The 126055-nt window shown below is 41.8% G+C and overlaps 1 protein-coding gene across 8 annotated transcripts; it reads left to right on the top strand.

The window, feature by feature from the left end:
• Window positions 1-76454: 76454 nt before the first annotated feature.
• On the top strand, window positions 76455-123407 carry INPP4A (inositol polyphosphate-4-phosphatase type I A; the record flags this gene model as incomplete). Of its 8 annotated transcripts, none has more annotated exons than XM_084276631.1 (24): window positions 76455-76560; window positions 77371-77415; window positions 78853-78971; window positions 79087-79203; window positions 80565-80644; window positions 83560-83671; window positions 84644-84734; window positions 85428-85575; window positions 87781-87911; window positions 88252-88356; window positions 89162-89270; window positions 90904-90918; window positions 93418-93601; window positions 95363-95581; window positions 96547-96685; window positions 100290-100322; window positions 104565-104737; window positions 106182-106305; window positions 106993-107119; window positions 109348-109488; window positions 111331-111428; window positions 113498-113610; window positions 113967-114121; window positions 123032-123407. In XM_084276631.1, the coding sequence occupies 24 exons, from the start codon at window positions 76455-76457 to the stop codon at window positions 123162-123164; spliced, it is 2817 nt and encodes a 938-aa protein (XP_084132757.1). In that variant the 3' UTR covers window positions 123165-123407. The 8 variants fall into 8 exon arrangements, with proteins under 8 accessions (XP_084132757.1, XP_084132752.1, XP_084132756.1 ...); XM_084276626.1 differs by having other exon boundaries at window positions 96547-96820; XM_084276630.1 differs by having other exon boundaries at window positions 90901-90918.
• Between the last annotated feature and the right edge of the window lie 2648 nt (window positions 123408-126055).

Raw genomic sequence — 126055 nt, 5'->3', positions numbered from 1 at the left:
TGTTTTGATTTACCGAAGCTAATTGAACAGCGGTAGTAAACACAATTCTTCCTGGATCCTTGGTGGGGAGTTGCCCAAGCCTGTTGTTCTTAAAAGGGTGTATGATGAATAAAATTGTCATCAGCTACAAATAGACTCCAATGCTTTGTGCATCTTAACACTGTCAAGCTGTACTAAAATTGAAGGGTGACAGTGTCTACTTGCTTTCTAGCCTGTTCTGGCCAAGTATATTTAATATTTTTATGGGAGGATGGCTTTAAGCTTGCACGATATGCAGAAGAACTCTAATTTTTTGTCTTCATGTTTAAAAGTATGGCATGGCTCATTAGCTTGGTGCTAAACTGTGACCAAAGATAAATTTTTAAAATTTCATGTTTGACTAAGCATTGAAAATAAGCCCTCCGTTAAGTTCTGTCTGATTATTATTACTTTTTTCTTTTTTTTTGAAACAGAAGTGCTTGGATCAATCCTGTCTCGCAATTAAAAATGGACTCTCACAACTGACAGGTGGAAAGAGAAGTGAAAAATTCAAGCTGCGTCTCCTGGCTTCTCCATCCAAATTCAGATCATAATGAGGGCCCGAGCTGGCAGCTTCCAGCACCCGGGAACTGCAACAGGCAAATTAAAATTCTTACACTAAAGCGGTGTTGGGACTGACTCAACTGGTACTTGGCAGCCGTCCTCTGCAGATCACACAGTTGGCTGGAGACATCCAGACAAGTGTGTCTCTGTGTGTCCAATTCCCCGCTGCAGCGTGTTCCCTGCGTGCGGGAGCCCCCCGTGTGCCGCCTGGGACTGCCTGCCGGGCAGCTTGTGCCCTGTGTGGTCTCGGTGTTTGTGTGCCACGTTAAAAAGAAGAAAGAGTGGGCCAGAGATGGACTGTGACCTGGGTTTTTTTTTCTCACATCAGCCTTAACGCTGCTTGAGCAGGTGAAACCCCTCGCTGATCGCAGCGTGGCATAGGAATTGATGAAGAAAGGGAGCCCAGGCTCCGGCTGCACAGCTGTTTCAGCAAGCCTGGCTGTCTGAGCCGCCTGTCAAGGAGCTCTCAGGGCGGCCAGTGAGCGAGGCTGGATGGAGGGGGTGCACTGGTGGCTTCGCTAAAAAAGAAGGGAGCCCGGGTTATCTCGGGTTGTGTGCCCCAAGCTTCATGGCTGCGATACGGGTGCTTCTCAGACCCGTGAGGCTTCCTCTCTCGGAATCACCAGGCCCTGGCTGCGGACGGTGATACAAGAGAGAATCCTGGGGTTTATCCTTTGGGATCCCCTGGGGCCGGAGGTGACAACGCACGAGAAAGCCGGCGGCTCGCTCGGAGGCCGGAAAGCGAGTGTCGGGTAACCGGAGGCCTGTCGAAACGGGCTTCTCTCAGCCGCGGCTGGAGGGAGGGCGACAGCGGCGGCCTTGTCGTGGCCGCTCCTCCCGCCCCCCATTACGTGCCACCCTCGCCCTCCCCACCTGCCGCTCTCCCGCGGCGCGGAGCGGCGGGGCCGGGCCCGCTGACGGGCGGCCGCAGGGGGCCGGGCCCAGCGGCGGGGCGGGGCCAGCGCTACCGGTGCCGTCACGAGCGGGCGGGCGCCGGCGCGCGTCGGGCCGCCGGAGCCGCTGAGGGTGCGGGGCCGGCGGCTGCCGCGGGGCGGTGCCCGGCGAGCCGGGGCTGCGGAGGTAAGCGAGGGGCGCTCGGCGGGCTCCGAGGGCAGCTGCGGAGCCGCACCGCCGCGCTGCGAGAAGGGGCCCGAGGACGGGAGGTGCGCCACCGGGGCGGGAGCCGGGGCCGGCGGGTCTCGTACGGCTGAGGCGGGAGGCGAGGCTGACAGCTCCGTAGGGGGTGGCGGGGCGCTCCGCCGCAGGAGCGATGGCAGCCGTGGGGGTGCGGCCATAGGATCGGCCCTGGGGCGGGGGGCAGCGCCGCCGCGCCTCGTCGCCAGCCGCCTCCGAGAGCGCCCCGTCCGCCCGCCCTCCCTTGGTCCCTGGCGCGCAGCGCCGAGCCCCCATCTTGGTGACGCCCCGGTCCCCGGGGTTTGCTTCGTGCCGCGTCGCGGTTTCGGTCATCGTTGTTGTCATTCGCGGCGCGCGGATGTGTTTGGCGGCGTTACCGGGTTTGTTGTCGGGCGTTTATCCTTCATGGGGGCTTGTCCGAAGCGTCTGCCCGCGGCTGCGTGAGCCGTGCCAGGCTGCCGTGTGCCTAAGGGCGGGCGGGCAGCTGGCTCAGGGGGCGATGCAAGGGGGGGGGGGGGGGGGGGGCATCAAAAATAAACAATATCTCGCTTTTAATGCTCTGTCGAAGGGGGTGCTTGCAAGCTCCCCGAGCATTCCTGTTTCCAGTTCTTTTCAGGAGATCAGTGCTTTTCGGTATTAGCCCTGGCACTTCTTGTATGGCTTTGTGCTGCGGCGTGGGCTTGTGGAGCAGCGGGCTGGCGGGCCCCGTGTCCCTGAGGAGTGTCCGCTCTGCCAGGCTTGTTGCTGCGGCGCTCAGGCAGCCCGAAGATGGAGTGGCGTGGCTGGGACCGAAAGTTGCCACACCGGCACGCTTTTCACACAGGAGCCCTTGTGCGTGCGGGAGGCCCAGGCCTGAGGTGGTGGGATTGTCCCTTCGGCTTGGCTGGTGGGAGTTTGGAGGAGTGAGGGTCAGAGGGTCCATTGGGGATCGCTGTCTGGTGACGCAGGGTGCACCCGTGCTCCTCGGTGAGCGCCGCGCTTTCGTCAGCGATGCCGTCGTTCAGGGGACAGGAATTGAAGAGCAGAGCTTCGCGAGCGGAGCGCGCCCTGGGAAGTGATAGGGTGTTTCAAAACGCTTGACTTCCCTTAATTTATCCCAGACCAGCTCTTATGGTTCCTTTCCCATGTAGTGAAGCCTTAAAAGGAAACAGATTTTATGTTTAGTTTGGTGCATATCTCAGATTTTTGTCCAAAGCTGAGATATGGTTGTGCAGTACAGGAGAAATGCCTTTGCAGGACTGATGCACCATCGCGCGTTTGGCGTGGCTTTGACGGAGCAGCATAAGAATGAAGTTGTAGCTCTGCCCCAGTGGCATACGTTTTCCTCTATACGATGAGCAAACCCGATAAATTCTGGTCAAAGCTCACCGTGGATTGTATGTGCCTCATGCTCGGCAGAGGAGCTCTTGCCTGGGCAGTCGGGCTACATATTGACAGTAGCTCTCCGACTCCAGGGTAGTACCATTCTCTGTGCAGAAGTCTGTACTATTGACCATGTCTGTGTTGGCAGTAGGGAGCTGGGAAGGTCTTGCTGGGTTACTCCCTAAGCAGCAGCAGCAGCAGAGGTTCTTGGGTGTTTGCATGCCCTCAAACTCTAAAGCAAGGGAGATAGGCTAGCAGAACTCTGTTGTCCTGGAAACAAGATTATTTATTTTCCCTTTAGGAACCACTGTTTGCTAGTGCCTTCTCCCCCCCACCTCCCCCAAGATCTTAATTAAAAACTTATTAAGGTTTTTCCTGCTTCTGAAGATTTGAATTCAGTGGGCTACCTTGATCTAGGGACTTGAGAGAGCCTTCACAGGGAATGCAAGATCTTGCCATTTTTTTCACAAGTCTCTCTGACTCTCAGTGCAAATGTTAGGCAAGAGCAAATGGGAAGAAACATGTATTTTTGGCAAGGATTTGAAATTCAGTATCCTTAAATCTGGGAGATGTGGCCTTCTCCAAACTTTAAGGTGGTGGGTGTGACCTCTTTTATTCACTGTTCCAGGCTGGCAGTACTGGGTTGTTAGCAAATTGTGATTTCAGCCCTGCTTTCAGGGAGCCTTATCTAGGCCATATGCGTTTTTCTTGATATGTGACAACTTTGCCTGCAATTTAATTTATTTTTAATGAGCTAATTTTAACTTAATCTATAGTGGGTGGTAACTTGTAGGTACCCAGGGAGAAGCAAAGAACCCTGCCAAAGTGTGGCAAAGGAGGCACGTGATCTTCAAGGGGGTGTTTGGCTCCGTTACTGAAGGCAGTGATCACACTTCTGCAGGAGCTTGTCTTGCTTGCTATCAGCTAAGACAGAAGGCTGTACCCCTAATAGGGCAGGAGAATTTTTGATCTTGAGATCTCATGTATTGAAGGTTGGATGTCCTCAGCTATCTCTTAGTTGTGTTTGAGTCCAGTCTGGTTACACAGGTGCTGTGTTAAATGGAAGCAGTTCTCCCCGTGGAGTGAAATGACTGCTGGGACAAATGGCTGCTGTTTCCTATACATTCCGGGCTCCTTGATCTCCGTATTATTGTACTGGACCTAGTAAGAAAAATAAGGAAGCCAAGGATCCCCCTTTAGTTCTTGTTTCCTTGTTAAGATTTAATTCAGACTTCTGGCATGTGCTTTGTTACAGCAAATTTTAATTACCTAGTTGCTAGTACCTAAGACACACCTTTAGAATATAAGAATACCTCTTGGATTACTTTTGCAGATTACTTTCTTGGAAAAAATGTCCTCATTTCTAGCCTGGATGTGGAGAGCAATTGCCTTGCTTGGAGATGAAGTTTGAAACATCTACCTGTTGTCCTTGAGAGGTAGATCAAATGACGCAGGCAGTGCAGCTCAGAGCTCTATCTTCTGTGCTGTTTGCTTCTGCTTGTCACTTCCCTTCCTGTTTCTTTTCTGACAAACTGAATTTCCTCTCTATTGTTGGATTATCTACCTAAATCTCAAACAGACATCCTTTGTAGAAACATGGTACGAAAACGTTGACCTTGGATAAAGAAAACTTTGGGGTGTATCTGCCTCACCCGTATCTGTCGGACAGCTAGTTATAGCCTCAGATGTGTTTAAATCACACCTATTGCTGCTTAACCTAACATAATAAGCTGTTTACTGTAGATGAAGTTGATTCTCCTGGCTTTCAGCTGGAAGAAGGAGGATTTTCCCTTTCCCGCTTCACAGCCACTTCCTGCCGCCATTGCTCTCCTTCCTGTGCTTCCCATGGGAAGTGTCGCCACAGGTGGGCAGCGCGTGAGGCAAAACCAAAAAGCGACCAGGGCAGAGCAGGTGGGGAATGAACTGTGGACTAAGTGAAGTAAGAAAAATAGCAGAGGCGTTTGTAAATTAAGGGTGTAACTGAGAGGTGGGCGTGTGACTTGGCCTCGCAAGGGAATGGTAGGGTCATAGCAGGATTTTGTGGTTTGTGTGGCACACAGTAAGGGAGGTGTTCACGAATTAATGGAAGGCAAATTCCAGTATTTTCTCGCTTTCAGAAACTGGGGTTTATGCTGTTGCATCAGCCAGCACAGGGTGGACATTGTGCTACTGTTGTTGCTGTCAGCCTGTTGAGCCAGCCACTTTTCTGTCTCTCGCAAAGGAAAGAGAGGTGCCAGTGCTGCAGAAATATGTTAGTGCTTCTTGAAAACAACATTTGAAAGCTGCAGTAAAGTGTATTCACTTAGCAGGAAGGCTGTTCCTAGCCACGTGTACTCCTACAGAACATGAATTTATTGAATTTGTGATATACTTACCAAATGGTTAATAAATTGGAAATTGGAAAGTTGAAGTACCAAGGTATGTCCTAATTTAGCTAAAGTCATCTTGATGAAATACGAGAGATTAATGTAGTTTCCCCTGTAATCTCCAGGCAAGTTGAGATCTTGGTCTTAGTTGAAGGAGGCTTTATGTGCATGACCAGGGATATCTCTGCAACTGAGGTTTGAGAGCCTGTGTCTGTATTGACTAGAAGAACTTGTTGCATACAGCAACGAGGTATCGCTAGGACCTTGCATGAAATCAGCAGGCTATATTGAGGAAGATATGGACATTTTTGAGCTGTTGGGCATAGACCTGGTTCGCTCATAAGAGTATAACCCCTCTCTTGATGTTCTTGTATTTCTGACTAAGGCCTGTATCTTGTTTGTGGCCTACTGCTCTGCCGTGCTACAGAGAAGCCTGTCATGTGAGGGATGATGATCTCTAAATACAGCTCCGTGCTTCCAGTTTGTTGCAGGCAGAACAGATTTTGTGGAGGAGATAACTGAGCGAGGTGAAAGGGAGTAGCATGGGAGAAAAGGAGTGGGGATATGGAGGGGGAGAAAGTAGAGGGAAAAGAGCAGGGAAGATGGGAGAGTAGATGGTGCATACTGGAAAGCGGAGAGCATCCGGTGCGCTTCTCATCTGTGTTTCACAGCGTTTGCCAGTGGAGCACTTTAAAGTCGCAGTTAAATAGTATGTTTTACCACCCATTAAGCTTTCCTATAATTAGTCATATGGTGCAAGTGTGTATGTACAGATCTTGCAGGTCTTTGGAAGCAGCACACCTCGGCTCTTTGAGGCAGTTTGTAGCTGGATTACATTTACTGTTGGGTAGCAAGCTATGAAATGTGCCAATGCCTCTGCACATGCTCAGTTCCTTCCTTCTTTACAAGGCCAAACAGTCCAGGCTGAGTCCGTGCTTGAATAACTTTACCTGGTGGTAGCCTGCCGTATCCCTGACTTTTCTGTAACTTCCTTCCGGCTGCAGAGGCACGTACAGGCAAAACCAACGGCGCTTAGAAAGGATTTGATGTCTGGAATTTCGCCTTGCGATGAGCCTCTAAGGTAAAAAATTACTGCTAATGGTGGAGGCATGGAGGGTACTAGATTTGCTGAGAATTTGTTCTTGCACTCATTCTGTTGTTAAATCTGTTACAATGAGGAAAGTGCAGTGCTGGGTTTACTGCCAGGGTTAGGCCTTGGATCTTTCTATAATTCCAGTTTGTGTTTGTTTCAAGCCTTAACCCTCGTCAGTCTGAAGTTTAGATTCAGGCTTTAGAAGAATTTTTCAAGAAATGTCCAGTCTTCGAGAGCCACAATAAGATTTCAGAATTAAATTGCTTTGTATATGATGTCTTAAAAATACTTTCCTGCTTGGAGTCTCCTCTGTTCTTTTTCCAGCTCTTTTTCTATATTTTCTCAGTGCTGATCAGTGTTAAGGGAATAGCTTTTCATAGTTTGCTAAGCCTCTAATTTTCATAGTGCTCTTCTGAAAAACACCTTCTGGTTGGCTCAAAATAAAGTCGTCCTTGATAGACTCTCTAGAGATTCTTTTAATCTTATTTTTTCCCCCTTACCCACCTGGATTCCTCTGTACGTCTTGCTGAATTTTGCCTTGCCACTAACAGTTCTTTTGATCCTGTAGCAACCTTTCACATTCACTAGGCTGGAAATTACTGTCTCCCACAGCTGGGCAGGTGGAACGAAGCGTGTGCCTGCGCTTCAGCAGCTTCGTCACAAAGTTCAGTGTCTTAATTTAAACTGTTGGTTTGGTGTTTCTGAAGAGTGTTCGCTCGATCTGCTCCGGTGACTTTGCTTGGGAGGCAGTAAACTTGAACAGCAGCGTGGCAGTATCTTCAGTCACCAAAGTTACTTGCTGGACTCTGTGTGATGTTCTTCTGTTAAACTTTTTCCATCAAGCAGTAAATTGTTAATTCTGACATCAGTTCTGGGAATATGATAATTTATTGAACGTTACAGTGTGTACTTAAAAGAAGGTGATTATTGTGTCTTGTCTTGTAGAAGATGCTACATATAAAATGTGAAATCTGGGATAAGCCTGTCCAGGTCCAGAATTCTGCAGAGCACCTCTTGGGTGCTTTGTGAATATGGGCATTATCTACCCAAAAGAATTATATCATGGGTATCTTATCCCTTCCAGCTTTTATGGATCATTTTTTGAAGTTCAGAATTGTGCAGTATAGCATGGGCAGATATAGCAACAATTGCTATGAAACCAGTCAGTTGATAATAGCATGAGTAGAAAAGTGACGTATGTCTAGCCATGTTTAAAAGCCACTGTCAGAGCTGGAAACTAGGCGGTGGTATCATATGATCCCTGTGGACTCCTGAACTTGCTTTGCTGTCTAGTCATATACTTCTAGGAACGTGGACAAACGTGGTCCTTAAGGTTTCCTAGTGATCATAACTTTTCTCTCAAAGTGTGGGTGGATTGTCTGTCACCATTTCTGGGATTGGGGAAGTGTGTGGCACTGTTGGCTCCATGCTGAATAGAAGGCAAAGCTGTCCCATGCAAACAAGAGAGAAGACAACATTTTAAACCACAAATGACCTACACTGCTTACAAAACAGCTGTTTTAAAAGAGCAATCCATGTAACCACCGTTTGGCCTCATGGATTCCAATTATGCTAAATCTTTAGTTAGATGATCTACTTTTCTGTGATGTATTTAATGCACAGGAGGGGCCTAATCTGGGGATGAGCTGTGAGGACGTCAGCGAGTGCAATAGCTTTATTTGTTGCAGAAATTGGAAGTTGCACAGCAGTCAAAGCAGAGTATTTCAGGAAGAGCAGGACAAGGTTGTTTTCATCGCTGACACAGGCTGTTTGGAACTAGATCTTTGAGGTCCCTTCCAACCCAAAGCGTTACGTGATTCTGATTGAGACTTGCACCCTTCCAGAGGCCTGGGATGCAACCCTATCACTCCTCACAGTTCCTGTGTATGCAAGGCAAGGCTTGAAAAATTGTCCAATATGCCATCGGTTGATACAATGTTTCTCAGGTTTTGGGTGCCTGTTTTAAGGTCTAGATTCAGTTTTACAGACCTGCTGAGCTCTCCCAGCTATTTCTGTGTATATTAGGTAAAAGACTGGCTGCTTCTAAAGCTGAACCATGAGCATCTCGAGTTGCACAGCCCAAGCTAGTTGATACTTTATTCTTTCTGCTGAAGGAGGCTGGTTCTCCCTTGAAGTTTATAGCTCTCTTGTTCCCAAAGCTGATTTCCAGTCTCCTTGCACCAGCTTAAGCTGCCCCTCTTATGCTCCTTGTCCAGTCTTTCTGGTCTGCCCATACCTGTCTGCTCCCCAGCTCTTTATTGCAGTGATTCCTCCGAGCCAAGTAATTTCTGACCTTATTTCTAACCCCAGACCTCAGGCCTGATCTTCTGACACCTTCATTCTTTAAACCAACTTTGCCAGTATTGCTTTTCAGCTCAATTGCTGCTTCTCCTACTTGTTCAGTTTGGCCATTTTTCCCCCATGCTTTTGAAGTTGGTATTTCTGTCTTGTTCCTGTAGGCTTGTTTTAGAGATACAGGTTCTGTTGGCCCAGATCAATGTTCAGCCAAATCATAGAATCATAGGGGTTGGAAGGGACCTCGAGAGCTCATCAGGTCCAACCCCCCTGCCAAAGCAGGTTCCCCAGCTCATATTGCACAGATAAGTGTCCAGACGGGTCTTGGATATCTTCAGAGATGGAGACTCCACCACCTCCCTGGGCAGCCTGTTAAATCCATGTTAAATGATTAAAAGGAACTGTTTCCCAAACCCGTTCAGCTGGAGCCGTGAGTCTGGCTGTAGGGCAGTGCATGTGCAGTTAGATCACCCGCAGACATCAAGAGTACTCAGTTTTTTGGCACCTCTGGAGATCCTGGTTGTGAGTGAGTCTCCTCTGGATCTGTGTTTACTGTGACTTTTTAAAGGATTAGGACAGCAAGACTGCAAATTTTTGTTGTTTACATTTTGCAATGTATTTTTCCTTTAGCCCTTACTCTTGGCAGTAGATGAACTATTTTAGCTGAAGCTAATGATTATTCTTTAAAAATCAGTCTGAGGCAAACACACAGCATGAAAAATTTCTGGGTACGTGCTTTGGGAAAGTGTAAGCAACTGAAATCTGCAGTCTTTGAAGAAGTGGTGTTGAGCAGCTGGAGTTATGGATGGTGATGCTACTGGCTGCACCTTCTGCTTGCTCCTGTCTTGCTGAAGGATTAGAAAGTGTTTTTTTTATAAACAGTTTGTTTCATCTGAACTTATATATCAGCTGTTGTATGGTGATGACGGCATAATGTTTGGCATGCACCAGCATGCAGGGACTAGTGGTGGCACGTAAACTACTCACCCTTTAGAAAATGGGGGAAATCTTATGGAGCAAGGAACTGATTTCAGTGTAAAAAAGAGACTTACCTCCTCTTCCCCTATTGGTAAGAATGATGGAAATGTTGAAGTTCATCTGTGCTTTGATGGATACCAAAACTCTTTCTCTCCCTGGGCAATGTACCCTTCTCCAACAACTGCAAGGAAGCGGTTAGGAGCACTAACTCAGAATGCATGGGTGGTGCCATCTAAGTCGTCTGGGTTATTTAGGGTTGGGTTTTGTTGTGGGTTTTTTCTCCATCAAGTAATAGACTTCATCCTGTAAAGTTTATAAGACTTGAGAAAACTATGTATGCTCTGGTTGAATGTTTTCTGCAGTATGGTTTTTTGGGGGCTTTTTTGGCAAGAACCTATTACTGAGGAGAAGTTATTTTTTCCTGTTAGTTTGACCCAGTCTATATTTTAGCAAAATACCTGTTCTAAGGAATACCAGTAAGAACTATACTTCTGCTAGAAGTACTAATGGCTGTGGCAGCAGTGCCATAGACTCAGGCTTCCAACATGAGCTGTAGGTTTACTGCTTCGCTTGAGCTAGAGATGGATGTGGAACCAAGCCTTGTGAATTCTACATCAGGTTCTCCTATAGCTTTCTATCTTTGCCTATGATTTCTGCTGTCTGAAATGTTCTGTACTTAATATATTAATGGTAGGTTACAGTTCTGTGTTCCCAAGAGGCTTTCCAGCTGGGAGCAAGCAATCTGTTATGACCAGAAGGTTATATACTCTATAAAAAGAGAGAAGAGCGAAATATAGCCAGTCGAGAAATGTATGCGAAAGTTCCTGCAGTGAGCAGATCTGCAGTGACAGTTCTGCATGTGTGTGCTTTGTTCCATTTTGAGAACATTTTAGATTAAATATCTAATGAATATATTAAATGAACATGCCTACATAAAATATTTAGAAGTTCTGTTGTATGGCATAAATAGCCCACTTACGACAGAGCAATAAATGTCCAAGTGCCATCAGAAGCTGGGAATTTCATCACCCCGCGGGCCTGGATGTGAACTGAGCAACTGTATTAAAATCTCATAGGTAAAACAAGCATGCTGCTAAAAATGGACTGGTGGGATGTAGAAGTGATTAGAAGTGATCACAGGGTCACTGGTGGTTTTTCATGCATGTATTGCGCTGCTTTTCAGTGGGCGCGTGATGCCTGTGACTTCCCAGCAGGATAATATTGCTCTGGGAGGAGAGATGTTGATGGAGTGAAGGCTTCTGCTCGCTGTGTTGAAGCAGCTCGGCAACAGACTAGCTGCTAAGGCACAGGGAGACTTGGAGAGCTGCTCTGAAAACACTGCTCTCCGGTCCAAGCAGAAAGGAGGTACGTGGGGAGACAATTTGTGGGGAATGAATGGTGAGAATCAGTGTTTTTTCTAGTGGGACTTTGCTTCTGAGGAAGAGGGGTGAAAACTTCTAGTGTTTTGTTATGTAAACGTCATGTCTCAGGTAGTAGTTTCAAGGGCTAAATCCCTGGCATAGGATTAGCAATTCTTTATTTCTGTACTTCTCTTCTGTTGCCTCCTTGCTCTGCTTCCCTCCCATCCTTCTGTAGGGACAACAGGACTTTTTCCTCCTCTTGATTTCCCTCACCTCAGAGATAGCTAACAAAGTAGCAGGTTATGGTTCTTACTCTGGGAGCAGCAGTATGCTACTGTATTGCTATCTTGGTGTAGCAGGCCAGGGTTGCTTTGAATGTCTCCTGGCTAGCTTTGCCCTTTGAGATTGGTTGTGAGAATTCAGTTAGAGTTTCTTTCAGGAGAAGCCAAGTTAGTCATGTCTCAAGTAAAATAATGTCTTGAGTAATTCTCTCTTGAACCAGAGGAGGTTGAGAGGCCTAACTTTGACATGTGACAATTGAAAAAGGATGTCAAAGAATGTATCTATCAACCTTGGGCACCTGGGTGGAATGAAGGACCCTCTAGAATTACTATTGAAGAACATGGGAGCATAATTTAGGCAACTGCAAGAGATAAAACATGAGAAAAACAAGGAAACAGAAAAAAAGGAAGAGGAACTATGAACTCTGAGGGAACTTTGGTTCTACTGAATTAACAGAATTAGCAATGAGAAAGTGAAAGCACCCGAAAGTCTAAAAATTGGGAGATTTGCGTTTCTCAGAAAGAAAATGAAAGAAGCAGCAGCCTTCTACATAACGAAATCTCAAAATAGTGAAGTAATGCTTGAAAGGTAGTACCTTCAAGGCACTGCCTGAGTTTTAAGAGCCAGTACAGAGGCTGTGTAGAATTTTTAACTACAAGAATTTGCTGTACTTCTAAAATCAGCCTTCTAAAGTCTAAGCCAAAAGCAAACTATGAGGTTCTGATGTTGACTACTACAGGTACCTAAATCAAGGAACGCTGTGAATTGCAGCGGATGCGTATAGAAATATTTCTCTTTGCGTGGTTATCCTAAAATACTCTGTCTCAGATGCTTTAATTTCACTGATGGTGATTACTAATACAAAAACTTCTTTAATGGCCACCCTGTGGGTAGAAAGAAATATGCAAATGTAGTTAATTTCCAGAGAGGAAGAAAGATGACTTAAAATAAAACCAGTTACTCAATTGACTATATCTTCAACAAGCCATTCTCACCAAGGAAATGGCTTGTTGTCCTGTCATTTGGTAATCTGCTGGCATGATCTCATCTCTCCCTTCATCTCATCAGCTCTAAGATACATATAGTTTCTTCTCTCTCTGCACAAATGAACAGCTTTTTACTTCTCACGGGACACTTGGTTAGGATATTTTTTAAGGTGAGTCTCTTGTGGCTGTTGTGTGTTGAGTCTGGAACTTTGATGCTTTACTAAAATGTTGGTTTGTAGTCCTTTCTGTCAGGTAGCTCTGAGTACCACAGTGTATTGGATGTGAGGGTTTTGGGTTTTTTTCCCCTATGGAACCAAAGTAAGAGGGTAAGAAACAACTCTACCTTCCTCCAGACTAGGCAGCATGAGAGTTGGCTCTGGTCAGAGGAAACAGCCTCTGTCTCTGAAGAGCTGTTTCCCATTCTTCCTTCCCTGGTAAGCCAGACAGTCAAACGGAAGTCAGCCCCCTTCCCCATCCTCTTACTGCCTCCTGGTTGACTTGTTGATAGGTGCAGCAGCTGTTCAGAAGGTGTGTTAAGGAAGGGTTTGGTTAACAGTTTTTAAATGCATTGTGCAGGGGAGTAACTGTAGTGAAAAGAATTTTTTTGTTTGCTTTCTTCAGCGGAGATACTTTGTAATGGAGCCCTGCATTTGGCAGAGGTTATTGTTTGCAGACAGGAATGAGGTGATACAAGGATGCAGGCTGTGTTTGTGCTTTCCTGTTGCGGTACCTGTGGTTGGAAGCAATCTGGGTGTAGACCTGGTTTTCTCTTAAATGACGTGTCGCACAGGTCTGAGAGTAGGCGCTGTGAGTAAGGTAATGGGGAGGGCTGAAGGTTGGAAAGGAGGCTAGAGGTACATGTTTCCTTTTTGTGGCTGGGGGGTTTTGGTTTGCTGTTTTTTGCATGGTTTGGGGTATCCATGTGAATATCCTTAAATAACAAGTGGTGAAGATTTGTGTGATAGAAAGAGACTGCGCCTGTATGTGTGTATAGCACGTGCCCTTATTTACCAAAAGACCAGAATGGTACATAACCCTTCTGTTCTTATGGCAGCCCAGCTAAAGCCATTTTCCATGCTTCCTTTCAAACATGTGTCCTGCTCTTGTCACTCTGATTTTACACTGAGAAAATTTGCCATATGCTGCTCAGACCTGATATTCTGGCTCAGCGTGCTTCAGATGCTCAAAAAAAAAAGCCCTTTCCCAGAGACCTTATCTTCTGCCACACTCAGGTTTGGCAGGGGTGTTTTGGGACCGAGGCGTGGGTCTGACATTGCATTTATTGGATAGTTAATTCCTTGGCAGTGTTCCATAGTTGGTGCTAGCAGGGTTGGAAGTGAGGGCAGAGTTTAGACCAAGGAGAGAAGCCATGGCCAGCGTGGAAATCCTTGAAATGACACCCGTGACAAGCAGAGTCTGCAAGCAGTCTGTAGCAAAGCAGCGGTCAGTTCTGGGGAACAGGAGGGATGTGAAGCTGAAGGGGGAGGTACGTGATGTCCCTGTGAAGATGATTTTTTTTTTCTGGAAAGTGTGTGTGTGATGATCAGAGGGACATGCAACACATGGAGGGCTTTGGAAACGCGATACTTTCCTTCTCTTGCGCTGTCAGGATGTCTGGCCTACTTTTCCTCTGGAAAGGGTCTGCTAACAACTGCGTGAAGGCCCTCCAATCCGAGGCGTAGCCCCAAGTAGCAGCAGCAGCAGCAGCAGTCCCTACCTGTCAAAGCTGGAGTTTCTCTCATCCTTCTGCTGGAATCTGAAATCAGTTGCTGGCAGCAGCTCCACTTCCAGGCTTTAACTGAGTTTCCATATTCAGAGCGCTAGATGTTGGCTTTCAGATGGAGGTGGAGACAAGTTCTCTTGTAAAGAGTCACAGAGAATCTGCTGCTGTCCGCACCTTCGCTTTGCTGATGCCACAGCTTTTAAAACTGCACTCTTAATTAACTTTCATACCCTGCTTCCATTTCTTGGTGCCGGAAGAATGCTTGAAGCAGTGTGGATTTGCTCCTGCCGTTGGAGTGTGATGTATCAAAATCAGTTGTCTGCATTTTTTAATGGAAGTCTTGGTTTTAATTTGTTGTTAACATAAAAATATGTTGGTGTTATAAAATGCGTATGCAACACGTGAGACAGCATTGCACCAAGTGTCTATTTTTAATGCTGGAGCTTCAGCCTCTCTAGAACAGGGTATTTGCTTAATCATGCTGTGTTGGATCCTACCATCTTCTTTTTCCACCCAGCTTTTTCACCCACAGTTCAAACTGCTGGCTGAATACACGTTCTTTGGATGCATCAGCATGAAATTTTGCAGATGGCCACCGGTCTTAATACATGTGAAGCTGTGATCACAGTTTTCTAAACAGTGCCAGAGATGCTGAATTATGTTTGCAGCGTTGCCAAATCTCTTTAATCAGTCTTGACTGAAAAATGGTGGTGTAAATCCCAGATTAGTAATGGTGCTTCAGTGAGTCATTAGCAGTGGTTGTCAAGATCTGATTGTAAAAGATACTTTTTACAGACACAAGTGGTCCCATGCAGGGCAAAAGGGGAACTGTAATGGTGTGACTTTGGTAGAGCGTTTTTTAGGTTCTTGTGCAGGTATGAGAAGAAACTTCTCACTTAATTTGCCCAAGGTCATAATTTGTATCTGGGATCCAGAATGCTGTGCTGCCGACAATTATAACTCGGTACAAGTGCTGGTTTCTGTTGTTCATAGAATCACTGAGTCTCCTGAGTGGGAAGGGACCCATAAGGATCATTGAGTCCAACTCCTGGTTCCATACAGGGCCCAGTCAGAGCATGTGACTGAGCCCATCATCCGTGCACCTCCTGAACTCAGCCAAGCTCAGTGCTGTGACACGTTCCCTGAGGAGCCTGGGCCAGTGCCTGACCACCCTCCCAGTAAAGAATGTGTTGCATCAGACATCTGAGTTGTAGGACTAGAGCTGAGTGGAGAATTGTGACTTAGCCCAACCACGCTGGTGAGGGTGAGGTGGTAATTGCACAACTGTAGGCTGAGTAAGGGAACTGGTGAGGCAGGGAGAGAGCGCGTGGGCCTGGGTTGTGTGTGCACATATGTCTTAGTTGTGGAGGTTTGGTACTGGGGACTGGCATCTTCCCTGCCCCTCCCTTGCTGGGAATAGGAGGGGAAGGGCTGTTTGCAGATTGAGGCACGAACAGGTACCAGGGTGGTGTTGGGCCATAGCCAAAGTGCACAGTATGAGTGTTTAATACTAAACCAGAGTAAAAATCCTTATATGCAAGGGCTTTCAAACTTGTGGTGTTACCTCCATAATGAGCATCTTCAGGGACGTTGGTTTTTAGGCTGGCTGTCAGCTGTGGAAGAGAATTGTCCATTGCAGAAAGCTTTTGTGCCAGCTCTGTTGCAAAACACTTCTCTCCTTCTGAGCATGAAGGTGAATGTCATTGTGGGATGGTTTTGTTTGGTTTTGGGTTTTTTGGGGGGCAGCTTGGTTGGGGTGGTTTGTTGTTGTAGTTTGTTTTTGTTTTGTTGAAGAATTGAGCTGCTGACAGGTTGTGTTTTGATAGCTTTTTTTTTTTGGTGTGTTTTGATAGTTAAGTGTTGCTCAGGCATTTACACCACTCAATTAACAGCAGCATGTTTTCCTTCACACTACAGACCTTGATCTGGAAGGCCTGCTTTTAATGAAAATTTTTGTGTAGATCACCTTGGTTTCATACAGGCATTAAAAGATCATTTTCAAAGCTCCTGTCCAGTAATATTTCTTTAAATGTACAAGCTTAACTGTACAAAGTGATTAAACATTTTCCTTTATCCAGGCTAAAAGCTTTGCTTGAAGAACATGAAGCGCTTGTCTGCTACTTAGTTTGAATGCTTCTAATTTTAAAGCAGTCTGTATCTGCTCACTAATCAAGAAACAGGAAAATGAAATGTTGTGCAGTGTTTAATCCTACTTGAAAACATCTAGGCAAAAAAAGCCTGCATATTTTTTTTCTGGACATACGCTCAAGTTGTAAGAGAAAGGGTATAATAGGCTCTACTTTTAGCAGCAGCAATTTGTTACTTATTTTTCACCTTGCCTTTTGAAACTGAATAGTGAGCGCTTTTATATGTGCAGGCATACATTATCTGGGGTTTTTGGTTAGTGTTTTCACTCTTCTGGTAGCTAACAGTCTTGTTCTCAGAAACAATTTTGTATTTCTCTGCCAAAGTTTTAACACCAGTATCAAAGTTTTGATGATACCCTTGATACACAATTTTCAGTTCTTCAGCAATTCTGTGCTCCAGCTTTTGGAGAAAAATGTTTTCTCAACTAAAATTATAGCAAGCCTTAAAATCTAACTGGTGACATGGGTGTTATCAATCAATGTTTTCTCACAGACCTCTGATGAACAGAACAACAGAAATAGTTCAAGATCTCAAGATGGAAAACATCTTGCTTTCTCTCTAGGGTTCTCTTCACAAGGATGTAGGAAACTTTGTATTCTTTTATTTTTACTGCTCAAATTTATAGCTATTAAACAAACCACAGAGAATATGGTAGGATGCTTATTTTTATTTTGTGAAGAAAAATATCTGTCTGGAGAGATTTCTTTTCATGGTTTAAGCCACCATTTTCACAGATGTTTTTAGAAATTTCCTGGGTCTTTGTTTTTTTGGATTGCTGTTTCAGATTTCCTTTGACTTCATAGTTAGTGATAACAAAATATTCAAGAGGAACAGTATGTTTCTGGACTTCATATAAAAATACATTTTAGTGAGATATGTTTGGGATGTTTTCTTGATGAAGAAAGAGCAAAGCAAAACAAGTGTGGGGCAACAGCATCTGTAAGCCAGTCAAGTTTCTTGTGGTTTTCTTCCAAGTGACCGTAGATCACGTGGAAGGGAAAACCTGTATTCTCACGTCTAATTAATAAGTATTGTTGTCTGTTGTGGGCAGTCATGGTGTCTGCAGGTAAAGTAAACACACATCCTGTGCTCTGGCTTGGGGACAGTTCTGTATTTCTATGTGGTTGTTATTTTGGTGTGCTGCAAAACTCTGGGCTTTATTGCAGATGCTAAATGTGCTCAGGTCATTCCTTTTTTTGCTGGGTTTTTTTTTGGGTTTGTTTTGTTTTTCCCCAGACAATTCTAAATGTAATTAAATGTATTGCACTGTATGATCTCTTGTTTTTTTTTCTTTCGTCCTTCCTTCCTTTTTAAGTAAGGAAAACAAATCCCACAAAACTCACTTAACGTTTTTGAATTCCCGCAGCTATTTCTGGCTGCTGGCATCATGGGGGAAAACATGCGACGCGGCTCCTAGGAGGGTGACATAAAAGGCTGTGTGTGGCTGTTGACTGATGAGAGTTCCACTCCTTTTAGAATAACCCAAGGAAGAGTATAAGCACAAGCATCATAGGGTTTTTTTTAGGTTTTGGGGTGGTTTTGTTGATTTTTCAGCGCAAGTCACACCCTGTATTAGAACCTGCAGACTTTTCTCGCCTTTACTACTTCTGGTCTCATCCAGAAGTGATCGCTGACAGCAGGAGCGAGCGGCTGCATGTGGATGGGACCCAGCCTGGGACCTCCTGCAGTGCAAGAGGAGACTTGCTAGCCTCATCAAGAAAGCACTGTGGTACTGGGCTGAGTGTTCAGCATGTGGCATTGGTTCTCGCTCTCCTGTGCCCTTTTCAGGCTCCACCTGGAGTACTGTGTCCAGTTCTGGGCTCCCTGATGTAAAAAAGACAGGGATGTCCTGAAGAGAGTCCAGAGAAGGGCTACAAAGATGATTAAGGGCCTGGAGCATCTACCTGATGAGGACAGGCTGAAAGAACTGGGGCTGTTCAGCCTTGAGAAAAGAAGACTGAGAGGTATCTCATTAATGTTTACAAATATCTTAAGTGTGGGACACAGAGGGAAATGGGCAGCCCCTTTTCAGTGGTCTGTGGGGACAGGACAAGGGGCAATGGCCTCAAGTTGGAGCACAGGAAGTTCCGCACCAACATGTGGAAGAACTTTTTCACAGTGAGGGTGACAGAGCCCTGGGACAGGCTGCCCAGGGGGGTGTGGAGTCTCCATCTCTGGAAATATTCAAGACCCATCTGGCCTTCTACCTGTGTGACCTGTCCTAGGGAACCTGCTTTGGCAGGGGGGTTGGACTCGGTGATCTCTGGAGCTCCCTTCTAACCCCTACGGTTCTGTGACTCTGTGATTCTTAACCACGAACTTGTGCTGCGTATGGACTGTGGTCCATGTGTGGACCTAATATGCTGCCTGTTTTCATAGTCAGCTCTGTCTCTTTGAACAGTTGAATGAGGCTGGGGTCCTGAATTTGATGGGTATATTTTGAACATAAATTTGATTTTACAGAGGTATATGGAGTGTATGGCGGTTGCTGATTGTTACGGTGTGATCAATAATGATATTGCTTTGGGAGAAAGTATGTGTTCTGTCCCATGCAATGTGAATGTAGGCTTTTAGGCAACTTTATAAATGCATGAGAAATTAAAATGAGTGCTTTCTTGTTGCTCAAGTACACAAAAGGAGACAGCTGGAGACAGTAAATTATTGTGATAATTTATTTGCTGGACAGTTGCTACCCTTGAAATTGACTTTTAATTTCAGTGGAACAGTAAACAATTGGTAGCTGTCTCTTGTACAGTGTGTTATTCAGGAGCTCTCCAAAAACAATGAAAAGGCCAATCAAAATATTATGGTGGGTTTTTTCTTTTGACCTGTTGGCTGCTTTCCTCTTTTGAACTTGACCTAATAATGATGGATTCACTTAAGATAAAGTTCTGGCAACCTATATTTATTAGCTTTTGGCAAATAAATGAGACATCTGTAGATGGCTTTCTGCTCAGAAATAGGTGTTTGTATAAACATCTGCTGATGAGAAACACAGATATGCAAACTTACATACCCATATAAATTACATTTAGAGGAAGACTCCTAAATTTGGCTTTCTGGCTGTCCAGGGCACGTATTCAGGTAGGCAGGGAGAACAAACTAAAAGCTTCTCTAGGTTAGAGAAGATAGAATGATGTAACATTTTCTGATGTCTTGTTTTCTTGTACTTTTTAAAAAAAAGATTTTTCAAGTTATGTTTTGTTGCAGGAGAATTAAATAGGTCTTAGTGTGTGAATGGAGTCCATGATGATAAGTACGCAGAGAAGGAAGACTACACAAACCCCATCCTCCGCTTATGATACCTGCCAAGTCTCCAGCTTAAGGGGGGGTCTTTGTTCTTGGCTCTTGTTGATCTCACTAAATGCTGCCTAAGCCAGAAACTAAATTGGTCAGAACAGACCTTTTACAACTTGGATATTTTCCTCTCTTTAGAGGAAAAGAGGGTCTGATGTGTCTCTTCCTCTGACATCAGTGGGTGTTGGATCAAACCTGTACTGTGAAAATCTTAGGGACTGAAGAGGAAAATGTTTGTAGCAGGAGAAAATGTAGGTAATGCAGGAAGGCAAAATACAGTGCTGCTGTTTAATCCAGCCTCATAATTTTGTCTTGGTAGCAATAATTACCTTTGTTGCAAGTTCATTAACTGACTTCCTACTGTGGTTTGTACTGCTTGTGGTTGTTACAGGCAATTAAACCTGAAAGTCTCGTGATCAACACTGGCTGTAGTTCTAGGTGGAGGCAGATGTCAGCTGTTGCGCAGGAAAAGGTCGCCTTCTTGTGTTAAGCCAGTCCTGCAGCCTGGTGTTTCTGCCTTTAAAACCATCCAGTCTAATGAAAATACAGGCTGAACATCTCACCCTCGGAGTGTGTGTTTAATCTACAGCTATTAACGATGGAAAGCTGTAGTACTTGTTTTTGCTGTTTAAGTGCAGTGCTTTGTTACAGGATTTACATTTTACCTGAATTTCTTTGGGTAATAACTTCCAAGTTGGACAGACTTTGGAAGGAGGGGGGAAATAATTTGTGATTGATCATGTGAACAAAGGACATGTCATTGTCTGTTATAAAAATATATATGCTTCTCTCTTACAGTGTGCAAGATCTTCTAGTGGTCCTCTAAAAGTAATTTTTAACTGAGCTGTTTTTCCATCCTGGAATGTAAATTCCAAGAAGTTTGCACTAGGGCAAGGAAATGCGAGGAAAGATAAACAGAAAAGAAATAGAGCTACAGAAATAGTAGCTCTTTGGTTTTAGATGAAAAACAAGTAATTTCTAAAGTAAATGGCATCATGTTCTGGTTCTGGTTCAACAAAGTCTGAAGAGTTTAGCTCTGGCAGGTGAGAGTTAGGGTGGCTACATGTTGTTGTGGTGGGGAATAGAAGAGGCCTGCTTTAGCTTCATCATCTTCTTTATGCTTGCAGACCTTTGGAACTGAGAAATAATTAATTGGAAGAAAAAATACAAGGCTGGTAGTTAAGGTAGTTTAAGCAAAGTTAAGAGGTTTTAAAGGTAACTATTGGAAACAGCTGAAACAAGATGTGCTTGTTTGCATCAGTGTTACTGTTTTTGAAGTGCTGTAAGTGCACTTGTAATTGGGCTTCAACCCAGTTGTCTGGGCTCTGAGGGATGTGAGCCTGCTGTTGGAAGGAAGGTGGGAGTGAAGAACGGACTCAGATTGGTGCTGGTTTCAGCAGCAAAACAACAGTGAACAACAGTCTGGCTCGAACCAACTTGTTTGAGCCCCAGCGGGGTGGGCATGTTAGACAGTCTTGCAGCAAAGGGGTGAAAAATTACATGACACATTAGCAGTGTAAGTTCTTTCTGCTGAAGGCTTATGGTGCAAGCATAACAGATGCAAACCAGAGGCAAGTTGAGGTCCAAAGCACCAACAGATTGCGCACAGGACTTGAGGATTGCTAACCTGAAGGCAACAGATGTAGTCAGAGGAACCTGAAGTCTCTGCAAAGTGAAGTACTTTTTGTTTTCTTGATGCTTTTAATTTGTGTCATTAGAATATTTATAGTGGATTTGCAGTAATAAGCATTAAACAAGGAAATAGTTGCTAAGAAGCATTTCTTAAGTGGTCTACATTTTACAGTAGAGGTTCTCCAGTTTTGCCATCACTTTTGCTTATACCTGTCAAAAAAATCCAGAAATGTGGATCACAGATGTGTTAGGCTTTGCTGATCTCGCTTTTTGATGTGCCTTTGGTCCCTTTGGATTGATTCTCTGGCCTTTTTTACAATTTTTTAATTTCTAAATGGAGTATATCAGCCATACACAAAATGAAGCAATTCAGAGTAATGCACAGTTATTGATAAGTGCTTCCTAGCCATTTCCTAAAGGAGACAAATTTGCATAAGACATTCTCTCATGATTGATAATGTGTATTGGATTCCTCCTGTTCATTTGGCAGCTGTGCCCTGAGGCACGAAACTCCCACCTTGGGAAACTGAATTGTTCCCGTGTGTCCCCCCAGTCCTGCATTTTGTAAACAGTTTAAAGTCGAGCATTGTTGCTTTGCTTGTGCTGAATAAGTTTTACAGGCATTGGTTAAGTTGCTTGCAGAATAAGCAGTTATCTGTCTGGAGTCAGTGTTTGAAATAACTTCTGTTAAGGAAACTGCCTGTAACAATAGGGAAACCCAATTTTTCTTTGAGCATTCTTCACAAAAAAATTGAAAGGCATTACTAAAGGGAGGAAGGGGAGGTGACTTTGCTTGTGGATGGATGGCTATAGAGTCAGAGGGCAGGAGTAACTGAGGAGAGAGTGCCCTGCAATGTAGCAATGCACAGGGGATGTCCTTGTCTTTTCAGGGTGAAGTCTCATGTCGGTGCTGGCCTGAGAGAAAAGCACTGTCCCAATGGAGGCAACCAGCTCACTTTTTCCATGGTTTTGGAAAAGAAAAAGTTCATTCCCAAGAGACAAAAATCATTATTAGAACTTATGACGTACAGAAAATGTAGGGTGGTGCCCAGTACAGGCTACCCAAAATAATGTTAGAAGTTAGCACAGTACTTGTTCTGATTTTTATAACAGTATCTACTAACTTTTGCATAGGAAAATTACTTAATGCAACCACTTGAGAAGCTGAAAGACTCACGGCTGTGGCTGCAGAACTATTAATTGGGAAAATTTCTGGTTTATTTATGTAGCGGTCATCTTGGTAACTCTCTGATCTTAGTGTTAGTAGTGGATTAGTGAAAGGAAGAGAACAACAGTCATAACATTCTACATACAAATAACATTAAGTTCCTCAAATATAGTGAATAATCCAAGTTGCTTGGTGCATACAGTTTTAAAATTGTCCTTATTGATCTTGAATATTGAAAAGTCGAATGATCTTTTCCAAAGCAATTCATTGCAGAAGCGACTTGCTGTTTCTGCCCCTTAATTGAACGGCAATTTAGTCATTCCTTCAAGTGCAAATTCAGAATTAGCATTTGTGAAATACTGCGTATTTACATGATTAAAATTAACTTTTTGTGAGCGTGCAAACAAAACTTTTTATGGCTCAAATGTCACCCAAGAATGAATGTAAGATCAGCAAGATCATACATAATTGACATGAACACTACTGCCTTTGTTAGCAGTTGCACCCACTCCCCCAAGGGAGTTCCCTACTTCCCCCATGCTCCATGCACAGCATGGCTGTGATGTTACTTTTTGCTGAAAGAACGGGGAATTCAGCCCTTTATATCCCTGGATTCCCCCAGGTTCCTCCTGGACAAACTGGCAAGATGCAGCTTGGATGGGTGGTCTGCAAGATGGGTAGGAAATCAGCTCACAGGCTACACTCGCAGGGTGGTGGTCAGTGGTCTTTACTGAGACTGGGCGCCCACCACAAGTGGGATCCCCCAGTCGTCTACCCGGGGCCACACACTGTTCAGCATCTTATTAAATGGTCTGGGTGATGGGATTGAAAGCATGCTCACCAAGTTTGCTGATGATGTGTAGCTGTTTGGTGGGATGGACATGTCGGCCAGGCAAGCCATCCTACAGACAGACCTGGTCAGGCTGGGAGAGTTTAACATAGTGGAAGCAAAGGGGCAAGCACTGATCTCCTCTCTGTGGTGACCAGTGATAGAACCTGAGGGAACGGCATGAAGCTGCAAGAGCTAAAATAAAACATATCAGTTTAACTACTTACCTGGAAAATATTTTTGTCCTTTTTATTTTAATGTTTATTTTTTTATTAGGGTTGTGTTGCAGTTTACTCTGTCTGGCAGCTGAAACAACCACATAGCTGTTCACTCACTCCTCCTGCCTGCAGTGCGATGGGAGAGAGAAAAAAAAATAAAAAAAAAAATGAGAGGGGAAGAAAAAGTAAAAGTTGAGGGTTGAGGTAAGGACAGTTTGATAGGACAGAAAAAGAAGATGATAATAGTGCTGATGATAAAAGAATATACAAAACAAGTGATGCATGGCACAGTTTCTTATCACCTGAAGCCATTGCTCAGCTTGTTCCTGAGCCACAATCCTACCTCCTGGTTAGCTTCCCCAGAGGAATATCCCTGTGGCCACTCTGGGTCAGCTGTCCCCACTGTGTCCCCTCCCAACTCCTTGTGCACCCTCAGCCTACTTGCTAGTGGGGTGAGGTGAGAAGCAGAGAAGACCTTGGCTCTGTGTAAGCGCTGCTCAGCAGGAACAAAACCATTCCCGTGCTATCAACACAAATGGCTTTGCAGCCCAAATCCGAAACACAGCCCTATAATAGCTACTGTGAAGAAAATTATCCCAGCTAAAACCAGCACAGTTGTTAGCTCTCAGGCTTGAGAGATTGAGGGGAGAGAAAAAGGAGTAACAGTAATTTCCCGAATTCTTTTTTTCTTGGTGCTTGCAGATGACAGTAGGAGCACTCTGGGACTTGATAGCAGTTTAGAGATTAGCTTAGAGACATCCTGCTCTGAACCAGCTGCTCTCAATGCTCTCCCAAATTGAATATTAAGGATGCTATCCAGTGGCTTGTGTCTTGCTGGGATTAATTTTAGGCTATTTTGAAAAGCTAGGGCTGGTCTGCGTTAGTACACAAATTGGGGTATGTTGAGTGTTGTGTGAGCTCAAGGTGGTTTCTCGTTCTGCCTGGTGCTTTATTCTCCACAGTCCTGCATCTAAACCGATTTGTCTTGTACTTCAACTCTTACTGCCTTTAGTTTTTAGAAATACCCTAATACTGTTCTTTGTCTATCTACCTTTTCCCCACTTTCCTCCACTGCTCTTTGTACTGTGACAAAACTGATGAGTTAGAGATTTCTGAGGAAAAAGTAGGGTGAGCAGCCCCGGAAACTTCTAAGACGTAAAGAAGCAATCCTTTTAGCTATCCCTTCCTCCTGTATTTGTCATCTCTTTCCTCAAGAAGACCCTGAACTTGGCAGCTCTTTCTCACAGTACAAAAAAAGCAGTGTGTGGACTTAAAGAGGACAGTAAAAGACAACTGCTTCAAGCAGCTATGTTAAAAGTTTCAGGGTGTTGATGCCAGAGTATCATAGGAGGCTTAAACTTGGCAGTGCTGGTTTTCTGTGAATGTGTGGCTTCTGCAGCGTTAGAGGCTGTAGTGGTACCTTTCCAGGCCCACAGCCTGGGGAATATCCTGGGGAGGCTCTGCACAGCAGTTCTGCTGGAGGTGCTGGTATTTCTTTCTTCTTGTAGGCTTTTCTGTCAGTGCCACACGCTCCTGACAAATGGTGCTCCAGCCAGCCGGCCCTGCGACACTTGGAGAAAGCTGTGGGGACTCTAAAGGAGTATTTCTGTCGTGAGCCACAAGCCCGTGAGCTTCAGGGACGGGTGGCCCAAAACAGGGGCCGGGCTTACCTTGTCATGTGCTTTGTGTGGCTGGGCTACAGCAGGCGCAGGCATCCCGGAGGATCTGGAGGATCTGCATAGCTCCGTATTGCAGCTCCAGTAGCCAAACCTTTGATCGCTGCTGAATGGCAGGCCAGGAATTTCTGATCTGTGGTCCATAAAATGGTGGAAGCCCGCATGGTGTTGTTTTCCCATGATTGACTGTCTTTGTTGTATTAAAGAGGCTAAACAGACATCAAATGCTTCATGTTTAGTATCACTTTCTCTGATGGAGTGATTTTTTGCATGGTGGTAAGTGGTTAGTCCACTGAACAAGGAATGCTTGATTCAGGGAGTGACTTTCGAAGCCTCTGGTAATAGAGTTGTATGGTTTAGTGTCTTATTCGGGTTCCTGCCAGTCAGACTTGAACTTTTAAGAAGTGATGGGTTCACAATGGAAAATGCCATCGGCCAAGATGTGATTAGGACCTCTGTTCAGACTGAAACCCTCAAAGGCCCACGCGGCCTCTGTGTCAGTGGCAGAGGCCTAACCGCAGTGAAGTACAGCAAAGTCTTACCAGCATTAAAATTCTTCTGCCTAAATTAAAAGCTGGGGAAACAGAGCTGACAAAAGTTTCAGGATTTGGGTTTTTTTTTTTCCCCAGAGGTATGCTGAACATTGTTTTTTCTTGCCAAATAATACTTTTATAAAGCTTTCCTGACCATCTCTTCCCAGTCTTTTTGTTCTTCTCTCTCCTTTTACTGTCACAGCTTCTCCAGGCATCTTGTTTTCTTGGGCAGCCTGTCAGTCAGACAGCTTGCTGTTGCAGCTTACAAACACATGCCTGTGTCTGCCTGAATTGCTCCTCTCCTGACACCACATCTTTGGATCTTTCTCCATCATCCAGTTAATTGTGCTGTTTGACTCTCCCTGCCACGCTTCCCCCTAAGTTGAGCTGCTTTGCCTTCTCTTCTCCATTTCCTGTTCTGTAAACCAGCTTGCCCCATTAGCAAACCACCACAGTGCCATTAACTTCTCTCCTTTCAAGCCCATTCGCTAGGAACTGCTCTCAAGTTAGAATATTAACTGGAACTTGTATCCTCTTGATGGTAACATTGATCTTTGCCTTGCTGAGAGTCTTGATTCCCCAGCTCTGACATTTCCTCTGTTTCTGTCTGTCATCTAAAAGCATCTCATACCTCACAGCCAAATGCTACCCATCTATGTTCTATTTTGAGCTCCGCTTTTACTGGATAGTGTCTCTATTTAACTTTAGCACTCAACTTAAGCCACTTCAGCATTTCTGTGTATCTTCTGCAGATTTACTGTATTTGTTGGTGGTTTGACTCAGGCATATTAGCACCAGTAGACTTCATCCCCTCGGCCGTTTGAGAGACGTGTGTGCCTTCAGAAACATGATTCCTGACACCTAAGTTAGCAGTTTAGCTCCTGCTCAGCTTAGGAGCTTGAATCGCACCCTGCCTGCCTTGTTTATGAGAAAGTAGAGAGTTCAGTGCATTTTCTGACTCTCCTGGATGTTCTTGTTAATGTAGGCTTGTCAGCCTCCACATTACAATCCATGCATACCCTTTACAAGCAGTCATTTTTGACCTATTAAAAAGTTCAGAGGCATAGAATTTTAAACCACAACTTTTTCATTCATCTTCTTAAAGATTCCTTTATTCCTAGTTAGCATCTGTAGGAGGAATCAATAGATTTGTTTCTTTAATGCAATCTTTGTAGTTCCCACTTTGCTTTTTTTTTCTTTTCTTTTTTTTTCTTTTCCTTAATGAGAGATTTTTCAATGAAAAACTTAATTCTACAGCCTATGTATTTCCTCTTTTTAGTACCTAATTTACAGGGTTTTAGCCCACAGTGATATGGAACATTGGAGTAATATACCTGAAAAGGCTTCTCATACATGCAAACAAACCGAAAGATCACCAGTAAGATACCAAAAATATGTTGCTTTCCTGTGTGAAAAGCTTTTTATGCAGCTTGAAAAAGTATTTCCTTCTCACTCTCTTATGTAAGCTGTAATTGCTACCAATTTCATGCAAAGTTTGTTACTATTTGTAAAAAGGCTCAGGCAGGTCTCTGTGATATCTTTTGAACCTGCAATCAGTTATTTTTTGGGAGAAAGAACTGGGGGGGAAGAGTGGGTAGAAGAAATGTGCACCTTTTTGTACAAAAAAAAACCCCTTGTGATTAGCTGCTACCTAAATTATAGTCACATTTATATGAAGCTGACAAAGCATCAGGTACTTCTGAAGTAATGTTTGGCCGGTATTGGTGTGGTTTCAGCCTTATGTATGAATTCCCAAAAAAGGCAGGCTATTTAGAAACACTGCCTAGCAGGTGCTGCTGGCCTCTTACCCTGTTTTAGACCCGCTGTAAAAAGAAAGACACCCATACTTTTGAAACTGGCTTAGCTTGAGGATAGCTTTTACTTGTCTTCCTTTAACGTATCCGTTTCCTTTTCTGTCTTCACAGCTGTTGCACTGAACTGCAGCCTGGGTGTTTTAAGAGTCCTTCCACGGTTACGGGGGTAGATCATGTAGTTCCCATACTCTGCCTTGCCTGGCTCAAGGCAGCTGCAGCTCCGTGCTGGTACTTGCCCTTAGTCGTGACTTCCTCTCTGAACCTGTACTGTGCAGTAGTTAACTGAGCTGGAGATGGTTCAGTGGTTCTCAAGGGAAATGGATGGTTCTGAAGCTCTAAATGACTACTCCTTGTATTAGAGAGAGGATTTCTTACTCGGGTTGTATTGAAGAACTGACACAGATAAAGGCTCAGTCTTTTTTCTCTTTGCTCGGATTGGTCTCCCTGTTCAATCTGGATATAATTAGTAAAGATGAATGTACTGTATTCTATTTCAGAAGCCCTCTCATGGAGGATTATTAGAATTGGTTTTCCCAAGAGAAATGAACAGAGTGTTAATGCTATTTCAGACTTCAGCAATCAATAGAGTATTTTTACACTACCTATCGGTATGGCTCTTGCTGACTTAGGCTTGTATTGGTCATCTTGATTTGTAGCCAGCTCTTTTCAGTATGTGGCCTTCATCTCGGAAATGATTTCACGAGTGCTTGCAATCCTCAGCTTGGAGAAGTGAATGTATTTTGCAACAAACCTTTCTAGGAACGTGACTCTCATTTACGAAATAATTCTTGAGACATTCCCACATGGATTAGAATCCACCTCGCCCATTTATCCCGCACCCAAATCCTGTATCTTCCTTCCAAAGCTAATCATTATCCCAAAGTTACTTAATAACACATTGAAAGAAAGCCTGTCCAGTATTTAGTGCACTAATCGGAGCCTAAGATTCAGTTCCCAAGACTCTTTGGGTAAAGTCAGGCTGCTAGTGAATGGAATCTGGCAGGCTAAGTGAAATGGGCTCTAGAAACATGCACCTCCAAGCCTCAGGTTCTATTTGCGTCATTCTTCCAATTGGAAAAAAAAAACAACAAAACACAACCAACCAGTCCCACGTTCCCAAAAGCCGAAACCTGATCTGCTGAGGGAAGGGAAACTTTGCCTTCCCCTTTTTGGTGTTAAAAGCTGTGAGAGACGAGACGATGAGGATAACATGACCTGTTTCTCAGATCTCTGGATGCATGCTGCGTCTCTACCCTGGCTCTGGCTCGGGTGCAAAACGCATGCCAGCAGACCCGTGCTTTTCACCAGACTAAGCTCTGTGTCAAGAAACCCTTGGGTCTGTGGCCCAGGCTGGCTCGGAAGGGCAGCTGCACCTCCCAATGGTGCAGGGCATCAGGACCCGTGGTCTGTGACTGCTGTGAGCCTCGATGGGTGAGTGCCTGAGTAGCCATCAATTCCAGACTGCTGGAGAACATCAGAGACAGCATTACTGGATGGTGGAAGTAGGGGAGGGCAGGGTAATAGAAAAATATATGGTTTACTGCCTTTATCGTGTAGAAGGATGATGCCAGTAATCTTCACCAGTTTAGGCTGGTGGAACTGAGCTCTAAACAAGAGGTTGTGTGTGGAGCTATGCACATTACTCTTCCACAAAGCTGGAATTGTTTGGTGACTTAGGTGGATCTGTTCAACAACTGAATGAATGTATGCCATGTATTTGATGGGAAAGTGAATGGATGAATGCTTTGTAGAATCATCAGATATAAAAAAAAAACCCTTTAAGTAGCACAGTTGCCAATGTTTTCCATTTAATCATAATTTCTTAACACTAATCGTACTTCCTTAATACAGTCACACAAACATAGTTAGAGAAGGTTGATGAAACTCTAATAATGCATTAAACCTGGTAATCAAATGATGCAATGTTTTCAATTGTTATCTGCCTAGTCTGATTCCTTATAAATTCAAGGACTCACAGGCTTTTCTGAAAATACCGTGTGATGCAATCATCTGTAATCTCCAGTCTCCCTTTAGTCCCCCAGACATCCCATGCAATGAGACCTTTCACTGTACTAGGAAGTGAAAATAATCTAGAAATATATATAGAATACATCAATACATACTTCTGTGTTATACGTAAACGTATGAAACTGATTAAAAAAAAAACCCAACCCAAAGGCTCACAGCTCTGATATAGGCCACCTGGCCTTCCAATAGATATATGGAAAAAGACGTCATAACTGGTGAGATTGCCAACACATGCTGCACAGGGGTCTCTTTCGGGCAGTCTGTGTTTTCACATACCCAAAGGAAAAAAAAAAGGTTTATTTAATAGGGAGACGCTGAACCTATTCTGTTTTTACTTGTTTGCTTTCTTTTACTATCTGTGTAGGTTTGCTGACTTGTTAATAGCATAAGACATGTAGCCTTTGACATTCAGATTTTTTTGAAACCACATTAAAGCACTGAAGTGCTACTTCCTGTGAGCTTTTTTCCCATGGCCTAATTTTAGGAAAGATCCCAAATGATCTGAATTCAATTACGTTCTGGATGTCAAAATTTATATTAATTGTGAAAGAAGCGCTGCCATTATCAACACACTTAATAAGCTTTTCCACCGCAGGCTCCCACTGGTCCGCATTCTCACAGACAATCCGATGTGTACAGTACCTTAGTCTTCAAAAGGGCCCATTTGATATTTGATGGCATCAACCAAGGGAGTAATTTACAGAGCACTACAAATAAAGGTTGGATTCACATGGAGCGACTTCAAACTTGTGAGCTTGCAGATAACTGTTTCTGATTGGGTTGTTACCTAATCTATTTTGAAAGTGGAAATAAGTAATTTTGAGAGAGAAAGAGTAAACATTGTTTAACCATGACTTTTTTTTATTAGCTCTGTTACTTGTCAGCAAACATTTGGGGACCCTCTTAGCTTTTTGTGAGATGCTATATTATGCTGTACTGACAACAGGACTTTTTTTTTTGCATGGCAGAGGCAAAAAATTACGAAGAATAAGAGTAAGATAATGAGGCCCTTAAGCATCTAGGTAGGCAGTTCCTTTTCATGACCTTATTAGTAAGGAACGTATCAGAAGATGATTTCCCTGCTAAAAATAGGGGCTGGTTAACTTGCAGAGTTAACAGATGAGTTGAGAAGACAAGACAAAGCATTAGAAATCTGTTGTGCGAGCACAGAAATCGTGCATTACAGCTGCTCTTCATGCAGATGAGGAGGAGTAAGTTTTATAAGAAATATTGCAGAATAGTCATCAAAATTGTCCAGCTTTACATTCAGTTTTACTTTATTTAGTTTACCCAGTGCACCAGATGGTACTGAGACAACAATAAGTCTTTGCTTCGACTTTCTCCAGCATTAACAATTGCTCTTTCTGAGGCATTTGAGGAACCTACCCATCATCGGTCACGAAGGCCAGCATGAGATCTGCAAGTCCTGCATTGTGAAGGCATCAGGAAAAACTACACTCAGAGAATTTATAGAGTGTATTGAATGAACAAAACGTGTGGATGTGGACAGTTCCCACCAGAGTATAGCATTTTGATAGACAATGCAAGGAGCCGTGATGTGTAAGTTATACAGTAACATACACTTGCCTCAAAACGAGTTGACGCCTGGTTTGGGTGTCTCTTTTGTTTAGGACTTGTGGATCAATATTCAATTGAAATTATTGTATGAGTACAGAAGGTGGGGGACGCTGGTTTGAAACACAGGGGCAGTTGTGCACTGTAGAAAGGTTGTTTGGAATTAGAAATTTGTGTCTGTGTTGATAAAACAAATTTCAGTATTCTTGAAAGCCTGGAGAGACCAGGTGCTTCTGACATGCGTTTGCTGTTATCCAAAGTGATCTCTATGGCATGCATGTGAGATCTGAGATTATAGGTGCTTCTGCACTTGCACTCTAGAAGTTTTTCTTAGGAAAAAGCAGAGCTCTGAATATAAGGGGAATGAGATTGGGCACAGGGTAATTGCAAATGGTGCGTCACTTGATTATCGGGTTTAATGTATCATTAGGGTCTTGCTGACCTTTTCTGTCTATGCAAAACATGGACAGATGCTGGCATTACAGAGAAAAAAGAGAACAGAAGTGGTTGGGTATGAGCAGGCCAGCTGCCACCAGATCAGCTGACACTGCCTGACATCAAGTGCAATCTGGGGATCCGTCCTCATCCAAGCAAGCCTTGGCATCTACCAAATGTATCCAGGTCTGTGTAAGCAGGAGCCACAGCACTGTCTGTAAACTCCTCTCTCATCTGGCCCGTGCATCTTTGTTGCTATGAGATTGTTTTGTTTTGTTTTTTTAATCTTGTTTTGGCTGATTTCTCTGATCTTAGTCTCTCAGAGTGTAGTTTCACCTGCGGAAAACAGATCATAAAGAGGAAAAGGGCATCTAGGTCATCTTGTGTGTTTTCAGTAGATGTGCTGAAGTACTTCCTCCCAGATCTGCGGTGCATTATGTTACAGGCAGCTTGTAACTTTTTAGTCTCTTTCCAATGCAGGATATGTAGCTTTGGATTGTTACAAGAGAAATACAAAATATATTTTATTTGAGTCATAGCTATAGCAGTAACTTGAGGGGATGATCTCAGGGAAGAGGTGTACTTGTGTGATGTGATGGAAATGTTTCCCACAGCCTCTTGTGGGTTGCTTTGCTCTTGTAGAGAGGAGTTTAAGATCCTACTGAGGCATTAGTGGATGATGCCTCATGTGGATAATGGTAAAAAGTTCAACTGCTATAGAGCATCCTGGTATATAAATAGAGATGCTAAATATGGATGAGTAAGTGCATCCTCTTCCCTCCTGCCATACTCAGTCGCTAAAGCTCTGGCTTTCATGTGTGGCTTCCTCTGTTCATTGTCTGCACAGGGTAAAGATTCTGGTGCTGATGCTTTTCACAGCAGGAGTTTTTATTTTCCTGAGAAGCAAACAGTGCTGTTGACGTAGCATATAAAAATGCCCACAAAAGGTAATTAGCTGGAAGAAATGAATGTATGGCTGAGATGCACCAAAAAGGAAGTCTTAATGGTCTAGTGAGCAAGACACTGAAATCTAATTTCTGCATTTGGCTTTGCTGTGGACTTGTGGAGCAGCCTTGGTCAAGTTGGTTAGTTGTGCTTCGTGAGATGATGCAAAAGTATTTCCTTTCTCGATTTTTTGCCTAGATGTCTCTTCAAAATACATTCTCCATCTGCTGTGTGCATGGATACTGCTTACCTCCCTGTGGGACTGCTTACTGGTGAGGACCTTTGGAAAGTTCTGTAATGCCCAGAGCAGTGGTAAAGGGAGTGTGACCCTGTGCAGAAAATGTGCTCTGCTTTTCATCTTGAAAACATGTGACAGTGCTATTAGTATCTCTGAACGCCTGCCTTGCCACAGGGCACAGAAAAACACGGCTGTGCAACACTAGGATGCAACAGAGTATGTGGCTGATGGAAAGATGACTGGAAGGCTACGAGGGGGAGGAGGGAAGGAGGAAGAAGAGCATCACTGTGGGTACTGGCAGTGGTCCTCAATCTGCTTCTGTTACTTTACTATATTGGGAGCTAGCTCTGCTCTTGAGGAAAAGGAATGTGCTTTTTTTTGGTTCTTTCTTCCCCTGGGATACTACAGCTTAAAAAAAGGAAAAAAAAATCCCCAAACCTCAAAATCAGTAGAGGTTGGTGTTAGGACAGTCTGTAGGACTGTAGGCTGAGATTTTGTGCACAAGCAGGTCAATGTGGAATCTGACAACATGGAAGAGGCTGTGGGAAACCATTTCTACTATTGTTGGCGTAATGATGACTTTAAAAATAACATCCCAAACAAACAAATTCCCAGAGTTAGGGAGATGATGGGGAGTGACAGGACTTTTTAGTCTAGCATATTCTGGGGTACTGTGTTGAATGGTTACTGTAGGAAAGACTTTGCTTGTTTCCTAAAAGAGAAATGGAAAAACTTAAAGACCTTAAAGAGCATGTCATAGGCTACTTTGCCTTTTAATGCAAAATCTCTTGTAGTGGTGTTTAGTTTAGCAGGCTGTACTAAATGCCTTTTCAAGATGTCATTCATATCAGTCCAAGCTTTTTGGGTTTTACCTCTGATTGGGTAAGAAGCGTCAAGTTTTCCCACTTTTAGAGCCAGGATCCAAACCATTTGTACTGCAGAAGGTCCAGCTAAGGAAACTGATAATTTAGGCAATATGGAACCGCTGGATACAGCAGCTGGGTCACTTCTGATTTTTAGATGAGTTCACTTGCAGTTGAGGGAAGTAGGAACATTTTACATGTAGCATGCTCGTTTTTGGTGTGTTTGATCTCTTTCAGGCCTTTAACAGCTCTTTTACTGAGTCATCTTGGATCCAAATCTATGTTTTTAGGTGGACAGCAGCACAAAACTACAGTGGCATGCCATACATTTAAAAGCAGACAAACAAAACCCGCTACCACCATCACTCTCCCTAGAAACTCCCAAAACCCTCAGATGTTTGAAGCACCTTTCAGCTATTTTTTTTGTTCTCTACCTGTGTCAGAGCTGTCATTTGGATTGGGACTGTGGCCTTGCTGCTAGTTTTTGTGTTTCAAGTCTCAGGGGTCTTGGTTTGGATTTTTTGTTGCTGCTGTTCTTTTTTCTTTCTTCCTTTCTTTCTCTCTTTCTTTTTTTTTTTTCTTTTCTTCCCAGGCTTGCTATGGATTTTAGCATTGTTTTGACCTATTCAACAACTTAAGACACAAAAATAAAGCCTGAAAAGCTTGACAGGAGCAAAGATTTGTTGTCATTAGTAAATTGGGGGAAAGGATAACAGATTTGCCAAGTGATAGAATACTAGTGATTTAGTTCAGTGTATCTTCAGAGACAGCAGCTATTCTTTATCCCACTTGTTTGTTACCTCCATGACCATGCTTCAAGGATTGTTTTGCTCAGCTTGATTCCTTCTCATCTCTTGATCCCTGCCAAGCTAGTGTTCTTCGCTGCAAGCTAGTGTTCTTCTCTGCTTTGAGGTACATGGAGAGAGAAAACATTCACCACCAATAGTATGAAGTTCGTTCAGCAGCTTTAATAACAATCAGGTACAATACCGACCAGTGCCGTGCACATACTTGGTTTGGATGGGTGGGTGTTCCTTTTGTTTAGTCGGGCATTGCAAAAGAAGAAATGAGTTAAAAAGAGAAAAACAATCCACAGAACCCTGAAAGTCATGCTTTGATGTTAGCTTTTCTGTGAGAAGTCTCAACACAAATCTGTTTATCTGGGTGATAGCCAGCTGGACATTTGCTAAATGTGAAGAAAGATGTTCTGCTGTAAATGCTTTGACATAAACCAAGTGCCTTTTTCCCAAACTCTCTGGGATGTTTACATGAATGGCTGTTAAGCAGGTCTACTCATTTTAATGACATTGTTCCTTGGCCAGCAGTTTCTTTTGATGATACCCTCTTGGTGCAGCTCACCGTTTGTTTCCATGTGACTGACCTGCTGGCTCAGTTGTAGACAGCTTCATCTGTCTCTTTTGAAGGCTGGATTTGCTCAACGCTGCAACCTCTCAGTATCAGGTGCCTTTCAGGAGTAAAGTGCAACCAGTACGGCTCTGCACTGTCTGGCCTGACTTTGGCTTCATGATCCCCACTCTCACTTGTATGCAGGGGGGAGTCTGGAAGGACTGGGAAATAAACTGGTGATCAAATTGCTTCTTTGACTGTGACGATCGATGCTGAGGGAGATGGATATCCCTGGGGGGTGCTACCAGAATTCAACCCTAAAATTAAATGTGCTGCCCCCGTCTTTTATCAGCTGTGCACTTTTCCTATAGGCACTTCTCCCTGATAAGCTGGTGTCGGGCATGTGGGATTTCTTCTCACAGGCATCCCATAGTCCTTCCTACACCTGTTTTATCTCACTGCATTCGAGAACAGATTTGCCCTCCCTAAATCAGAAACACTTTGCTATAACCTTGTGATGAATAAATGGATATTGCCCTAATCCAGTACTTTTGGTTTAGAATCCTTCTGGGGGTATTTGAGCTGTTTCCCTAGTCTCAATGAGTGGCCTGAGCCCCCATCTAAGTGGCAGTAGCACACACCACCTGGCACCCCACTGTACCGACCTGGCTGGTAGAGCAAGCTTTTGCATTCAAGATAAATATATTTGCGGTGAAGAAAGAACCAGAATTGCCACCCTGAAAAAAAAAAAACAAAAACAAAAACCAAACCAAAAAACCCAATACCCAAACAAACAGGACTCTGTAGAGGATGAAATCAAACTTGCTGCTGAAGGAAAAACCTGGGACACTCTGCAGGCTACAGACAGACACACGGACAGAAAGTGCGTGCGTGCCTGTGCGACACAGAGCAGGGAGCGGGCGAGAGGAAGCCCTGAAACTGAAACTCCTCCTGCAGCTCTGCATCTGCTCTGAGTCACTGGTATGACTCACACTGACAGTGTTCACGTTAGCCAGCCTTCAGATGGAGTGGCTCTGGCAACAGAAGAAGCAGGTTATATTATTGATTACCTGCTGCAGCAGGCACTTGCGCCGAGGTTTTGTTTTACGAGCACAGATGAAACAGAGGAGGCTCTTCTGAGCAGCAGCGTTATTGTTATTGTTGTTTTCTTAAGGTAAGAATGTCTGTTGTTTACTAGAGCAAGAGACTAAAGGGAATTAAAAGCTCGTGAAGGCTGAGTTTCCGCTGCTGCTTAGTCTCAGAGGATGCTGATCTTTGGAGCTGCGTTACTGCAAAGCTTTGTCTCGGCTGTTCGCAGTGCCATCTGGAGAATCGTATGGCTGATGGGCAGCGTACATACATCCTAGGAAACAAAATAACTGTCCTCTCATTCATTGATGTTATGTAAGGCATGGCAGCCATGTTAAGGACAGAAGACCTCTTTCGAAGAAACGGTGGTGCTAGACGGTAGGGCAAGGGAAACAACTCGGTTTTGAGCAGCCCTCTGTTCTTCGGGGGGGCACTGCAGTTCTGTCGTTCTTGCTTAAAACTGAATTTACTGACCTCTGAATTTCTGTGTGAACGGGATAAAGGAACAGAGGCATTAGAAACAGCAAAATGATGGCTTACCTTTAGAATCTCAGTGTTGTTCTGCCTTTGGCATTCAGGCTGGGAGTGTGCACACGTTGCGATCCGTGCAGCGTCTGGATGTAAACAGTTTCTTCAGATACTTTAAATGATACTTCCAGATGGAGACGGTTCTAATTTTGTGCCACTAAAAGCCCATCTGTATATCCTGATCTGAAAATTGATTATATGCAAAATGTGGGGCATGCTCTAATTAGTGTTGACAAGTGCGGAGCGGGTACAACAGTTGTTTGTAGTGACTTTGCTGCTCTTTTATTTACTCTAGTGCTAGCATTTTAACTTAGTCTAGACTGGCATCGCTATTTCATCTTACAGTGCGATTGACAGCTGCTCTTAATAACAGGGGAGCCTGGTCACTTGTTTTTATTATTTTCAGAGTGAGAGAATGAAGATATTTTCACAGACGGATCATTTACTAGTTTACTCTCAGCTTCTTGAAACAGCCACTCATTTGCTTGTAGAATTTGCCCACTGTCTCCTCTAAAAGATATGTGGTGCTGCAGTAAAGTTGTTTAAATATAACAGCATGCTTTAGGTTCTTCTGTTTATTTAGGACATTCGCCGGTGCACAGTGTTTTCATTGCTGTGAATTAATGGTGTTATTTCCTCTTTTAAAAACAGTAGGTTTCTTAATAAAATAGAGGGTAAGGTTGTTTACATTTCTTGCGGGGTTCAACTTGGAAAACGATAGCGTGAGAGAAACTTTTACAGCAGTGTCACTCATGGGCGCCCATCTCCCAGGGCAAAACTCTGGTCACTGGTTTAAATGATTTAAGTTTCTGATGATAGAAAACGTTTCTGGGTTTACAGCACTATAAATGCAAGCTAGTTTATACAATATTAGCATTGGGCTTAGCACTGCTCTCTGAGCTCTCTCGCACATGGCAGGTTTCCCTTGCCCCCCAATGCAAAACAAGTTTAAATAAACCAATTTACACTCTTAATTTTTCCACTGATTTGTATCTGAATTACTGTTTCCTGAGACTGTATGTCAGAATTGTGTTTGCCTTCATGTTTGCCTTTAAGTATGTACGCATTTAGAGAGAGTTCTGTATTGTGTCAAACCGGAACAAATAATTTATGACAATAAAACTCAATTATCTTCAATTGAGTTTACATAATTTCTTTATTAATGCATTGTGGGCGCAGTTGAACATTTTACAGCTAACGTTTAGAAAAGAAATTGCAGGAACATGCTTAACATCTAAAAACCAGGATAACAGCTCCTGAGACAGCACAACCCTGAAGACAGCTTCTCCATCCTGATTGCCCATAAACTCTTTGTGCAAGCATCAGAGAGCTCCCTCTGATTCATCTGGTGCGGTGCCCTTCCTGCCTGCCCTGTCCCCTTGCCTGTCCCTGCAGTGCCGCTGAGTGAAAAAGTGTTAGCTGAAAGAGGAGTAAAAAGGCCAGCCCTGCAGCATTGCAAGGCAGTTTGCTTTAGGCAAGCCAGAAAGCTTCTGGGAAGAACCATGGCAGTTTTGGGGGGTCATTTGTTTTGATACTGTCACGATAATTACATGCCTTCTTTTGGTTATATTAACAAGTCACGACTAAAATGTAAATATCCAAGGTAGAAGAGGTCTGTGCAGGGAAGCAATCTTAACTGTGCATGAAGTGCAAAGGCAGCAGCTGCGGTTCATCCTTCTCTGCAGAGCTTTCCAATAGGTGCCGCAGGGCTGGTCAAAGCTTGCCCTCTACACACCCCGAAAGTTTGCCTTTGGTGCTTTAAGTTGGCTTTGCATCAAGCTATAAATGCAACAAATGGCAGAAGCTGTTGGAACTGTTTCACCTGTACTTTTGGAAGGACTTGAAGTGTGAGAGTTTATGATCTCCCTGGCCTCTCTGTGAAGGTTTGTTATCTTCAGTGGACCCAAGTAGAAGATCCCAGCTCACTGTTTTCCCCTCCTGTTCCTGACCTACAGGATATCACTGGTCCTTGCATAGTTGGTTTCTCACCTCTGCATTACTCCAGGGCCCTGTTTTGTTACCTCTGCCCTTGCTGAAGCTTTTCCAGGCTTCCTGATGAAATTTAAGCCCCCTTTTTCCATTCTCACTTCAGTTGCTCTACGCTAACCTATTTAATTAGATTCTCTCCCCTTGGTAAATTTTCCACCGAGGCAAGCCTTAAATGGTGTGCGAAGTTCACGCAATTCAGCTCTTCCCTTTTGCTCCTGTGCTGCTTGTGTTGCGACTGACAGGTGGGGTGTTCAGCTGTCCTTTTATTTGTCCCTTCCTTCTTAAAACCTCATGCTTTTTCCTGTGGTTTCCTTTGTGGCTGTGCCCTAACTGTGTTATTCTGAGCTCTTCCTGGCACGTGGGAAGCAATGCTGCTGGATTAGCTGTGAGCTCTTACACACTCTGCTTCCTCAGTCCTTGAGTCGGAGTTTTGAAACAGCAGTGGCATCATCCTTGTGCACAATGTTCTACCTCTCCTTGTCGTGGCAGGGGGAAGTGAAGGAAGCACAGTGGCTGCTCTGGGTAGTCAGTGGAGAAATGAGGGGCATGGGGAGGATAAATTATTTTCTCTTAAAGTTCTTGAAGAGTTGAGGCCTTCAGTGGGGGAAGCACCTACTCTCTTATTTTACACAAAAGCTTCGCCAGCAATGATTTATAACCAGCCTTGCAAAATGGCTGGTGAAGAACTTAGGGGAAATCCAGTTGTATTATTGAATTGAATTTTTGTGAATAATCTTTAATATGGGTGATTTGTTGATTGTATTACAATTTTACTTAATGATCAAACCAAACTGGAGCACTGCTGTACCAGCTGCTGAGTTTTACACAGAGCAGAAGATGGTCCATGCACTGAATATTTTTTTTCTCAAAAAATGGTTGCTATATTTTCTATGGTGATTTGCTACTTGACATTAGACACGAGGACTCTGCAGTATATGAAAAAGCAGCAGCATATTGATGTCTGCTTGGTACATCCTCATGTCTCTCTTTTCAACTCCAGCTTTGAAAGGGAGAGGGGGAAAAGTTTGAGGGGTTTTTTATTTACAAGTTTTTACATGTTTCTTTAGAGTTTTTTATATGTTAGAAATGAGCTCCTGGAAACTGGAATTATATTGGATTGTATCTGAGCAGTATGAATAGTGCTGTGTGAGTACTGAACCATCTTGTTTGTTGAAGACCATACCTTTTTATTAGCATAATTTTTAGAAATTAAAATTTTACCATCAGTTGTTTTTTGTGTGCGTATAGACCTAGTAGGCATCTGCTCTGTCCCTTTTCCTGTTTTCTGAATAAGTCTTCTTGTTTGGATTAAATTTGTTGCCTGGTTTCAAAGAGGAGGGAGAAAGAAATGTTCAATCTTTGTTTATACTGTGTCCTGCAAAGCTCTTCATTTAATCCTGGAGCAGTTCAAGCAGGGGGACACAGAGGGAGGCCATGAAGACGGCCTGTTTTCCCTGGAAGGCCCGAACTGTTAGAGGGACTCCCACCTCGTTGCACTGCACGAGGTTTTGGATCACATAAAAGAAGTCACAGGCTCCGTTTTCATCTGTTGAAAGCTTAGTGTGTTCCTGGGCATGTGCTGGATTAAATGGAGTGAAGGGTGCTGCCCATACTGTGAATACAGCAACCGTGCTCCTGGCAGTTGCCTTCAGGGCCTGAGTTTCCCACTGCGTACTCCTTCATGACTGGTTCCTGGGCCCTGCTCTGGAGTCCAAGCCAGCATAAGGATGAGTGTGGTTCATTGTGCTCCGGTTAAATGAGATTGTGGCCTGTATTACGGTGATGTGTTATTTCTGTGCTGAATTCTCCTTGTATTTTATAGGCCTGCAGAAATAGGGGATGAGCTCAGCTTTCACTTCAGCTCACTGCTTCGTCTTTTAAAGCAGAAGCGTACCTCTGAGTCTGGGCCGCGGGCTTAAACACGGCAGCAAATTAATAGATCCAGTGTCTCTGACATGACTCTGAATTGACTTTGTATGTTCAGGTGAAACACAGTTGAAAAGGAATGGTTCACGATCCTTAATTCAGACTTACTTTTTAGATGGATAGGTGCTAGTGCCAGATGGCAGAGCTGCTACAGGCAGAGGTGAATAACAGAGTGTGTCCATTTCTACAGGTTATTTGGGCAGCAAATCGGATTAAAGTAAAAAAAAAAAAAAAAAAAAAAGAAAAAGATGGCACTGCAATATGCCAGATTGCACTAAAAAGCCAGTAACTTCATCAGGTTTCCTGAGTGTTAGGTAAGCGTGTTTTAAGCCCCAGCTTCTTGAAATGCAAGCTGCTGTAAAAGATTCCTTCTGTCTCAGAAACAGACACCCATGGTCTGACTTTAAAGCAAAAGAATTATTTTTTTCCCTGGTCTTGAAGTTCTCTCTGTTAGGCAACTGAGAGGGCTTCTCTTGAGGACGTATGGACCCACGCTGTAAAATGTTGATTCTTTTCATTACATAGAAGGACATGAAAGAAGCATATTGTGCTGTCAATGTCTGCTGCTTCAGAAAAACTTGCAAGAAGAGCTTTTCTGAGCTGTGGAGGCTTGGTATGAAAAGGATTGCATCCTGAGTAGTGCTATCGTTAAATATTAGTACTGTGGCTGTGAATACATGACATTAAAGTGCATGCGGCTGAGCTGACCAGAATGAGGTCTTCCTGTTATAAACTCGCTCTCCAATGTGGGTGCCTTGGAAATGTTCATTAAATTACTCTGTGTTCCTGAGATAAGTGGATGACTTTCAATTGTATTTTGGTAAACAGGAGGTGGTGAGTAATAGGGAGAATGTTGCCTTTGTGGCTTGCCTACATAAGAAAGATTTCTAACTATTAACCCATAGCTTTGTAAGCTCATTGGTGAGAACACGACGTTAAAACCCCTGATAGTTCCACAGGACAGTGATTTTACACATAAAAGTTTTGTGGAAAAGTGACTGCCCTGTACATATGCAGTGAGACACTCTAGGCCAAAGCAGACCAGGAATGGACTTCAGAAAGAAAGACTAATGGGGAATTAGAGGGGATTCTTCTTCTTCTTCTTGGGTGCCCTCCTATGAATTCTGCAGTTCAGCTGGGGAATAGAAGGGAACCAGGACAAGTTTGGTCTCAAAATTATGAATTTCAGAGAAATTGCTTGTGGTCTTAATCTCAGAAAGTGAGTTGAGAGTGCTTATGTCTGCAGATTGGCCATTTTTGAGAATTAGCATAGCGTGAGTAAGCATTCGTACTGCCCTGTAATTTGCTTTTTCATAACAGCAGGTATTGATTGTTACTGGGCAGAAGCAAATTCAATAAAGTTTTTGTCCTAAATTTTTCTTGAAGCAATGTGGTGTCCTACAGAGGATCCTATGAGAGCTCCTACAGGGCTTTGCCGTCTTCACTCAATGTTCACAGTTTGTACAATCATTTTATCAATAGGGCTTTCACTAAGATACATGGTGAATGGAAATAGACACTTAAGGGTGCGGGTAAAGTAAGAAAATAGAGTTGAATTAAAGGGAATTGTGTTTGACTGTTTAATCCACACTTCAAGGATCCAGGCCTGTGGTTTCTGGAAGAAAGCCACGACCACCATTGCTAGAGGTGCTCAAGAGCCTTATTTTATTGAGCCCCACAAAGCCTTGGCTGGAGGGATCAGAGTGAAATACAAGTCAGAATTTTCTTCCCCTGACATGACCTTTATTTTTTTTGTGGGATGCAAGTATTTCCTAATAGATCAAGAAGAACTAAATGTTCTTTTCTGTGCTAGTTAGTGAGGTTTATGTTTTAGATATGTAAACATCCCAGCAGCCTTTAATTTCATGGAAAATTAGATGATGTCACAAGGGGCCACTGGTAGGATCTTATTGAGGGCTAAAAACAATTTGGCACATGTAACAGTTGTCTCCTTAAAAACTGGGGGTGTCTTTATATTTTTTACATAAAATTTAGCAGAAAGACAACTGGAGGGCAGAACACTTATCAGCATGAAGATATGCTATGCTTAGCTGATGTTCTATTTATGATAAGTAGCAGAAAAGAGCTTGATAGTATTTTGACTCAGTTCATGTGAAGATTTGATACCCCTTCCTGTTGTGAACAAGATGTACAGGAAAAATGTAAGAATAATTCCATCCTAGCATGGTACTTAATCATCACTTACAACATTTGCAAACCTCTAAAAGGCTTCTCAGAGAAAGAATGGAAGTGGCAAAGAGGCATTTGGGAGAGCTGTGGTAGCAGAGTGTAATATTTTACAGCTTTTTTTTTCCTTTCTAACGTATGACATCTTTCCCAACTTTCCCAACTTCCCCGTAACATTCCCAACTTCCTTACAACTTGCGCTACAACTTCCCCATCCCTCTGTGATTCATTTTTCTGGGACCCAAGAAAACAATGTCTCCACACTTTGACTATTTATATGCAAAAATTAATAATGCAACCTAGATTTCCCCATAGTGTGCTGCACATTTCATGGTTTGAGGGCCCAGTGTTCCAATTTGCATCAGCTCTCTGTTTGCATTTGGAGGCCAATAAAACGTCTGCATGACCTTACTGCAGCCTGACAGTACCTGAAGGGGCCTACAGGCAAGCTAGAGAGGAGCTGTTTATCAGGGAGTGCAGTGACAGGACAAGGGGTAATGGCTTTAAGCTGAAGGAGGGGAGATTTAGATAAGACATCAGGAAGAAATCCTTCCCTGTGAGAATGTGGCTGCCCCCTCCCTGGCAGTGTTCAAGGCCAGGTTGGATGGGACTTTGGACAACCTGGCCTAGTGGGGGGTGTCCCAGCTCATGTCAAGGGGGTTGGAACTAGGTGGGCTTTGTGGTCTCTTACAAGCCAAACCAGTCTGTGACTCTATGACAAGGCTTGTGCCATGGAGTACCATAGAAGGAAAGCCCATCTAAATGTTGGTATGTTAAGGATTTGTGTAAAACTGAAAACCCTTGGAAAATTAACATTTGGTTATACTGCATGAAGATAATTTCCATTCATTACTGCTCTGATGCTTAGTTTTATAGCAGAATATTGTTTAGCCTGAAAGTGCAACCTCTTGTGATTAAAAAAGGGCAGGTGATTGGGCATTTGGTAGCTAAGGAAAACATGTCCTACTGTGATACTAAAGTGATAAATGAAAGAAAGGAGCAACAATTTTAGGTGCTGGACACCATTCACTTATTGTCAACAATATTACAACACTGGCCTGGGTGTTCTTCGTACACCTCATCTCTTCTTTGTAAGCAGGTAGTATATGGTTGGATTGATCATGCTTGTAATAGCAAAACAGGGCTTCTCAAGATTTAAAACAGAATGTGAAATACAGGATCCACTCATGCAAACCAGTGTTTTGCAATCTTTCCTCACTTCCTATTTTACAGGACAGCAGCCTGTAGCTAAACTAACTTGTGGAGGGGTGTGTGTGAAGATGTTGAGGAACAGGCCTAATGTCAGCGCATGCTGTGGGTTCTGGCTCCATGTTTGTTCAACCTGGGGAGGTATTGGCATGTACGGTGTTTTCCTTTCCATGAAAATCAGGTGCAGAGTAAGGGAAATTGTGACTGTGTTTGTGCCCAAGAAGGGGGTGTGATCAGTCAGGAGCACAGCATAGCATTAGGAATGCTGAAGCGCTGCTGCAGCCAGCGATACAGTTACTGTCACGGATGGGTGCTTTATCTCTTCCCACTGGGAGCTGAAAATAACCGAAATGTTCATGTTGTGAAAGTACAGGTTGCACACATAGTGCAAGCAAATCTGAAATAATTCTGGGGAAGTTGGATCTAGACAAGGCAAATTTCCTCTTTTTCTGTGAGGCATATTTTGATATGATGGTGATAGTATCTTGGGTAAGTTTGTGCTGCAGAAAGAGTTGCCACATTGGTCACAGTAGTAATTTGCTCATCGTGAACAGAGCTGATGTTCTTTAAAATCCTGAAGGCTGGAGTATGAGAGAAGACTTCAGGAAATCATACATAGTCTATATACGAGTTTAAAGGATGCTGTATTTGGTTTGCCACAGGGCAAAGGAGCAGATCAGACAGAGCACGGCAGGACACTCAATATTTTCTACCTTCTGCCTGCTTGAGGTTTATAGCAAGGGTCAGAGCTGTCGTGCCCTAGAAAAAAAATGTGTTGCCTGGGTTTGTAGGCTCATTATTAGAACCTTGAGCCTTTAAAATATGTTTACAGGAAATGTCTTTTCAGCTGCATTGGGTCTGACAGCTTGCTTTGAGCATTTGTTTGCAGCTCTACTGTCATGTGGTTCGTCCTCAGCTGTGTGTCTGCTGCAGAGGTTCCTGCTCCTGAAATTTGCCAGCAGAAAGAGCAAATACAGTCCCTCCCCAGCTTGGTCCTGTCAAAGTGCTTTGGTTTAAAGCGTACTTTTTGCAAACTGTTCTGTTTTGCTCTTTTTTTGTTTTTTCCTGTCCAAGTATTCTAAAAAAACAATTTAAAAATGTTTAGGTTGTACCAACATGTGCAGTTTTACTGAAGAAGAAGGGGGAAAGCAAGTAAAAGCAACAGGAGGCAGCAGCTTAGATTGGCTCAACTCCCATCGGAATAGGATGTCAGCTGGACTATGGCAGGATAAAAGCTGTCAACACTAGCTGGGCAAAGTAGCTCTGTTTTTCTCTGTGTAACCATTGGAGAAAATCACACTTGGTGTCATGGGTTGCAGGTACCCTTCAGAGATGTTGACCCCACCTTTAACTGCAAAGAAAAAACATCAGTTTTGTTCCTCCCTGGAGTGATTCAGTTGCTGTCCAGTGAGTAAGGAAGAGGGAAGAAGGGAGGGAAGAGGAGAAAGTGAGGGATTTTCAGTAGGAGTCAGTTTTATGTTTGTTTTATATCACACTTACAGGTTTCTCTACCAGGAATGGTGTCATGTGCTTCACTTTCTGCAGTATTTAGGAATAAGGGTGTGACAGAACTAATTGAGAGCTCGTATTCTCCTCAGTTTGTGTGGTAGCCCTGGTCACAAACACAAGCGATTGGAGAGGGAACAGAATCTCACTCTGTATTGCTTCCTTACAGTGAAAGATCTGAATGGCTTTTAAAACCTGGCTGCAAATACTAAGGCTTAAACTGCCATCATCAGTCGGTTGCAAAACAGTTTCTATATGGTTTTAATTAAGCCAAAAGCATGCTGCAGTCTTTGAAGAATCTTTCTATCATCATCATTTCTTAATGCAGTAGGCCAGAGGCAGAACATACCAAGAAGCTGGTCCTTTGGCATGGTCAGCATATTACCACACTCTGCTGTGGTCTTACTGCTATTACAGGGCACTGTGATTTAAAAACTGTACCGTGTAGGCTGAAAAAGTGGGGCTTGAGTTGGTGCCCAGTTAGATTCTTTCATGTGCAGGTGACCTTGGACTCTCCAGGCTTACTACCTGGGCACATACTACTGATGTTCAATCAGCTACATGGAGCACAATTAAAAGATGGGATTGTGTCAAAGGGGAGAAATTACAGCCATACTCTAAAAATGTAGCTGGAGAACCGAAGTTGCTTTTTGAATGGGCTACAGATTAAGAGGGCTTCCTGGGAGTTTGGTATGTAGGACTTGCCTTCTCTGCAGAAGTTGAGACATTTTTCTGAACATGTTCCTCTGCAATTCGGGCCCTGGGCAGCCTTGTGTAGATCCAGGCCTGGAGGTTGGTGGCCCTGCCTGTGGCAGGGGGGTTGGAGCTCTATGATGCTTGGGGTCCCTTCCAACCCAGACCATTCTATGATTCTATGATTCTATGATTCTATGATTCTATGTCCCTGACAGACTGATTCTAAAAGATGTCACTGCAGAATGCATGGTTTCCAGTGCTGCTCTGCAAAATGGGTGTGACTTCCTGATGGCAGTGACTGAGGTACCAATGTAAGTTGCCAGAACTCAGCCTAGTTATTAGGTTGCACTGTCTCTCCTTTAGATACCTGAGCTAAGCTGCAGAGATGAAAGGGACTTGCCTGCAGCCACAAAGCTAGTCATTTTTGTCATAGTGTTGTAAATAGGATTTTCACATTTCTTTACCATCTCTACCATTTTCACTTCTTCATCCTAAGTGAAATGAATAATAACTTACCAGTTTAAGTATTTATATGAAATGTCCTGGAGGTGAACAGTATATTACAGGGTTTTAATGGAGCAGATCCATCATATTAGTCCTTGAAGTTGTGACTGTGGCTGGCTGTGACTTGCTTTGTGAGTAGCTTTCACGGTGTCTAGGAGCTTTCACAGTACGTGCCTTGCTTTTAGAACAGAAAGAAAAGAAAAAAATAGCTAAATAAATACAGTTGAAGTTCTACAGAGGATACCAAATTGGAACTTTGTGTGCCTGCACTGAATTTACAAAAATAAAATTGATTAAAAATAGTAAATGACCTTGCCAAACCCCAATATATTGCATATCATACTTAACCCTGAAAACAGCTCCACATAATGTCAGACCTCTCTGTCCTCATTGAGGAAGTCTCTAAAAGCCAGAGTGAGTAAAATGCGTTGTAGCTTCACATCAGAACTGACGGTCGTAGAAGTGAACCTCAAGTTTGTTCTGCTTTGGACAATGAAAAGAGAAGAAAACTTAAAGCCCACTTCTGTGAAGAGATGTAATTTTGAAAGACATTTTAGATGCTTTGCTGATGAGTGCATTAGAAGCATAGTGCTGGATGGAGTTCCCCGAGCTGTTGAGTGTAGTCTTCACAGTGGCATAATGCTCCTTTTATATGGAAACCAAGTTTTTCCTTGGCTAAACTGGCTTTTTTGGTTGGTGTTGTTCCAGTTAGATGAGTTGTTCTGTTAACATCCTATTTATCTGAAACCTTTTTTCCCTTCTCTGTTGCTGTGCTCTTGTCATGTATTTCTGGAGAGCAGACTATAACTCTTCTCAGCCTCCACTTTGCCAAGCATAGTAATTTTTCAGTCTGCTCTGGGGAGGTTGACTCTGCGTTGTCCTCCCTACCCATGTTACAGACTGAGGTGGACAGTACTTAACTCGTCTTGGGCTGGGTTCCTCACTCAGTCTCAGTGCTGCTTTTTGGAATGACAGGAGTGCGTTGCCTGGTACACAGTATTTGCCCTTTTCATGGGTGCATTGTCTGACACTGAGATCTTCCTCCTTGTTTTTTCTTGACTGATAACCTCCCAGTTCATGGCGGAAGTTCTTGTTAGTCTCTAGTGTGTTGTTTTGTCTTTGGATTTTCTAGTTTCATCTTACTCCTTTGACTTCAGTTCTGGTTCCTCCTTGACAATTTTGATTTTCTTAATATTTAACAAAAACAGCACTGTAAACTGATGAATTACATTTAATTACATCACAAGTCTGAACACTGTTTTATATATAAATCTTCCCTGAGTTTAAAGTTTTAAGCAGTAAAACTGCTTGAACTGATCAGTATGTTTTTCTGTGGATTAAAGTCTTAGCTTTCTTAATCCTACTGTATAAATTTTTATATTTGCCCCAGTGATATATTTTATTAGGGAAGTATCTTCTCCCATAGGATCATGTTGCCTTGCTACAGTTTTGTGGTACCACAATCACAGATGTCTAACGTGCTGTTGTAGCGAAATGGCAGATATTTAAAGTTAAAAACCATACTTGTTCTGGTCCTGAAGAGCATGCTAGATGAAGAGCTTTTGTTTTGGCCTTAAGATTAAAACATTTGATCCATAGAGCTATTTGCTGACTCCCAGGTACACAGTTAATGTCTTTAATCTGTAATTCTGAATTTAAATTGGTGAAGGTGTGAAACTGAAAGATAACTTGTGTGATACATCAGTTGTGCAGTAAGAAATTCCTCATAAACTACTGTTTTCCTACTGTAATGCTATTGGAAATGGGAAATAGCTGTACTACTGGTTCCAGTGGCATCTGTTATAGCAGAGAGTGGAACAGTTTGCTGAGAGAGGTTGAACAGTTTCTCTCCTTAGACGTTTTTAAGACCCAGCTGGATAAAGCCCTGAGCAACCTTGTTTGAACTGAGACATGAGTCTGCTTGGAGCAGAAAGCTGTACTGTCCAGCCTGAATTATTCTGAGAAATCAGATTCCATGACCTCTTGCTGAGGAGTGGATTCCTTCTTGGAAAGAGATGTGCGGTGGAGTAACCATTCCTCAGAGCGTGCTGAGCACACCAGTGCTGCTTCACCAGGTTTGGCTTCTGCACTTCTGTAATGTCTCAGCCTGCAAGGCGTCGTGATGCTACAGAGGGGCATCCCTGCATGGATTGTTGTTAGTTCTCTCTCGTTCTGATAGGATTTTGGCATCATTAGAAATAATAATAATTAAAAAAGGATATATCTGAAGTGGTCTTGTCTGGGATATAGCAGGAGGTAGTAGCTTCAGTAGGACCACGTTAGAGGAAGCCTGTAGGGGTAAAAGGCTGAGAAGGTGAGCTAGAGTATTCAACTGGCTGCTGTCCTGGACTGTCCTGTAGCCAAGTCCATTTCCCATTGGATTAATCCACATCTTGCTCCAGTTTGCTCCCTTGTCTTGATGCTTCACATTTTTATACTGCACGCTACTTTACTTCTGGGTACTCTACTTATGGATTGAGTTCTGGAGTAAGTGAGCTGGTGGAGATAATTCACTCTGTGGGCTACTCCTGATACAGACAGCACTGTGCCAGAATTGTTTAGGTAGCTGACCCCAGCAGGTTTTGCACTATCCAACACCCTAGCTGCCCCCATGCCAGGATATAAGGCACCTTGGGATCACCATGGGCCAGCAATGTGCTCTTGTAGCAAATGGCATCCTGGGGTGTATTAGAAGGGATGTGGCTAGTAGGTCAAGAGAGATTCTCCTCCTCCTCTACTCTGCCCTGGTGAGACCACACCTGGAATATTGTGTCCAGTTCTGGGCCCCTCAGTTCAAGAAGGACATAGAACTCCTTGAAAGAGTCCAGTGCAGGGCTACTAAGGGAGTGGAACACCTTCCTTATGAGGACAGGCTGAGGGACTTGGGCCTCTTTAGCCTGGAGGAGACTGAGGGGTGACCTTATCAATATCTATAAGTATTTAAAGGGTGAGTGTCAGGAGGACAGAGCCAGGCTCTTCTTGCTGATGTCCAATGATAGGACAAGGAGCAGTGGGTACAAGCTGGAGCAGGAGGTTCCATGTGGACATAAGGAAAAACTTTTTCACTGTGAGGGTCATGGAGCACTGGGACAGGCTGCCCAGAGGGGTTGTGGAGTCTCCTTCTCTGGAGACATTCAGGACTTGCCTGGACACTGTCCTGTGTGACCTAATCTAGGTGATCCTGCTCTGGCAGGGGGGCTTGGACTAGATGATCTTTCAAGGTCCCTTCCAACCCCTAATGTTATGTGATTCTGTGGTTCTGCTGCTAGTTCATTCTACAAAGCACTGTTCTGTTGGGTTGCCACACAGCTCTTGCATCACTTCAGCAACTGTAAACCTGAAAAGTCAGACCTCACAAAATAACGGTTGTGTCTTAGGATCCCCATGGGGGCTGGGAAGAGACCATGGTTGAAACGTTAAGATACAGAAACAGTCCTGGGGAATGTATGTGATGGGGAACCTCCCCTGCACCTCAGGGCCTCGCTAACCCTGATAGCTGGTGGATTAAGTGGATATAGCTAGTGAATTTGGCTGGCTACAGAGGGAGCCGAGGAAGCCTTCTCAGTTTAAAGCTAACCTTCGTGTCTAGTTGTTTTACTTTCCTGCCATCTGGATCGTGTATCTGTTTGACAGTAGAACTTGGATAAAGATTCTGGACTGATAGACTTATGGGATAAAAAGTGCTAAGAAATGATACTTTCTTATACTTCTCAAAGGGAAAAAGCCTCCGTTAAGATACCTGTTGCTTAGGTGTGTGAGTGATGCTGGTATGGCCTGGGACAGTATGTTCCATGCCACAGCAGAAGAGCTGTGGCTGTTGGCAGCAAGAAATGAAACTCTTGAATCCATCAGCCAGTGGTATCTGAATTCAGTCTGGGACCACAGGAAGTGAAAATTGCCTGGGGGGCTGGGTTCAGTTGTTAGCATTTCTGTTTCATGGAGCATCCTCTTGGGGAAGTCATTGCAGGGCCATGTGGTGACCCCAACACTGACTGCAGCTGGAACTAGGGATGGGGACAAGTAGCCAAGTTAAAAAGCTCCGCTGGGAGAGCTCATTTGTTGCTGATGACATGAAGTAGCTGCTTTATTCAGCTTCTTGCACTGTAACTGCATTGAGTCTTTTACAGACTTAATAGAAAAGTAACTTTATTAAATGCATTGGATTTTCATTAATATAGTAGAAGGGAGACATATATGACATAAGTGTAAAATGTTGCAGTAACAGTACCTGGTTCTGGAATTTCCCTTTTGACTTTGTTCTTACATTCTCTTTCCTCAGAACCAATCCACTGTTTAAATTTCATTTTAAATTGTAAGGGAGCTAAGTTAAAAAATGTTAATGCTCTGCATTTTTTACAAGCTTATAGTAATTTTTTAAAAAATCATTCTTATATTTATTGCTTTTCCCCCAACCCCCCCCCTGTTGTCCTACACTACTAGCTTGTTTCCTGGATCCATTCAGTCAGTAACAGTTTGTCCTTTTTTGTGTCTTTCAGGCTTTATTAAGAAAGAACTGGATGCACATTCCGAATTTCACCTGTGAAAGATGGAGTAGAGGTAATGCAGTTTCAGTGACTGCTGCTATAATGTGTGATGATCTGTGGACACTGAATGCAGAGGTTCAGAGATAAATACATTAGAGGCAGGGAAAGCAAAAGGAACCTCAGCCTCAGAAATAATGAATGGCTGACAAGATCCTGTCTTTTTGCATCAGTGGCACGCTTGCCCTATGTTTTGTACTGTGGGTAATGCATTATATTGGCCAGAGGTTTTCTGTTACCATTGGGTGTGTTTCTCAGGTGGATCATTAGCTACTGACAGTAGGATTTGTTTGTCTTTTGAACAAGTGATGTGTTCCTGGAAATGTATGAGATTAAAAGTGCAGCCCATGCTGCAAGGCCAATGTTTGTCACCTGTTTGCACCATGAGAACAAAACAGTGGTTCTTCAGTTTTCCTCCTTGAACATCCTGGGTCAACAGAGCTGGCAGAAGGCAGATCTGCCTTTATTGTCACTAAATATTGCTGCAGTGTGGAGCAGCATCCTTCAGGATGAGAACTGGATCCTGCTGGGAACTTCACAACCCTTTGTCAAGTATTTTCTGCAGCGGGAAAGAGCTCTTTGATGTCCTGTGATGTGGCAGGGGGCAGAGTCTGGCGGTCACACTACTGGGCCCTGGGAGGTGGGTGTGTGCCTGGTGGGGTTGCTGTTAGCAGACCGCTCTCGCCCGCTTGTTTCCAAGGGACGTTCAGTCACAGGACAGGAGCAGCTATTGGTGGGCTGTATGTCAGGCTGACCAGCTGCACCTGGCTTCTGGGATCACAGAGGATAAGACAAGTTGTGGCATACGTGCTGATGATGGGATATGGCCACAGAGCAGCATGAAGCAGATGCCAATCACATGAGTTTTCTGTTAGAGGCAGGAAGTCTTACCTGTCTGGGAATAGGAGGCAGTGAGAGGTTCATGGTCAAATATGATACTAATGGTCACATGTGATGCTCTCAGTCACTGTGGTAATTGTACAGAAATGGAGAGGGAACCCCAAGTCTCCTCATCTCTGGTGTAGTGCCCTCAGTGCTCTTTTACAGGGTTCAGCAAAGAATGAATGTTGAGTGGAGTCAGTGGTGAATAGCAGTTACTTCTCAGAGATGTTTTTCCCCAACTGTTGCTAAGGGAGGGCAAGCTCATTTGTAAGATCAAGAAGACAGAGTCAGCAAATGCACCTTCTCATGCAGTTTTGCTTTTCTTATGTCAGATGTGTGTTTTAATGCAGGCTGAGGATCAGTTCCTGAGAAGTCTAGAGAGGTGTGTTACCATGGTTGTGCTTACATCTGGAATTAAAGCAGGCAGTTGATGCCATGGACTGGTTTATTAAATTGTGGCAGAATGGAATGTAGTGCATGATGGGATGCTCCAGGGCCTTATGTGTAATTTTTTCCTTTCACCATCTTGAACCATTCAATGGAGGATAAGTTGGGAATCAAGCATGCACTTAGAGATCTTTCTTGGACTCAGGAAAGCAGGGATGAAGTTGCCAACAGTAAATAAGCATTGCCAGACCCTGTAGCGAACTTTACCGTGACTTAAAAGGAATTGCAGTAATACTAGTCATTCATACCATCTTTCTTTCTTTCTTTCTTCTATTAATCATTGTCTGCATTGGAAAAGACATGCCTGGGGCAATCTTGCATCTCCATCCAGTTCAGTGCTGCTTCTTACTGAAGAAATTAAAAAGGAATTGTCATTCCTTCCCCAAGACAGCTATGTCGCTTCCCCCGTGGGGTCTGTCTCCACACTTTCAAAGAAATACAGAACAATAGAGGGGAAAAAAACCCTGGCATTTGGGGCTCCCCTACAGGGACACCATATTGTCCTAATTAAGTGTTTCTCAAATATGGCCCTGGCAGTGCAATCAATTCCATACAGACAGATCCCACTACTCATTTGAAGCTTTGTGTTAGGTTAGGTCTGGAGAGAAAATTGGAAGGAAAATAAAGAGAATTCCAGCCACTTGTGTTTGCCTGCCCGCTTGGTATCTTGGTAGATATTTTCTTTTAACTCATTTAGATTTAGTGCCTTCTTCATTAAGAGTCCAACTCATTATTGCATATGTAAAGCTCCAGGTGGCTTTTTTTGATTGAGGCTCCTTGATGTGTGTGTTTAAAACAGAGTTTGTCTTTGGTGGCACCCTTTTTAAGTAGCAGGTCCCACTTTCTCTTCAGTCAGTTCTCTGGGTGACGTCTCCAGAAAACATGCCCTGCTAAAGTACACACTGGTACAGGTGACAAAGGGACAGACTGCTGGACTGACTGAGGGGAGAGGTGACTGTTATTAGCACAGCAGGCTGCTTTATGATTGTTGTTCTTAGCTTTTGTAGGAAGTTGACTTACCTGCTTTTACAGTTGTTTTTTGTTAAAAAACAAACTTTTTTCTAGTTTGTTCCTTCCCCTCTTGTTTTCCCCTTCTTTCCTGTTTGTAAAGTATACTAAAATACTGAGCAAGCTACATGGGAATGCATGGCTATGTCCAATGTGCAGTCATCCCCTTTCTTAGACCATGATGTTCATCATATCAGTATTATCCCTGAGAGATTGATGGATAGATAGGTAGGTAGGTAGATGGATGGATGGATGGATGGATGGATGGATGGATGGATGGATGGATGGATGGATGGATGGATAGATGGATAGATAGGTGGATGAACTACCACAAAATCATTAAGAAGATTCTAAGAATAATTGTTTCACTAAAACAGAGGATTAACGCTTACTCCAAACCATCTAAATCAACCCCCAAAATCAGCTGCCTACCATACTATTTTCATTCTTGGCAACTTTGCATGGGGATCATTTTATGCTCCCAGTGCTATTTTCACATAGCTAGGAAAATAAGATAGGAAGTTACCCTGTGTGTTCCCAAGTCCAGATCTTGTTAGTGTGAGATGGATTGCGTGCCCTGTGCCGGATGGATGTTTGTGATTGCTGTAACTACTCGTGCAGTTGTTGCCTAATGTGAGGCACTTGGCCTTTCCCTAGTGTTCTCTGTTGCATGAGGTGTTCTTCTGGCTCTGTGGATTCTAGTCTGCAGAGTTAACCGTGGCTGCAGCCGTGAAGACAGAGATGAAGGACTGAGTTTGAATAATACCTTAAAGGAAGGCATAATCAGATGGAGTAGAGCCTGAATGATGGGGGAGGGACAGAAAGAGGGGGTAAGAGGACACGATAATACATACCTAATGAGAGTGGCTGTAGAGGGCAGAGTCAGAGAAAGGAAGGAAGGCAGCAGAATTTCAGGTGTTTTAAGTGTCTGGAGACTGCAATTTGTGGGTTAGTTCTTTACTGTGATAACTTCTGTCTCTTTTTAGAAGCCTTTGCCCAATGTTAAGTTCTGCGCAAGCACAAAAAGAAATTAAGGGTTTTGTGGAATTAAATGCTACTCTTACATCAAGGTATTTGAAGTGTTTGGAACATGATCCTGCTCAAGCTTACATGTGGTTCAATAACATACTAATTTTACTCCCGTGCTTGCATTTTAATTAAAAAGCTGTTAGAGTTTTTGAATTACAAAATGTTCAGTACCTAATTGTTAATAATAGCAGTATTATCCCTGAAAGATAGATGGATGAACTACTGCAAAATCATTAAGAAGATTCCAAGAATAATTGTTTCACTAAAACAGAGGATTAACGCTTAATCCAAAGCATCTAAATCAACTCCCAAAATCAGCTGCCTACCAAACTACTTTCATTCTTGGCAACTTTGCATAGGGATCATTTTATGCTCCCAGTGCTATTTTCATATAGCTAGGAAAAGAAGATAGGAAGGTACCCTGCGGGTTCCCAAATCCAGATCTCTGTATATCAAAAGGTCTGGCCTGCACGGTACAAACTCTTGCCAGTTCTCTGTTTGGCCTCTAAGGATAGGTGGAATACAGTAGCTTGAAGCACTGTGATGAAAGATAAAACCCCACAGTAGTAGTGTGCCTCAGACAGGACCATTGCTAGCTTGCTAGTCTTTGCAGAATAAATAGCAGAAAAGGCTCCTAGTTATTTTTAACTTAGTGCGTGGTTTTTCTTAACATTTTGGAGGGTGGGGCAGATGGGCTTTAAATACCTGAGGTCAAATTTTCAAATAAGTGTCTTTAATCAGAACTCAGGCGGCTCAGTAAAAGTCCTTTGTAGACACTGAGTACCTCCAGCAAGTCAAGAGCAGTTGTGTTCATCTCTCAGCAGTGATCTGAGGTCTCCCAGGAAATCAGGTCAGTCGTAAAATCTACACCAGGAGAAGTCTTAGTTTTTCTGCTGATTTCAGTAGGACTGAAGCGTGTAGTTTTCTGCACCTGTTCATGTGCTGTCCCTAACCAGAGTTGCCTCACTGAACTCAGAGCTTATTGAAGTGCCCCAGAAGTGTTAATTTAGGCAAAGCCCAAGTAGAAGCTTTTAGCTGTGGTACTCAGGAGGAATCTTAACTGCCTGCCTGTTTTGAACATTGTCTGACATGTACAGACAGCTACAAATCTACTTCTAAAGCACCAGGATGCACAACTCACAATTCTACTGTTTGAAGAATAAGTAGATGTCTTAAAATTCAGGCCATATTTGTCTGAAGGAGGCAACATACACAAATATTACCTTTTAACAAGGTGATTGCTTTCAGCTCAAGGCATAGAAATGCCAATTTGGGTCAAAAAAGAGCTTAGAATTGCAGACCGAGGGAATCTTTTGTGTGCTTTTAAGGTATTTTTTGCAAATGCATTGAATGCATGGCAATGAAATAGAGACACAAAAGTCCTAAAGCAACAAGAAAAGGAAAAAAAGAAGAAACGTTCTTGCATCCTAATAAAACAGTTTTCTTAAACTGAATAATGTATTTATCCTTGCAAAAAGCCTTTAAATTTTATCAAGCAAATTATGCCTCAGCACAAAAACTTTTCCAGATGTATCAGTCACCCCACAAATTGGAAAATCTATATGAATGAATTCAACAGTTTATGACTGCAAGAAACTGTACTGAATCATGAGAATTTAAGGTACAGTGCAGCTTTTAAAAAGCTTTGTGTAACACAAAGCCTGGAAGCATCTCAGTTTCGCACTGGGATTTCCCATATCAAGTTAAACAAGGGCCCTAGCTATATGTTGCTGTGTATCTTGATTTTTGGGTCTCAGGAACTTTCAGTCTTGGGTATTTTACTCATCAGTTCACATAGATTTTTGTGATCTCAGAAGAAGCATGCAGGTTTTGCATCTCCCATTTTAAAAGCAATCAGGTTTTCTGTCTCTTACAGTGACTTTTTAAGATCTGTATAGATAATTCCCAAATTGGGAATTTCTTAAAGGTACCATTTTAAATATGTAATTAAAATACAGATTCACTGCTAAGATTTTTTTGATTATTTTTATTACTTTCTGCTATTGAATGTTATACATATCTCTAAGGAAATGTAAAATGTGGTCTAGGCAACTTCAGGTTTGTTAATTTGACCTTAATAACCTTTGTAATTTTTTTTGAAGGAATGAATAATTAAAGACATGGGAGTTGAGTGGAAAGAGGATGAAACACGATCTATTTTGCTAAGATAGGTTATGTCAGACTGACCTAGTATCTGGTTTTAATAAGAAAGTAGGTTTTCTAGAAAAAGAAAAATGTGCTAGATCTGGTCTCTCTGGATTCTTCTGAACCATTTAACACAGTGCTGCATCAAAGCTGCTCTTCAAGGTGGAGTAAGTTAGTCTAAGAACTGTAAATTCATGCGAGGAACTGGCACAAGAGGAGGCAACAGGAGGTAGATATATGGAGATTAATTTTTCTTTGGGAATTGACTTGCTTAGTTTTCTTGAGGCTTTTTTTTGGTGGGGTTCTTTTTGGTTTATGGTGGTTTTTTGGGGGGGTGTTATGGAGTTGATTTTTATAGACATGCACTGAAAGCAGGCAGGCTGTTGAAACATGCTGATGGGAGGAGGACAATAATTTTCAGTACATGGTTTGAGATGGAATGACTGTACAATTAATTGTATAATTAGGTAATACTAAAGGGATGGAATTCAACACAGCAAAGTGTCAGGCCACACACTGCTAGAAATTCATTTACTGAGTTTAACCTTGGTGTCAAAATTAGCAGTCTATGCCCTTATGTAATCAGTGGAAAGAGGCAGATTTTAATTAGGCACCCAGCCCCTGTCTTTTTCTCTTGACTGTTAACAGAGCCTAGGCACCTGACCGGCATCTGAGTTGAGTGGCTTAAATTGGATGGTGCTACAGCTTCAGCTTAGGATGTAGTGCAACAACTTTTCCTATGAACAGGCTGTTCAACAGTGGAAGGCTTTGAAGGAGAAAGGCTTATATTGGGGGTAAGTGAGTTCAAATTTGTCCCTTTGAGAAGTCTGTCAATTTGATATCGTCATGAAAATGATGGATGGGGTTCAGGGGAGTGTCAGGAGAGGTATTTGCAGTTGAGGGAGGGCACCTCAGCTGGGGTACATCTGGGCTGGGACCTGATCTGTAGTAATGTGCAACACTTCTTGCAATAGCCAAGAAACTTCAGCTCTGTGTGTAACAGGTGCAGAGAGAAGCTGCAGGGATGATCAAAGGAGTGATAGAAGAAGAGCCTGAAACAGCTGTGTTGGGTAGGTCAGGCAGACTAGGAAAGTGGGAAATGTAACTGCTGCAGCTATGCTGCTGGAGTCACAGGGAGTTGTGGAATGTGGCTGCTATCAGCCAGGTGATAGCCAACAAGCAGGATGTCTGTGGTCCATCAGAGGACTAATGTAAGCCTACATGTATCAGTATGGTTTTGTAGGAAGGTTGTGGTACAGAAGCCGAAGTGGCCAGGCGTATGATTTAGAAGTGATGCAAACTGAATATGTGGCACCTAGTGATTGGAGTTTGTGTGTGTATGTACCTAACATATGGCTAAAATATGTGACCATCATAGAAATGTATGGTGATAATCCCATCATATGTGACAGTAGTCAGAACAAGAATGCTCGATGCATGTTTAAGGAAAAGCTTACAGGTTTATGAAGGGCAACACTTGCTTAGATTCTTTGGACTTGTGCTGTTGGGCAGCTTGTGCTTTCTGATGGCTCCTGTACAATGTGGTACTTGCTGTCTACTGTATTGCAGTTTTCCTGCACAGCAGAGGGAAAGCTGTGTGATAACTCAGGCATCCAGTCAATTTGTAGAGCTGGACAAAGTGGTGTTAAGTTTAGCCTGTGACAGAGATACCTTAAGAAGCAGACTGCTGGCTAGCAAACTCATGACCAGTGAGAGAAAAGCTTGCTCTGAAGTGAGAGTCATGGTTGAAGATCCCTGATGTGCCTGTAGTGACAAGTGATGGGTGCAGCACCTAGAGTCACTGACAGCCCATGCCCCAGATATCTCCTTAGTTTGACAGATGCTTAAACCTGCAATTGTATGTTGGTGAAGAACTGCCCTTTGCCTAGATGCTGGTTGGTCCCAACAGGAGGTTCAAAAGGGAGCTGAATTCGTTGAGCGAGGGTGAGTAATGTGCTTTCTGCTCCTTTGCAAATCCTGAGTTGCCCTAAGTGGCTTTATCAGCTGTTAAGACATTGATCAGGTCATTCTTTAGCTGAATTAATGGTAAAATAACAAGAGGAAAACACCACAGCATGAAACCTTTTTAATGTACTTCTGGCAACACTGTGTTTAGTTCTCTAGTTGTTTGTTTGTTAATTAGTGCTTAGCCTGTGTTTCTGAGGGCTTTTAAAGTGCTTAGAAGAATGTCAGGAGAGAATAGTATGCCTCCCCCTCCCCCTCCCCCCCCCAATTAATTATTACATAGTGGTACTAAGTTACTATTGTTCTATGGCAAAAACAATTGTGTGATGATCTCACAGTCCTTACTTGGAAAATTGCCACAGTAAAGAAAAAACACTTTATGGACTGAATTGTCAATAGTTTGGAAGGGGGTGTTCTGTTGGAAACAGTGCTATGAATGACAGTCCAAAAGGAGGGAGAAGATTAGTGTGAAAATGTGTGAGTTCTTTTTCAGGTTTGTTCTTTGTTAGTTGTGATCAACTCCCTTAGATTTAGAATCTGATGTAGTTTTAAGTTTGGTCTTCTTTCTGTATTCTGGGGGGTTTTTTAGCAGCAAGTCGTGTTTTCCTCTGGTCTGCCCAAGAACTGTCATGGATCAGTATTAAGCATGAGATGTTGGATTGTAAATTTAATGGTGCTTCATAGTCTCTTAAGATAGCTGTTTAGAAGTCAGAAAGAATTATCTTTTGAAGGTTCCTATTCCTCTCTACTTAGTTCTAACTAGTTGCCTGTTTTGCTTAACTTCAGTACAGTTCAGTGAAGTGAATCCCCTTCAAAGAGCACACACCTTGCTTAACCTTTCCATAGCATGGTTTTTAGTCAAGGGAACCATGTCCTCATGGTTTGTTCACATGGATTCTTAAATGATAATAAAAAAATGAAATATTTTTGTGCAATTAAATGGGGTCTGTGTGAACCATATCTCTGCTGAGGGAAGCTTGTTCCAACTTGTTTGGGCCTTTCTGACATGCTACTTTTAATAGTATGTTTTCTGTTTGAGTAGATTACACGCTATAAAAACTAAAAATAAAATGTGCCAAGGTGCCTTGGGGGTTTGTAGGCAAGCATGACAAAATATTAATTTCTTCTTCAAATGCCTTTATGCTAATTTTACTTTGAAACAAAACCATATCCATTTGGGAATATTTATGTTCAAGATTGTTCTGTAATTTCCATATTTAAAAAAAATATAAATCTTAGTGCAGTTCCTGCCAGACTTTAACCCCTGAAATGCCTAGAACACAAAGGCCCTTGTGAGAGCTTACTCTCCTTGAAAGCGTTTGAAAAATGGGCTGTCTGAAATTGTATTTTATTGTTGACTTTTTGCCCATGTTAACATGAGCAAACAAAGGAAAAAAAAGAAAGAAGTGCTGCCCAGCTGGTAATGGCAAGCTATTTTTAGTGAAACAGTGATCCCATGTTTCTGAAAGGAGGCATTTTCACTGGTTGTGGTTGTGCATGTTCACGTTGGCAACTTTTCTTGCTGTGGATTCTGATAGGGTGGTTTTTTTAGAGTTGTCCCAGGCAGCTGCCAAATATTCTCAAACATTCAGTGTGGAGCTGCAGAGAAAAACAGTTGTGTGGAGGAAACTCCAGCACTGTAAATTTACAGGCTTGGTAGAGTGTCCTGGAGACATCTTGGATAGTTGGGTTTCCACCACTTTGGTTGGGAGCTTCATTCCATAAAGTTGGAGATCTCAATGTTGAGATGTTATTTGGTTGAGTTTGTTTTATTTGTTATTCAGATAGCACTCTCATCATTGTTAATTCCATCCCATAAGGGAGCCAGGCTCCATTTAATAGACAAACCTGTTAATACAGACAGGTATTTTATTCTTCAATGAATGCAGACAGATGTTCTTCAGTGAGGACTGTCAGCACTAGCTGGACAAGGCCTGACTTTGGAAGCTAAACCTGTTTGAACCAAGGCACCAACTGTGATTTTTATCAGTGGTGGGAGGGAAAGCAGCTACTGTCAGCTACCTTTGGTTGATTTTCCTTTTTTAAAGGTCATTGTTGTGCTTTAAGGTGTGGGGTAAAGGTCTTACCTTCAGTCTACAGAGGAGACTTTTTCTCCAGCTACTGCCACAGAAACTAAAGGGAAACACTCCTGAAATACTTTCAACACCTTTATTCCTGAAGCAACTGGGATTCTCTGTGTTGTCTTTCTTTTAGTGCACGAGTCCAAGTTGATACAGGAACTCTGTGATTTTTACTATGAAGAAAATGAATAACCTTTAAGAAAGGAAAAGAAAAACAAACACTGTCCTTACAGAAATAAAGTAACAGCATTAGGAAAGAAGACTGGTAAAAAACCAGTTGAAAGTCTGTCAAACTAGCGATTGGAATATCATGGTAATGATCTATTGGTAATGGGAATAGAGAAAAGCAAACAACCAGACATCATATTCTGCAGAATACCATATTCTGCAGCAAAAAGTCTATTTTTAATGTAATCCTCCTTCTATCTACTGTTATTGGGAGAGGAGTTTCTTGGTTTCTAATTACATATATATGTATGTGTGTGTATATGTATATAAGTAGTTTAGTTTGCTCCTCTGGAATGTTTTTTTGAGGTTTTTTGAACATTTTAGCAGAAGATCTATGAGGATTTTTACATGCCAGTCTACAAAGGTTTAAGCTTGGCATATAATTGCAGTTATTTATCAATATAAGTGATTCTTATGTTTTCATTGTTAGTGAAAAAAAGTTATTGCTGGTTTTGTTTGTTGCTGTCTTATTCTTTGTAGGCTATATAAATAGGAATTAAATAAAAAGAGAAAGTAGTTTTAGGGGATTTTAAATCTCTTGAACAATATGGTAGGAGATAATACAAAATATTCTAGGTTAACTGGGGCACTCTCAAACATGAGTTCTTTGCTAGTTCAGAGGTGAGTTCTTTAACAGCATACTTAAATAGCTGTTGAAGAGAAGTTCTGGAAAAATATCTTTTGTAAACATTTCAGACACATGTAGCACTTGGTAATAGCTTGAAAGGTAGCATTTCATTTCTGAATTGCAGACATTTAGATTTTCTGGTTTATTTCCCTGATATTTTTATAGGGAATCAGTTTTGAAATCAATACAGTGTAACAGGCAGAAAACCCTTTTCTTGTTTGGATTCATGTAGATGACAAATCAGTTTTGTTTTATATGGTGCCTGTTGGTGCATTTTATCCTGAGGCAAACAATGGGTTATATTCGTTAATAGAAAGAGTAATAGTTACAAAGTTACATAAGCCTGCCACACAGTCTTGTATTTCTTTGGGAAGGGGAGTTGGGAGAGCAATGCTTTCAGTTAGCATTTGATGCAGAAGGAGGAAAAACGGAAAGCAAAAGCTCTTGAGGACTGACTTGTTCAAGAACGCCCAGCTGGAACAGAAGTGACTCAGGGAGCGGCGGTTTTGGATCCCCATGGACAAAACAGACCCAGAGCATTGTGTATGATTCATCTGGAGGTGCTTTTCTGTGTCTTGTTTTAAAACTGTCCTTTTTATTCATTTTCCCAGGAGCACCAGTAAGTACCAATAAGTATTTGGCATCTGTTACAAAACATCTTTCAGTAGACTACAGAAAATCAGTGTGCTAAATATGAGCCTCACAGAAGATTAAAGATCCCTTCTATGTCCAGCTGCATCCATCACTACAGAAACAGCACTGGCATATTATAACTTAATGATTTGGCTTTGAAATCATGGGCACAAAAGTGTAAGATATCTTCTGCCCTGAGGTCAGTTTCCATATTGGTGATCAAAAAGTGAAATCTCAACATGAGAGCTGAAAAGATTGTTGTGCCTGAAAAATAGATGCAGCAATTGCCACATGGTCATGGCTTTCCCAGAGCTGAGAAGAAATTCACAGTTTATTTTTCACTATTGACTCCTGTGGTCTGATCTGTAATCTTGGCAGATTAAAGAGTCCTTTTATAATATGACAGATCACATTAGGAAAACCCATTTGGTTAAGTGTTTGCGAACTCTGTTCTCACTTATGCAGGAGTTGACTTGGGGGTCACCGGGGAGGAAAACAGAATATGATTAAACACTGATTGTTTGGGTGCCACTGTTGTGCGCTCCCAGGCAATGTAATTTTCTTTACATTTATTGCCTAGTACTTACATAGTCTCATAGCAATGATAAGGGTGCTATTCAGTAGCTCGTTGCATATGGAGTTCTCCTTAAAATCTGTGTCTGTATTACCACAGATGCACCCCTCGATGCTTGGCCACAGAGCTGTTCAGAATGGAAGCATTAACAAAGCCCTTGTTGAATGCATGCTGCTGTTTCTGCATCATGCTGTAGTAGCCTGAATTTTCATAGGGGTTTGACACTGTTGTTGCTTCAGTAGTAAAAGATACACAGGGCTTGAGTTGAATGCTAGTATCTTTTAATTTTCAACAGGTGGTCCCTGTTCCTTATAGGTAAGACCAGACTCTGATTTTTTCTCTAACTAACTTTTGAGTTAGAGAATTACTTGTTTGCCATTTTTGTAAGTATATACTTCATAAAGAACTATTTGCCATGTAGGGTTTCTGTTACAGTTTATTTTTATTTTCTTTCTTGAAAAAAATTACTTTTTTTTTTCCTCTCTTAATTGGATAAAGAAGTTATTATTAGACTTTCCCTTTTCAGAACTGGAAAATTCCCAGAAAGGCTTTAGCTCACACTTTCCGAATACAAATTTACTTACAAATTGAGACCAAACATGGACAAATTTAGGATGTTAGGTGAAGAACTTGTGTAGTTCTGAGCAGATGGAAACAATGTAAAATGAAGAAAACAAAATTGGTCTTGAGAATCATAGCTGTTTGGTTCTTTTATTGCTTAAGTCAGTGGTTTTAAATTATCCATGAACTATGCAAATAAGTTGGTGGGAAGTGACTGAGGAAAGCAAGCCTACGATCAGTAGCTTTAAATTAGCTTGTACCAAAGGGTTCTTCCACTGGAAATTTTTCAGGGAGCTTTTAAATCAGAAAAGATTGCAGGAGATTGATGTAAAAAATTAATAACGTCCCATTTAATATTGTCATTGTTCTATCTTGTTTCACTTCAAACAGTTAAAAAGTTTATGACATTTACTGTTTTAAAGTAATGATTTGACAAAGATGCATTACACTGACGCCTGTGATTCACAGTGATATCACTGCGGGCAGACAATCACTTTGTGTTTTTAGTGGAAGCAAATAGATGGTGCTTGAAGCAGAGATGTTATCCCAGTGATCACGAACTGTCCTGACAATGTTACATCCAGCTCTCACTCTTGCGTCTTTCATCTATAAAAATCTCTAAATGAAGCTGTAGAGATGAGATCTGTGTGACCTTAAAAAACTGGATAGGGTAAAATGAGTGCTTCCAACTGTTAAAAAGTTTCTCTCCTAAATCACTGCATGGCAACAGCATCTGCTAGTACAAGGAAGCAGTCAAGAATGGCACTAAATTCCACATCTGTGCCATTACACTCAAAACTATCTTCTGTGTATAGATGAAATACACCTTATATCTAAAGGCCAGAAGTTTCATCATTGAAGCTAAAGTCTCTACAGTTTAATTGAGGAATCATTACTTGTTCAGATTTAATAATTACAGGGAAAGACGGGGGAAAGTATCAGTAAATAGCAGTACAGTTAAAATCATTGAGCACAAAAGTGTCTACCTCTTTACTGTGCTGTAATGCTCACCTTTCCCCTGCTCCTCGGGGGTGCCTAAAGTGATTTCATTCTGCTGGTGGGGATGTGGAGGTGTTTCAGCAGTTGTCAGCATCTAAAGGACTTCAGGAGGAATATGATGTTCATGTTGATAGCTTATTCTTCTTCACTCTAGGATCCACTTGGGGTCATTTTAACATTTACTAGCAAGCATTTAAACTTGGCTCTTCCTCCATTGTTCTGCAGCTCCACATTACAACCAAATTTACCACGTGTTGTACCTTACATACGTGTTAGATAAGACATCTCTCTTCTGTTTATTACCCCCAATGCTGGTTTTGCCCAGCCACAAGTCTGTGGTTCTGTAAGTGACCATGGGTGAATCACACTGCTTTCCAAGTGTCAGCCCTATCTCTTTTTATCCCGTGCTTCTACTCCTCTCCATCCTGAGTCTCCACTTTGCAAGACCTCAGCTACACCAGACCCATATTTTTCTACCCTGCATCATTGTGTTAGAGCTGCCAAGGGGTGACCGTAGCAGGCAAAGCTAAACAAAAGTAAGAACAAATTAGCCACAAACATCTGGGCAGTTGGAAATGTTGTTACAACTAAGACAAGTTTAATTGCAAGCTAAAACAAAGTTGCAGGCAAGTCAAGAAAAGTTCAGACAAAGCAAGCCTGGAAGGCTGAAGTCCTCAGGGTATCTGTGGTGAATGGCTGGTTACTGGTGATGGTGATACGGTGTTACAGGGCTACAGGGTAGCAGTGCTTCAATGGCCAATGCTGAACTCTGCCAGCACACAAGCTGTCATTTACCACCAGCTGTTAAATACGGAGATCTGGGTGTGATGACCAACTCAGATCATTCCTAGGCTGCTTGTCAGCTGAATCTGGGAGTACAAACCTGGAGATGCCTCACAAGGTACCAGTACGGCTCATTACACTGCTTTTTTTTATACTGTTTTTCATGGTCTGTAGCACTGCCTGTGCTTAGAGAGGTCTCCAGGCTTGATAAACTTTTTGCTTTGACCCTGTCTTTATATTCAGCTTTTGGTCTTGCCCTTTCCCAGAAGGTACAGCCTCTCTAGCAGAGACAGCCAGTGTAGGAAGGTGTGCCCACAGTGATAAGCAGTTCAGTATCTTAGTTTAATCTGTTGCTGAAGTACCTTTGATGGTGGACTATAAGCCTTTGTGCCTGAAACGCAGGTTTCTGTTCTCATCTGGACCAGAGGAGCAAGACAGGTAGCTGTGGGCAGAAGCATAATCTCTGCTGCCTTGCCTTGGAGGTTTCACTGCTAAGGTAGGCAGCACGCTCATGCATTTTTGAGAAGGTGTGGTGGGAGTCACCAGGATTTAGCAGAAGCTGGCGTCACAGTTGCTTGCCTTTGGCATGCAAAAATTGAGTCAAGAGTATCAGTCATGAGTGTGAGTTAGTCATGAACTTTTAAGATAGGAAAGTAATTTGGGATGCATCCTTCACATTTTCAGGCTTTTCTGTATCCATGCAAACTTTGCTTTTTAAAAAAATGAGATTCAGATAAACTTGGCCTATAGTAACACACAAGTTTTCTAAGGCATGTCAGCGCTTGGAGAACTGACAAAACTCTGACATTTAAGATCATATTTTTGAGCAGTGAGTGCTGCAAGGAATGCTGCACTAATATATGCCCTTTGTCCCTGCATAGCACTTGTATCTCTTTGTGGTCATTGCTTCCATCCCTGCTGCAGTTGTTATTTTTTTAAATAAACTTTTGAAGCCCACTAAACTACACCAGTTCTAAAGATTTATCAGTAGTAGTTGCTGAAAACAGATCAGTAGGTTGCAGTTACAATTATTTGAAAATTGTTATTAAAGGCCCTGGACTGCAGAAATCCATGGGCGTGCCCCATAGGAGTCTTAATTTTTCCTCTTAATTTTAGACTGCAATTTTTATTACGTTTGGTCTGCTAGTAAATGAGAGTGAAAGAAAAGAGTGTCGTTACAGCACAAGAAAGTGTTGCACAACACATACTGCAGCTGTGCAAGTACTTGCTGCTGAACAGACCACTTTAACCTGCAATGTGTTGGGGTGAGGAGGCAGAAAACATTTCTATTTGTCCATGGGTGTTCCTATGTTTGTTCAGTTTAGACATTAAGCCAGTCAGGGCATTAGAAATACCTTTGATTGCTCTTTCCAAACTTGTTCAGTCGCACCTCAACAAAGAATATAGTCAAAGCTGGGAAACCGCAGGGAAATTTTCACAAGTAGGAGATAATTGTTGAAATACGATATTCTGATAGAAAACTGCTGATATTATATCAGAAAACATTTTGCAATTAAATTCAGAGAAATATTTCAGTGATATTGGGTCTGATTTCCTCTTAGGAGGTCACTTCAAAGATGTGCAAGCCACTTACAATTACTAATTTTTTTTGTAGGTCACATACTTTATTCCCATTTTGTGCTACTCAGTTAGGACTCTTAAATTCAGCAATCAGATATGACAAGTTTTAATATATTCCAAATATTTTTTTGATATTTTAAAAAATGATCCATGTCTGTCCATACATATAATCTTTCCCATATAATTGTGCTTTGGTAGCTGTGCTACAAATTAAGAATCCGTTTAGGAAATTACACTGTCCGGTCCAATTAGCAACAGTTCAGTTTATCCTTGACATGGACTTTGCAAGTGTGGTGAAATGTACCTACTCTTAAAGTCCAGGTGCAGTTTATTCCATGTTAAAGACACATAAGTACTGTTTTGGTCAGTTTAATTATGTTCCTGGTACAACTTTCTCTGACCTGTTTCAGTGGGACTTGCTTACATCTTCCTATTTTTTTTTTTTCTTACCCAAATTCTCAATGTGCTGTCCACTGCTAATAATTCTCATCAGCACAGCCATTAAAATGAAGCTGTTGTTGATGTGGAAGTGTGGAAATGTTGTTTTCTCTGATGTTACTACCTTCACCTGTTTTACCTGCCAAGCATCAGTAGTGTCCGTCCTTGTGACCTGCACTGGGAGACGGTGACATTCTGAGGCCTCCAAAAAAATTCCTTTTAAAATGTTTTCTGGCTTTGTTGGGAAATGAAATTGTGGCTTCCTTTTCTGAAAGAGATGTTGTCTGCAGCAGTTACCTTGCCTGTAGCAGAAAAGCTTGAACAAATCGGTGCATCTCAGGCCCTGTCAGTTCACACTTCCCTTTCTTGTTGGGCTCGATCAGAACGTAGCTGCTGTAACCGCCCTGTGAAGGGCAGGGAGGGTGTGTATGTGCCTGTGTGTGCATGTGGGAGGGAGGTATGGGGAGCCCAGGGGAACTGGGGGGTAGGACGTTGGCGTCCACCGGCCTAGAGTACGCCTGCTACATTGAGCGATGCAAACACAGGATAACATGGTCCCTTTAGTTATCCCTGGGTTTCTTATTGCTCCTTCACAGTGCTTGTGCTCCTGTATCATTTTTGAGTGGATAATCATTTTTGAGTATATAAAGGCTGCATCTTGCTCAAGGCCCACTCAGAAGTAGGTTTATTTCTTCTTCAGTGTCTGTCTTGAGGCACAGCTAACAGCTGACAGGTGATAAGCAATAGCTTTTGCTCTGTTTAGTCTGGAGACCTACAGCTTCTTGAGGAGCAGCTCAGCAGTTCATCCTTCCTCAAACCTACCAGTCCAGGTCCCTTTTGACTGTCATCTTGGCTCACATCTGCCTTTATCTAGCTGGCCAAGAACCCTGTGAGAAACTCCATAGTTTCCTCTCACAGCTTGGGCAAGGTGATCTTCCTGTTAACCTGTAGGGATTCCTTTCGCAGGGACAGCTGCCCCACTGAGGTGGGGAAGCATAGACTGTTGTTAGCCTGTGTGGACTGGGATGCTTGTGCTTCCAGGCTGACAGCATCCCACCACGTGTTTATATGACTCCAGAAAAGACTCCAAGAAAGAGCCTTGTAGTTAGCATCTTGGCCCCTAACACCCGTCTCTCCCATTGATTTAGAAAGATCAGGGTAAGCAAACAAGTAATTTTATGTTCCAGGAAGAAGAAATGAAAGCAGAACAAAGGAATCAGCTATCTGGAACCAAAATAGAACTATATATGCATAGTCTAGGCATGCTTTATGTAAGAAAAAAGAGATATATGGCTCAGTAATACACGGACAAAACACAGCTTGGGTGTATGAAACAAATGTTAATAGAGAAATATGCATCAGCAGATTTGTATTAGTTGCATAAGATTCCAGTTTTGCTATGCTGTCTAAAACCTGGTAATAACCTTTGTGAAATACTACTCCCACACTAACATTTCTTTTAAATTTTCTGAATACTTGACACTCATTTCCTGAGTTAATTAGGTATGTCTTGCTGAAAACACATATGTTGGAGAAGGAATTCACACATTTCTGTTTCTTCCTCTGATGCTGCTATGCGTTTTTCACTTACCTGAACTTTTTAAACAGTTAGCATTGAAATCACAGCAAGTCAGAGCCATGCCACGTAAAAATGAAGAATGCTTGGGAGATTTTTCTGGAGTTCTAAAGAAGTTTTCCTTCAGTTTGGGTACTTGTAGTGTAGGGAAGGTAAATGAGTGGTTAGCCTGCAATCCTGGAGTTGCAGTCCTGTTGCATGGGTAAAGCTCGTTGTAACCCACTGGTTTCAGAGCAGAATTAGAGATCCCATCCAACACGCAGAGGGCAGCTCCAACTGCTGGTTGGTTTGACCAGAATACTCTGGCATTGACTAGTGCTGTGTTAGTCTGTGAAGTGGATGAATATTATAGGCAGATAGATCAGATAGTTGCCTAGAATTTTTGTTGTAATCCAAACTTGACCAAAGCTCTTTCTTGATCGCAGATGTAGTTTCAGTGCTTCTGTCCCTCTGTGTCTGCTGTGGTCCCCTTCTCTCATTGTCTGTGTGTTGGGGGATATTTTACTGCCATCTGTCTGTAGCCAAAGGTAATAGGAAATCTTTAGCAAATGTTGAGGTGTGTCTAGTTCATCTCCATTTCAGTCATAAACTGTTGGGTTGGTTAGTTGGGTGGTTTTTCCTTTGTTTTGTTTTTTCTGTCTTTGTTCCCCTGTCCCACCCTTTCCTGCATCAAGAGGAGCTCAGCAAAGGGTTAAACTGTTTTTTCCCGTTATAGCAATGCTGTTTCTGCTTTGTGAGCATCATGGTTATGATGAAAGATGGCTTTAGAAGAGGCAGGCTGTAGGAGGGTGCCCAAAGGACCAACTCATTCAGAAATGTGTTTCCAGTCCACACTCCTCAACAGAAAATATGTCCCCTGTTGTCACGGACTTTTCCATATGGGTAATGGGAGAACCCCAGGCAATGAGGAGAAAGTCATCCAGTGCGCAGGAAGCTTCACCACAATGTAACCAGCGTGTTTCTTGTGAAGAGGGTTAAAGACTAATTTAAAGTAAAGACCATTTGTAAGCTGTTTCAGTTTCTGTTGGTAAAACAACGGGGGAGGCTGAGCAGGTTGGACTTGAAACTGCTCTGTAGCGAGACTCGTCATTTTCCATGACATTATGCTACGCTCAGCTTGATGAAAGCTGTTCTGCACAGTAACACAGAGCTGTGCTTTTTCTTTTTCAGTTAGCAAGCCTGCCTTACAAGCACACACTTCCACCTGTGGGTGTACATGTTTGTGTGCTCACAGGAGGAGTACTGAAGGAGTAGAAGTGTTGTGACAAGTGAAGTTAAAACAATATCTCTCTAAGTTAAGAACGCTAATTGTATTTCAGTTGTGAATATCCACAAACAGGTTTAATTTGCACAAAGAACTAAGTGGCCTAAATTGCAGCTTTCTATTAAAAGTGCTCACATATATATGAGAGATCAAATGAGGTTTTTAGATTAATTGAGTTTGCTGAAGTTCAGGGATCAAGAAGAAATTTGCGACTTACAGATTTGTCTGTAAGTGGGAGAGGGTGGATAAGAAAGCAAAGAGAACACAAGCTACTTTCTACTGCTGCAGTGACCTTTTATCGCAATATCACTAAAAGGTGGCATTTGGGGATTTCCAGGCTGCACAAATATGTTCATTGTATCTTGCAGGAGATTACTTCAGTGTCTTGTGGAAGACTTTTTCCCTGTTCTCACTGAGGAATCCTGAAGAGGGTTTCAGAGAGCAACAAGAAGACTCTTCAGGGCAAACTTAGTTTTTTGTCTTTGGTAATCAAGATTCTGGGCAGTGGGAGAGGGGGACATTGGTCTAGTTTGAGAGGGAAGCCCTAGTCTTAAGGGACAGACTGAGTGAAAGGGCGAAATACAGCCTTTTTGTGGAGCTGATGGGCTAGCATCTGCAAAACATGCTCTTGATAGGGAAATCATTTTAGTCTGGAGAGGAAGGTCCATGGATGCTGGCAATGTTTCCTTTCTTTTGCCTTCTGAAGTGGCATGGTAAGCATGCCATGGTCATGGGATTGCTAAAGAGGAATGAAGGTCTTTTGTCAGCCAGTGGATCTGCAGTAGACTCGTCTGTATGGCTACCCTGAGTTTGGCCGGAATGAAGGGTCTGTCTCAAAGCATCAAGCTCATGACTATGAGTTTTCATGGTGTAATCTGTGAGAGATTCAGGATTTAATAAGCCAGAAGAGTGAAGTGCCTGTGAGACTAAAAATAACTCTTAATCAGTGTCGGTCTTCACAGGCTGTCTCTGGAACTGCTGTCTTCTGAGTTGATGTTCTGCTCTTGGGCTGCTTCTGCAGCCATGAGTGATAAGGTTGTTTGCAATCTTCACCTCAGACCCTGAAGCATGGCCAATAAAATTCCTTGCATCTTCTTTGAAACAGCTGTCGGAAATGGGATGCTGGAATTGCTGGAAGATTGGTCTTGAGCCAGCCTGGCAAATCTTGTTTCACTACCAAGTTTTTCTGTGATTGGAGGTAAAAAACCAAACAAAAAACCCCACTTGGAACCCTATATCCTAGTTATACTAGAGATGGTGCTCTGATGTGGAAGGCAGAGATGCTGCTCTTATATGGAAGGCAACCTAATAATAACTTAGCATAGTTGGCATTTTCTCCTTTCCATTATTTCTTCCATATTGATACAGTTAAAAGGATGTTAGTTGGAAACTTGGCCATGTTGCAGATCCAAAATACTTACTGTTTCAAGCAGTACCCATTTCCACTTTTTTTTTGGTGTATTGCTGAAACATTTTCAACCAGATAGACTTTTTACTAAGAAGTTACCTGAAGAACCTATTTGGCTGAAGGAGCCCTCTTTGATGTTTCAAAATGGATTTTTCAGGAACAGGACCAAAATTTGTAAGGTTCAGAGAATGGACCTTACAGTCCAGAGGTGGTAAAACTAATTGCACTTCAGTAAATACCCCACAACTACTTTTTCACTTCCTCTTGGAGATGATAGTAAACTTGCAGTAGGATAGCATGTCGTGTGTCCTGTCATCCTGTCCACCCCACCCCCCCCACCCCTTTTTTTTTAAAGTATTAAAGAAGCTGTCACACTCTCCTTTTTCTATTATTCCTTCATGTATCAGTAACATTTAGCCTTCCACAGGTGTTGAATTTTCTGCTTTGGCATGCCTCAATTCCCCATAAAGTGCCATAAGCCCAGAGCACTGTGGCTGTAGAAAAGTAGTCTCAGAGTAGGTTTTGATTTAGTCTATAATTGGAGTCACTTCTTTCTCCTGCTTATTGATGGGTGAACTGGAAAAAACCTGTTACTTACAGTTGCATAATGAGTGTCAGAGGAGTAGGTGTTAGGGCGAAAGAAGGTTTGATCTCACCTGACACGTTTCCTTTAAGGCATAGTTTGGTAGGTGATTTATATTTTTTTCCAAGAAGGGAACAGACCAAGCACTTTGCCAAAACAATTGTAAAGAAAAGGAGAATATTAATACTTGCACAAGCTAGTCATCAAGGGATGATCTGGGGGCCTGCAGATGATCATTGCTTTTCCTTGAGATCTTTTAAGCAGTCAGAGTGAATCCAGATGTCTGAGAGTTTCAAGCCCACAGCATGTGGAGCCATGCAGCTGAGCAGAGTGTTATTTTCTTCAGCCAAGACTGAAGGTAGCACACTGGAAGTGGCATCTAATGAAGGTCTTTTCTTCTGGTCCTGTGCCTTTGTTCTAATAGATCACCAAATAAATATTCACATAACAGAAGGGAGGCTTGCTCAGAAGCCTTTCCTGCACAATGGAAATGGCCATTGCTGGTATTCTGGGGTCAACAACAGCTTTTTTGTACTACTTTTGAACCACAATTGAAAACTGGGCTTTTGCAGCAAAACTTCATGAAGTACAAAGCTTCAGGTATCATCAGCATCCAGTGTTTGCAGTAGTAGTAAGGGCAGAGCCAAAGACTATGTGTAGGTGAGTCATGCCATCTTCAAGATGAGGTTTGCCTGGGCATGAATTACATCAGCCTTTGTGACTGCTGGCTCCAGGAGTGGTACCACTCTTTGGTACCATCTAAGGAAACTATCTGCTGTGTTAATGCTGCCTGTAGTTCAGCAGGAATCATACCTCCCTGGATTTATTTCAAAAACATGATCATAAAGTTGAAACAGTTGAAAGAATCGCAACTTAAAAGAGCGATCAGACCACCTGTCATTTGTGTCTGTCACACTGTGCAGTGGATAGAGGGAAGTCATCCCTGCCTGAGCTAGCCCAACTGGGAAGGATCCGGTTTGCCCAGCTGCAGCAGCAGGGTAAGCTGCTCGTCTAAATTCTTTTTCTATAATTAGAGAGCAAGAGGGAGAGGTATCTTCACGGGGTGATTCATCCCACCTACCTTGGAAAATGGTGACTCATTCTCTGGAGGGACCTGTGTCTCACCATTGATTTTATAGAGAACCTGGGCAGTGAGTTGAGATCAGATACCTGCCGCCTGTGCAGTTTAAGTGAGATAATGCCCTTTCCGTAAATGATAAGAGCTCATACGTATGTTTTTAAGCCATCTTGGGTAATTGGTAGGGCTGGTGATTAAATCAAAAAGCTCAGACTGGATTTCCTCATCTCTGGCATATGTGGGAGGTCTTAAAAGGCAATATCCTATTAATGCAACTGCACTTGAATGAGGTGGTACCGCTACCAAATACAAACCTTCAGTTAACCTTTAGTAGATTTAAAAATAATTCGCTTTTCCTGTGTGCTTCCTAGCTGTTCATAGCAGCCTACCTCACATAGTAATTTCACCCAGTGGAGAAGGAGCTCAGCATCCTCATCTTCTGAACTTGTGTTTTGACGCAAGATCTTTTCTCCTGACGGTGGTGGCTATAATTCATCCAGGCAGCAAAGTTTTGGCTATAGAAGAGCAAGTGCAGTAACAAATGCTGTCTCATACTCGACATAACATATAAATTCCTTTTTCTTAATAGCACCAAGCCTTTCAGTAAATATATTTCTTACAGCTTTTCCACCCATGCACCGAATGCTGCCTTGAAGTCAGTCCTTTTCCGTCCTGCCATACTATGAATGACCATACTATGACCTGATTGGCCATAGCTATGAATACTGCTGGGTGAAGTCTGATAGAGGATTGTACTCCTTTTCTATTTTCAGTAAACTTGAATGTGAGAGCCAGTAATTAGAAGTTAAAATTACAGTTAATCTGGGAATAGTACCTGCCTGTTGGTTGTGATTTATGCTGTATAAAGACATGGATTATTTTGTTAACTTTTTAGATGTGGACTTAGCTGATGTTATGACATGCAGAATCCCTCCACACGCACGGAAAAGAGCCCTCTGTAAGTATGTTCAATGTAAGTAAAATTAAAATGTCTCATTATGTGAGAAATTAATATTGTGATTTAAATGAATCGTTGAGAACTTGAAGAGCCTTAGAAAATTACTCAGTAATATTGAAATAGAAATAGTTTCAAAATGAAGAAAATACCTCACCCTTTTAAAATTTCTCAAGGATTGATCCTTTTTAAGGATATCAGCAACTATAGAGATTTTTAGCTGAAAAACAACTGGACTCTAACCTAATTGCTGTCTGACCTGTACTTATGTACCCCATTAGTTATTCTCTGATAAAGTATTTGTAGGATTTGGGGGAAAGGGCCATGGCATCCTGTCTGAATCTGCAGGCATATTTTGTAGGTTTTCTGTTTCATTAGGCGGTTTGGTTAATGGACTTACAAACCATTAAACATGATATTACATACGGAGCAAGCCAAAGAAAATCTGTTATTGAAAATAAGAGAAAAATTTGGAGAATGGAAAGACTTGGAAACTGGTATGTTGATAGATGTTTTGTTTGACATTCAGGACTACTCGAGAAAGATTGATGGTTCGTTAACCACTTACCCTCTTAAACATTTAAAAAAAAAAGAAAAAAAAGCACTTTTTTACTGTGAATGATCAAACTTTGGAACAGCCAGGCTGGCCAGACAGGTCTATTCTTGTCCAAAACCAATGGGACACAGTCCTGAGCAACTTGTTCTAGATGACATTGCTTTTTGAGCAGGAAGGTTGGATTAGATGAATTCCAGGGATCCCCTCCAACATCAACTGTTCCATTATACTGTATGAATCGGAAAACTCTGTGCTATAAATTTTGGGGGTCAGAAATTTTATCTATAGTCAGAGTGCTGTTTTGTATGCTGTCAGTGAGTTTCAAAGCTTTTGGGAATGGGATGTTCAGAGCTCTCCGTTTCTGCTGCTCCTACTCAAGAATCTCTATTCTTTTTTGTGTATGAGATTATATGATATAAACCTGGGTTGAATCATCAAAGCAAATGTTTAGTTCTGAGTGGTAGCAGACTGGGCCATCTGGTGGACAAGGCCCAAATTTCTTCCTCCCTAGAATGAGCTCCCCTTTTTAATTCTCATTCCTAAATTTGTGTAGATGGCCAGGGTTGCATTCAACTCAGATGTTTTAGATGCTGAACTGGCGTCTGAATTTTAGATGTTCAGTGACCCAGTGCTAGTTAAAAAGACGCTTGAGTTCCCTATGGAGAGAGGGAGATTCTTTTGCAATCCTCCAGAGGGAGATGCTGCTTAGTTAAATTTAGAGACTTAAGTTAGGCAGGTTGAATATTCCCTTGGAAGCCTTCAGGCAGTTTTCAAATGCCTATTGAAAACACAAGCAAAAGATAGGCGCTTTATTGAATTAGAATGCTTCTTGCCCATCTTTTGGTGTGTCAACCTAAAAGAAAAACAACATGGTCCCAATATGCAGCATTGTTCAAATATTTTATAAAATGAATGATGAATGAGGCCCTATCTGAACTCTGAAAGTATTAGTCACTGTATTACTTACTGCCTTTCAGGCTTATCAATTTTTACTCCTAACCTTATTTCCTAAATGAATAATGTTTTTCATAACAGTATGAAACAAATGCAGAAGTTCCGTAACTGCAGTGTTAACGTAGCTGATAGAAGGAACCTCTAAATTTAATCAGCCAAACCAAAACCACGTCATTTAATAACATAACAACATTTTCCATAGGCTATGTGTTTCTTTCCTACTGTAACACTTCAGTTTACAGGCATTGTGAGGGGAAGAACAACTGTCATGGGTATCTGTAGAGCAAAGCAGTGTAGGATGAAGAAACAGCACAGACGCTGCCATGTGCCACATCAGCAGGAATCTCCTTTTGCTTTTTCTTTCCATCACCATTCCAGAATTTCAGCCTCTCTCTGGCCCAGTAGGTTTTATTTATAGTTTTCAATATCCCTTTCTCATGGCAGTAGAGCCTGGAATGACATACTGTGCTGACACTAACAACATTTCCTGCCCTTTTGTTCTGCATTCTGCCGACCGTTGTCCCTTTGTCCTTATCCCTTGTCCTACCTCTGCAGACAGAGGCCCCATCTGACAATTTACTTGTGTTCCCCAGGGATTATGAAAACCTGGAAACTTCATTAAGGATGGTTTAACAGTTTGGACAAAGGAGAAGAGCAGCTGGTCTGTTAACGAGTCTCTCTCAACCCCCATTCTCTGACAGAAGAACCTTTCTTGCATGTGATACAGTCTTCAACAATCTGCAGTGAAATGCTACAGATGTACAGTTCGTGCAAATTGAGTTACTGTGCACTGGATCTGTGTTTTATTTGAATGACCTATGGCAATTTTATGAGTTAAATAGAACGGTGGCTGAGAGCGGCCTAAAATTTTGGTGTATGTTTTTGCTCTCTTCCTTGCTTAGTGTGGTAATGTTAGAGGAATAGCACTTGGAGGCAACCTGCTGCACTCTGCTACTCTGCAAGACAAACATCAGTAAAGCCAAGGAGCAAGAAAAGAAGGGCTCTTCATGACAAAATGACAGCAAGAGAACACAGTCCCCGCCATGGTGCAAAATCCCGCACCGTGCAACGGGCCTCCACCATTGATGTCACCTCTGACATGCTAGGCCTTTCTCTAGCAGGTATGTACCTTTGTGTCTGCTATTGCTCCATTGCTCTTTTTAGAATCTGCCTTGTACTAACATTGTTTTTTGTCTTTTAATTGCTAGAATGTTTAGATTTGTCTGGTTATCTAGAGGGAATAAGAGAAAGGAATTCTACTAAAAAGTAAAAATCCTAAACTTAGCAATTTTAATACAGGCAAATGATTAAAATTGGAGAGGGATGAAAAGAAATAAATTGGATTTTGTGCAGTTATGTTTATTATTCAAAAATAGGCAACACAGAGAAAGCAATAGAGAATGTCAAGGTGTAGGGTGAGTCTTGGCCACCTCCTTGTTTGACATTGTATAAAATTTTCAGGAGAGTTCAGAGAACTGAGAATTATCTCCCTCATATTTTTTGGTGAGTAAATTAGTACTGTAACCCCCAGAGGCTTTATTTGATTAGTGAGAGAGACAGATACTTTCATGGTTCTCCCTATTCACTGATCACAGAGGAGACATACCTAATTTAATAATTTGGAGTTAATAGTGGCTCAGACACTAAGTGGTTCTAATCCTGTTGTTTTCTACCGAGATTGGGCATTTTATATTCCTATATTCCATACAATCTTGCATAGTTTTACATATTTTAGCATGTTTTATGATCTAAGGTTTTTCAAATCATAATTAGATACCAAAGATAAATAAATATTTTTCAATACCAATCATAGCTCATTGAATTTTTTTTCTATAAAATTTAATTTCTTTTTCTGTATGACACAACTTCAGGAAAGGATTCACATGTCTGCAATGTTGGGCTAATCTTTTATTAATTTTTCTGATTTACAGGAAACATTCAGGATCCAGATGAGCCGATTTTAGAGTTCAGTTTAGGTAAGCTTAATGATTTTGTGCTCATTTTGATGATACATGCTGTTGAGTATGTGTGCATTTTTTTAATAGTTGATTTTTGAAGTGCCTTTCATGTGTTAAGGATTGAAACTTTGCTTTGATTTTTATGGAGATATGTTTTCTTGCTGCCTGTATAATATCAGCCAGCATTTTGATTTCGTGGTGTTCTTAAAATTCTGTAATTAAAACATCTGTCCTATAAAATTTTAAATGTTTACTATGTGAATGTGTTTTTTTTTAAATATTTATTTTGTTTATGTGAAGATACAGTGAAACTGTTGTCAGTCTCAGCATTCATATCAGCTGATTAGGTCTCCAGGCAAACTGAATTTTGCTGGAAACACCATTTTAGGACAGAATATTTTCTAAGAGTTACCAACCATTACACATACTTTCTTTCCTATGTTTTTTGCTGTTAAGTGATAATGTGGAATGGAAGCAAGCTAATTTCTGGGATGGTGACCTCACTTGAAGAATAAGTGAAAAATATTTTCTTCTTGAAAATTAAGTCTACATTTTCAGTGGCAGCATGGTTTTCTTGGCTTAATAGCAGACTAATGTATGGAAGGTTATACTCTTAACAGTATGCTTGAAATTGAAAATGAGAAAATTTTCTCAGAAGTATGTAACTGTGTTATGAGTAATGATCTTAAGAATTCCTTAGAGCTCAATAATGTACTTGAAATATTTTCAGGTAAATCAAAAATATCTAGAATTGCAAAGCTGTTTAGTGTGCATTTGAACACTTTGCTTGCCCAGGTAGGTTTCAGAATGCAGAACTTTATGCATCCAGCTGAAGCAGAGTTGGACCACCTGGATCTATCTAGTTAGAGTTTTGCTCTGAAGTTTAATGTAATTGTGTAGCGTCACTCACTGAAACTTCTGGTAGTTGTTTCTTACTCACAACAGTCCCTTCCCAGCAGTTGTACTCACAATAACATTTTAGAGGAAATAAATTACAGTCTTTACATAATTACAAGCTAGTTCTCACAGTAGTGCTACTTGATCAATGTTCAAGCACCTCTGTTGGTTCTCCATGGCAAAAGGCCGTTTGCTAATGGGCTTAATGGAGCGTGACTTCAAATCAAATGCAGCCCTGCTCATGAGGTTCCCAGAGGAAAACCCTTACATGTACACTGTCCTAATGAGCTATGCCAGGCGGGTGGATAGGCAGGTGTTAGAACAAGTTGAAATCACAGCTCTACAGCTTGGAGCCAGACTGATCTTATTGCAGGTTTACTGTTTGCATGCACAAAGGTGAGTGATGCCTGCCGTTATAGTGTGGAGGTAGAACGAATATTAAGCCCTTCACGGCTTTATCGCTCAGGTTATATAATATGTTTTTTTTAAAAATGTAGTTTTACAGCAAAATGAAAAAGATTCTGAATCTAAATTTATTTCTCTGTTGCATACCTAAAGCTTGCAGTGAGCTGCTAACTCCATCGCTAGATCGAAAACCAAATAGTTTTGTAGCAGTGAGTGTAACTACACCTCCTCAGGCGTTCTGGACAAAGCATGCACAGACAGAAATTATTGAGGTAAGTGGGGAGGGACTCCTGGGTTAGATTTAGAACTGAAGCTAACACAGGAATCATTTCTTCCTAACAGGTATCACCTTGCATTAATATCTGTCTTTTTTGTTTATGATTACAGGGAACAAGTAATCCTATCTTTCTAAGCAGTATTGCCTTTTTCCAAGACTCTCTTATCAATCAAATGACACAAATCAAACTCTCCGTGTACGACGTCAAAGATAGATCTCAGGGAACAGTAAGTTTTCTTTATTCTGTTGCCTCTCTAGTCAGTGTGGAGCAAGAAAATGAAAGGCAAGGAGCTAAAACTAGTAGCTTTTGTGGAAGAAAGCAAAGAGGTGGCAGCATCTATCCTAGAGAAAGAAATATGGATAGAGGAAGGAGGGACAAATGCTGCGAGATGGGCATGATAGAGTGGGAACATTGCCAGTTTCCTCAAATGAGGCTTGTTGGCAGCACGTTTGGGAACACTGATGTAAATTAAGAGGTTCTGTGACTCTTTACTGAAATAGATAACAAATGGCATCCAGTAGTAAGTAAGCCCTCTACTCTGTGCCAAAATGTTGGGCCTGTGGTGAAACAGTCCTTATAAACAGAACTGTTAAATTCCATGTGTAGGCATGGTCTGGTGGAAGTTTTCCACAGGGAGCAATCATATCTGTCCAAATTTAGGAACTTCAGAAGTCTGTGCCAGGACCCTAGAAGTCTAATTCTCTCACTGCTTAAAATCTAGATGCAAGCTGCTGACAAAGACAGGCAGGTTAGGTTTTTACCAGAGGCTGCTACCAGCTTCTAATCCATGTAGTGTGAAATGGAAGGAAGGGAAAACAACTCCTCTGAAGTACTGAGGACTTCTGTAGTACTTGTGCAGAGGATTGCAAATAGTAAAATAAAACTTACCGTTAGTTGTTTTAATCCAAAATAATGGAAAAATCATAATTTCAGTGTCCAAAATTTAATTTAGTAAAAAATGAGCCCACACTAAAGCCACTTTTTTCTAAGCAGGGAAGATGAGCTCAAAGTGAAATCATCAGAGGAAACTAAACTATTTTGGACTACTTCCTAATTCATTATTAAAAATGGATATTTGTTGTCTGAAAGACTCTTAGAGCTAGCAGTATCTAGAATTCCACAATACAAAAAATTTGTGATTGTTGTTACAAAACATGAGATTGTTTCTGAATGGAAGGCTACTTTCCGGAGAGCATTCAAGGAATATCTCCCAAGCTGCTTTCTTCAGGAGGAGCCAGGTTTTGGTTAGGGAGAGACTATGAAGTGTCAGCCTAGTCAGTCCCATTCAATCATTGCCTTCAGTGTTCCAGCTGGGCCTGGACTTGTATACATTGAGGTGCCTCCCCTCAAATCCTAGAGAAAGAAAAGGGCTTACTGTCCTCTGATGGAAAATGTTTTTTGATACAACTATGAAATTTATTAAATTTTAAAGGGGGTTAATTAGTTATGGGTAGGCATATGTCATTATATTTTTGTTTTCAGACTTTTGTGGATGATAGTTTTATTTTGGGGGTTGGTGCTGTGGAAAAAGCCTTTTCTTCATTGTAAAGGTAAATAATTACAATTCTAGTACTCATCTTCTTCCAGATGTATTTGTTGGGTTCTGGGATGTTCACTGTAAAAGAACTTCTTCAGGAGAAGAATCACAGGTTGCACTTAACACTAAGGTTTGTAATGTTCTCTTCTGTTTAGGAATTAACAGTCTTAATTTTGAAAGCATGCTTAAGAGGTTATAAAAGCTCTCTGTGAGATGTGATCTAAACCTTTTGTTTGTTTGGGTTTAGGCCACTATTAAGGAGAAAATATTTTATATTGCATGATAATTAAAACATGTAGAACAAGACCATGGTGAATAATGTTAGACATTGGTTCCAGTTCTGCAAGTCAAGAAAGCATTGTCAAGACCAATTTAATTTTTGCACATTTCATCCTATCACCTTGGCATATGTGTCTGTGGAGAGTGGTAACATAGAGTGTTTTTAACTCTGAAGCTGTGATGGGGAAAATGAAACCTGTCCAACCAGAGGCTTATCTCAGCTGTTTGGAATACCTTGGCTTAGATAAATCTAGGCTCCTGACTGTTGCTGAGTTGTGTATTTGTTGCTGAATAGTCTGTTTATCAATATAACGCACTAGGTGTGGTCACATTGTAACAACATTGATTGATGTAATTTTCTTGTTTGATTAATATTGGAAACTTTCATGGAAGGAACATGACTCTGAAGGTGTGGGTTTGACAGCAATTCTTATGGTGCTAGTCCTAATCATAGGAATCAAACCACATTCATGAAAGCCAGGGCAAAGCAGAGTGCAGGGTTGGGGAAGAATGAAGAAAACAAAGGCAGGTTAAGAAAAGAGGGCTCTGATGTGTACATGCACATTGTAGTAGTGAGGGCTGAAAGTAGAGCAGACATCCCTCTCACAGGAGGCAAGAGGAAGTCAGTCTAAGGGGGGAAGCATAATCAGAGAAACCAAGTGTGGTGGTGTTACGCTGTAGTATCGGCATAATCAGCACTAGAAGCGGTGACTGTGGCAAACATACAGCAGTGTTGTATCCCAGACACCACATCCACCCAGACAAAACATGGGCAAAGCCTTTCATGCTAAGAGTAGAGATGGGTGAAGTTTCTGGCTTTTCCACAATGAATTGTAAAGAAAAAAAAATGACATTATCTAACAGGGGGAGCAGGTGAGGGAAATGAGTCAGAAAAGACACCAGAAGTATGACAATGATGGTGGAGAGGGTGTTTTGAGGGAGATGAGAACAAGGAGGAATGTGATGGCAGGAGTTTTGTGGTTGTGTTAGGCATGGTTATTCTGTTAGGTTTGTTGTTTTGTGACAAAGTTGAAAATGGACTTTATTATAAACTCTCTTATTTGATATTGAGTGGATTCTGATTATCAGAGCAAAGGAATAAGTTCATGCCCTGTCATTGTCATGTTTCCCCTTGGATGTATAAGCTGGGCACTGAGCAGTGTCTATAAACATGCTACATAACTTGGATACCTTTTCTTGTCATCATCTTCTGTGCTCATTTCGTTTTCTCCCCAGTATTTTCTGTTCCAGAGACATTATTTTTTTGGTCTTAGTTGTCCCAGCATATTTTTACATGTAAACAACAATCTCAAAATACCATTTAGAATCTATCCTAAAATATAACACAAAGTCTCTGCTAAAGTTACTGTGTGTCATAGGTGAGACAGAATAAATGACAGCTGTGGTAGATCTGGGTACTGGTGTGGATTTAAAAAACAGATCTTACCCCGCTTGATTCTCCATGTCTCACTCCTGACTCAGTCATGTGTTCATCAGGTCTCAGCTTCCCTCACTAGCAGGGAGATGGCTGCTGCTCAGGGAAGGTGGGAAAGAAAGTTGTGTCAGCTTGTGCTGTGCAGCTTCTCAGCCATCAGCTGCCAGGTCCCTGGGGGTCCCCAACATTTGTTTCCATGCACTTCCCTGATCTCCAGGATCTTCCTGCACCTCTGAGATTCACCTCATTGAGTGTCTTCACCACCTTCTTCCCTAGACCACTTCTTTTCAGGATCCAGCTTTTTTACTATAAGCTTTTCTTTCTGGAATGACAGGTCTGAACTTTCCAAGTCTAAATAGTCTATCTGCAGAAGCAGAAGATGTGATCAGTCTCCTAACTTTGAGGTTAGGAGGAGACTTCTCTGTTAGGTGGAAGAGTTGGGATGTGCTACTTCTGTTTAGTCCGTGTATTTATCAAAATTTACCCAGTTGCAGCTGTCAAGTAGTGGGCATCTGATTGAATCACAGAATCACAAGGTTGGAAAAGACCTTTAAGATCATCAAGTCCAACCATTCCCGTCCTATGCTAAACCATATCCCTAAGTACCTCATCTACCCATTTTTTTAAACACATCCAGGGGTGGTGACTCAACCACCTCCCTGGGCAGCCTGTTCCAGGCCCTGACAACTCTTTCAGTGAAGAACGTTTTCCCTAACATCTAATCTGACCCTGCCCTGGCACAGCTTTGTGCCATTTCCCCTTGTCCCACCTCCTGTCACCTGTCTGAAGAGGCCATTGCCCACCTGTCTACAACCTCCTCTCTACAAGCTCCCTTCAGGTAGTTGTAGGCAATGATAAGGCCTCCCCACAGGCTCCTCTTCTCCAAGCTAAACATCCCCAGCTCCCTCAGCTGCTCCTCGTATGATTTGCCCTCCAGCCCCAAAAACCAAAAACTGAGACAAAGTTCGGTTTCAGACCTTCACACGCACAGATACACACACAAGCCTGCACATACATCCAATTATTGGCTCCCTGTTTTCAATTTAAGGCTAATAGTAAAATCTGAACCCTTTCTGGTTTTACAGAAGTATTGAAACACATGCATGGTTTTAGGGTGCCTTTGATAAGGAGATCTATTCAATATCCCTCAAGAATGAGGGGAGCACTTTTCTGTTAGAATAATGCATTTTAGAAGTGTGTTAAATGAAGTTGAAAAGCTTCCTATTTAAAATGTTCACCGAGTTTGAAGATTAATAGCCTTTTATAAGTGTTCCCTTGTTGATAAACAGGTCCACCTCCAAAAAAATCTCAACGCAGAGTGTTTGTTGCAGGTCGGCTGAAAGTGACCGTGTAGGTAACATTACGGTTATTGGATGGCAAATGGAGGAAAAAACTGACCAAAGGCCTCCAGTGACGAGGTCACCTGATACAATTAATGGAAGGGTGAGTATGAGCATCCCAGCAAATAAAGAAAAATACAGATTTATAGCCGGCATTGAAGTAAGCTGGGTTGTCATCTGCTGTAAACTTTCCTGTCCATCTTGGTCTGTAGCAGTGCTTTATAATTTCAAAGTACTGTAATTGTATTGCAGACTAATGGCAATGGAGAGTTTTTGTATTTGCAGAGCTCTTGGTGCTCTTGTTTGGGGTTAAAAGTCCTGGGAAAAATTTTAGTTTGCTGTGATTAAGCTTTACCTTCAAGTGCTCCTGCCCTTCCACAGAGTAGCCATGCCTGTGTTGGTGTGCCTGGTGCCTTGATAAGCAGTTTTACAAAGATGTGGTATTCCAATTCACGTTGCGAATTGGAAGGTGGCATTAAGCAAAGCAGTAAAGGGGATGCTCAGAGAATTTCCAGAACTTTCACAGGCAACTTAAAAGATTTTGGTAAAACTGATCAGGTTACTTGACTACTGGATTTTTTAATTTTTTTTTTTTTCTGATCCCCAGATATTTGTCTGAGAGCAGATATTTACAATGCTTTCTCAGCCTAGGCACATATTTAATTCTGTAAACCTTCTGTTCTGCATATCCTGGTGATAATCGCACTCATGTCCCCATGTCACAGTCACAATGTGAATTACTAACACTTTGTATCCAGCCAGACCTGTAACTGTCACATGTTGGTGCAGTACCTTCAAGGGCTCTGCAGCTGTGCTAACATCCTGTCCTTGAAAGTGTGGGTGAAAAAATTTACAGCATTTTGAACTCTGCAGTAGAACTAAATAGGAATGGTTTTATCTTCTCAACCTGCAGTATTTTTGCCTGCAAAATACAGTAAACATATTTGAAATATGTATTTTAACCAGGTGTTGTGTCGAATATTCCTTTCAAGTCTGTATAATAGAGTCATCACTGCATATTGCCTCGGCTCTGAGGTTTTATTCTGTACTATTTATGGTTTTTATTTTTGTTTAGACTGTATTGCCAGTTGATGAAAGTTTAACAGAATCTTTAGGAATCAGATCCAAATATGCTTCATTGCGGAAAGATGCACTACTGAAATCTGGTAAGCTGCTGTGGGCTCTAACGTGTAAACTTCAGGCATCAGTAAAAGCTAATCTCTTGCTGTCTGCCTGTGGCCCCAGGGTGTTTAAGCAGATGTTTCATTTGAATAGGAACAGGCTGCTGATGGAACAACCCTCTGAAGGTCATACAAGAATAGATTATTGTATCATCTGCTCTATTTTGCATAGTAAGAACAGCAGAAACAAACTTTTGTTGTTAAAATGACAGTAGCATAACATTTTCCATGCAATTTGAGAGTCTATTCCTAAGCAAAAGTTGGGGGTCAGGGGGAGGGACAGAGGAAAGTAGCTGTTTAAAAAAAAAAAAAAAAAATTAAAGAAATTGAGGAAAGGTTAGTTTTCCACCATGTGATTTCACAGTAGGAAAATGCACAGTATGTAAAACAAATAAACAAAACAGTATTTCAGAAGTTGAATATGTATTTAATTTCCTTACCAGTGCTTTAAATTATTTGCAGGTTTTTCTGCAGACACTGATAGAACGGTCGTTGCAGAATGACCAGATTTAGGAAAGCTAGACTAGGGCCTGGTGAATTACAGTGGTGTATTACAGCATGCTAGTGAATCAAAGCCTCTGATGAGTCAATCAGAAAACCTCCTTCTTAAAGAAGGATGGACCTTGTATGTGTTTTCCTCAAACCCTATGCTTAAGTAACATGATTTTAATCCTGCAGTGTTTGGTGGCGCCATTTGCCGAATGTATCGCTTCCCAACCACTGATGGAAACCACTTGAGAATCCTGGAGCAGATGGCTGAGAGCGTCCTGTCGCTGCACATCCCTAGGCAGTTCGTGAAGCTGCTGCTAGAAGAAGACGCCGCAAGGTGAGGTCGGGCCGGGTTACGTGTTCAGCAATCCAGCAGTGGTGTGGCCATTGCCGAGGTCACAGAATCACTGGGTTGGAAAAGACCTTTAAGATCATCAAGTCCAACCATTCCTGTCCTAAGCTAAACCATATCCCTAAGTACCTCATCTACCCATTTTTTTAAACACATCCAGGGGTGGTGACTCAGCCCCCTCCCTGGGCAACCTGCTCCAGTTAAAAAAATGTTTTCTAATATCTAATTTAAACCTGCCCTGGCACAGCTTTGTGCCATTTCCCCTTGTCCTGTCTCCTGTCCCCTGGCTGGTGCCGAGGATAATGTCTGTGTTAATGCACAGAAGCACTTTAGAAACGGGGGTAAAAGCAGTGAGTTGCTGCCTGTACGGCTGCAGTGAGTAAGGTGTCAGGGCAGAGGACAGAGTTTGAGCTTGAGCATGTGGTGACGTGAAAATTCAGAGGTGCTGATGGGGGTGGCTTGTTGGCATAGTGAACTCTTAGGATCATACTGAAGGATCATACTCTTAGGATCATACTGCACTTAGGAGTTATCTGTTCCTCTCACAAAAGTATTGATAAGGCCATGGAACATATTATTCCACAGTCATGTGACTTTATTTGTGTTTGAATCCACTCCCTAGAGACCTAACCAAGCCCAACCTTAATTAAAAGTAAAATTATGTAGGGATATCCGGTCATTCATTATTCCACATATAGTGAAACTTGAGTGCTTCAAGTCCTGCATTGCAGATAAAGGTTTTGTTGGCTCATGTTTTGTCTCTCTAATAGATCAGCACATTAGAATACATTACCTTTTATATGTATATAATCATTTCTATGCTTCAACACACTGTTTTTTAAACATAGTTTATTTTTAATATAAAGAGAAACAAAATCAGTTGAATTAAATATAAAATATATCTCAATTTTTCATAAGCAGGGGGAAGTCTGGATAGATGAGATAGCATAAATGAAAGACTCCAGCTGCTGAGCATTTTGAGAAAGGAACAGAGGCAGCACAGAAACCATCTGAGTGGAATGAATAGTTAGAGTAGCAGACAGAGAAGAAAAATCCAAATCACTTTGAAGGTGAACTTTGAAAAGTCAGTTAACTTCTGTGCTATGAAAGCAAAGCAGAAGGAGATGTTGGGAACACTGACTCCACTCAGTGAGTTGAGAGATGGCTTTGAGAGTCAGAAGAGTATTCTTGAATTGAAAGCAAACAAAATAAAAGCAAGTAAAATTAAACACTGTAGGACAGCAATGACATTTTCTCAATTTACGAGGTAGGTTTATTCTGAATTTGCTTCCTTTTTAAGCAATTACCTTTCTTCCAGGCAACATACTCATTGATGACTTTCCCTTCCCTACATTTCTAGTCTATGGCTTGCAAACATACTCGTTTTTCTATTCTTTACAAAAGCCAGGATTGGGATGGTAAAAGAATTTTAGCTTTTTTTGGAGGTATTGGAGCTCCAATACCTCTCACTCCTAGAGACCTAACCAAGCCCAACCTTAATTAAAAGTAAAATTATGTAGGGATATCCAGTCATGCATTATTCCACTGACAGTGAAACTTGAGTGCTTCAAGTCCTGTATCACAGATGAAGGTTTTATTGGCTCATCTTTTGTCTCTCCGAGCCCTCATTAATGGGCTTAAACCCTTTTTAATTCTTAGGATTTCCCTGCCTGGCCTTGAATACTGTGTAGATATCTGATCAGCGCAGATACCTTGTACCTACTTGTACCTACTATCAGATAGCTGCTAATCTCCCATCTATCCTCTGTCACAGTTCTGATTTGAGAGCCACCAAAGTTCAGTGGAGTGGCCTAAAACCCTCCTCATTGTTCCAAATCACTCGACACAATCACAGTGCCCATCATCTGCAAATCATCATATAGTTTGAGAGCTCTTGCAGAAAGGTGGGAAGCTTTGGTTCTGACCAACACCTGAGGCTCCTAGGGGGAACCTGGTGTACTTGGCCTGTGAGGAGCCCATGTACCTTTGGGTAGAGCTCAACAGCTTGTGCTTTGGGATGTATGTTTGGAAGCGTTCCCAGTCTGGTGAGTAGGTTAGACCAGAGGGAACTGAGAATGTGTCAGCTAAGGATGGTGTTACATTGATACAATGTGAAATTAATTCTTGGTCAAGCTAAAAACCTCTCTCTCAAGTGGAGCTAAACATCTCTCTCTTTTACCCCTCCTCTAGGGTTTGTGAACTAGAAGAACTGGGAGAACTGTCTCCTTGCTGGGAAAGCCTTCGTCGACAAATAGTTACTCAGTACCAAACAATTATATTAACTTATCAGGAAAATCTTACTGACCTGCACCAGTATAAAGGTGATCTCTCTTACAGACTAACGGGATGCTTTTCAGATATGATTGTTAGTGCTTCTCTGAAATTGCAAACCTAGAATGTTTTAGTTTGCTGAGTAAAAAATGGCATTTTTAGATTTCTTTATTAACATTTATTTTGATTTTGCTAATGATCTGGGAATATTAGTCTACTTTATTTATTCTATTATTTTGCCCTGAATGTAGAGAATAATTATGAACAGTAACAGAAAGATATATCTTTTCTTTTTTTCTCTCTTCATGTAGCAAATGATGAATGAAGCTCCTTGTGTATTTTAGCATAAGCAGAGGGGTTTTGAGCTTACTTTTCTCCTGTGTTTCTCAGGTCCTTCATTTAAAGCCAGTAGCTTGAAAGCTGATAAAAAATTGGAATTTGTTCCTACGAATTTACATATACAGAGAATGAGAGTCCAGGATGATGGAGGATCAGGTATTTGGTTCTTTCTGTCTGTTTTCACCTGATCTTGTTACTTTTCTCTCCATTTTTTTGATTTCCATCCTTAACCATAAAGCTGAAGTTTCTACGAACTGCTGCTCTGTAGTACTAGTGCTACTTGTGCTTCTGTAGCATCTTCTCAATTTCTAAATCTCTTAGTGAAAGATGAGGTGTAACTATAACTATGCTGACTATTATATTGGTGGCAAACTAGGTTCTGGAGATAACCACACCCTAGGTGACACAAGTCAGCCTTTGCACTAGGGGATATATTGGATTAAGCTGCTGTGTCCCTTCCAGTTGTTTTGGATTGTAGCAGAATACTAAAGGTTCTCATTGTTGTTTGTTGTTAGGCTTGTGCACTTCTTTTATGGAACCATTATATATGGTTATGCAAAATTACACCAGTTTGTTCACATTGAGTTTGTTTCTTCATAAACAGCTTAGGTTTACCCTTCCTTTAACAGTAACCATGGACATGCACTTGTCCTGTGTATCCATGTGAGGGATTGCAGTAATAGCAGGTTTTGTGTAAAGACCAATGTTCAAGGCTTCTTTCTCACTGCCAGTCTTCTAGATTAAGAAACAGGTGACCTGCATTCAAGTATGGTCCTTTCACCTCAAAAGTACCTGATGGATTTCCAGGGCCTCTAACCCAATTCAGTTTTCCAAGTCCTTCAAAACACTGGCAGGAAGTTTTACAAAAACTACCTTCAGATTAGTTTTTTAATTTCCACAATTGTTCATCAACAGTAAATTTGACAGGCTTTCATTTGTAAGTCCTTTTTGTCCATCTTAGATCAGAACTACGACATAGTCACCATAGGAGCACCAGCAGCTCATTGTCAAGGCTTTAAATCAGGTGGCTTGCGGAAAAAGCTGCATAAATTTGAAGAGGCAAAGAAACAGTAAGTAGATATGTTGTTCTGTCAGCTTTTAATTGTGTCATTTCCTCCTGGTCCATGGTCATGATTTGGGAAATCATTCCATTCTATGTTTTTGTTGCACTTCATTCGATAGTTCTACTATACAGTGTGAAGATTATTCTGTGTCTTTTTCCAAAGGGGTGGGAAAAAGTTTTCCCCTTTACATTACCGTGTTTGTTTGTTTACTAATGTGCCCTTTCTAATAGCCCTTTTAGTGAAATCTTTAATTTTTGTGAATCACTGTTGCTTCATTTAGTTTAGCTGTTTTGAGTCTTAGGTTTTGCCTAATTGTGAATTAGAAAATTAGAACCTTCTCAGCTGCACTACATTGTGCTTTGAATCTGTTACTTGCAGAAGACTTTCATCCCTCTCATATCTTCAAGGTCCTGTTGCTGAACTCTCTTCAGTACAGAACAACAAATTCATCATTGACAACTTGGGTTTAGTTCTGAGACTATTGCTGGAGGCCCAAGGTTTATGCACAGATTAGGCTTCTCCATCTGGCCTTACTGTAGTCTATTGACAGGATACTTGACCTCCACTGTCCTGTCTTCATGGACTGTCTGGTGACCTCTCTGGAAATGCAACTGTATGTACTAGAAGAAGGGGCAGAAGTTTGGAAGGTCACAATGCTAACGGGTGAGACCTATGTGGCACCCACTCCAGCTCCCAAGGAAGCCCTAATGCTGTCTGGGTCTGCGTTACTTGTGCTGAAGTGTGGAGAATTTAAGGAACAGTGAGAGTAAGAGGACAAGGAGTCACTGTAGCCAGGGAGAGCGAGACCTTGATTATGCCCTTCAGATAAAGGACTTGTAGGATTTCGAGTTGATGTAAGGCAGGGATGACATGGGAACCAGGCTCTGCCAACTGCAGAAGATTAGTTTTGGCAGTGGAGAAGTGAGTACCACCATGCTGTGAACACTAGTCAGATATATACCGATAAAAATATGGGTGCAAAAATATGTCTGGTGTAATTACTCCTGCTTTAGAGAGTATGCTAGGGTGGGACTAGAAGAAACAGTAAACCTGGAAACACTGCTATGCTAGGCTCACCCTTCTTGTCCTTTTGATACCTTTTATTGTTTTTTTTAAGTAACCTTCTCCCAGCTTAGCTGCTGAAGTGGGTATCCCTCCTGCAATATCTAAGTTCCTGGGTGGTCCCCCCACCCCAGTAATTAAGCTGATTGGAGAGCTTAATTTATATGGAGTGCTTTTCCTCTAAGCCTTACAGAACTGCTCTTTCTGGGTCCATGGAAACTGCAGGTTCAACAGAAGAATAGCTTTCCTTTTAAGTACTTTTTATGTTATCATGAAAGCCGGTATAGTAGAACTGCGAATCCATCTCCTCAGTTTCACTGTTACATTGATATTGTTCAGTTCCTTTTCCTTTCATTGGCAAAACTGTGCTTGGTGCATCCACAACATTTGCCCCAAACAACACATGGACATCTGTCAGTCTGTGGGGTTTTTTTGCTTATGAGTTTAATTGCTATATACCCACCTTGTTGAAAAGATGACTCCAGTTATTTCCCTAAACATCCTTTGTTTTGTTTTCTGCTTTTGGTATTCGCTAACAATCTGCTAATTTTATTTTGGTTTTTTGTTTTTTTAGCAGTTATGAGGAGTGTTGGTGAGTTTTCTGTTTCTGAGAGTTCTGTAGTGAGGGTTTCTGTTCTTTGGGTTGTTTTTTATTTTTTTTCTTTCTTTTCTTTGGCAAAGATCTGGTGTGTTTTAAAGTGTGCAGGGCTTTTTAATGTCATGCATCATGGCATCCCTAATTGTGCTCTGAGTAATTGTAGCTGCTTTGTAGAACATGATGTATAAATGAATTTCATTTAATCTGCAATGTTTGTTTGTAATGAACAGCTAGTTTCCTGGCTCTCTCTGATCATAAGCAGATCAGATCACAAGAATTTTCTATCTTTTCCTCTGTTATTTCCAGTGAAAACTGCCTGGAGAAAGATATGTTTTGCCAGAGGTGGAAGATAATTAAGATAACTCTTATGTATTTTTAAATCTTTATGTTGATACATTGGGCATGGTTTATATTTTTGTAACCCATGTCTTCATTTAAACATTTTCACTTCTTTTTCTTCATGATGTGGTGTTCAGTGCTATGAAAAGGAAACAGTACTTTGATGGTTCAACAGCACAGAAGTTCTGCCCCATATTACTTACATTAAAGGTTGAATCCATAATTCACTGAGAGTTTGAAGCTGTGTTACAGTTTGCTGATACAGTAAAATGAGAGCTGTTCATTTGAAAAAGCAATTGCAGGTTGGAAAGTAAATATATGTGAACTTCACACTATAATTTTTTCCCTTGATCATCCCAGCCAATGTTTGTGATTAAAAATGTAATAATTCTAAATCAGAACTCCACTTGCTGCATGGCCTTTCCTGCCAAATACATCTTTATGCATGTTAACCACACTGTCGTGGAAAGAAATTGCTCAGAGGAATTGTCACTACGATCACCGATCAGTAGAGAGCACGAATCACACAGAGGGAAAGCCCTAAAAGCTGGGATTAATTTGCTCTATGGGGTAGCAGTACTGGGCAGTGCTTGTTCTCTGCTCCACTCAGGTGGGTGACCGGAGGGATGCAAATGAGGAAACTCTTTCAAGAATAATTTCTGCATTATGTCCTTTGAGAACAAATCTCCCAGTTTTTCTTGTAATGGAGCCCAGACAGACACTGGGATTAAGCTCCCCCCTTGCCTTAATATTAGTTAAGGGACAACTGGGTTTTGTGGCAATGGTTTTAAAGTGTGCCACATGCAAGCCTCCTGCCTTACCTCACAGACATGCTGCAGAAAGTACCAGCATTTCTCTAGGGATAGCAGAGGAATTCACACTACTCAGAGGTCATCATCCGATGTAACTGTGCCTGGAAAAGAAACTCCTCTCTGTAGTCTGTCAGTACAGCTGTGTCTATCAAACAGTGCTAACGTGGGTGCAAGCAGTAGGGTTTTTTGTGCTGTTTGCACTCTGAAGCCATTCATGACTGGAAAAAATGACTAAAATTAAAATAGCATGCAATTGGTATCACTTCATGCAACGTGCTGAAGGGTAGCACACATCACAGCTGGAGCTGATGTAAAGGCCTGATCTTTGTATAGCTTTCCTACTGGGAGGAAAAAACCAGCATATTGCCTTGCAAAGGGAGCAGTGATGGGCTTAGTTAACTAAGAGCAGAGCTTGGCTTAAAGTAATTTTCTGAGCTAAAAGGCAGCTTTTGTGAATGGCTCTTCTCAGGTAGGATTAAGTCACCCTTTTTAAGAGTCTGTTCTCTGCCAGTTACAAGGCTAGTCCAAGCATGTGTCTTGGACTGGATAAGCAACTTCTGTAGACATCTAAACTTAGAGGACATGAACTGTTCTCCTCCACTGTCAAGTGAGCTGTCTCAGTAGATCTGCGGTATCCCAGTATGTTTTATTGATATAGTCTATTTCCCTTACTATTTGCTTTATATTGTTACAACTGAGTTTATAACAGGGAGAGTTGTACCATATCCCTAGTTTAGTATAGTAAGTATGTGATAACATAAGCTACACCAAGGAGAGAGTCCTTGGACTAGCCTGGAGATACAGTTTTATATCATGAGATTGCTTTCATGGGTGTAACTTGAATCAGGCCTGCAACAGAGGAAAGGATATACTAGCAGAAGGATTTTTTTCTTAATACCACAGTGTTTGCAGTACAGATCTTCTGCATCAGCAGTGCAGATTTTCATTTCATGGTGCTAGTAGCTACCTGATAATACAGGTTTGTAAACCAGGTCTCAGGGAAGCCTCTGTGTGGTAAGGAGAGGGAGAGTAGTGGAAGCTGCAGACCGTGGTTCTGCCTCAGATGGCAAGACCTGTCACCCATGTTCTCCTTAGCAAAATTGTCCCTCTGGTATACAAGCTCTGCCCACAGTCCCTTGGTAAATCTCCATCTGAATGCTTTCAGTAAGGGCAGAGAAAGCTCTAGGACCACGTTCCTGCTGTGCAATTGCCCACTGGCCTTTCACTGTTGATTGCTAGCTTAGGTAAATTTTTGTTGTCTGCCATTAATTCCCCAGCATGTCACTGTACTGCCTGTACCTCTAGTTCAATTTTCCCCCTGAAATCAGTCTGTCTTTTTCAGCACTTCAACAAGTTCCCAGTCTATAATATACATCCCACAGGACATTGTTAGAGCAAAGGAAATTATTGCACAGATCAACACCCTGAAAACGCAAGTCAGTTACTATGCAGAAAGGCTCTCAAGAGCTGCCAAGGATAGATCAGCTAATGGCCTTGAAAGAACACTTGCCATCCTTGCAGACAAGGTAGGTGAATAAGACATTTCCACACAGAAGCAAGGTGTATTTTTCTTACTTGTCTCTACTAGGTTTTCTTGAAAGATCTCTTTTACCTTGTTCAGTAGTGTATTGTAACATGTTCAGCCCTAAAGAAAAGGCATAATTAGACCAGCATTTAAAATTTGCTGCTCTTTATTTACTCTCCTACTTCCCACTCTTGCCCCCATACCTCCTCTTGAGAGTGCACTGGAGAGCAGTGTCCTCTGGCTCCCTCTGCTCATTCATCATATTCCAGAAATGTATGTTCTTCATGTTCTTGTTTCCTCTATAACCACCTGCTTTTTGAAATATTCCTCTGAGTCATTCATCAAGCAGCAGCAGCTGAGCAAAACCTAAGTAGATGAAACAATTCTCTATTTTTTCAACAGTGAAATAAGGAATAATGTTGATGCAGCCTTTGCTTGAATTATAGTGATGTGAATCAGTTATTTCTTGATAGGAGCTAACAGAAAGCAGACTGGATCCATGGCTAAGTACAATCTTACTTACAGGGATAAAACCCCAGATACAGTTTTAATGACCTCTTCTGTCCCCAAAGCAAATCTGAAGGCTCTAAATGATAGTAATGACCAGTCAGCTTGCCATAAATTGTCCGAGTAGAGAGGATATGCACATAACTTTGTAGAGTGCAAAAAGTAATGTGACCCCACGCAAATGTATTCTTTATTACAGTATTCACTGAGTACAGTATATATAACAGATAGGTGGATTTTCTACAACTGGGCATTTATATATAACATAGTAAGGACTCGTTTGTTGGGTAGGGTTTTTTTTAATAGACACACAGGCCAGATACTTTTTCATATTAATGTAACTTATAGAAATCCTTTAATAAAACACCACTAAATAAGCCAGAGAAAGGAGTTGCATTGATTAGTGGGTGTTACAGTTTAACCTCAGCTGGTAACCAAGCACCACACAGCTGCTCACTCACCCCTTCCCCCAAGGGGATGGGGAGGAAAATGAGGAAAAAAAAACAAACCCCAAACTCATGGGTTGAGATAAAGAGAGTTTAATAGAATAACAAAGGAAGATAGTAGTAGTATTAGTAGAAACCATAGTAGTAATTATAATGATGATAATATATCTAAAGCAAGCGATGCACAAATGCAATTGCTCACCACATGCAGAAGGGTAAAAAACCAGCTCAATGCCCAGTCTGTTTCCGAGCAGCAATTCCACCTCCTGGCAGCTTCCCCAGTTATATATATTGCAAGCATGTCACCATATGTTAGGGAATATCCCTCTGGCCAGCCTGGGCCAGCTGTCCTGGCTGTGCTCTCCCAGCTCCTTGTGCACCTGGCAGGGCGTGGGAAGTTAGAAAGTCCTTGACTGAGTGTCAAGGACTAGACCCAGCAACAACTAAAACCATCAGTGTGTTATCAATGTTCTTCTCATCCTAAATCCAAACCACAGAGCTATACCAGCTACTAGAAAGAAAATTTGCTCTATTTCAGTCAAAACCAGGAAAGTGGGTTATATCTTAAGCCTATATTAGCAAGGCTGATATAGTAGTACAGCCTTTGGAAGGGTACTGTTTGTGTTTTGATATCCTATATTGCTTTTTAAGGCTGTTATGTAAAATGATTTTAGAAGCAACTTGAGGTGTCTAAACAATGGTTAGTTTCTTTTACACAATGCTAGTTCTTCTTTCTGAGAAAGAATCCAATATAAACTGTATACAGAATAATGAAAAAGTGTTAAAATGGGGGTGTTATTGCTTTGTAGACCCGGCAACTTGTCACAGTCTGTGACTGCAAGCTGTTGGCAAATTCAATACATGGACTGAATGCTGCAAGGCCAGATTATATAGCTTCAAAAGCATCTCCAACCTCTGGAGAAGGAGAGCAAGTGATGCTGAGGAATGATCAAGATACACTGGTGGCCAGATGGACAGGAAGAAATAGCCGATCTTCTCTGCAAGTGGATTGGCATGAAGAGGAATGGGTATGTTTGTTTAGTGAAGAGATTAGTATTTTCTTCTTAGTTTTTGTTTGCTGTGTTCTTTTGTTTATAAGCTAAGTGCTCACCAGACATACTTAGGATGTCTACTTTGGAGGTATTGGTCCACTAGCAAAGGCTGCCCTTCCATCCTATGCCCAGTTACTCCTTGGCATGAGGATACAAACAGGTCTGAATAAACACTTCTGGGTCTCCTAAACAGTGGATCATGACAGCAGGCGCATGGCTTTTCTGAAGTTGGTTCCAAGGGAAAGTAAATGTCTTTTAAAGTAAAAAAACTGATCATAGTACAAGGGCTCTTACACTTCTTCAAGATAAAGCATGTGTTTGCTGCACAAGTCACCCTTCCTGGCTTTTATACTCATGTAAATATTTAGAACCTGCAGTCCATTTCTGTTTTGATTATGAACAGCATTTTAAAATTGTTTGCACAAAGAACTTAAACGGTTTTCCTTGCCACACTGCCAGCTGAAATGAGAATTGGGCAGTGTAAATCCTGTCATTGTGTGATATAAACAGAAGTTAATTAAATCTCAAAAATAGTCAAGATTAATTAAAACTATTATTAATGTTGTGGAATACCAATTTGAAAAGGAGATCCAATTCATTCTGGAAATGAATCCTTGCTAGTTTTAATTGTTTTGGCATACTTTGACTTACAGTCAAACTCACAGTAATGAGAGATGAATAAAGCTAATTCAGTTATTTAGATAGTTATACAATACAGTAATTTTATCTGTTATTCATTGAGTTCTGTAGTAAAAACAATGTGTATACAAGCATTATGTCAAATATGAATTTCAAGAATAAACAATAGTGCCAATCTTAAATTGGAGTAATAGTGCCAGAGGAAGTACTTAAAGTTGTCCAACAAATTTACTTAGAGAAACAGATATTAGAAAACTCTTTTATTTTCTTTCTCAGTTTAAAAAGAAATGTTTTCTTTTAAGGAGAAAGTTTGGTTGAATGTCGACAAAAGTCTGGAGTGCATTATACAGAGAGTGGACAAACTTCTCCAGAAGGAGCGCCTGCAGAGTGACAGCTGTGAAGACGTTTTCCAGTGCGACATCAGCTGTACTAGTAAGAAAGGTAATCGGGACACTCGTGCCTACTGGATAAATCCAGAAGATTTCAATGAGACCTCATCATCCTCACCACCTTCATCATCCTCACCACCACCTTCATCCACACCATCCTGTGCATGCCATTCTCTCAGAAAGACAAGTGCGTATGCCAGACACTGCTTCTCACTGCTGCTCTCTTGCTGTGCGCTGGCATCCTTCCTAAGCCTCCGTTACATCCTTCCATGTGTGTTTAGTTCAGGGGTGGTGTTAAGCACTGGTGTCAGGCAGAAAGGGCTGGGGGTGTACTGGGAGCTGCTAAGCCCATTGCTTACTCTGAAACCCTGATCCCACTGAAATCAGTGCCAAACCCATTCATGACAGTGGCATTTCGTTTTCACGCTGGGTGTTTTAAGCTGGTAAAACAGGTGTTTGGGTTAGCATATGTCAAACACCACCTCTGGTAGCTTTCCTCTTGGCTTCAGCTTCTTTGCAGCAATCAAAGCTTATTACAGAGACCCTCTATAAAGGATAAATAAAACATGAGAGAAGTGCAGGCACTACTGCAACACTAATGGTCCTGGACGGGCTGCCAAAGCATGGGAGGGGAGCCAAGCAGTCCCATTAGACTGAGCTAAACTTGGATGAACCTGCTGGAGTTTAAAGCAGATTTTAATCCAAATTTTCAAAAGCTGTGTTGCTGAGACAGTTAGTTAGAACTTCTTGTCACTGGGAGGTAGGAATTGGCAGTGCAAGCTCCAAGTGGAATAATCCTATCAAAATTTGAGGTAAAGTAGATGCTGGATTGAGTCCAGCGTAACACCATGAGCATGTGGATGAAAGATGAAAACCCTATTGGTTTAGGTTGACAATTTTGTAGCTGTCCACTAAATTTCAGAATGACTTAATTTACATATTTAAATTATTATTGCAATCTTTACATGTATTCACTATGATCTGGCCCCTTAATTCAGCAAGTGTGATGAGGTAATCTCTAGAAAGATTGATTTTCATTTCCTTTTTTGTGTTTTGTCTTATTGTTTGTTGGCCCTTTGTCCCTTACATGTGTCCGTGACTTCATGTCCATCCCATTGGTATTGTTGCAATGGAACGTAGTACCTTAAGAAAAAGAAATCAAGCAGGAAGTTAAATGTTAATGTATTTTTGTATAGCATTGCACATGTTACATGTGATTTGCTTGGTAACCTAAATGACCATGTTTTTCTAGATTAGACTGACTTTTTATATATTACAAAGGAATAGGAGAGTTGGTTCTTGTTTCAGATTGTGTTCAGATTGTGTTCTCTATTAATCTTTGCCTAAATTTCTTCTACCGATTTTAAACTTTTAAATGTTTAAATTGCTAGCTAGCTTACATGGAGTTGTCTATGTATTTACTTGAAAGTTTTATCAGTAAACTTCAATGCACCTTCCTACCAATGATTAAGAATTGTGGATCTTTAGTATTAAAAAGCATTTAAAAAATCTGTGGTGGGTGTTAGCAGAAGCTGTCCCCAAGACAAATTGGTGCTGAAAGCATCTTAGAACAATCTTTTTCTTTCATTTTTATTTGATCTTTTAAATCTCCTCTGCATCTCAACACATATGCTATATAAAAGTGGAATTAGCTGCCCTTACCTACCAAAGGTTTTGTTTGTGCCAAGAATTTCCATAACCTTTCCTTGCTGTTCCTCCAAAATAGGGAAAAAAATAAATCTTTCCATGTGATCTGCAGAACCTGGGATAGAAACTTTCAATCAAGAAGTGTAGCAAGCTTTAAAGCTTTAAAGGTCTTGCTGCTTTTTCCCAGTGCTATTGTAAATGTAAAGACCAGACCTGAAGTCTGAGTATCAACCAGTGTTGGTGAGAAAATCCCAGAGAGGGAATCCTGTTTCTCAGGCATCTGTTGCAAACATTGTTTGTAGGTCTTAGTGAGCAATTTGAGTTGCATTTGGGAAGTTTGTTGTAAACTAGGACAAGCTGAGTAGTTGATCACATTCTCATCAGATGTATTTCTTAATTAATAGTCAGTATTTTTGATAGAGGAACAGGTTCACTACTGTGTAAAAACTGGTCTCACTGAAATCAGCGGGAGTTTTCCCACTGAGTTACTTTCCATGACTCCACACTAAACCTGGCCTGTTAAATGGTTTTACTCTAAAGGAGGTAGATTTAGATTATTGAGGAAGACATTTTTTACAATGAGGGTGGTGAGACACTGGAAGAAGTTGCCCAGATTGGTTGTGGAGGCCCCATTCCTCGAGACATTCACGGTCAGGCTTGATGAAGCTCTGAGCAACCTCATCTAGTTAAAGGTGTCCCTGCTTACTGCGGGGGGGTTGGACTAGATGATCTCTAAAGGCCCCTTCCAACCCCAAACGATTCTCTGAATTCCCTTTCACTGTCACTTTCCACAACTGGTCATGACAGTAAGACAGGGACAAAGAAGGTCCTTTCTCTGAGTTCAGAATCACAACATTTTAAAGTTTCCCTTGTCATGTATTCCAAGAACTAACATATTTTCTGTTAGTGGTTCTGAGTGATGAATAAATGACACTGAACAGAAAGCAGCCAGATTTTTCTTTTAAGCAATATAAAAACCAGCAAATAAAGATAGTCCCAGAATTTGTAAGAGAGAGAGAGTAGAATGTTTTTTGCAGGACTTTAGAAATTTATGTTTGTGAAAGAATAGAAAGGAGACTTACAAAATTCTTTTTTAAGGTGGTTTTTTTATAGGGTTAGGTATTCATTATTAAACCTGCATGTGGGCGTATCGCTTCTTTAATGATCACGATGAGTTTTAATTTAGTGAGAGGTTTTTATCTCAGGTTGTCTAGCTCAGCTGACTGTCCTAATGCATACAGTTGAGTTAGTATTTTCTGTTGTTATTTTTGAATTTGCAGTTCATTGACTAGTGAATCTAGATTTAAACAAAAGAAGTTTTAATCCTGTTAACTTAATAAACTACTTTCCAGTAATGCAAGAATTGCTCTAACAGGGTGCATAGTATTTTTTTACTGTCTGCATTACACTGTAGTGTATTTGCATCTGACAGCTTGTTCCTCCCACTGAAGTGAGCGTGAAACTCTCACAGGCTTCATTGGTGATGTTTCAGCCCTTAATATAAAACCGAATCCTTGTGTTAAACCATGTCAGAAACTGTATAACAGAAATTCATCTAAGGTAGCAAATTATTTCTTTATTCCCCTTGCATTTTAGGTGCCTTAATATTATTTTCTGTTAAGTGCATTGAACTTACTGCTAGTCTTTTGCTGTTCTGTTTAGCAGCCTTTCTGCCAGCTTATTCTGTAATTGCACTGAACCAGTGGTTCTCAAATCGTGCCCTGTGGATCACAGGGGATTGCTGGTAATCCACAGAGAGCCCCTGTGCCAGCGGGTACTGGCTTCCCTCCAAGGCCCCATCCAGGTGTTCCTCTGGTCAGAAACAGTGGAGTGGAGTGGAGGAGACAGCCCACGTTCTCGGTGCCCGCAGGCAAAGGACTATCTCTGCTGAGTTCCTCTTCACTCAGTGAAAGTGTTTGAGAACCCTGGCATTGAGCATTTGAGTTGCTTATGTTTAGACTGTGTTGCTGCTCCTTAATCATGCATGTTGCCCCTCCATTTCTGTGCAGATTGCAGCCCCACTCCGGAAGAATCTGGCCCAGGTATGTGCACTCATGGCTTTTGCTTCTTCTGAAAACGGCAGGGGTTTGCTCCTAATTAAGGGCTGAACAAGTGCCTTGCTGCTGAGAGTGGCCATTTTGGAATGGCAGTGCTCTGCGATCAGCACGTGAGTTACATAAGCCTGATGAGAAGTGATGATTTCCTAACCAACAGTGCAAAGGGGATATCTGGTAACTTCTCATGGGCAGGTATTGGGGGAGCACGTGTCCGTGGCCTCTGGTTTCTCCAGTTGATGTGTTCTAGCAGACTGTTGTAGGTGACAACGATTTGAGGCCTGTTCCAAATGTCGTTGGAGTTTGTGGGAGTCTTGATGTTTCAGGCATTTCAGACATGCCCTTTCACATGCAGTGCTGAGCTGGCCTTTCTGATTGAGAACCTGAGCTGAACATGGAGCAGTCAACAAGGCTGATGGAAAATCTGTTTTGGGTACACACCAAGCAGCGTTTGCACTGCAAATCTAATGTTTCAGAACACGGAATGTAGGAGAATTTCATCTCACTGTTGGCCTTATTTCCTCTGTCCTTCTATGTCCCCACACTTGTGTTGCATGACATGGTCTGAATACCGTGCCTGTGTCATACCACTCTCTCCCAGCTAGATGGCTGTAATTTCTCCCATTTGAGAGTGGTTTTCTCTGAGTGCAGTGAAGGTTCAGTCTTTGAACTGTTTCAGCGCGGACTCCCGAGTACAGTGAAACCAATGGGAAATACCCAGTGCAGGTATGATTTTCATCTTCACAGAGGATATCAGTGTTCTTCTCAGCTTTCCTCCCTCTTTCCTTCTACCACTGAGAAAATGTTACCGATCCGTAAAAGGCTTTGCAAGCTTTTCATTCTTGGAAAGCACGTTTAATTTTTGCAAAATATTGATGTTGCACATTAGTAAAATCTATTTATTTAATTATTTTAAAGATGGGAGTAATTAAAAGCATTCAGGTCACCCCATCTGGGTACCCAGATATTCCCAAAACTGCATCCTAAACTTAGGTAGCTGAAGCTGCAGTACAGTGAAACACTTGAAGCTTGCTTCCCTCAGAGCCAAATGTGATGTGACTGAGAGGCTGATTTGTACTTTACTGGATCAGAGCTAAGCAGCTATCACTTACTTAACAATGTATTTTTTTGGACATCATGAGTCCTTGCAAACCTGACCTAAACCAAGGGCAACTGCAGGTGCCCAGTTCTTTGATTTATGTGTGTTAGGTGGTTTTTAATATGAAAAGACTAAAAATATCTTTTCAAGGCTCTGGAGGACAGTTATTTTAAGAATATTTTTATTGCTCTGGAGAAGAGAGACTCTTGAGGGAAGAGGGGATGCAAAAACTTTTCCCACCTGGCATTGCATCCTTGATTTATACAGGCTTTACACATTAGGTTCTCTTAAGAAGACATTATTTTTTTTTATAAAATAACCCATAGTCTATACTCAGAAGGTCCACTACATGAACTTAAGGCCTTATCAGCACCTTTCTCTCCTCCTGTTTCCCCTCCCCAGCCCTTTTTCAAAATGCTGCATTTCAAAGTGCACATTAAGGCTTGACTGGCCAGCAGTAGCCATAAAAGGGAAAGACTTACAGACTAAGTCTGGCCCTTACCAGCCATAATTCAGTTGTAGCTGAGTGGGGACTGCAGGATTTATCTCTTGCTGTCCAATTTAAAGCAGCTAAAGCTAATGGCAAGCATCCTGCTGCTTGGTAGAATGACAGTTTTTATATGGAATAAATTCTGCCTCTGATTTAAAAGCAGGATTTGTGTCCCAGAAATTCCAACAGCAGGCTTGGACTAGGTCTCTTGCTGTTGTAAATCTGGAACAACTTGTTACATCTCCATTGTTTCAGGCCCTCCACCAAATCATCCTACCTATGGGTCTGCCCACTGGCAAAGCTTTTCAAAGTTCCAGCCATCTCATAGGATGTAACAGCAGAGCCCAGAGTAGATTTCACATTAGAATTAGTGTTTGATGGTGCTGTTTGTTGATTTGATAGAAATTATACTTTCAATAATAAAGTTCTGTGTTGAAAATTAATGAGGGGAAGACAGAAGGACAGGAAAATCCAGGTGAAAATTGAACATTTAGAGTCCTTTCATATCTCACTAAAAAGTTACAGCCTGATTTGAACCTGGGAGTGAATTCCTTTTATTCCTGTTTACTGTTTATAGAAAGTACCATTGACTAAAAAATTAAAATATGACAGGTAACACCTCTGAAGTAGGTAGCAAAAAATAATTTAGAATTTTCCAGACTGCCAAGATTATTATTTTTTTTTGTCCCCAAAATACTAAATCAAAGGAATACACAGCACAGAAGACTTTTGCTCATTACTCCAGATGAGCCACTGCATTCCAATGGAAGAAGAAAAACCCATCTAACAATTGCTTCATCTTCAGGCAGGCTGGAACACCACCAGTGCACTTTGTGATTATCACAGATAAACAGATCTTTCAAATGAAGTGCTGCCAGACACACAGCAATTTTAAATCACCACTGAGTTAATAACTATATACATGTATGTATATCCATTCAATGAGATGATGATGAGGTGGAAGATCTTTTCAGTTCTCTGTGTCATTCTCATTTGTTTATATAAAAGCTCTTAAATGCAGCAAGAGAAGCACTGTTAGTATCATCTGTGCTTTGCTTTTCAAGTGTTCACAAGGCCATGTTATTTTGAGATAAAATACTTAATAGACTGTAAAGGCAAGCTGCAATGCCTTGCCTGTTCTATTGATGTTTCCTGCTTTTTTATGGCAATGGAACAGAGCCAAACAACTTCCCCTTTGTGTAGTTTATTAGATTATCTGTATCTCTATCTACCACATAGAACAAAACCGAACAGGGTAGTTCTGTTAATCTTGTCAGCTATGTTTCTGTTAGCAGAATTGCAAAATTCCCCTCCCTGGCTTGTTATCAAAGCAGTGTTTATTATTCCTAGGTCTTAGCCCTGCCTTTGAGTCAAAATCCAAACCAGCTTCCTTTCAGGGGCCTGAAGTGCCTCATTCATGGAGGTTCTGATCTGTAGGTTGCTGCCTTCCTACAGCCAACCAGGCTGGGGGTTGCATGTGTTCTGCTTGAGAGCTCCGGGGATTTTTGAAAATAAAGTGCCTTCTCCTTCTCTTTAAAAAGCAAAGTAGTGTTCTGCTTCAATCTTAAATTAAGGAGAGCAAAACCAAAGCACTGTTCTGGGTTTTTTATGTATGCTGCAGAGAGAAAGGATTTTGGTGTACCATCTGCATATTTTTTGGTACAGTCTTGGAAATGTTTGTTTGGGTTTTTTTTAATGGGTGCTTGATTAAGACAAAAGATGAAAGCAGGAAAGAAAAGAAATTGAGCTTATGGGGCATTTTAAGTCAGAGCAGTCTCTTAGGGAGGCACAATATTTGGGATACGAAAATAGGACTTTGGCAACCCAGTTTCATTTCTGTGCTTCCTGTGTAGGGCCTTGAGCAGAGTCTCTCTGGGGCATATTCATGCATTTCAGTGGAAGTCAAGCTCCGAACTACTTCCAAGCATCTGGCTGTCTCCCACCTAAGTCATTCTACTTAGGGTTTCTTGCTAGCTAGCTCTGAGCCTTCAAAGCCACTCAGCAGACAGAGACACTTAAAAAGAGTACCTACATGATTTTTTTTCACACCTCTGCCTTATTATTCCTAAGCTGCAAACAGGAGATAAGCATGGTTTTACCCCACTGAGGTGCACCAAGGATCAATAAGATGGTTAGGCAATTGAATCAATGCAAGTCCACAAAAGATTCAAAGGCAAGATATTTGGGAGGAATCTCATTGACAGAAATGGCTAAGCAGATGTTCACTATTTCTGTTACAGGACGGAGTCCCTGCTGTCTGTCCATGTGTGTGCTGTGAAAGGGCGTGTTTGAACATGCACACGCAGTGATACACACTTGCGTGTATAGATACTCATTGTCCTGTTACACTTTCCACATCAGCTGTTGTATAGCTTGCTCTGTAGGCACAGCTCTGGGAGTTATTACATGGTCAGGGAAGTCCTAACAGCCTTACAGAGTAAAATTCTAGAGAGTAGACTCCCTCTCTGTAAGGTTACTTAAGTCCAAGCATGGAGTAACCAGCCAGACAAAACAGAACAAGCCCTAAATGCGAACCATCAACAACTTTTGACTTGCAATGGGAAGGTTTCTTCTTAATGCATGTTGGTTTGTTTCAAATACGGTCCTTACAGTGCTGCTGTTTCTTTTCTCTATTACCCAGGCGAATGGAGCGAAGCTCTTTATCCCTTGCTGACAACACTCACAGACTGTGTAGCCATGATGAGTGACAAGGCAAAGAAAGCCATGGTCTTTTTATTAATGCAGGACAGCGCCCCGACAATAGGGCTCTGCCTGAGCCTTCAGTATCGCAGGGATGTTGTCTTCTGCCAAACTGTAAGCAAGCAAGTACACACGGTTTGACTGCGCTTGGACGTGTGTGTGTGGGGGGGGCTATGTGAAATACAGAAGATCAGAATATTTCAGATCTGTTCTACTCTTGGGTTTAACACTGTGATCTCCGCTCACAGACTGTGCTGTTCTGCCCTTACTGGTCACGTGTTTGACAATACGTGACTTAAGTGTTCCCTTTGGATACACAGCCACTGTTGGAAAAATAATTCCCAGAACTATTGAAAATATGCTGCTGCCTATGGAAATAACCTTTGCTTTCCAGTGCCACAAAACTAAAACCAGAAGTAAGATGTGAAAGAGTATGGGGGGGAGAAAACCCCCCATAAACAGAAAGTGTACTCCTTTGGTTACCTTCTGTTGTTTTCTGCATCAAGAAAAGCAATAGGACCTGGGGTACCTGAGGAGAGAAATCCAGCTACAGGATGAGAAACGAGTGCTGGTTTGGAGTTGGTTTTTTTCCTGGAAATTCTGTTTCTGAGCCTGCTGGGATCTCCTGTGTCAGCCACTGACTAGCAGGTGTCTGCATTAAAAAAAACTTCCACATTCCTTCTGCCCAATATACTTCTGTGTAGTGCTTCCCCATGAAAACAGTGTCTCATTCATTTATTTCAAACAGCTTATCTCTTGGACCTTGTTTGGGCTGTTGCCCCCAAATCTAATATGTCATAGATAGAAATTAAGGGAATTTTTCTATGTAAACCCCACTTCCTATTGCAGGTAATTAATTTAAACTCAATATGTTTACTCATCATAAACAGAATTTTATTCCCTTATGTTTAATTCTGTAACAAACCCATCATACCTAGCATACACAGAGTCATACATAGCATATGGAAATCACCTGGGAAATTCCTCTGTTGACAGTGAATTAAGACTATTACTAATCTTAGATCTTAGCACTAGGTCATCAGGACCTTGTTGTGAATATCTTATAACACTAGAGTTTGAATCTTTGCATAATGCAAACAGGTATTGCATTTCTAAGCTTTCTTAAAATGTCATTTAAATAAAAATAATAATCATTTATCCATACTATCAGAGTTCGTGGCCTGGAACTAACTGTGTCATTTTTCCATCTGTAAGTAAAACAATTCTCCAAGGAGACTATTTGTAATTCAGAAGTTGTAGAGACTAATACAAGTGATGGTGTCCAGAAAACAAATGGATGTGAGATCAGCAGCAGCCCCATGTTGGGAGAGCTTGTGAGAGCGGTGTGCCCTAAATCTGATTTTATGAATGTTTTGGTGTTTTATTGGTTGGTTGCTGTCTCTGTCTAGCTGCAAGGAGGAGAGTGACATTTAAGGGAAAAGAGCATCAGTCTGACAGATTTTATGGCAGCCCTTATGTGTTACGTTGTTTCCATTTGGGGCTGAAGAGCCTTTTTTGTCCTGAATCATTTCACTCTTCCCTGTTTTCTCTCCTTCAGCTGACAGCTCTCATTTGTGGTTTCATTATCAAGCTGAGGAATTGCTTGCATGATGATGGATTTCTAAGACAACTCTACACCATTGGCTTGCTGGCCCAGTTTGAGAGCCTGCTGAGCACTTACGGTAAAGGCACAGGGCAAGTGGGTTCTATGAGCTGTTGAGTCAGCAACTTCTGCTTCCAAGTGACTGCAGCACAAGTGTTTGGGACAGTCTGCAGCTCAGCTACAAAACGCTTTCAAAAACTGAATCGCAAACCCACATTATATCCGGAGTACTTAATTAGCCAGTGACCTTGAATTTCTTCACATTTATAGAATTGCTTCTGAAAGACAAAGTGAACTTGCCTTATAATGTCAAAGGTTTAAAAAGAAAGTATATTGATTTTTTTTTTCCAGAAACAGATTAAAATTTTGGTAAGATGGGAGAAACTGTGCCCAAAATAAGCTTTTTTTTTAAATATTCTTGACCCCCTGCAATGCTACAGTACAAAGTGAGCAGATCCAAAATACACCATAACACAAAGGCTATTGTGGCTGTGACAATACATCATCTAAATTGGAATACGGGGATATAATCTACTTGAACAGTAGGCTGGACCATGCTGGATAATTGGTGTTTTCTAAACTTGCAGAACTCAAAGTCAGTCATGACATGGTCTGCAGTCTGTAGGTCAAGGTGAAGGCCTGGGCTACAGATCCATTTTGTCCATAGAACATCTTTATGAGAGCGATGACCTGCAGTCATCCTCACACTGATAAAGGGAAAGTTGTATGTAGCAAGTAGTGATTCGCTTTTTCTTCCTTGATTTAGGTGAGGAGCTGGCAATGCTGGAGGACATGAGTTTGGGAATCATGGACTTGAGGAATGTAACCTTTAAAGTAACTCAGGCCACATCAAATACTTCTACTGACATGCTGCCAGTCATCACTGGAAATCGGTAACAAAAATGGTGGGAACAGAAAGTGGGGAGGGAAGAAGCAGATACCACATTTGGAAGTGAATTACATGCTTTTGTACCGTGCTGTTTCTCTTCTCAGAACTTCAAAGATGTTTTGAAGTGGACTTCTTCATTTTTAGTGATGTTTCATTTTACAGGGAGCTAAGCTGAAGGGAATATATGGCAAGGCTCACACCCTAGCAGTACTGTTGTATGAATAAATAATCATCTTGACCTAGCCTTCTGCAGTCATAAGCTAGGATTATTCAGTCTTTTCTTCAGCACTTGTGCTATGTTTGAATGTCAGACTGCCTTTTGAGGCTGATCTCGCTGTCTGAAATGCACTGCTGTTGATGATTCAGTGCTTTGGTCAGTGCTTTGCTCTATGTCACTGAATAACGGGCCACTGTTTGCACAATGGGACACAGAATGTGTACCAGGCAGTTGGGGCTGCTTCTGGGGTGAGGCCTATTTAGGGTCAATTTCCAAAGTATCAGGGCCAAGCTGGCTTTAACTTATGGGTGAAACTCCAGACCGCCAGTTGTTTTGGCTGCTTTTCTGAGAAGAGGTGTTTTCAAATTTGAGCTTAGAAATGTTTTTTTTGTTTTAAAAGTCTGAAGTGACAAACATTCACATCCTCACACAAAGTGGAGTGAGAGTGATGTGTGAAAGCTTTATTATGATGGGAAGCAATGACAGCAAACAGAGTCACGCTTCAGTATGAATGCCTCAGCTTGCTTATCAGCTGGCTTTGTACTGGTTTCTGAAGTGTGGCTGATGGGCCCCTGCAAGAGAGTTCTCGCCCAGAGTGAGCCAGTTCAGAGATGGGGATGAAGCTGTGGAAAGACAAAGGCTTCACCAAAGTCAGTGTTTTAATGTTTCTGTGTTTCAGAGTCGGTTTTTTTTTAGATTCAGATCTGAATTCTGGAGGAAATGAGGCTTATTCGATTACAGTGTGCTGTACCAAGCTCTGCTGGAGCTTTGTGCAGCTTCGCCCACGTCTGCAGAAGAGCTAGAACTCTCAAAGATCAAAACATTTAGAGGAACTTTGTTAAGTTAAGGTTCACATGCAATGAAATGTGCCCTGCCTGAAGGAGGTCTGCAGTACAGTCATGTGTGTCATGGAAATTGCTGAGACCTTTCGATATGGCTGATAACTAACAGAAAATTCCTTTCAAAGAAAATCTTTAGTTGAAACTTGCCATCAGCTATAGGACACTAATCAGCAGGAAACCAGTCTTCATTAGTTTCAGATCTGATAGTGTCTGTCGCTTATTATTTTGCTGTCTAGATTTTACTCAGAAAGAGAAGGAAGAAATCATGTATTTAGGGGCAGGCTACTGGCTGCTTTACTGAGATGCAAATAGATTTTTTTTACTTTCAGACATGGCATGGGATTTATATAACCATCCCATGTAAATATAGGACAGATCAATTTTTATTACCTTATTATATACTTCTCAGAGCTCTTCTGTTATATTTGAAAGCATATGCTGTACTTAAGAGTTCTGCACTGCAAAGACATTGTACAGCACAGTAACTTAGGCCTTGGCAGTTCCACCATAGGGTAGTCTGACACACCTTAGTCTCCACTGATGTTATGGGATAAAGCTGTGTTACCTCCTGTTTGCTGTGAGATAAATCACACTGACTGCTCTTTGCTGTAGCTCAGCCAACCCAACGTAACCCCTTCGTGCTGCAGGAACAGCTTGTAGGTCTGAGTCACAAGTCCTGTATCAGTGCTTTTGTTAGTCCCCCCTTCAATCTATGCTTGGGTCACTACTATCATTGCCTCTGTCCTTCTGCTCAGAAATGCCAGTACTACTTACTGTATCCAAAAACGCATCCTGCTATGCATGTGCATCATCACTAGCCTGTAACACTTTAAAATCAAATATGCTTTTCTCTTGATGAGATGAGGACATGCCCAAATTGTACAAAACCCACAGTATTAATGAGCAGAGCAAAATCAGGGAGTTGGCAGATCTGATCGAAATGTCCATGAGGATGTAAAACCAACAAGTTGCTGCAGGTTTGTTTTTGAACTAGAATAGCTTTTCTGATGGGGAGCAAGCTGTGGCAGTTCCTCGAAGTCCTCAGTTTTGACTGATACTTAGTTTTTGATACTTGTGTAGTGTCCTAGATGTTATCCCTCTTCCCACGAACAGCACGCCCCGGGTGTGCCGCGTCTCGCTCGCTGTGCCTGACAGCTCTCGGTTCATTTGCAGCGATGGGTTTAACGTGAGGATCCCTTTGCCGAGCGCCTTGTTCGACCTGCTGCCGCGAGAGATCCAGAGCGGCATGTTGCTGAGGGTTCAGCCCGTGCTTTTCAACGTGGGGATCAACGAGCAGCAAACCCTAGCAGAGAAGTACGTATTCAGTCATGTGAGCTCGACCTCAATGGCAGTTCAGCCACCTCCTGCTCTGATGGAAGTTACGTCGCTACGGAGTTGCGCTGTTGCGTTACTAACAGTGATTTGAGTTTCTCCAACAAAAGAATGAGGGAATGTTAAACAAAGCTGTCAAATGCAGAATAAACAAAAGGAGGTCCTTCTTCACATGGCCTGTAGCTGTGGAGCTCCTTGCCTTGTGGCTTTGAGCCTAGTGCAGGTTTATGTGCTTCAGAAGTGAATTTACGGAAGAGGGGATCTATCACTTGCTATCTAACACAGAGGTGCTGCTTGTGACTTGATACCTCAGTGAGTGACAGATCACTAGAGGCCAAGAGATCATTCTGAGCATGACTGTGCATTTGCCCTGTTGGTTTTGCACTCCCCATGACTCCTTCCTCTGGCCACTGTCAGAAACCCAAAATGGACTTTGTTGTACTGTTGCGGTACTTACCCAATGCAACATTGTTCTTGTAAAGCAGAAATATATAGTTATGTAACCATATTTGCCAGGGAAAACACTCAGTTTTGGAAAAGTCACCAGAGCTTCCCTCTGTCATGGCCGTGTCCTGTAAAGAACACGTTCACAGAGCAGTGCTCTCTAATGGAGAGCTCCAGCGAAGTCAGGCACATGCATGCTGTGAGAGCAGCCTTGATACCCAGGTGGAGTGTGCAGGATGGTGGTGGTTCCTCAAAAAAATCTGATAAAGGCCTTCCAGCAGTTACTCTTGTCCTCTGTTGCCTGTAAAGGGAGCCCAAGGTGACTAGCAGAGTTACAGATATCAACTCTGTGTGTGCTTGTGTACGTATGTCACTGTAGTTAGATTAGATGAATCGTGCCGTTGGTGACAGAATTTATTACATTCATGGTTTATTGCTCCCAGATCCATATTTCTTGTTTACATATCCAAAGTCAAAGTTCTCAGTCCTATCTACTGATGTTACCATTATTACTACCTTATGAAGTAGACCAGTAAGTCATAGAATCATAGAATCATAGGTGTTGGAAGGGACCTCCAGAGATCATCAGGTCCAACCCCTCTGCCAAAGCAGCTCCCTAGCTCACATTGCAGAGATAGGTGTCCAGACAGTCTTGAGTATCTCCAGAGAAGGAGACTCCACAACCTCCCTGGGCAGCCTGTGCCAGGGCTCTGTCACCCTCACTGTGAAAAAGTTCTGCTGCATGTTGGTGCGGAACTTCCTGTGCTCCAACTTGCAGCCATTGCCCCTTGTCCTGTCCCCACAGACCACTGAAAAGGGGCTGGCCATTTCTCCCTGCATCCCATACTTAAGATATATATCAACATTAATAAGGTTCCCCCTTAGTCTTCTTTTCTCTAGGCTGAACAGTCCCAGCTCACTCAGCCTTTCCTCACAGGGGAGATGCTCCAGGCCCTTAATCATCTTTGTAGCCCTTCTTTGGACTCTCTCCAGGAGATCCCTGTCTTTTTTATACCAGGGATAATAAGTCCATTATTAAAAGTTTGAATTTTGGCAAAATTGTTTACCAGGTGGGTGTTTAATATCGAAAGAGAGACACAAAAGCCAAAGAATTTTAAGTACTATTTTCTACAAGATTTTTCTTTCACCTTCCTTTCCACTTCCCCCCCCCCCCCGCCCCTCTCATATATTTTCTTTTTATGTAATGAATGACTACAACTCTTCTCTGTTATGGTTTACTTTGCATTTGAATGGTTAGGCATCTCATGGGATGAATCTCTGCACTGTTTTCTCCTAGTCATGTTGCCAAGTGCACTTGTTTTGAGGAACAGGAGAAACCTTTTACCTTGGGCCTAACTGTTTTTTCTTCACCTGTTAAAGGTTTGGAGACACCTCACTTCAAGAAGTAATTAACATGGAAAGCTTAGTGCGGTTGAATTCCTATTTTGAGCAGTTCAAGGAAGTTTTGCCTGATGATTGTAAGTATTTGATGATTAATGGCAGTTTTGGTTGAACAGCACAGTTCAGGTTTGTTTGCTTATGTAAGCTAAGTTGTTGATATACCAGCACGATTAACCTCCAAGAAATGATGCAACTCTAGTTTAATGTATTAATATTAAGTAGAGCATATTCAAGAGGTTTAAAGGTCAGTCTGACTAACTTTCTCTTTTTTTAATTTGCTTAGCCACCCTTTCTAAGTGACCTTATGTACTGTATAAACATGCAGTTAGGCAGGTAGATCGGCATGAGGGGAGGGCATAAAAGTGGCAGAATCCCAGAACTGTAGGGGTTGGAAAGGGACCTCAGGAGCTCATCGAGTCCAACCCCTGGCAGGTCAGAGCAGCAGCACTTTTATGTGCAGTTTGTCATCACTTACTCTCTACTTAGGATGACCTGCACAGAGACCAACTGCCAGTTTTTAGGAACTTAATCACTTTCCCTCTGCTTGTCTTTTGGGGCTTTCCTATAATTGTTGCATCTGCACCCAGGAACAGGGAAGTCTGGCACCCAGAAGACAGACAGTAGCTGCAAACTTGAATTTTACTGGTTATATAGGAAAGTTTCTTGCTTGTTACTGGGGATTTTTTTGGGAGATGGTGACAAAAATGTTTTTTACATGTGATGACAAAAAATAGTGAAAATTCTTTGATTTATTTTTAGTACTATCAAACATTTTGTAAAGTAATTTAATAAATAGTAAGAATTCTGTCTGTTATATGATTTTATACTTTCAGTTACCCTGCATTTTATTTTACTTTTAATGAAGCTAAGAGCAGAAGCTGTTTCCCTCTTTCCAGGCATTCATAATCTTCCGTACTTATGTCTCTGAAATTTTAGCTGCAAAATTTTGGGGTTTCTAATCTAGTAGTCTAGCACCAAGCTTTATAAGAAAGTTCAAAAGTTAATGCTTCCCTGGGCAGCCTGTTCCAGTGATTTACAACCCTTTTGGTGAAGAAATTTTTTCCTGATAACCAATCTAAACCTTTCCTGGCACAATTTGAGGCCATTTCCTCTCATCTTGTCAGTTTTCAGTTGGGAGAAGAGACCCATCCCCACCTGACTACAACCTCCTTTCAGGTAGTTGTAGAGAGTGATAAGGTCTTCCCTTGGCCTCCTCTTCTCCAGGCTAAACAACCCCAGTTCTCTCAGCTGCTCCTCATAAGACCTGTGCTCTGGACTCTTTACCAGCTTTGTTGCCCTTCTCTGGACATACTCCAGCACTTCAATGTCCTTGTACTGAGGGGCCCAAAAAATCAATACTGTTCTCAAGCTGCAGCCTCACCAGTGCTGCAGTAGAGGGGGACAGTCACTGCCCTAGTCCTGCTGTCCACACTATTCCTGATACAAGCCAAGACACTGGGTACACTGCTGTCTCATAACTCAGCCAGCTGTTGACCAACACCCCCAGGTCCTTTTCTTGCTACATACAGATGATGTGTAACACTTGGAACACAGGACTGCTGAAAGCAGGCTGAAATCTTGAGAATTTTCCACTTGGTGAAATATTAACAGACAGCTGGTGGCAGTGCAGTGTCCTGTCAGAGACAGTGTTTCTTATCACTGAAACTGGCCAGCTTGCAAATTTGAAGTTGAAAACATGAGCAGAATATAAAATACCTTAAGAGTTTCTGTGGAGACATCACGATATCCTATCACCTTTCCAGGATGATAATACATCAGTTTCATGTTTATATGCACTCCTGAAGAGCGGGTCAAGGCAAGTACATCTGTGACATCCAAACCAAGACACTGTACCTGTCGTGCTGTCTTTGTTCACTTTTGTTATACTTATATCACACTCTGAGCCCATGAAGTTTTAAATAACCTGAATATGTATTTCCAGTTCAGTTTAATGCAACCTGAATTTGTTTTTTTTTCAGTGGTGTTAAGTAATTAAGAATTGGATTAATTGTGGTAAACTTTGATAGCTTCAAGAAAACACGGTTTTGTTTGCAACAGCCATATAGGAACACTTTCCACACAACTTACCTTTGTAAAAGCATTGAATGCAGGTAAATAAGTGGAGTTGGGTTTGTTTGTTTTACAGGTCTACCTCGATCTCGTAGTCAGACGTGCCTGCCTGAACTGTTAAGATTTCTGGGCCAAAATGTACATGCAAGGAAAAATAAGAATGTTGATATCCTTTGGCAAGCTGCTGAGGTATTTCTTTAAGCATCTGTGCACAGTTCAGTTGATTTTTTTTTGTATGTGTATGTATTATCCCCTTTTGTTGTTCCCAATAAGTTCAAATTTCTTCATTTACTTCCATGTAGCATGGAAATGCTGCCAGGTTAAACCTCCTCTAGAATGACACACGGGGAGGCAAAATGTATTTTCCACATCAGTATTTTCCCTGCAACTCGTGCAAGGAAGTTCCCCTGCCCAAAGTTGATGACTTTTGACATCAGAATCCTAGACAACATTTGTATCTGTCAGAGGAGGAGAACTATAGCCATGTTCTCTGATGGAAGGTTATGCATGAGGAGGGAGTGATGAATTATGTGTCCCGTTTCTAGATATGCCGCAGACTAAATGGTGTTCGGTTTACGAGCTGTAAAAGTGCCAAGGACAGGACTGCCATGTCGGTCACCCTGGAGCAGTGTTTGATCCTACAGCATGAACATGGAATGGCTCCCCAGGTCTTCACCCAAGCTCTGGAGTGTATGAGGAGGTAAGAGTTCGACTGTGTCACTTATTCCTAAATGAGGAATCATGCAAACTGCAGAGGAGCAGTGGTCTCTGTTTCTATTTAAAAGGAAAAAAAACCCAGTAGAATAAAGCCAGAAACCTGCAAAACCGGCTGCTAGAATTCATCCCTCCCTTGCATGTATTAGTGAGCTGCGTACGCTAAAGCTGGTTGCTACCAGGTTTGCGTCAGATGGGCTTTAGTTTCCAGTACTGAATCGGGGGCTTTCAGAGCAGCATGTAAAATCCTGTGTTCAATTCGCGCTGAGCTTACAGAATGGGAAACTGGGGGTGCTTTGAAAGCTGTTTCAGGATGAGGTTACCTTAACTGTCGTAGCACGGGGTTCCTTAGCCATAGATCAGGCAGGTTTCCCAGGGATGACCTGCCCTGTTCTTGGAAACACAGACACCTGCAGTTTGCACTGGTTTGCCGTGTGTACATTCCTTAGCGGTGAAACACTTGGCTCCCGGGGCGCAATGTCAGTGTGAGTGTTTCACCAGACAGCGACCAAATGTCATCACAACGTGTCGGTGTGCTCCTGTCCTATCAGCGTAATCACCTTCTGTATTCTGAAGCAGCAGAGATGTTTGCAGAACTAAGTAGCCTACTCAAAAGATTTTCTATTAAAACAAAAAAAAAGCAACTCTGTTTACTGTTGTTCAACGCCTTGTTTCAAGCACTGCTGGAAAACTCCGTAACTCACATACCAAAAGAAAGGATAAGAAATCTAGCTTTAGTCTTTATCAATGTAGTTCAACAATGCTGTTCAGTCCTGTTTTTCAACATTCACTCTTACTGAATGTACTGTACTGTGTGTCTTCTCACCAAATTCTCTAGAGTGTTCAATTCTCTTATCCTTTCTGTATGTTTTTGCTGTTTGACCCTTTCTTACTCTTTAGTTACCTAGAAGGAAAATGTCTCATGTAATAACACTTGCAGCCTCTTACACTAACAATTTGGGGGGTTAAAATCTACATCTAATCAGATGTCCCTGGACTTTCTTATTTTCACTTTTTTGCTGCACTGCACTGCTACAGAGTTAGTACAGGGCATGAAAACTGCATTCAGACACTAATTAAGCCTTCATATTAGAAACAAAACTTGGAACAGCTTTGTGAGGGAGAAGTTGTTAACTTAAAATAAAGCTAAGTGACTCTCACATATCTTTAATTTATGCCCCTTGCTGACTTAGACATCTGAAAGAAAAGCTTTGTTGCACAGTTTATTTAGAAAGAATAGAATAATCCCAGGAGTCTTGTTATTTTTTTAAACTGAAGTAATGTTTTTTTAAATGCAGTCACGGTCACAGTAGCCACAGAGGTTAGTAACAGCAACATTCTTTTGGACCTTCAAGCTATCAAATTAATGTAACACAGGATCAGATAAAATATTGAACCAAGAAATGCATTCCTTCATGTTGACCTACACATGGATTTTGAGAGAGGGCGAATTTGATCAAAACCTGTGCTTTGTGAGTTCTAGAAACAATAGGGACTTGCTCTGACGGGTAAAAGACTTGACTTTCCCTCCTGTTAAATCTTTGACTAAGAGAGATTGTGCAGAACAAATACTGACTAGTCCTGAAGAAACACTAGGATTAGACCATTCTTCAAGCCCATCACTCTTTCTTCCTCCCATTTCATTGCTCTTTGGGGTGGGTGGTTGTGTTTTTAAAATTATCTGCCATCTCTGCTCAGGAGCAATGGCACAGAATTAACAAGGCTTAACGAGAGAGTTAGGATTATGGAAAAAATATGTAGGAGTCCAACTCCACCCAAACCTGTTTCAGCCTGGACAGGATGACCTGACCTGGATGACAGACATAGGAAGTGAAATGGTAGCAAATTACTTCCAGTGCCTTCAGAACACTTGCTTCCACAACTTGGATCTTTTGTGTACTATACTAGAAAAGGAAGGTTTAGTTCAGTCTTGAAGACTTCTTAAGCTTCTAGGGCAGTTGGAACAAACAGGAAGAATCACAGACTGGTTTGATTTGGGAGGGACCTCAAAGCTCACCTACTTCCATCCCCCTGCCATGGGCAGGGACACCCTCCACCAGACCAGGCTGCCCAAAGCCCCATCCAACCTGGCCTTGAACACAGCCACAGCTTCTCTGGGCAGCCTGGGCCAAGGTCTCACCACCGTCACAGCGAAGAATTTCTTCCTAATGTCTATCCTAAATCTCCCCTCCTTCAGTTTAAAGCCATCACCCCTTGTCCTGTCACTGCACTCCCTGATGAACAGCCCCTCTCCAGCTTCCCTGTAGGCCCCTTCAGGTACTGTCAGGCTGCAATAAGTTCTAGCTGGAGTCTTCTCTTCTGCAAGCTGAACAAGCGCAGCTCTCAGCCTGTCTTCGTAGGAGAGGTGCTCCAGCCCTCTCCAGATTACTGTCCTGGCAGATATGCCAGTGGGGCTGTTTGTCCAGTTTCAGTCAAAATGGAAGGTAGGCCAGCTCATTTTCATTAATCCAATTAGAAAACTGCAACACAAGTACTTCAGCCAACTGAGGGGAACTGTCTTTTATAAGGAGGTCTTGGACAGCAGCTGGAAATGGTGTGAGGGAAATAATCTCATTTTCTAGCTGCCATGGTGCTGACTGACAAGACTATAGATTAAATTTCTGACAGTTGTGTTTGGATATGACCACTCAGTGCAATAAAACAGCCATGATAAAAAGCTTGGTTGGATTTCTGCACTTGTTGACCTGCTTTAGGAATAAGATTGTGGTGAGTTGACCATACCTCCTGCCAGGTGCCCACCCAGCCATTCTCTCACTCCCCGTCCTCAACAGGACAGGGCGAGAAAATATAATGAAAAAGCTCATAGGCTGAGGTAAAGACCGGGAGATCCTTTGCCTGTTACTGTTACCTGCAAAACAGACTCAATGTAGGGAAAATTCATGTATTGCAAATAGATTTGGATGGTAGAAACAAAGATAAAAGGTGAACCACATTCCCTCCACAACCTATTTTTCCCCAGGCCCAAGTACATCACTCCTTAGTTCCCACCTGTACCCCACAGTGGATAGGGAACAGGGATTTGTGTTCAGTCAACAAGAGCTCCTCTCTGCTGCTCCTTGCCTCTTGCACTCTTCCCCCACTCCAGTGAGGGTCCTTCCCATGGGCTGCAGTCCTTCAGGAAATACTCACCTGCTCCACCATGGGATCCTCCATGGGCTGCAGTGTGGATATCTGCTCCACCTCGGTCTTCTCCACAGCTGCAGGGGAATCCCTGCTGTGGTGCCTGGGGCACCTCCTCCCCTCCTTCTCCTCCTGCTTTGATGCTCGAGGGACTGCTTCTCCCATCTTTTCCCATCACTCCTCACTGCCAGGCAGTGTTTTGCTTTTCTTACAGACGCTTCCCCTGAGGTACCACTGTTGTGGTTGAAGGGGCTCAGCCGTGCCCTGCGGTGGGACTGGTGGGACTGGCTGTGCTCAGCACGGGGCAGCCTCAGCCCCTCCTCATGGAAAGTATATGCAGTATACCAGTATATGCAAGCTGGTTTAGCAGGGAATCTGCTCTCTTTGCCCAGCTTCTCTCCTAGAGGTGCTCTGCTGATGAGTGTTTTGATTTAAGACACTGTACAGTTTGGCATATCTGGTATTTCCAACAGGTGACTTTCACCCCCTGGGTGGAAGCATCTACGGGGACCAACAGTGACAAGGAAAGCACTTTCCAGCTCTTGCTTCCGTGTATGTGTCTGTCTGTTGCCTTTGTGTAAAACCAAGCAGCTCAATACTAATTTTAACGGTCGAGATGTGGCATGTGATGTTCATAACATCATCCTATAACTTTAAGCCTTTCTTCCTCCCCCGTTGTTTTACTTCTTTATTTACATCCTAAAACACTTTTCTTCAGACTATCCTGTGGAGCCTTTATCCACAGTTTCCAGTCAGTATTAGCTTTCCACCTCCTGACACTCCTGATGAACTTTCCCCCCATCTCTGCGATTTGTGGGCATCACAGACTCAATCTGCCCTTATCCAGTGTAGGTACCAGCAGTGAAAACTTATTTTCTTTACCAATTTGAACGTGTTAATACAGATCAGAAATAGAGTTGTTTTAGTTCCCTGCCCACCTAATTCTATTTCACTTGAAGCATCTCCAGCATCTGAAGGCTGTTTTTTGCTTTCACCACCTCCAGGGTATCTCCAATGTCTTCTTGACTGTTGATTGCTAAACCTTGTGGGTTATGTATCCCCTTTTATGGAGCGAGTGCACTTGCTCCAACAGGATCAGGCTCACAGGTTGCATTTAGCTGTTTCTTTGTAAACAGAAAATGGGGTTGGAGTGCACAGGCTGTTAAGTGGTCTGAAATGAAACATCACACTACAAAGCCTCAGGTTACCTGAAGAGGTGGTCACCACTACAGGCCTTTGGTGCTCGAAGCGGTGCAGGAAGCAGGGGTGTAATGAGACGGGGCGTGCAGCATGTTTTGCTTTCACATTGCATACGTTAAGGCACTTCAGAAACATGCATCTGGGGAAGAGTTCGTGCTGAAGTGGGTGGTTTGGGGTTCTGTTTTTTCTTTGCAGCAGGTAGTTAAGAGGTTAAATTATTTCACTGCAGCCTACATGGAAAGATGTTCGAAAGGGTCAAATACTACAATGGTTATTCATGTTCAGCTTGCTTTTCAGAGCTCCACTTCTTTGCAGCATGCGGAAGCATGGCAGAGCAGCATGGGATATTATTGCTTGGTAATCTGAAAGAATGAACATGGAAAACCATTTATGTTCAACCTACATGTGTTTATTTTCAGTAGACTACAGTACTTCTTTCTTATTTTTCTCTTTTATTCTCTTTCCCTCTCCTTATTTCTGTAATTGTGCTGATACATATTTTTGAGATGTTTTTCCACTCTTTCTTTATGTCATATTCTGGTTTTGTTGTGCTTTCTTCCATGTTTTTTCATTTTCTTGACCACCTTGTGTTGCCATCTCTTTTTATACATTCATTTGCATGTCCGTCTTCCTTTCTGTTTTATTTTCCCTCCTCCCAACCTTCTTCCTTTTCACAGCATTGGAACACGGGAGGTAGTCACCCAGAAGAACTTGAGTGGCTTGGTGCCCATCCGAGATTTCAGACTAGATCCCAGCCTCCTCTACTCTATTCCTTTACTAGCTCTCAGCCCCAATTTACTGATTGTGTGGCTGTTTCTGAGCATAGCCTACCTGGTGGCCAGATTACGTTGCAAGTGAAGATAAGGTTAAAAAAAAAACAACCCAACCACAAACAAACAAAAAACAAAAACAAAACAAAAAAAGTGCTTGAATGTGTATTGCCACTTGGTACCTGCTGGACAAAGGAATGTGTCATAGCATTGTCTGCCAAGAATTATATTTATGCCTTACAATTTTACGTTTCTATTGTACTAAACTGTAAATATACATCAAATTATTTTATCAAAAAAAAAAGAATTGTATTGAAACTATAAATTATTGTTCTGCTTTCAGTGCTTGTAACATAGTCTGACATTGGCCTGTTACCTCGTTACTTTAGCCGGCCTGAAGATCTCTTACCAAATATAGTTTTATGTTACTTGTTTCATGTATTCCAGAGAAAGGAACTCTGTCTGAAAAGAATTTGTATCTTTTTGTATATCCAAGCTGTATGCTAATCTTGCCTTTCATTTTTACGAGGTATTGAAGAGAAAAATAAAAAAAAAATATGGGTGGGGTTTATAAGAAATTATAAGAAATTTATTTAAAGAGATAAACAAATTTCTACCTTCATTTCAAAGCATAGTAGCCAAATTACATAGCCGAACAGTTTGTAGAACCATAGCCTTGTTCCTTTCTCATGGTTCCAATAGCCTAGTGTACCCACTCAGAGAACAACTCGCGGTGCGCTGCATGCAGAATTATTTCATTCTCTTTGTAGATCTGCATTTTGTAATGTATTAAAGACATGCAGGGAATGACTGGTGGTGAGGAAGAGGATGCAATCGGCATTAGCCTGCTAATGATCCATTATCTGTTCCAGGTGCTCTGTTAACAGAGCTTACTCTGAAATAGGGTCATTATCATCCTAGAAGTTAAGGGCACTGGTCTTTAATCTCTCAGGAGGGAATAGGGAGGTATGAGGTGGGTGTGAGGATTTCCACTGGGCTTTGGTTTAATTACCCTAGACTAACTGTTACTGTGCTTTCCATTGTTAAGTGTTGGACAGCTTTAATAAATGATGATGTTGATAGTGACGTAGAGATAAGCGAATGATGGCAGGTTAAGATGTATTTAAAGTGGTAAGGCTGAAGCGGCTCACCTAGTTTAATCATGCAGAATAACTGCAGATGAAATTTTGATCATCGCTTCCGTGTGACTCCGAACTGGGAGAGGCCCATTTCCACTGAAGGATTTTGTTGGTGCAGTGGTCTGGCAGAGCTTGTCAATAGCAATACCCAGTCAAAGAAAACTAACCTCATTTAATGTCGTTTGCTAAATTAATTAAGGGGTTTATTTCGCTTGGTGCCTGAGATGACAGAAAATTTGGGTTCTGAGGAGAACTCGCTAGTACTGTGATTTCTATTTTCTACTATTATTAACTGGCTCAGAAAGTTAGCCATAGTTTTTATCAGTTTTAATGGGATTTGAAAGCTTCTGAGAGAAAGCTTATCAAAAGAAAAAAAAGCGCAGTTAGAATATAAATTAGCATAAAATCCTAAATTGGGTGAATATTCTAACTAAAAAAAAAAAAAGCATGTGGTTGTATTTGTGTGTTCACAAAGTCAGACTGTACAGTACACTATCTCCTGGCATTTTTCCTCACTGTTCTTCTAATTTTGTTCTTACAAGAAAAAAAACAGGGAGACAGACAGACACATGCACACACGTATCCTATTTAATTTTAGTCACACTGAATTTAGGTAAAGGTGTCTTGCTGATGAGATTTAAAATGGTGGTATGATGGCACTGGACATGGTCAGGTGCTGTGCGGATACCTGGTACCACTGTGTCTCCAGGCAAATCATCTCTTCTCTTTGGTGAATGCTGCTTCATTTGCTGCAGGTACCAAACCTATCTTCTCACAAATGAGGGAGTGTCAGGTTGGACTGTGCCTTGGTTCTTGCCATGAGCATCCAGGGCTCAGCCTAACAAGATGTGAAAGTCACTTCAGAAGTATCTCAGCTGAACTCCCTGAGGTTATGAGCCTTTTTACATAAATGCTCCTGGCTGTCATTAGGGTAGTCATGATGAATTTAAGGGTGATGCCACTCTTAAATGGGTGATGGCATCACCCTTAAATTCATCGAGAATGAAGGCCCAGGCTTTTTAAAAATAATGTTGGGGTTTCCTTTTCTTCTTAAACTTTGGTGGGGAAAAATTTTCCTTTTAAAAACTCTATTTATTTTTAGCTTGGCCTGTGCTTTCATTCAGGCATCTGGATTTAAAATGCTGTACTGCACGTTGCTTGTGTGCCTCCAAAAGGGCATGTGGAATGGTCTGCGAAATACATATTTGTCACCACCTCTGTGCCATAGAGGAAGAAGTGCAACAACCAGATGCAGTGCAGTGAATTATGAACAGAATAGTTTGCTGCAGAGAGAAAATGCTCATCCAGCACCCTGTATTTGCTAGTTAAACCTACTGGTTTCAGTAGTACTCTGTTCGACTACAACAGCTTTTGTTGTTGGGGTCTGTAAAAAATAAAACAATGCCAGGAAAAGTGTCACCATGTCCATTCTACAAAAGGCAGGCACAGAACGTGCTCCGGAGATGAACTTCAAACTTACTTAATCTGTTTGGTACGCACAGAACAGAGTTACAGTCAGTTTAATTAACCAAAATTAGAAGAAGGGTGAGGTCCACAAGAGCAAGAGAGCTCTCAAACCGAACTAGAATCCGAACGCTCCTCTTGGATCAGGTCACCACAGTTTACCCGGTAGATGCTGCAGCCTTCTCCAAGAGGGGAATTGCGCAACGTTTTCACCCCACGATGGTGTACTGTACACTTTGCTGTGAAGTCCTAGTTATTCATTGCTTAGGCTTCAGTTTTCTATCAGGGAAAGACGTTCTCCTGCAAGCCTAGATCGATTTATAACCTGTATTTAAAAGATAGTGCTTCCGCTTTGTATGTGTGTTTTTCGGTATAATCAAAGGAACTCTGGAGTAGATTTACGAGTGTAAAGAAGCCTTATAACTGGAGTTGCTTTTTATTGTAGCACAGAACCTTTTTGTAATGTGGGGCAGTTGCCCCAGAACGTCGGGTATAAGGTTAATTCTGCGCAGCTTTGATTCACTGGGGTCACGACTGGTGACACAGCCGGTCTTGTTTGCACCCACCCAGAGCTGCTGTTTCATGGGTGTTTGGGGTTTTTTTTTAGAGTACGTTGGGTTTCGAGTCAATTTATGCATGAGGAGATAACTGGAAAGTCATTATTTTTGTATCAGCTCTAGCCTTTAATTGAGTAACTGATAACACTGACATACAGGGAACAATAAAATTACTTTAAAGCTCTTCTTGAGAGATCAGCAGTTTTTTCTTTTCAGCCTAATGTACTAATAAATTAGCAGAACTCTCTTAAGCAGTCTCGTGGGATCCCTTGTGCGGCGAAGCGGGATGTGATCTCCCCAGCAGCGTACCCTGCAATACATGAAACCGTTGTGAAAAGAACTTTTCCAGTAGCTGCACTGCTGCTTTTTAGAAATGCAAAACTAGCGATCAGACATAGCATGTGTCCATTCTGTGTGCTTCTTACTAGCATTGTACGATGAGCCATCACCTTTAATATTTGCGGTGGCAAATTAATTAAAACGCTCATTAAATATAACCAACTTTTCGTTAATGCTATAAAATAATGAGTTCATTTCATCTTAGTTTTAAGTCTTTTTCTTTTTCTTTTCTTTTTTTTTTCCCTTTTTACTGCTGTCATTTTTTGTGCTTGTTTTTTTTCCCCAGTGAGGGTTGTCGGCGAGAAAATACAATGAAGAATGTTGGATGTCGCAAGTATGCGTTTAATTCCCTGCAGCTGAAGGCTTTCCCAAAGTATTACAGGCCTCCAGAAGGAACTTATGGAAAAGTTGAAACATAAGCATACTCTGTCCTTTAATTGCTGTTCCATTAAAACATGTGGGTACACTCTAGATTAATACATGATTTTGTCATCCAGAAGAGATAAATAACCTTTTTGTACGTTTCGCTAGGTTATACAGAGCATGTTACTTACGGAATTGGAATCTCTAGTAACAATTATTCTGACACCTTAGCTTGAGAATAGTGTGATGACTCTCTGCCTGTTTAATTAGCCTTCAGTGTATGTAAGATGAACAGATATTGTGCTACTCAATAATTACCTATATGCAAATAGCTAGGTACCTCCTGGACGGGCAAGGACTCTAGGAACGGCATTTAGGCAGCTGTTTCACGTAACATCTTTTTATACTGAGTTGACTTGAGATTGAGCTTTTCATAAACTTTTTAAAACTGAGAGTAAAACTCAAAAGCTGTAAATAAAAAGGGATTGGATCCTAGATGGTCTGATAACTGTAGAATGCATTGTTACAATCAAGAAGCAGAAGTTTAACTTTAAAAAAAAAAAAAGAAACCACAAGAAAAATCAGCACAATAAAAGCCAGGAGTATGAATTGTTTTACTGTATATAGGATGCCATTTCCATATCTGGAATTAACGATACATAAAAGGCCAGGCATATGAGTTCTAGTTTCTGCTTCTGTCCAAATGAAGCAAATTCCCGTTGACTTTGGCAGATGAGGACTTGGGCACACATCTTAACCCATCTTCAGAAATCGTTTCAGAAACATCATGCTGCTTAACCATCAGTGCCAGCAGCAGTTCCCCCTGCCCTTCCCCACTGTAAGGCAAGTGCAACAAGCAAGTTACTCGGTGTTGCACGTGACGTGTTCAGTACGTTCCAACATCAATTAACACCTTTTTTTACCCATGGCTTTTTATATCACTTCTGGATTGGAAGCATCAGTATCTTGGGGAGGTTGCATTTTATTTGATTGGTGATTTATTTATTTTTTTTACATATCAATTTTGTATGTCAGTACAAAAGTGCCCAGCGCGTCCCCGCTACTCCATAACCAAAACTGGTTTCTGTTTACCTTTGCGTTTTTAGCTGGGTAGACAGATGTTCAGAATCCTGGTGGGGCAGGGGGAAGGTATGACTGTTTTAGGAGGGGTTCTAAGGAAGGTAGCGATGCCCCATGTTGGTAGAGAGGAACTGCTCACATGCCACTGCTAACGCCCGAGAACCACATGTGCGTTCTAGCTTATGACTAAGGGGACTGGTTGGATAGCATTTGATATCAAACGTTCAACAGATCTCCTTGGAAGCAGACTCCCAATGAATGCCTCTGAAGCTAAGGTACCTGTTTAAAAAGCACCTAAGCATTACTTTCCAAATTTTAACAGGATTAAGTCATCTCTAGGTAGCTTCGTTCAGCACACTGTGCGCTTTCCACCTTGGTTTCTAAGGACGTAAGTTTTAGAATAGAAAAATCTGCCCATTTATTCCCATGAGAGTAGCAACAGCCAGGTAAGTATATGGCTGTTTTCTGATTTCTTTCTCCCTCTCACTGATGTTTGTCTGTGCTGTCACTGCTCTATCAATCAGTCATGTTCATTCTGCTCCCATGTAGCTTTGGGGGTTCCAGGTCTAGCAGTTTTTGCATTTTGCTTGTTGCGGTCTAACACTGAGCAGCATGTCACAAAGCCAGGTCAGAGTTCTGCTGAACGAGGTGGTTATCATTCTGTCACTCTCCCTAGGGTAACAAAACAGGGAATCCTGTGCAAAATCAATGTACTATGGTACCTGTCCTGGGTCTGACCAACTCATCTACAATAGAACAGTCCCTTGGAAACGTTACAAACCCTGTTTGCTAATTAATGAATTAGTGTTGATTTTATTTGATTGCTAATATGTAAACAACTGTGTGGTGACAAACTTCTCAATGGGATCTCTCTAGACACGTCAGTCCATTCGTTCTGCTCAACCTTCAGTCCCTGGCCCATTATTAAATGCTACATTTATTTTTGTATACTCTTTATATCCCTTAGTTTTTATGAGTTGATAATTTTATTTTGTATATTTCAAACATAGTTAATTATATTTGAAGTCCTGCATTGTTACACTAAAAATCTTCCGATGTTCAGTTTCAGGAGAAAATAGCAAGAGGTCTACTGTAACAATTAGCAGAGCCACTTTGTTTGCCTGTGGCCAGCAATCACTAGATCTCCTCTAGAGCTTAGCAATCCTTTATTTATTTTGTACTCCGATGGAATCAGATGAAAAAAGTTCCCAGATTTGTATGTGCATGGATTTCGCTCACCTTTTTAAAGCGGTGGGATACCAGTCTCCAGTACTGCGTTACTTTGCTTCAAATACTCTGATTTCAGTAAAAAACATCAATGTCCAGCTAACTTCTTATATATATATATATACATATATATACACACACACACGCCATTGTCAGTACATGCACATCGCTGGGCTTGTTTAAAGGGCGTAATGAACAGTAAGATCTCGAGCAGTTCATCAAAAAAAGACAAACTGTGAAACTTGAAATCCACATAGGACGCTTCACCAGGGTGAAGTAAGCTTTTCTGTTGCACAGGAGAGGCGAATTTAAGGATTACTGTACAATGAAGTTCTGTAATGTTCTTTTTTGAGTACATTTTTTAAATTATAAAACATACAAAGGTAAAAAAACCGAAGCAAAACTGTTGCCAAGTATGTTCTGTGTATGTTCTGTGAAAGTACCTACAGCACAGTTGCCTTTTGTTTCATTTATACATGTAAAATTATTGTATAATACAACACTGTTTTGTCCCAACACAACTGTATTTGCCAAGCTTTGTGCATTGAAATATTTTTATTTATTTGGTTTTGGGCAGTATTAATATATCATAAACATATGGCTACTGTTTTATATATTCTAGTTCATCCAATCCATGTAA

This window comes from Gallinula chloropus (genome assembly GCF_964237585.1).
Source record: "Gallinula chloropus genome assembly, chromosome: 1".
Classification (NCBI taxonomy): Eukaryota; Metazoa; Chordata; class Aves; order Gruiformes; family Rallidae; genus Gallinula; species Gallinula chloropus.
Note: the sequence above shows the minus strand (reverse complement) of the source record. Positions and strands in the feature narration are given on the sequence as shown.